Source organism: Microcaecilia unicolor, chromosome 9 (assembly GCF_901765095.1).
Source record: "Microcaecilia unicolor chromosome 9, aMicUni1.1, whole genome shotgun sequence".
NCBI classification, from domain to species: domain Eukaryota; kingdom Metazoa; phylum Chordata; class Amphibia; order Gymnophiona; family Siphonopidae; genus Microcaecilia; species Microcaecilia unicolor.
In genome coordinates, this window is record NC_044039.1 from 131,557,586 (window position 1) to 131,688,418 (window position 130,833).

At 44.8% G+C, this 130,833-nt stretch overlaps 1 protein-coding gene across 1 annotated transcript; it reads left to right on the forward strand.

Annotated features, from left to right (window-relative positions):
• The first annotated feature begins 14,432 nt into the window (after positions 1-14,432).
• Positions 14,433-118,641, forward strand: MED6 (mediator complex subunit 6). Its single transcript, XM_030214926.1, is given in 9 exon segments — positions 14,433-14,506; positions 17,092-17,251; positions 43,698-43,789; positions 67,993-68,075; positions 75,974-76,082; positions 90,734-90,849; positions 115,035-115,062; positions 117,177-117,266; positions 117,269-118,641. Coding segments are annotated over 9 exon segments (738 nt in total). The 5' UTR covers positions 14,433-14,484; the 3' UTR covers positions 117,307-118,641.
• Positions 118,642-130,833: the final 12,192 nt, after the last annotated feature.

Consider the following 130,833-nt stretch of genomic DNA (forward strand, 5'->3'; position numbering starts at 1 on the left):
ACCATGGGACTGGGGGCATCCCATCTCCAGGAGGCTAGACTTGAGGATTCTGTGCTGATTTTTTTGTAACTTCCTGTTGATTTCCATGTTGAATCATTAGGAGCGTAAAACTGTATTTCATCTCTGAAAGTAAAGCAAAGTTTCAGTGCTATGAGAGAAATAGAAAACTGCAATGTTAGCATCTCATTAGAATGTATTTCAGTGCTAGTTGTGCTCTGATTGGCACAGTACTTCTGATTTGATGCTTTTTGTTTGCACCGATCCTTGCTACATCAGAAGTAATTATAGCGCACAAAAAAATCAGCAATAAACTAGAAGTAAACTGCTACACTGAGATCAGGTCAGTTTATTACATCAGACCCTAAATGCTCTTCATCTGTAATGAGATACTGTTTTGAAGACTACAAATCCTACCATGGAAATGGAAGCCTAAAGCTTCTGGGAGTTTTGGTCTAGTTTTTGCTAAGAAACCAACCTGAGGGATGCAGAATAAACCCCCATTCACACAACACACCATCCTGGATCCAAAATCTTTTGATGCTAATTTCCTAACCTGATAGAAAACGTGGTTTCTGAGTCAGCGCTTCCTTTCTGCAGTTTGCAGCAGCATTTGACATCCTCTCCCTCACTTCTGTTCGCATGATTGGCAGTGCATGATTAATCAAGCCTGTCTGAATTTAGATATTTTTGTGCATTTGCCAGCCACATGCATAACTTGGCCAACTGGTGGAGTAATTCTTTTGAAAACAGCACTGTTATACTTTACTGAGCAGCAGAGGTACTGATGATAATACTAAGAGGAACAACTACTTTGTTGAAAGAAAGTATGTCAGTCGGAAACATAATTGAGTGCACAAAATATTTTTCATTAGCTCTCTAGATCTGTGTACGATTTTACTGTTTCCAACATTCAGCTCCAGTTAGTCTCAAAAGCATCTGACAAGCAAGTAGAGAAATGACAGGTGCCCTAGATATACTGAACAGCAGAATTAATGGGAAAACCTTGTTCTTGCAGATTTACACAATTGCGCATCTATTTCTCAAGGTTTTCTTCACAATGAAATTTCGTCACAGGTTTCCAATAGAGGACAGTCATGGATATGCACAGGCCTGGCTCCCCACACTTCAGTGCTACACTCTTTTTAAAAACATGTCAGCGAATGCAGTCTGCATATGGCATTCTGATAAAAAGCCAGCCTTTAAAGAAAGAAGGCCCTCTGCCTTTCTTGGAAGTCGCTGCCATGTACTGGAAGTTTCATCCATTTCAAAGCTTTCCTTCGGCATCCTGCTGCAGAATGCTGCCTCAGCCATCTGGCTTGGCAGAGATGATACTACCAAATGAGTTGTACTGACAAGTGCATAGCAGAGTAAAAGGCACTTATACATCTCAGCAGACTCTTCCTTCCCACTGGGATCCCTCTCAGTGCACTATATGCATAACATTCAGACGGAAAAAGTCATTTATGTTTCATGTTCTGCTTCCATCTAAGGATGGCAGAATGATGTACTGAAGCTTCTGATAAAAATATAATGTAGAAAGGGTAGCTTACAGGGCATTCTTTAAAGAGGCGTGGATAGGGCCTGATATACAATCCTCAGCTACATAATCCTTTTAGTAGAATGTTATTGGGATTTAGAGTAATCACATTGCCGTTAGTGAAAAATACGAACCGGGAAATACTCAGCCAGTGGCGGTCAGTGTTTTTTGTAAACACTGATGTGGACTAAATTTAGCCCCAATATTCAGTGCCAACACGGGGCTTTGTGCAGGCTCTGGCCGCAGCCAAAATGCAGCTAGCTAGGTCAGATATTCAGCCCACTGCCTAGTTAGCTAACTGGGTAGCAGGCTGAATATCAGGTTTGCTACTAACAGCCAGGCCACCTTCCAACCCCTTCCCCACAAGATATTGGGCCCCCCCATTCCAACCTCTCTCTCACCTGACCCCCCCCAAAATAGGATCACAGCCTCCTCCCTCCCACCTGACCCCCTCCTCATGAACAAACCCTATACTGGACCCCCTCACCCCATTCCATCCTCTCTTTCACCTGGCCCCCCCCAAAAATAGGATCACAGCCTCCTCCCTCCCACCTGATCCCCTCCTCATGAACAGGCCCTATACTGGACCCCCTCACCCCACAGTAGGCACCCTGGGCCTACCTTTCAAATCTTTGGTGGTCAAGGGGTCAATGGGGCAGGAACAATCCCCCACTCGCTCCTGCTCATTGTGGCTCTTCCACCAAAATGCCTGCCCAGATTGACCCCAAGTGTCCAGGTCATACTTATAACAAATGGAATTAGCGCTTCTATGCTGTGGTAAAAGACAAGATGTCTGTAGGCAGTAGAGTGCAATGAGAAATGGTAGGAAAAATAGATGTAGCGACCTAGGAGTACAGATGACAAATAACGAAGTCCTTCAGTGAAACATGGATCCATGTTCAGGACATTATCTTTTTTACTGGAGAAACTTAATACATAAGGCAAAGTCATCCTTTTAAGATCACTATAGTATTGTGCATAGAACACAGAAATCAGATTTTGAAGATAAGTATTTATTTCATCTTTATTTTTTTGGAAGAGTTACAGATGCGAAACATTAATTTATGTAAAGGACTGTGTAGAATGATAGAAAAAAGGATGCCTACCTGTTGCTGACAATTTGATTTTCTGAGAATACTTTTTCACATTTTAGAAAGTTATTTGTAGAATTAAGGGCCTTTTTACAAAGGGCTTGCCATGCGCCATTGGGTTTGGTGCGCAGCAATTTGGAACTACTGCAGGAGCCCAACAGTAGTTCCCACTCCCAGCGCATGCCATTTCCAATGCTACAAAAATATCTTGTATTTTTGTAGCACCAGGTTAGCACAAGAGCCCTTACAATCACCCAAATAGGTGACAGCGCTGCTGTAAAGAAGAAATCGCTTCGTCGGCCCTTCCCTCACTCACTGTGTCCCGCCCTCTGACGTAACTTCCTATTTCCTCAAGGGCGGGACACAGTGAGTGAGGGAAGGGCCGACGAAGCGATTTCTTCTTTACAGCAGCGCTGCAGATGGATGGAGCTCGTAGGCAGGTGGGGACCGTGTTGGGGGGGGGGGGTGGCGCTATGCCGGGGGGGTCCACGCCGGTGGGGGGGGTTGCCATCTTCATCTGCAGATGGACGGAGCTCGTAGGCAGGTGGGGACTGTGTCAGGGGGGAGGTGCTGCGCCGGGGGGGGGGTGGATGGATGCACCCCCCCACCCATTGACACCCGGGGCGGACCGCCCCCACCGCCCCGCCCTTGCTACGCCACTGTATATACATAATAACAGGGGAAATCTGGGGGGGGGGGGGGGTTAATACGTTTTCATACTAAAATTTATAAAGCACACTAATGAACCAAATGTACATCCCTAGTACCTCCAGAGGCTTGTACCTGCTTTTTTGCAGGAATATTTTATGCCCAAAACAAAAACATAGAATAAAAGGAGTAGCGTGATGAACAGGACACTTCCAAAGAAGCCAAGGAGACGAAAACTAAGGAATAAAAATGTTCTTTAATAGTAGAAGATAAGACTCAACACAGCACCGTGTTTCAGCGAGAAACGCCTGCCTCGGGAGTCTGTATACGGTAAACGCCAGTAGGTGGAGCTGAACCGAATCAAGCCTTTAAAAAGACTAATGATTGGTAGATGTGCAGGATACGTTGGTTGAAAGCACAAGAAAAACTGAAAGGAGAATCGTGTCCACAAAAATGTCACTGTGTCATACAATTTTGAAACTCCAAAACTATATGCATTATTACGTCTCTTGCTTAACCCCATCCACGAATGCCTGTGCAAAAATGTGGGCGGGCAATTTTCAAAAAGCTCTTTTACATGGGTGACTAACCTCTGAAAATAGCCCTTTTTAAAAGCATTCAGAAAATAGTTTATCTGTCTTTTCTGTATCTGTAATGTTTGTCCTTTAAAGCTGCCTGCAATACATGACAGTACAGCCTGACAAAACATATACAAGATAATATTCTTCAGTAGTAGACAAGTACACTAAGCACCCCCTGTGGAGGCATAAACAGTAATTGCATCAGGATTTCATAGGAAGTTATAAAGCGCAAAATGAAGCTCTTAATGAAATGGTAGCCTCATTAATACCTCATCATTGACTTCTTTATTAATAATAATACAAGCCATGGTGATTCAATTTATTTGAGCTTATTTTTGTGAATGACAACTACTAATTTTCCATTATGGGATTTCAGTGAATTTCGTTTTTCTAGGATCTTCCTCCTAGACACCATCACAGATGACCCCAACTCCCTACCCTTGACACCTCCCTGTCTCTCATACCGGGGGGGGGGGGGTTCTGTTGGTTTAGCAGGGAACAGGAGTAGGGTTGCCAACTGATTTCAGGGGGCAGCACTTACCGTCACCCATTGAGGTGGCAGTAAGGGCTCCTGCGCTGCGCAGCACTGTCCCATTACTGCCGGGTAAACACGCTGGGGGTGGGAACTACTGTCAGGCTGCTGCAGTAGTTCCAGATTAGCGGGTGGTAAGCTCACATTGGACTTACCGCCGCTTAGTAAAAGACCCCCCTTAACTAGCTATGGTGTAGCCAGCTCCAGAAACCTGGAAATTGAATGCCAAAGCCCGGACAGTATTGAATTTCAAGGAATAACATCAACGGTGGTCAGCAAAATGCTGACTGCCACTGGCTGAATATTGACCACAGAGTTTTCTTGGGCATGGTTTCAGCATTCCTAACAAATAGACACGAGCTTCTAATTTTACAACTTCAGCAAAAAAAAAACAAACCTCAGCTTTGTACCTTCTTTAACCCGACTGTTTACAAAGCCAAGCGGCAATGCCAATACAGCCCATTCAAAGGGGTGGAACAACCCTATAGGGCGAATCTGGAGCCAGTTGGCAATATTATGCAGGAGTGATCCACAGTCACTCCTGCTCTGTCAAGTGCCTGAGTTCATTTGGTGCCTTGAGACTACCGCTAAGGCTCAAGCTGCCAAATAAGTATTGTTGAGAGTGGGAGTAGTGGTGCCGGGGTAGGGGGTCTGGGGTTCTGGGTGGAGGGTAGGAATGGGCTTTGGGGGCTGGGAGTTCCATTGGCCTTTTCATCTGCCCTTTCAGCCTGGCACATGCATCTATCTTACCCCGTTTACAAAGCCGTGCTAGCAGCTGCCAGTGTGCTAACATCGACACAGCCCGTTCACAAGACATTACGGGCAAGGGAATTACAGGGTAAAGAGGAACAGGGGAGGAGGAGGGCAATGAGTAGTGGCTAGGAGCCAAAGGCAGCAGTGAAAAGGTGAGCCTTCAGCATAGGTTTAAAAACAGGTAGAGATGGAGCTAGACGTATGGGCTTGGGAAGACGGTTCCAGGCATAAGGTGCAGCAAGATAAAAGGAACGAAGTCTGGAGTTAGCGATGGAGGAGAAGGGGGACGACAAAAGAGACTTGCTCAGAGAGCGGAGTTCACGGGGAGGAATGTAGGGAGAAATGAGAGAGGAGAGGTAATGAGGGGTCATAGAGTGGATGCATTTAAAGGTCAGTAAGAGAAGTTTGAATTATATACGGAAGCGGACAGGGAGCCAGTGAAGAGACTTGAGAAGTGGGCTAGTGTGGGCATAACGATTCTGGCAGAAAATAAGTCGAGCTGCAGAATTCTGAACAGAGTGGAGAGGAGAAAGATGATTGAGCGGAAGACCAGTGAGAAGTAAATTGCAATAGTCCAGGCGAGAAGTAACAAGGGTGTGAATAAGGGTTTTGGTGGCGTGTTCAGAAAGGAGGGGGTGAATTTTGCTAACGTTGAAGATAAAGAAGCGACAAGTTTTGGCGATTTGTTGAATATGAGCAGAGAAGGAGAGAGAAGAGTCGAAGATGACTCCAAGGTTACGAGCCGAGGAGACAGGGAGGATATGAGAGCCATTAACAGAGATAGAGAATGGGGGAAGAGGGTCGTGGTCGTTTTTAGAGGCATTAACTGGTTAAATGCTGCTGAAAATGACCAGCTAGCCTCGAACAGGTGATTTAACCATCCAGTAGCCATTTCTGGCCAGTTAAATTGCATTGACTATTGACCCCTCTGTGTCCCTGGGTTCTATGTATTCAAATAAGGAATTTCCAAAATTAGTATTTGCACATATACCATCTACATGTGTAAATGTCACATGCTCACATGTGCGGATGCTTCTAAAATAAGGACCTAAATGTGTAGGGTTAGGATGGCTTTATTATTATGATACAAGTGGCAACAAAATTATCTCTGAGAAGGGGATCCCAAGTTTTGCAGTCCAATAATAATTCTCTGCTCTCAGCCTCCCTCCCTGTCCTGGGAAGTGGATCCCCAGCCAGTGGTGACAGTCTTCTCCAGGAAAGCACAAAATAACTAGCAAAACAAAAACAGACAACGAACAACACAGTGGTGATAAAATTTGTAGAAAGAATGGAAGTAGTCTAGATCGGATGAATTACTCTTTCAAGGACTCTCATGCCTAGCAGCCAGCTGCGTGGGTGCTTCATCACCCCCAATATTTAACAGACTCCTTGACTGTGCCAATGGAGTGCTAATTTTCATTGGGTTTAGCACCCCAATATATTTTGAATAGTTGGCTCCTATGCTCTCATATAGAGCATGATAAACTCAACGGTCTTATCTAATCCTTATTTATCATAATGGCGTGGAGGAGTGGCCTAGTGGTTAGAGCACTAGTCCTGACATCCAGAGGTGGTTGGCTCAAATCTCCACTACAGCTCATTGTGACTTTGGGCAAGTTATTTAACCCTCCATTGCCTCAGGTACAAAATTAGATTTTGAGCCTTCCTGGGACAGAGAAATACCCAGTATAACTGAATGTAACTCACCTTGAGCTACTACTGAAAAAAGTGTGAGCAAAATTAAAATAATAGATACCAAAATAAAAGAATTTGACCTAACTATAATGAAAAATAATGTTCAAACTTACTAAGCCACAAGAAAACCAGCTGTATCCTAAATGTATTATGGTTCAATGGATGAAAACATCAAAATATACTTCCCAACTCAACAAGAATATACAAAGTCCCAAGTATAAGGAAGTCTTAAATGTCCCAACAGGGTGGGTAATTATATAGCAGTCCACCTGGCTTGTAAGGCAAGAATGTGAATAAGTTTAGAGGGCAACCAAAACCAGTTTCTTCAGTTTCAGCCAAAACTGAATCTGCAGCCTAAATTAACATAAGCACCGCCATACTGGGAAAAGACCAAGGGTCCATCAAGCCCAGCATCCTGTCTCTGACAGCGGCCAATCCAGGCTTCAAGAACCCGGCAACCCCCCCCCCCCCAAAAAAAAAAAAATCACTGCTCAGTTTCAGTCAAAGCCAAAATCAACCCAGCCCCCACTCCCTCCCTCCAGCATCTTCCTTTCTCATCTGTATCCACCATCTTTTTTAACAGAAAAAAAATGAATAGTAAATAAATAAACAAATAAAAGTTAATCACAGTACTGTACATAAAAGTTAAACACAATACTGTACATCAAAAGTAAGATGCAATACTCTGGCAACCACTAGAGGTCTGTAGTAATACAAAATCATAAGTCAAACACTTCTCCAACCCACCACTAGAAGTCACATTTAAATAAAAGTAAGAAAAGCATGCCAAGCGTGTTTAATGGAATTCTCTCCAACCCCTCTGCATGTGCATGTGTGTTTGTAACTCTGTTGCTGTGTATATCTGTTTTGTTTTTGTTTTGCACATGTGGTGTGTATGTGTGTTGGCGTTTCTGTGTTTATGTATATGGGTGTGTTTGCATATGTGGGTGTGTGTATCCATATCTGTGTTGGCTTTTAGTGTGTCTGTGACCACGAGATGAGATGAAAATAATAAAGGGGAGGCCAGTTTGAAAGGTGTGGGACATATATTGCCAGATATGAGTACTTTACATGACATTTCATGCCCAAGTTTTGATTAATGACATGCCCTCTAACCGCTTTACTTTGGGGAAGGGGACACAGCAGAGGTGTCCATTGTCTCCAATTCTTTTTATATTATATAAGGAACCACTCATCCAAAAACTGATTCAAGAAAAAGAAATACATGGGATAATTATGAACTTAAGGTCACTTTATTTGCAGATGATTTAATGCTACTTTTAATGAATCCTAAAGGGATCCTCTTGTATGCATTACATCATGTGGAGTGTTTTGGTAGTTTTTCAGGCCTGTGTTTAAATTTGGAAAAAAATTCATAGACTTAACGAAAGGTCAGGATAAAGCTTGGGTAGCATGTTTATGATTAAGATGGACACTTGGCAAATTAAAGTACCTGGGAATCATTATACCAAGTCAGATACATAAGTTATATCATTTGAATATCTCACCTTTCCTGTTAGGGCTGGATGAGCAATTGAAAACCTGGGCAGATCTCCCCCTGACACTGATTGGGAAAATTCAATTCCTCAAGATGATTATCCTGTGCCAAAATGGTTAAATATGCTTCAGAATTTGCCTATACCACCCAGAGGAAGGGAACTTAAGCAATGGAATAAGCTGCAAACATATTTTTTGTGGAGAGGAAAAAAACCTCAAATACGCTTATCATTAATGAGAGTAACTAGGTAGGAAGTGAGGTGGGTAGAACCTATAGTATCACCTGTCTTCTTTCTCAGGCTCAAGAGTATATACTGTAATTTAAAGATGGAAAAACAGATAGTTATCATTTAACATATATACACATTGAGGGTGCTGATTTGCCATCTCAGACAAAATATAATCCATTATACCTTCAGTATGATGGGTGTGGAAAATGGAATGTAAAAGGTATAACATAATGCCAGAGTACTTCCCATACCTGCTTATAGTTTGAAAAGTTTGAAATGGCAGATTTGACCCAGGGCTACATAGCATGGGCTTCCACAGATGGTGAGACAAACAAAGGCCTTCTGGGATTACAACATCTATTAGATGAGCATACCTGAAAGTTACTTTTGAGGCCTTACAGAATAGATATGGGTTAGATAAAGGTAACAGATACTGCTATCTGCAAATCCTTCATTATGGGGGAAGAATATTAAGACACACCCCGAACACATTAAATTGAAAAACTGTGGCCCCAAGCAGAAGCAGATAAAGGACCGATAAGCCATTACTATTGGGAGTATATAAAGCATTCTTGCCTGCCCTGTTTGAGAAAACTATAAAGAAAAGGGTGCGTGTGACCAAAGAGGAGTGCACATACACAGAATTTCAGAAGGACTCAGAGGGGCAGAGGTGTTGGTGGAAAGCACACAGCTCTGGTAAGTTTATTATAAAAGTTTGAACAAATCATACAGGGCCCTGTTCACTAAGATGCATTAGTGTTTTTAGCGTGCGTGCTAACCATGTAGGTGCCTATAGGGATATTGTAGGCATGTACATGGTTAATGTGCATACATAGTTAACACACGTTAAAAATGATAACGCGCCTATAATGCTGCTTAGTAAACAGGGCCCATAATGTATTCTCATTGGGCATATAAGGCCTGGCCATAGTTCTTAGGGGGTCTTTTACTAAGGCATGCTCACTTTTTTAGCATGCATCAATTTTTAGTGCGCACTAAAAACGTGAGCGTGCCTTTGTAAAATGTCCAAATTCTGACTCAGACGTTTCTTTCGAAAATGCCCCTCTATGTCACTCAAATTGACTTGCAGAACTAAGCGGTGTACATACTAAAAAGGAGCATTGGAAAGAACGCCAGTTTAAATGATAGGGAAGTTAAATTACTCATACCACAAAACAGACCTTGAAAAGAGGAGAGAGAGGGAAAGGAGGAAGAAATAAAGAAGGGAACAGTGACCATAGTAGGAGACTCTGACCCTAACCAATATTAAATGCTTGGTGGAATAACCAGGCTTTGACTGTGGATTTGAAAAGGTTTTATAGGAGAGTTCACCATGAATAGACAGGGGAAGGTTGTTCCAGGTGGAAGGGGATAAAAAATAGAAAGCACTATGTCTGGTGACTTCAAGCTGGGCAGATCTGGGTCTTGGAAGTACAAAATGTTGACCGTTCAAAGACCGCAAAACCCGAATAAGTAATCTGGTAAACCTATTCTGAATGCTTTGAAAATCAGAATCAGGACTTTGTAAATAATTCTTTGTTCAACTGGTAACCAGTGATGTTTTATGAATAGTTGGGTTACAGGCTCAAAGCGATCGGCATGGCAAAGAAATCTAATTCAAAGAGAATTCACAAACGTGGAGAACTCAAGAGATCCCACGAAGAAACTGAAGTCAAAGAAGACAGTGAGAATAAAAACCAGGGTATCCAGAGACAGGACCAAAAAAGATCTTGAATAAATCAGTCTTTATTAATAAACAAAATGACTCAACACAAAGCTGTGTTTCGGCCACAAGGCCTACATCAGGAGTCTAAAAATTGAAATAAAAATAAGAAAAAAAATAAATATAAAAAAATAAAACTAGAACTAGGAATACGAATCAAACAACAGAAAAATCATAAAACTTGTGAACATGCACTGTAGTGTATGTAACCTGTGTCTTGAGACCTCTGTTTTCACTCATCCAATTACGGGTAAGAACTATGCTCTGAAGCACACGTCCGATTGCAACACTGCCACTGCCATCTACATCATTCTTTGCCCATGTCCTCTTTTATATGTGGGTAAAACCATTAGGTCTATTAAGACACGCATCATAGAATACAGAAGTTGCATCAATAGGAAGGTAGAATCTGCACCTCTGGTCCAACACTGGTATGCAGCTAACCACACGACAGCAGATCTATGGTTCTTAGTGTTCAAAACTTTCACCAAAAAGTGGAGGGGCGGTAACCTGGACAATCTTTTACTTCAAGAGGAACAGAAACTCATTTTCGATCTAAATACATTGAGTCCCCAGGGTCTGAACAAAGAACTGATTTTCATCCATTTTTATAATATCATATACTTAATGTTCGTATTTTGGTCTGTATGCCAAGGAGTTGTAAAATTACATATTTATTGCAATGACCAAAGAAATCTAATTGCCATGTATTGCAGAGTTTTTTCAATGTTGAACATGGAAGAGAGAGAATAAGGGCATAGAAGTGGTCATGATTAAAGATGAGTCTAAGAGAATGTAATTGATGGAAGAGGAAAAAGCTTAATCTACATAAATTAGACACTTAAGGACAAAGGAGAGATTCAAATCCAAGCTGACTCCTAAATATCGAAAATTGTCTACTGGGTAATTAATTTTCCAAAGAGATTGATAGAAATATTGGGTGTTGCAAGAGAACTGGTAAACCAGCATGCTATACAGATGTTTTCTTTATTTAAGATAACTGCTGATACTTGTCCCTGAGGTAAACTACTATATATACAATGGCAAGATAGAGTACTCTGAGTGTTAGCTATAAGGAGGAAAAGATTTCAGAAACTCTGTATTCACTATATCAATGATGTGAATTACAGACTGTCATAGATCTCATACATATTTGATATTAGAGACTATGATACAGGTTCCTCATTAGTCAAAAACCTCCTATTTTATCAAAATCAAAATTTATCTTGTAGTAGATTATATTCTATTCTATTATCTACAATCTATATAGGCAATAAATACACCTATCTGGGCTGTAGCATTGTCTGGAGGGTATGCTCGACAGAAAGCTTCTGTTTCCCAAACACTTCATCGGGAGCTCAGCCCTCAATTGCCAAAAGTGCCCAAAAATTGCCCTAAAAAGAAAACAAAGATACACTCACAAGAAAAAGTATTGGGGAGACAGACATACAGGCTTGAATAAGTGGTTAATACAGCTATGTATAGGAATAAAGTCCTACCACATGGCGCCCGAAATTTAAAGGGACGCCAAAATCAACCACCCTGCGACTGGATGATTTAAAGAAACAGGACTGAGGAGAATGATTTAAAGGGGACCGTATCACTACCAAGACACCAGAACAGGCATCCATCACACACTGCAAAAGTAAACAACAACTTCTACAGAGTACATCCAAAATTTAGGGCCTTGTTTACTAAGCCACATTTTTAACGTTCGTTAACAATGTAAGCGAGTTAACTGTGTACATGCCTACAATATCCCTAAAGGCACCTATATGGTTAGCATGCGTGCTAATTGTAGGCTTGTTAAAAATGTTAACCCTCCTTAGTAAATAGGGCCCTTAATTTTAATTTTCTCATTTCCATTTTCCAAAATTCCAGACAGCAGATGTACAGATCAGCAGGACCCAAAGCAGTCCAAAACAAGTAAATTAAAAAAACAACAACAAAAAAACACAGTTTATACCTAATTGTTCAACCACACTTAGGATTCACCTTTGGGTTTAAAAAGCAAAACTATCAGGGGTATTTTCGAAAGAGAAGGGCGCCCATCTTCCGACACAAATCGAGAGATGGGTGTCCTTCTTTCAGGGTCGCCCAAATCGGCATAATCGAAAGCCGATTTTGGGGCCCTCAACTGCTTTCCGTTGCGGGGACGACCAAAGTTCCCGGGGGCGTGTCGGAGGCGGGACTGGGACGTGCTTAATAGATGGGCATCCTTGGCCGATAATGAAAAAAAGGGCGTCTCTGACGAGCACTTGGCCGACTTTACTTGGTCCCTTTTTTTTCAAGACCAAGCCTCAAAAAGGTGCCCGAACTGACCAGATGACCACCGGACGGAATCGGGGATGACCTCCCCTTACTCCCCCAGTGGTCACCAACCCCCTCCCACCCTAAAAAAAAACTTAAAATGTTTTTTTTTTGCCAGCCTCTATGCCAGCCTCAAATGTCATACCCAGCTCCCTGACAGCAGTATCAAGGTCCGTGGAGCAGTTTTAGTGGGTGCAGTGCACTTCAGCCAGGCAGACCCAGGCCCACCCCCCCTTCCTGTTACACTTGTGGTGGTAAATGAGAGCCCTTCAAAACCCACCCGAAACCCACTGTACTCACATGTAGGTGCTCCCCTTCACCCCTTAAGGCTATGGTAGTGGTGTACAGTTGTAGGAAGTGGGTTTGGGGGGGGGGGGTTGGGGGGCTCAGCACCCAAGGTAAGGGAGCTATGCACCTGGGAGCAATTTGTGAAGTCCACTGCAGTGCCCCCTAGGGTGCCCGGTTGGTGTCCTGGCATGTGAGGGGGACCAGTGCACTACGAATGCTGGCTCCTCCCACGACCAAATGGCTTGGATTTGGTCGTTTCTGAGATGGGCGTCCTCGGTTTCCATTATTGCCGAAAACCAGGGACGACCATCTCTAAGGTCGACCTAAATGTGGAGATTTGGACATCCCCGACTGTATTATTGAAACGAAAGATGGACGCCCATCTTGTTTCGATAATACAGGTTTCCCCGCCCCTTCGCTGGGACATCCTTACCATTCGATTATGCCCCTCCATATGTACATATGACAGGATAAACGAATTAAAACAAAATTTACAGCAAATGCCCTTAATATGTAATACTTTGTATCAATAATGAAACAGTGATGGAATATTCACATAGCAAGTAGCCTGAGCCAACAGATTTATTTTTCATTGAACATAATTAACTATGTATGAAACTGGCTGCTAATAGTATGCTGAAATGTATAGGCGTGTTAGCGGTTAACGCAACATAACTTTAAAGGCACGTTAGAAATGCTAACGCACCTTAGTAAACATACTCCTTATACTGCCTCTGTACAGGACTTCTGCATGAAGCCCCTACCACATTATTCAATACCTATCTGTGAAATAGTAGTAATAAAAAAAGTGTATTTTTATAACATACCACTGCATTCCACAAAACAAAACAAAAAGGTGCAAGTCCCCCACATGCCAACTTTTTCTTTTGATGTAGGCACTGGAAAAAAATAAAGATGTTAAATGCTACCAATTTCAACCTAATTTGGTTTTTTTTAAAAATTGTACTTATAAATAGTAAGTCTGATTGTTAACTACCTGATTCTCATAACATGATGTCTGTTTTGGTGGCCCTTTACTAGGTGAAAACATCGTACTTCTCTGCAAGAATACAGGGAGTCCCTATATATCCAGCCCCTCCAAATGACACAAGGTCTTTTAATAAAGATTAGCTCGAGTTATCTGCAGCAGGGCCCATTTTATTCCTATGGGCCCTGCTGCAGATAACTTGAGCTAAATCTTTAGTAAAAGGCCCTTACCTACAATGATTTAAAATGTAGAACAAACTAGTACTCTAACCGATGAAATCAATACTTCCTTTGTGTACATCCATATACTGCACAAGCCAGCATGTTACGAGATTAAATAAAAATGCTACCTACACAATAAAGAACGAGGAGGATGTAGGAGCTCATGCGCCTACCCTGCTCGCTTTGTTTTGAGTGCACTAGATGACGACTGCACGCGGGGAATGGGAAACAGCGATTGATCAACTTGGCTTCAACATTTTGATGTCAGGCCGGCACCAGCTTTCTTCTACTTCCTTGACTAATGTTGACTCTTGTTCTTTCTTCAACCTCCTTGGTTTGAGATCTTGCGAGACGTCACTTTGTAGCGCCGGAAGTTCTTTTTCTTTCACTATGGCGGCTGTGGATAGCCGTGGTAAGTTTGAGATCCAGGGCGTTATTTCTTGCTGAAACCGTCCGTGACTCACTTCAGTTGCTTCTCGCGGTACAGCTAAGAGCGGCTGAGGCTATGCCGTGGCTTTAAATGTGTGTGGCGGGAAAGCTCTAGGAAGAGCCCCTGCTCTGCGTCTTTGTGGCAGAGGTTCTGACTATTTGTTTTTTCCACCTGAGAATGCAGTTTATCTGTACGGCCACTATTGGAAAGGCTCTTGAAGACGTTCAGTATTAAATGAACATGCCGCTTGAGGTACTTAGTCCCCATTAGTGTCGGCAGCTGGTCCCAGTTCTTGTAGACTGGCTTAGCCAGTCCTGATTTATCCCCATTGCGTGTGTGGGCGTATAGTTTTAGTTTTCTAAAGAATGAAAAAATAGTTATCTGCATGCAATGAAAAGAACTGTGAGACAGCTGTACTAGAGCCAATCATGTCTGGGAAACTGGAGAAGTCTATTATGTACAATCCCAAGATTTTTATGGAGCTAATATTTATCTGTTTTAGCTTGTGTATGAGTGCTGAAGGGCAGTAGTCACCGTTCATAGTGGGATTTATTTTTGTTCTGTTAAAATACTAATTCAAATACCAATTCAGATTGTCATTTTGATCACGTATATATTCATGAAAATAAGTTATGTATGTAGCTCTTCATAACCTATTTGAGGAGTAACTTAGCAGTTATAGTGGGCTTGTGATCTTAGGCAAGTCACTTAAGTTTCAGACTTTCTATCCTGCCCATCATACACCATTAGAGTGGCTTAAAAGCTAAAAGTAGTGGGTGTGTGGGGTGGCAGGAGGCTAATTGAAGCGAAGATAGGTAGGTAGGAACTACAAAATTCTTGATAGGATAGTGGGGAGGGGGTGGAGAACTCGAAGGAGGGCTGCTCAATCGTGCTTAGAGACACTGGACACAAGTCCTGTAAAACTTAACCTTTCATTGCCTCAGGTTCAAACTTACTGGTCAATATTAGGCCTGTGGCGTTTTCTAGAATGCTGACTGCTGTGAGAAGAATTAGCTCCAGATATTCAATGCTGAGTACTGAATATCTCAAGCTAGTTGCAGAAGTGTTGGCCCCTGGAGCTTGAATATCCTAGATGGTCTAAGGGGGGTTGAGGGGCGGCAGTGATGTCCACTTCTGCTTGTTGCGTGTGCAGCCTCAAAATGGCTGCAACCCCTTAGCAGCAATTTTGTGGTATATAGTAGATAATGGCAATGTGGCCTATCCAGTCTACCTGCCATACAACTTTCCCCTTTGTACCTGCCTTGTGTTGCATTCCAAGTGTTAGAAAAGGTACAGAGAAGGGCGATGAAAATGGTAAATGGGATGGGATGACTTCCCCATGAGGAAAGGCTAAAGCAGCTAGGGCTCTTCAGCTTGGAGAAAAGATGGCTGAGAGGAGATATGATAGAAGTTTATAAAATAATGAATGGATTGGAATGGATAGACGTGAATCGCTTGTATACTCTTTCCAAAAAAAAATACTAGGACTAGGGGGCAAGCAATGAAGCTACAAGGTAGTAAATTTAAAACGAATCAGAGAAAACATTTCTTCACTCAATGTGTAATTAAACTCTGGAATTCGTTGCCAGAGAAAGTAGTAAAAGTAGTTATCTTAATTGGGTTTAAAAAAGTTTTGGATAGCTTCCTAAAAGAAAAGTCCATAAGCTATTATTAAAATGGACAGGGAAAATCCACTGCTTATTTCTAGGATAAGCAGCATAAAATGTACTGTTTTAGGATCTTGCCAGTTACTTGTAACCTGGATTGGCCACTGTTGGAGTCAGGATGCGTGACTTGATTGACCTTCGGTTTGTCCCAATATGGCAATACTTATGTAAGTAGTTGCTATTCTAGTGGTTCTTTATTATGTAAAAAGCCATTTCACAGCTGTTTTGAGCTGATGTATTTATTTCCATCCTCTTGCTCCTTAGAGCTCCTCTCTCTATATATATATATATCTCATGCCTTTTTGAATTCTAGCATTTTTAAAAAATTTTTATTTTTCCACCTTTTGAATGCATATAATAAGTTTCCAGCATCATTTTTTGACTCCACGGCCTCTTTCAGGAGGGCATTCTAGGCATCTACCACCCTTTCCGGTGGATATCTTTAATGCCCTCCTGGGAAAGGTGGTGGAGTAAAAAATGGTGCTGGAATTCAAAAAGGCATGGTATATACACAGAGGAACCTTAAAGAAAGAAGTTAAAGGTATGACTGCATATGTAGCCCTTTGGGAGAAATTTGTGATTCTTGATTTTTGGTATTATTTTGGGTCATGCTGTTTATTTTATTTACTTAAGATGGATGTGTTTGTGTGTGTTTTTTTTGTTTGTTTTTTTAATCTACTTGATTACCTGCTCTAAACCCCATAGCTACTAAGTTTTAGTAAAACAAACAGTTGGAAAGGCAAGTAAATGTAGTTAAATCTAAAATCCACATAAGGAGCAATCTCAAAATATTACCAGCACTTGGTGCCATATATGCTCGTTTTGTACATATTTACTTACATTTCAGCTGTGTTCATGGGACTTATTAACAACTTTTGTTCTTTTTATATCTGCCTTCAGATAACTTACTGGGAATTTCCTGGGTTGATAGTTCATGGATCCCTATATTAAACAATGGTACAGTTCTGGATTATTTCTCAGAAAGAAGTAACCCTTTCTATGACAGAACATGCAACAATGAAGTGATCAAAATGCAGAGGCTAACACTGGACCATTTGAAGTAAGTGCTCTTTTAAAGAAGTGGATAAGGAAATGTTTAACTGATTGCAGTGGTTCCCAAACATATCCTTAGGAACGCTTAGTCAATCTTAAGAAAATAAGAATAGCCATACTGGGTCAGACCTGCTATATGTAATCTTGTTTTCAGGATATGCACAGTGAATGTGCATGAGCGATAGTTGCTTCCTCGTCATCCTTGCCAGACCTGTCCATGGGTTATGTCCCTTCTGCTGGTGATGCAGTAGGGAAGCCAGTATTCTCTTTCACCAGTAGAGGGGACATTCCAATTGGTGCAGCAGTGGAGAGGAACAGTAGGAGTCTCTGGTGGCAGAGATCCTCATGGGTTTGCTTCCATCCCTTGAACCAAGTCTGGGAAGGGACCTTTTTTGGGCGGCATTCCTTGGCCGATCCTTCTAAGCCTTCCTGGGAAGCAAGCTAGCCTGCTTCCTTGAGGTGCTTGGCAGGACCCATTCTTTGTGATAGGGCTTCTGTAGGCAGCATACAAATAAATTAAAAAAAAAAAAAAAAAAGAGAGACTGCTGGCACTTGTGTTGCCCTGGCCAGAATTGCAAACGCGTAGTTTCCAAGATGCGCTGGATCTGCTGGGAAATAAAAAAGCAGCAGAGTGTCCTAGGGGACTGAGCTACCTCATACCTACATTTACTGTGTGAATAAGCTGTGGGGTCCCAGGGACAATAATGGAGGAGAAGAATTCCATGGTTTTCACGGAAGAAAAACATACCACCACAGATTCCTGATGGAGGAGTAGCAGCAGGAGAAGCAGTTCCTTGTAGCTTACACCAGAGGAAGTAACATCCTTGTGGGGACAGAGGGATAGAGGTTTGCCACAAGGAGCCACTGTGGCTACCTCAGACCTGAGGGCTGCTGAAACAGGGACCAGTTGCACTGGAAGACTTTTTGATCTGTAGTCGCTTACGGCCTGGCTCTTGAGAGAGCGACTGAAGAGGAAGGGACTTGGCAGTGGTGATCTCCATATTATTGAAGGCCAGCAAGGTGTCCATGTCACTGGCCTATATTACAATGTGGAAAATATTCAAAGCGTGGCTCTGGAGAGAGAGATTGGTAGCTCTACTGGGGGGGTGGGTGCTGGAAAAAGGTCTCTGGGTCCAGATTGCAGCAGTAGCAATCCACAGGGCACAGTCTAGGAGAAATGTCTGGCAGAATATCCAGATATGATGTGCTTTCTTAGGGAAGTTAAACATATCAGACCTCCAGTAAGGCAAGTGATAACCTTAGTGCCACCTCTGATGTCACATTTAGGTTTCACAATCAGAGCCTTTGAAGCAAATCATAGCTGCAGAGGGTTGTGTTTTTGGTTGCCAGCTGCTCAGCCAAGCAAGTCTCGGAGTTGTAAGTACTTTCTTGTAAGGAACTGTATCTCAGGGTGATGTTTCTCATAAAAGTATCTCTGTGTAACATAGTAACATAGTAGATGACGGCAGAAAAAGACCTGCACGGTCCATCCAGTCTGCCCAAGAAATGTGCCATTTTTTTGTATTTACCTTACCTTGATTTGTACCTGTCTTTTTCAGGGCACAGACTGTACAAGTCTGCCCAGCACTATCCCCGCCTCCCACCATCGGCTCTGGCACAGACCGTATAAGTGTGCCCAGCACTATCCCCGCCTCCCAACCACCAGCCCCGCCTCCCACTACCGGCTCTGTTATCCAATCTCGGCTAAGCTCCTGAGGATCCATTTCTTCTGAACAGGATTCCTTTATGTTTATCCCACGCACGTTTGAATTCCGTTACCGTTTTCATCTCCACCACCTCCCACGGGAGGGCATTCCAAGCATCCACCACTCACTCTGTGAAAAAATATACCTGTATGTAATATGTAAACTGCTTTAGTTGTACCCATAGAAAGGAGGTATATCAAGAATCTAATAAGCGTAAACATAAATGATGTCCCAGTTCCATTTGAAAGATGTAAGCTATGGACCTTTAGAGCATAGGGAGCTATCTTCGGTCAGTGCTTATCAGTCTTTTGTAGCTATGATCCCATAATTGCAGCCAAATTGTGTGCAGAATAATGATGCATCTATGGAGAGTTCACCAAGGTTGTGACCCCCACATAGAGGTTTTGTGACACCATTTGGGATCCTGACCTATTGTTTGGGAAGCCCTGTCTTAAAGGTGACAAAACTAGTCATGAAATCGGACTAGCCCTTCATGTTGTTGAGAGAGTCAAGGAAATGAGAAGTGGCTTCTAAAGCCTCCATACTCAGGTAGAGTGAAGAAACAATAGTATCAGTCTATGCAGCCATGGGTTACAGGATATCTTGAGGACTGGAGACTTAGTAGAAACCTATGGAACTTTGGAAGGCTAAGTGCTTTGAAAATATGCCTCAATTGCACAAGAAATCTGCAGAGCAGCCACTTGGATCAGCTGGTTGCATTCTTTCTCTAGAAGTTACTGGCTGGATATCCCAGCAATGGAGCAGGCCGTCTTCAGGATAGATATCTTGAAGGTCATCGTGGACATCTCTCACCTGATCTTCCACCTTGACTCTTTCAACAGGCTTGCTTGCTTGGTACATCCCATCCATCTGGATTGGTCTGGCAGGGATAAAGAGATATGCTTACCTGACTTTTTTTTCCTTGAATCTTGCCAGATCATTCCAGGACCCACCCAAGGAAGTCCCAGTACATGGGGCAGAATGAAAAAATTAAATTTTGCAGGTGACTGTGGGTGTTTTAGTGGTGAATGAAGGCAGTGGACACATGTTACGCTGAGAGAACAAGGAGGATCGGTTCTTTGGTTTGCCTGGGGAGGGAGGGATTGAAAGATGTTGAGGAAGTTGTGGTACAAGGATAGTGATTGGCTTCCCTGCTGCACAAGTATATATAGGGAAGGCAAGCAACTTTTCTGTTTCTATCTGTTGTCAGGAGGAGCATAACCCATCCATTTGGCCTGGTCTAGCAGGACTCAAGTAAAGAAAATTGTCAGGTTTCTTAACCACATACATATGCTACTGTATCTAATGCTTATTTATTGTAAATATCCTGAAACCTTGACTGTCTTGTGACTGAGATTTCTGAGTTCAGGGACTCCACTGCCTTACTAATTTCTTTCTCTTCTGTTAAATTTTATTACATATTCATACTGAGTCTTTAGAATGAGTTTGCTCAAAGAATGTCTGCTGAGCAAATAATGTAATTTTGTGATTTAAATTTGTTTTTTTAGAAGCATATGTTTCTCTTGCAAGAGCTCAGTTGAGTTTTTTTGTTTCTTTTGCTGTCATTGTGACCAAAAAATTAAGTTATTGGGGATCCTTAACATTTGTGATTTGGATGTTAACAGAAGAATTGTGAGGAGAACATTTGTTGTAAATCGGTGATCTTTACTGTTTTTTAAGTCAGGGGCCACTTTGGCAACCCCCCCCCCCCCCCCCCCCCAAAAAAAAAAAAAAAAAAAAAAACCAAAACAAAACCTCAGTGTGAGAGCCAAGACCATTGCCAGTCATAATGCCAACAGCCTGGGAAAAGGGTGTGTGCCCCTCTAGTGACACAGTTGAAACTGGTAGGATTTCTCATTTTATGATGTAGTTGACCTGACTGGTAAATTTGATTCAGAATTATGTAACTAAAATATGCAGTGTCCTACGTGTTCTTTGTCAAAGGCCATATTCCCACTATGTATTCTCTACTCTGTTCCCAATCCATTTCTCCCACACGCTCGCCTCTAACTCTCTCTCCTCTCCAGCTATTTCCTCCCCACATATTCTTTTCCTAAAGTAAATTTTCTTTTTCAACACCAGCTAGCCTTTTCCATTTTGTCCCCATGCCCAGCTTGTATCACTTCTGGAAAAGCTGGCACCACATGTCTCTTTTATGCTTATGAACTGCATGGTGCCTGAACTCCCATACTGCTATCTTTGTCTCACAAGAATATGCAAGATTTCAGGTAGCATGTATCTCAGACTTGCTGAGAAACTGAATGCATTGGAGGAAATGCCGACAGGATGGTTTTGGAGAAGAGAGTGTATTGGAGAGGGAGTCAGGGGGCCACACTTTGGGTCAGTAGGAGCAGCTACTGGCTCATACGCCAGAGAATGTGGTAAAAGTAATTAGCTTAGCAGGGTTTAAAAAAGGTTTGGGTACTAAGTCCATAAGCCATTAGTAAGATAGACTTGGGAAAATTTACTGCTTATTTCTATGGTAAGCAGCTTAAAATCTGTTTTACTCTTTTGGTATCTTGCCAGGTACTTGTGACCTGGATTGGCTACTGTTGGAAACAGGATACTGGGCTTGATGGACCTTTGGTGTGTCCTAGTATGGCAAGATCTATGTTTTGATGTTCTTATAACAGTGAACCTTATAGTAAATGCTTCTGCTGTCATCTATTGCAGTTAGTCATAAAGGATAGTCGATGCATCCATTATTGTGATTAATTGATTGGTTAAGCGGATTGTAAGTGCCAGATCTAAATATAAATTAAATGTTTGTTTTCACTTTGAAAATGCATATGTCCTCTGCCAGTATTTGCAAAATGTTTCTCCTCCCCTCCCACTCCCCCCAAAATAATTTCTCATAATGTTAAAATGCTTCTATATGCTGGAAGATGGCTCACTATTTTGCTGAAGGACATGGAGAGAAAAAAAAGAAACTATGTGGGAATAACTTGTGTACATGGGAGAGAGCAATGATATAGGCAGTCATCCATTCAAGGTGTGATTGCAGAGGAGACAGACCTCTTTCAATGGAAAGAAGGCTCTGGGACAAAGGGTGAGAGGAAGCAGACTTGGGAGTAATGTAAAGAAATAATTCCATTTCCAGTTAATGTACTCTACTAGGTTACAGAACTCTCTCAAATCCCAGATGCATTTCCACCCTTGTTCATCAGAGGGCACATTCATCTTTACTATAGGAATGTACAGGCTTTGGCAATGGCGCTTCTTTGTTTGTGAATTGTCTGCTATCTTCTTTATCTAGTGAAGATCAGTCCCTCTGGCTTGGACATTGCATCTTCTCAAAGAGCTGGAATATTTGCCCTTTACCCTGCTGAAGAGGAACAAGCATTCGGTTGCCCTTTCTGCTGTACGGAGAAGAGACTGGGGTGCATGCTTTATGAGAGAAGCAATTCTGCTTTTTGCAGCATAGAAACTTTGATATGGTGGAACATAGCAGTTAGCAAATTGCTCCTTTTAAACTGCCTCTTCTATTCTTTCACATACATTTCTGGCCCGCCTATTAACTCTCCTGATCACAGACAGAGAGCCAACGCGTACCCATATGCCTACAAAGGATTGGAAATAATTCACTTTCCCTGATGTGCTGACTTTCATTGATTTTGATATAAATTTAAAGTTTATTGTGAAATCTACTAACTGAGTTGTAAAGTTTTTCTTATTGCCAACTAATACCTGTTGCTGTTGGAAGGGCTAGGGTACAGCATTGAAAAGCTAGGCATATGCCTAGGGCCCAGACATTTAGGTCCTAGCATGTCTAGCTCTTTCCAGGATTCTACAGATTTTTCCATTAATGTCTGGAAGCTAGAAGGATGGCCAAAGGGTCTAAATTCTCCTTGCTGCATGAGTGAGCCTGCCCTGCTTGCTTGCTTCCAGTGTCACTAGCAACAGAGACTGTAAGTAGGATCCAGCCAATGGGGGTTGGAGCACTGACAGGCTGCTGTGGTCACAGGAAGAGAAGACATGAGCCAGGGCAAAGCCCTGTGCTGTACAAGTTAAACTCATGCATGAAGTGGGAAGTTGGGGGGTGGGGCTGGGCTCTGCAGGAGGAGTGGGGCTGGGCTCTGCAAGAGGCACTAAGCCAGTGACTCCCAAACCTGGTAGTGGCCCTTGAAGTGGCGAGTCTGTTGGTGGGTGGAGATGCATCCACAGACTCTCTCAGTGGTCCTCATTGTGGGCAGTGGCAATGTACAGGTGGACTTTCTCAGTCACTCTCTCCTGGATCTAGAAGAATGGGAATAGGAGCTTAGGCCTTCCAGCTCATAGACCACTGTGGATCTCCTCAGTTTGGCTTGATGGCGTGCAGAGTCAGTGCAAAGGTAGAGCCCCTTTTTTCAGTTGCCGGAGGGACCCAGACTCTTGGCAGATAGATACCCTGGTGCAGCCTTGGCTGAGGTAGTGCAACTTCCCTATATCTTCCTTCTATGGCCTCTCATTGGCTGCTTGTTGCTCAGAATTGCGCGTCTTCCTCATTTGGTCTTGCTGGTGGCATCAGATTGGCCTTGCAGACTTTTGGTGTGCAGATCTCTGGTGTCTGCTGGTGGAGGACCCATTTCCATTGCCTAAGGGCCGGTAGAGATGGAAGATCCAGATCCTTTTGGCTTACATTATAGCCATTGAGAGGTGACGGTTAGAGGAGCATAGATTTTCCCCTGCGCAAGAGCCTTCAAATTGGTGGGAAAATGTGGGATACAAATGCTACAAATAAATTGATTTCAACCTTGCTTTGTTCCAGGAAGTTCTCGTCGTCCCTGGTTTATGTCAGGATCTGGCATGTGTTTGTATCCTGGTGTGGGGAACAGTCCCTATCTCCCTGGAGGGCTCGGGTTCCCAGTGTTCAGGGTTTTCTGCAACAGGGCCTGGCCTTGAGCTCCTGGAGGGTCCAGATTGCTGCATTGCCAGCTTTCGGGGAAAGGTGAATGGCATCTCTTGGCTTTTCATAGAGAGGCCACTTGGTTTCTGAAGGGGGTGATGAATCTGCACCCCCTCTTCATCCTTCCTTTTCTTTTTGGGACCTCAGTCTGGTCCTCTGTTTTGAGCTCCTACACTTGGCTTCCATTAAGAATCTTAACCTTAAGACATTTTTGCTGGCTATCTCCTCTGCTAGGAGGGTTTCAGAATTGCAGGTCCTGTTGTCTCGGGATCCTGATATCTCTCCTTCTGGGAAGATTCTGTGTCCTTGTGCACGGTACCATACTCTCTTCCAAAGGTGGTGTTTCCGTTCCATGTGAATCAGGAGGTTTATTTGCTCTCCTTTGTGGTGCAGGGATTGTCACTGGAGGATCAGATGCTTCACAAGCTGGACATCTGGAGGATGCTGCTCAGGTACCTCAAGGAGACGAAAGAGTTTTGTCTCTCTTTGGACCACCTCTCTGTAGCTCTCTGAAGGGCCAGGTAGCCTAGAAGACCTCCATTGTGAGGTAGATTAAGGCCTCTATTGAGTCCGCTTACATCAGCAAGAATCGTCTGGTGCCTCAGGGGCTCTAAGAGCACTCTGCTAGGGCTCAGGCTGCTTCCTGGGTGGAGGCCTGTGCTGTATCCCCTGAGGAGATCTGCTGGTGACTTTGTCGTCGATTCATACCTTTGGATGTGCTGGCCAGAGCCTGCTTGGACTTTGGCAGAGCTGTCATTCGGGGGGGGGGGGGGGGGGGGGGCTTATCTTCCTCCGCTCATATCTGCTTTGGTACATCCCATTGGTTCAGAACAGTGGAGATAATTCTGAGAAGCAAAATTTATGTCTTACCTGATGATGATTTTCTTTTCTTTAGTCTGCAACACTGTTTTGAAGTCCCCTGGAAGAATTCAGCCCAGAGTTTTTGATGCACTCTGTGTTTCCTTTTCAGTGTTTCTCCAAAAAAAGGAAAAGAGAAATTCATTTTGTGATTGGCAGCCATACAGGTTCACGTGATATGGCTATATCCTGGTATGCGCAGGGTAGCAAGAGCCACTCTGGTGGTTTGCTCGCTTGATTATCATTGCAGCTGCAGTGGTTGATGGGCTATGGGTGTGTTACAAGGGGAACTACTTCTGCTTGAGCAGATGCATACTGGATTGTTCCAGGGAGCACCTTAGCTCAGTGGTTCCCAAACTTTCTTGGGTCATGGTGCCCCTAGGCTACATATTTACTCTTGTGTCTCCCCCCTCCTCCCTTCTGCCACTACCACTGTTGATGGTATTTAGTCCTACCTTTTGCTGGCAGGGATGTAAGCCCCACCAGCTGAAGAGGTCTACTGCCCGAGGCCTGAGCTCCCAGAGCAAATTTGTGGTATGCTTCAGCCACTGATGCCAGCATTCCCATACCATGCCCTCTTTCTTTCTCCCCCCCCCCCCCATTTTCATCCAGCATGTGCACTCCTCTTCCCCCCTTCCATCCAGCCTAAGCCCCCTATTTCCCCCCCCAAATCAAGCATCTGCCTCCTCTCCCCCCCCCCCCCCCACACCTTCACACACGCCTGCTGCTGCTGCTTCTGTAGACCAGCAGCAGCGGCAAATCAAGTTACAGCCACCATGAAGCAAGACTCTTCATTTGCACGGCTACCAGCCGTGACCCCAAACAGGAAGTGACATCAAGCGGCAGAACTGTCAGCTGTTCGTATTGAGAGTCTGTCCCTGCAGTGGTTACAGCTTGTTTTGCCACTGCTGCTGTGCTTCTAGAGAAGCAGCAGCAGCGACTTTGGTGGTGGCGGGAGAGAAGGGAAAAATATGCCATGGCACCCCTGTGAGTTTTCTGCAGCACCCTGGGGTGTCGCAGCCTACAGTTTGGGAACCACTGCTGTAGCTTATGTTGGTGATGTCACTGGTGGAATTCAGTTTTCTGTACCTCCACCTGCTGGTAGGAAGGGAATAACACCCATTGTTTCAGAACACTGTCACTGACTAAAGAAAAGAAAATTGATCGGGTAAGACGTAATTTCATCTTTTTTGTTTTTCAGTCTGTGAAGCCTAAGTATTTCTAGGCTTATATCTGGGACCCATTGCCTTTAAATCATTCCAGAGGAGATGGAGGATGAAAATGACTTGCCCAACTTTCTTGGTCCTCAGCCCAGTGCTGTATGCACTAAACCATTCCCTTTGAAGCATCTGCACCCAAAACTAGGCTCTGTAGTTTTCCTTACAGATGGAATGTGGAGCAAGGGTTGTGAACAAATATCCTGGCTGGAGGTGGAGGTTGGGGGGGGGGGTTAGAAAACAAGTAAATGGGAGGCTACTGTGGGGGCCCACCAATTGTTCACTATGGTGTCAGTCTGGCCTTGTCTTTGGGACAGTGGCACCCTGTGTTTACACTGTAAATGTATTCTTTCAAAGCTGTTTACATTGTCATCTAATGGTTTCATATATTATTGCACTTACTCTAATTTTATTATTTCTTCCACACTAACAGAATATTTAGGTACTGTGCTATTCAGGGTGCCTTCTCCCTTCTTTCCTCTGAGTCAGACACATAGAGACAACACAGCTACACTCACATTTCTGCTTGCCCCATAGTATTCCATGGCAGTAATTTTTTTACCTAAGACTGAATAGCACACAGAAGCAGGAAACCCTTTTTAGAATTACGAGCATTCTGACTTGACAATTTAATTCTAAACTTTATAAAACATAGAAAATGATGTTGGTTAAGGACCTAAGGCCTATCCTGGCTACCCAGTTTTATTCCTGGTGCATAGCTATAGATCCCTGTTGATTTTGGCTTTCCCTTCACTTCCTTGTGTCAGTGGATTATGATGATATATTGAGAATAAATAACCTGACCTAGCTTGACCTCCCTTTGATGAATACTTAGTATTTATTTATTTATTTATTACATTTGTACCCCACATTTTCCCACCTATTTGCAGGCTCAATAGCGCTGTGGGGCGAAAGCCTCCTCCGGTCAATAAACAAATATAGAGCAATGTATTACAAATGAAATAGATATGTACAGACACAATTGGAAACATAGAGAGGGAAGTTATATAAAGTTCACTAAGTTCTAAAAACAAGCCTGGGTTTACTTGAGTTGCTGGATTCAGGTGATTAAGTTGGATCATTAGGATATGCCTTTTCGAACAGATAAGTCTTTTAGTGATTTCCGGAAGTTGAGGTGGTCATACATAGTTTTCACGGCCTTTGGGAGTGCATTCCAGAGTTGTGTACTTATGAGAAGCTGGATTCATGAACTGATTTGTATTTGAGTCCTTTGCAACTAGGGTGGCGGAGATTTAAATAAGAGCGTGATGATTTGATTGAGTTTCTGGTTGGTAGGTCTATAAGGCCAGACATATATCCTGGGGCATCGCCGTATATAATTTTATGGACCAGGGTGCAAATTTTAAAAGTAATATGTTCTCTGGAAGCCAATGTAATTTTTCACGAAGGGGTTTGGCCCTAACAAATCATGGTCGTCCAAATACAAGTCTGGCTGCCGTATTTTGAGCAGTCTGAAGCTTCTTTATAAGATTTTCTTTGCATCCGGCATAAATTCAGTTAGAGTAGTCGGCATGGCTAAAGACCATTGATTTTACCAGATTGCAAAATATTGCCCTCGGGAAGAACGGCTTCATTCTTTTAAGTTTCCACATTGAGTGGAACATTTTCTTCATTGTAGAATTAACTTGGCTCTCAAATGTAAGGTTCTTGTCAATAATAACACCAAGGATTTTCAAATTATCTGAAATAGGAAGAGTATAGTCTTGGGTGATTAGGTTCTAGGGAATATTTGAGTTGTAACGGGATGAGAGGATGAGGCAATGAGTTTTCTCTGCATTTAATTTGAGCTTGAATGCATTTGCCCATGAGTTCATGGTATGCAAGCCGAGGTTAATTTCGTTGGTGATTTCTGACAAATCCTGTTTGAAGGGGATGAATATTGTAATATCGTCAGCATAGATGAAGGGGTTGAGGCCCTGGATGGATAAGGCCTTGGCTAGTGGAGTCATCATTAGGTTGAAAAGGGTTGGAGATAATGGCGATCCTTGAGGTACTCCACAATCTGCTTTCCACAGGGGTGATAGATCTGAATTTGAATTCACTTGATAAGATCTGGTGGTTAGGAAACCCTTGAGCCAACTGAGTACATTACCACCAATCCCGAAGTAATCCAGGAGTCTTAGTAATATGTTATGATCAACCATGTCAAATGCACTAGACATATCGAATTGGAGAAGAAGTACGTTGTTGCCAATTGCTATTTCCTGTCTGAATCTGGCCAGGAGGGTGATTAACACTGTTTCTTTGCTATGGCGGGGGCGAAATCCTGATTGTGATTCAGGTATAACCCAGGGCAGAGTAAACTTAGTATCCATCAGGACCTATTTCCCCAATGCAGATGCAGTGCTGAACTGGTTGTGAGATTATTAACTTGGATCGCCCACACATCTTCATATTCGAAGAAACAATTTTATCGATCTAGCTGGAGAGCTGCCACGCTGTGCATATTAAATGAATATTGGTTCGTGCGAGATCGAGCTAGTTTGTTTTAGCGTACTGTTTCTTCAAAATGAAAAGTGAGCGAAATAGTTATAAGTGAATATTATTGGACTTTCGCATTTTTATATTTTCATACATAGGGCGCCCTGTGCATATTTTATATATAAGGGAGAATCGATAGCGTTAGTGTAAATGTTAGGTAACAGTACCTCGTTTGGGAATTAGATTTCATTGGATCGCAGTATGGACATGGTCCTTTTAATTTTAAACATTTGTATCCCACATGTTCCCACCTTTTGCAGGCTCAATGTGGCTTACATATAACCGTTAACGGTGTTAGCCGATTACGGTTTGAACAAATACATAGTATGAATGAATACAAAGTGCTAATGTGGTATAATGAGGTATATGTATGATAGGAAACAGTTGGGGGAACTTAAAGGGGGAAGAAGAGTCAGGTAATGTCCATTGCAGTCTTTGGTTATGTTGTGTCGCAAGTGACTGGTATTTTTATGTTGGGTCAGTGGGGTATGCTCTTCTGAACATGTCTTTAGTGCTTTCCGAAAATTTAGGTGGTCGAGCGTAGTTTTTACTGCTTTTGGCAATCCGTTCCATAGTTGTGTGCTTAGGTAGGAAAAGCTGGTTGCATAGGTGGATTTGTTGAATTCTATACATATTTAATCTTAGCGATGACTTTAGGAGCGTTTTTTTAATTTAACCACGGTACATTCCAACATCTGATAAGTTGTGAATAATCCAATATGGCTGAACGAGATTTTGCAATAATAAGTATGCCTACTTTTGTTTCAGTGTTATAGTTCTTCAAGTTTGCAGTATGAACACGTTATCAAAAGACACTATGGTTTTTATATTGTTGCCATGCCTCATTACACTTTGTCACGTAACCCTCTTCACCTACCAACACAGCATGACTATGATTGAACAGGACATCACGCAATCTTCATTCTGACCCTCCACTTATACCTCATACGATCACTATACAACTTTGTATTTGTTATCCACCGACTGGGCAAACGCGTTTGACAGTACTATGTAAGCCAAATTGAGCCTGCAAATAGGTGGAAAAATGTGGGGTACAAATGCAACAAATAAATGATGTTTTATTGCAGCCTTCAAAGACTCACTGCAGTTGGTAAGGTCTTCAGACTTTATTTCGTTTTTTGTTTTATATTGGGCTCACATAAATGCACTCTAAATACCCACTAGACATGGACACATCACTTTGGATGCATGGATTATTGCACAGAAGAGACGCACACAACCATCCATGTAGACACTGATCTCATTCTGTTGCAACACTAGTAATTTTGCTTAAACAGCTTTTTCTTTCAAATACACACTTGGTCATGTTTGCATGAATCTCTCTTTGTTTGTAATTATTAGTTTGCATAAAAGCTTTATATATGAAATTATCATATTCAAGAGATATGTTGTTTTAAAAGAAATATGTCTGTTGGGACATTTTTTAAACACTTCTTATGATTTGAATATATATGTCACTTGTATGTATGATGATTTTTATATACATGTCATGCTTATTATGCATTTTTATTTTGTCAGACCCCTCAGGCAGGCACGGTTGAGCACTGAAACATGGTCCGTGTCGGGTCTATTTTATTAAAGATTGTACCATTGTTCCAGTTCTGGAGGCCCTTTTGTGCTTTTTTGTGCTGTGTGTGGGACTGAACAGCAGCAGTGCCTCCAGGTAAAGGTAATGCAAACACAAAGAGCTAATTCTAAGCATCTGATCCCAAGGATGTCTATTTTTATCCACCGACACAAGGAAATGAAGGGAAAGCCAAAATCAACAGGGATCTATAGCTATGCACCAGGAATAAAACTGGGTAGACAGGATAGGCCTTAGGTCCTTAAGCAGCATCATTTTCTGTGCAAACACAAGGAACTGATTCTAAGCATCTGACCCAAGGATGTCTATTTTTACTGCATCACAGACCAAAACACCGAGAGCTATAACTTCAGATTAATTCATGCTTTTCGACAATTAAGGAAGTATTGTAACTTTACAGAATCGGAAATTTGGTGATAGCAAAGTCCTTCCCAAGGGTATATTGTACACTACACCATCAAATAGAAGAAAACACTTTTTAAAAGGTCTTTTTCCCCCTTTTGCCTTGGAGTTTGCTGTGCACCCATCTGCCTCTTCGCCTGTGGCAGAGCCTCATAAGGAGCTGCCAGCTTTCTGATAGGTACTAAAGAGGCATTAAGCACTGCCTGCAAGGAAAACATCATCTTCCCCTGAATCAAGGAGAAAAGAATGTTTAGCTGAAAAGTCGATTTCCCCATTTGAGGATGCAATGTGCTAGTTTAGGACTTCAATCCTGGGGGGTGTGATTTTGATTCAGATGCTGAAATGCTTCTTTATGGCATCTCTTCAGCATTCCTGATATTCAGTTTTTTTTCTAAATATTTGCAATAGCACATATCATCACATTTCAGTCCCCTCTTTCCCTGTGGGCAGTCTCAGAATCATCTACATGGTCTGTGCCGTTCTTTGTTTGCCCTGCTGGATTTAGAAAGCAGTTGGCAGAAGAGCTGGGAGCTGTTAATGTTTTTTTTTTTTTTTAGAGGCTTTTAAATAAATTGTTTTCTGCAGGTTAGCAATTTAAATTTTTTCTGTACTGGTGTTGGGATAGATGACTACTACTGCTTATCGTTTCTATAAAACTAGTAAATACATAAAAGGGTACAAGCTAATTTCTGTTCTTCCATTTTCCTGCCCGCCATTCTGGATCCACAATGATAGAACTGGTACATAAAGGCACCTGTTTACCAAAATGCAACTTTTTTGTTTAAAACTTAAAATAAATGTACAGTAAGTGCAAAGGCTGTATATAACTGAGAGCATGGCTGGATTGGCCACTGTTGGAAACAGGATGGTGGGCTTGATGGACCTTTGGTCTTTCCCAGTATGGCAATACTTATGTACTTATGTATGCCTAGCATGTTCCCTGCAGTTACTGCACAAAGTCTTTAGCACTTAATGCCTCCTTTACAAGGAGTGGAGGAGTGGCCTAGTGGTTAGGGTGGTGGACTTTGGTCCTGGGGAACTGAGCAACTGAGTTCGATTCCCACTTCAGGCACAGGCAGCTCCTTGTGACTCTGAGCAAGTCACTTAACCCTCCATTGCCCCATGTAAGCCGCTTTGAGCCTGCCATGAGTGGGAAAGTGCGGGGTACAAATGTAACAAAAAAAAAAAGTGACAATGCATAGTAAGCACCATGTACTCACTGTAAGGTGCAGGTTACACATATTCTCTGCCCAGTTCCCATCCCCTAATGCAGCATACAGTTAACACATGAATTAGTGCATGCGGTCGTTCCAGTGCAGTAACATAGTAACATGGTAAATGATAGCAGATAAAGACCTGAACGGTCCATCCAGTCTGCCCAACAAGATAAACTCATTTTACATGGTATGTGATACTTTAAATGTATACCCGAGTTTGATTTGTCCCTGCCTTTCTTAGGGCACAGACCATAAAAGTCCGCCCAGCACTGTTCCTGTACTAAAAGTTCTGAAGCAGATGTCGAAGCCCCTTAAAATTTACACTCCAGCCCATCCATATCTATTCAGCCACGATCAGGGCACAGACCGTAGAAGTCCACCCAGCATTGGTTTTACTCTCCAATTACCGGCGTCGCCACCCAATCTCCGCTAAGAGTCCGTAGATCCATTCCTTCTACACAGGATTCCTTTGTGTTTATCCCACGCATGTTTGAATTCCATTACCGTTTTCATCTCCACCGCCTCCCGTGGGAGGGCATTCCACATATCTACCACCCTTTCCGTGAAAAAATACTTTCTGACATTACTCCTGAGGCTGTCCCCCTCTAACCTCAATTCATGTCCTCTAGTTCTACCACCTTCTCGTCTCTGGAAAAGGTTCGTTTGCGGATTACTACCCCCCATTCTATAAGGTTGTGCACCCAAATGTCTAACTAGAATGCAAACTGCCTCTGCCAGTTGTGCACCTAACTTAATTGTTAAATTAGGCGCCATTCTGTAACATCACGTGAAACTTAATTGGCTTAACAAGCCAATCAGCATTTTTAACAGCTCTTAAGCAATGATGAGCACTAATTGGCAATAATTAGAATTTACGCACACAACTCGCTAAGCATATCTTGTAACACAGTGCACCTACGTTTTAACATGTGCAGGCTAAAAGGGGAGTGGTTATGGGCGGGGAAATGAGCTTTCTAAAACTTATGCACGTAGTTATAAAATATGGCCCAGTGCGTCTGAATCTGTGCTCCGGGATTTATGCCTTATTTTTGTTGGTGCAAATGGACGCACGTATTTAAGCGCTGGGATATCATCTAAGCATATTCTATATACCATACCTAAATCTAGGCACCGCTTATAGAATACACTTAGGTGGAAATGTTTGCTGCGCAGATTTTTTTTTAGGCACCATATATAAAGAAATTTTAGAACAAGGTCAGTGTTGGGCAGACTTCTACGATCTATGCCCTAAAAACTGCAAGGATAAATCAAGATCAGGTATACGTATGATTTATCACTTCATGCCATATATAACAAGTTTATCTTATTTGGCAGACTATATGGACCATACAGGTCTTTATCTGCCGTCATCTACTATCTTACTATGAACAGTTTACACCAGCCTTTGATGTAGCATAACTGCTTGCACCTAAAGTTAGGCACACTCAATTGCCATTACAAAATCGGTGCTTAGTGCCCATATTTTTGTTACTTAATTTTTGGTGCACTTTCTTGCACATACCGCTGTTTGCTTAGTGCAATTTAGTAAATAGGCCCTAAAGTGTTCTACAGTAGAGGGAAAGAAGGTCCTTGATAAACTGGAGTCTGGGATTAATCACAGGATGCCTCTGTGATATGCTTAAGGTAACAGTGAATTATAAAGGGAGGAAACTTTGCAACTTTACATCTTAACCACTGCTTGTCTCCGTAATACTGTCCTACGCCCTCATAGCAGGAAATTAATGTGTCTGAGTAGGTGGAACTAATTCTCTCAGATGCTTAAAAATATACTGAATGCATTAAAATCTGAACCAAACAAGAGAAAAAGCAAGAACCAAAAAAGCACTTTGTTAGATTTTGGTGAGAACTTCAGGTCCAAAGGTTGCTGTAGATGCAGAAACTCTAGCAAGATGAAACTGCTAGCTATGCATGGTGAACTGTTTTTTGCAGATAAGCTTTCTGCCGTTTAAATTGTTTAAGAAAGATTGCGTCCTCAGTACTGTTAACTGTTAAGCTACTGTAGCATACAGTTTCATTGTCCCTGCTGCAGGTTCTGTGCACTCCTTTAGATATGTGTGGGCAGAGAAAATGTGGTTCAGCATTTCCAAGAGGTACGAAGAGGGGTCCTGGTTTGTGGACAATCCATAGCACTTACTGGCAGATGATGCATGGGAATTATTTGGATGCTGCCTGCTTCAAAAATATAGAAATTCAGCTGTTTTTTTCAGCATTAGAAAATGGAATTTCTTTTTCCATAGTTCATAAAGTGCCAGATTTATAATATGGTGATAATTTTACATCTGTGTAGTGCCTTGCAAACAAAATTAGAATGTATTTTATAATTTAGTATTTAAGAACCCTACATAAGTAATGCCACACTGGGAAAAGACCAAGGGTCCATTGAGCCCAGCATCCTGTCCATGACAGCGGCCAATCCAGGCCAAGGGCACCTGGCAAGCTTCCCAAACGAACAAAACATTCTATACATGTTGTTCCTGGAATTGTGGGTTTTTCCCAAGTCCATTTAGTAGCGGTTTATGGACTTGTCCTTTAGGAAACCGTCTAACCCCTTTTTAAACTCTGCCAAGCTAACCGCCTTCACTACGTTCTCCGGCAACGAATTCCAGAGTTTAATTACGCGTTGGGTGAAGAAAAACTTTCTCCGATTTGTTTTAAATTTACTACACTGTAGTTTCATCGCATGCCCCCTAGTGCTAGTATTTTTGGAAAGCGTGAACAGACGCTTCACATCTACCTGTTTCACTCCACTTATTATTTTATATACCTCTATCATGTCTCCCCTCAGCCGTCTCTTATCCAAGCTGAAAAGCCCTAGCCTCCTTAGTCTTTCTTCATAGGGAAGTCGTCCTATCCCCGCTATCATTTTAGTCGCCCTTCGCTGAACCTTTTCCAATTCCACTATATCTTTCTTGAGATGCGGCGACCAGAATTGAACACAATATTCAAGGTGCGGTCGCACCATGGAGCGATGTAACGGCATTATAACATTCTCACACCTGTTTTCCATACCTTTCCTAATAATACCCAACATTCTATTCACTTTCCGAGCCGCAGCAGCACACTGAGCAGAAGGTTTCAGTGTATTATAGACGATGACACCCAGATCCCTTTCTTGGTCCGTAACTCCTAACGTGGAACCTTGCTTGACTTAGCTATAATTCGGGTTCTTTTTTCCCACATGCATCACCTTGCACTTGCTCACATTAAACGTCATCTGCCATCTAGCCACCCAGTCTCCTAAGGTCCTTCTGTAATTTTTTACAATCCTGTCGCGAGTTGACTTTGAATAACTTTGTGTCATCAGCAAATTTAATTACCTCGCTAGTTACTCCAATCTCTAAATCATTTATAAATATATTAAAAAGCAGCGGTCCTAGCACAGACCCCTGAGGAACCCCACTAACTACCCTTCTCCATTGTGAATACTGTCCATTTAACCCCACTCTCTGTTTCCTATCCTTCAACCAGTTTTTAATCCACAATAGGACTTTTCCTCCTATCCCATGACCCTCCAATTTCCTCTGTAGCCTTTCATGAGGTACCTTGTCAAACGCCTTTTGAAAATCCAGATACACAATATCAACCGGCTCCCCTTTGTCCACATGTTTGTTTACTCCTTTAAAGAATTGAAGTAAATTGGTCAGGCAAGATTTCCACACACAAAAGCCGTGCTGACTCTGTCTCAGTAATCCATGTCCTCGGTTGTGCTCTGTAATTTTGTTTTTAATAATAGCCTCTACCATTTTCCCTGGCACCGACGTCAGACTCACCGGTCTATAATTTCCCGGATCTCCCCAGGAACCTTTTTAAAAAATGGGCGTTACATTGGCCACCCTCCAATCTTCCGGTACCACGCTCGATTTTAAGGATAAATTGCATATCACTAGCTCCGCAAGCTCATTTTTCAGTTCTATCAGTACTCTAGGATGAATACCATCCGGTCCAGGAGATTTGCTACTCTTCAGTTTGCTGAGCTGCCCCATTACGTCCTCCAGGTTTACCGTGAGGTCAGTAAGTTTCTACGACTTGTCCGCTTGAAATATCATTTCCGACACCGGTATCCCACCCAAATCTTCCTCTGTGAAGACCAAAGCAAAGAATTCATTCAATCTCTCTGCTACGTCTTTGTCTTCCTTGATCGCCCCTTTTACCCCTCGGTCATCCAGTGGCCCAACCGATTCTTTTGCTGGCTTCCTGCTTTTAATATACCGAAAATTTTTTTACTATGTTTTTTTTGCCTCTAAATGCTATCTTTTTTCGTAATCTCTCTTGGCCTTCTTTATCTGCGCTTTGCATTTGCTTTGACACTCCTCATGCTGCTTCTTGTTGTTTTCAGTCGGTTCCTTCTTCCATTTTCTGAAGGCATTTCTTTTGCCCTAATAGCTTCCTTCACTTCACTTTTCAACCAGGCCGGCTGTCTTTTGGAGTTCCATCTTTCTTTTCTAATTAGTGGAATATGTTTGGCCTGGGCCTCCAGGATGGTATTTTTGAACAGCGTCCATGCCTATTGTAAAGTTTTTACCCTCTCAGTTGTCCCCCTAAGTTTTTTTTCCACCGTTCTTCTCATTTTATCATAGTCTCCTTTTTAAAAATTAAACGCTAACGTATTTGACTTCCTGTGTATAGTTACTTCAAGGTTGATATTAAAACTGATCATATTAAGATCACTGTTATCAAGCGGCCCCAGTACCATAACGTCCCTCACTAGATCATGCGCTCCACTAAGGACCAAGTCTAGAATTTTTCCTTCTCTTTTCGGCTCCTGCACCAGCTGCTCCATAAAGCTGTCCTTGATTTCATCAAGGAATTGTATCTCTCTAGCGTGTCCCGATGTTACATTTACCCAGTCTATATTTGGATAATTGAAGTCACCCATTATTATCACATTGCCCATTTTGTTTGCGTCTCTGATTTCTTTTATCATTTCTGCGTCTACCTGCTCATCCTGGCGAGGCGGACGGTAGTACACTCCTATCGCCGTCCTTTTCCCTTTTCTACATGGAATTTCAACCCACAATGATTCAAAGGTGTGATTTGTGTCCTACTGAATTTGTAATCTATCTGAGTCAAGGCTCTCGTTAATATATAATGCTACCCCCCCACCAGTCCGGTCTACCCTATCATTACGATATACTTTGTACCGCGATATGACAGTGTCCCACTGGTTATCCTCCTTCCACCAGGTCTCAGTAATGCCTATTATATCCAATTTTTCATTTAGTGCAATATATTCCAACTCTCCCATCTTATTTCTTAGACTCCTAGCATTTACATATAGACATTTCAGAGTATGTTTGTTGTTCCTGATGCTTAGTACTGGACACTACTGATTTGCCATCTTTTGTCTGATCTTTAGTTGTATTTAAGGGCACCTGGCCTACCACTGTCTGTTGTGCAACCTCACTATCCAGAAACCCTATCTTCCCTGTTTGTGAGGTATCCTTGCAAGATACCTTATCCTGAACCATGCATTTTTGAGCGACTGTCGGCCTTCCCCCCCATTTCTAGTTTAAAAGCTGCTCTATCTCCTTTTTAAATGCTGACGCCAGCAGCCTGGTCCCACCAAGGGTGGAGCCCATCCTTTCGGAATAGGCTCCCCCTTCCCCAGAATGTTGCCTAGTTCCTAACAAATCTAAAACCCTCCTCCCTGCACCATCATCTCATCCACGCATTGAGACTCCGGAGCTCTGCCTGTCTCTTGGGCCCTGCGCGTGGAACAGGTAGCATTTCAGAAAATGCTACCCTAGAGGATCTGGATTTGAGCTTTCTACCTAAGAGCCTAAATTTGGCTTCCAGAACCTCTCTCCCACATTTTCCTATGTCATTGGTACCCACATGTACCAACACAGCGGACTCCTCCCCAGCACTATCTAGAATCCTATCTAGGTGACGCATGAGGTCCACCACCTTCGCACCAGGCAGGCAAGTCACCAGGTGATCCTCACGTCCACCAGCCACCCAGCTATCTATACGCCTAATGATCGAATCACCAACTACAACAGCTGTCCTAACCTTTCCCTCCCGGGCAGCACTTGGAGACATATCCTCGGTGCGAGAGGATAGTACATCCCCTGGTGGGCAGGTCCTGGCTACAGGAGTACTTCCTACTTCACCAGGGTGATGCTCTCCTTCTAGGAGACCTCCCTCCTCCAGGGTAGCACAAGGGCTACCAGACTGGAGGTGGGACTTCTCTACAACATCTCTGTAGGTCTCCTCTATGTACCTCTCTGTCTCCCTCAGCTTCACCAAGTCTGCTACTCTAGCCTCAAGCTGAGCTGGTATCTGAACTGCATCTGTAGTCTGAAAGTGTTAAGGGGAGGAGCATCTGTATTAGTATTTCATTTTTTAAAAACTTTTTTGCATTTACTGGAGCTTTATACACACAGCAGCCTATAAACTGTTCTGTTTCCAAATGTAGTGGGACAGCAACAGAAAAACTTCAAACAAGTATAAGCACTTCCAAGCAGCATTTTTTCCATTCTCTCCAACACACCCCAGTTATAGCCATTATACATATCATAATTAAGAAATATCAAGCATAAATAACTAACTGATAACTAGTGTTTTTTAAATAGGACATAACCTGGTAAATCCCTTCCCCTTTAATAAGAAAGGTAAACCGCATCTATTGTGTTGTGACCACAATGAGAGATAAAAATAGATTCATAGAGCATGAGAATGTAAGTTTAATAAAATCCATATCGAGTCTCAAGCTCAAGGAATTCAAGAGGTGGGTGTCCCCGTCAAATTAAAATTTTTTTTTTTTAATTTGTTTTCAACATTACGTGCAAACATACCAGGCTATAATCTATTTAGGAAGGATAGAGAGGGCTGTAAAGGTGGAGGAGTAGCTCTATATGTGAGAAATGAGATCACAGCGACTGAAATGACAGGGACATGGGGAAAGGAAGAAGCGATATGGATCACCTTAAAGAGAGATGATAGAACCTCTGTCCACGTGGGTGTTGTTTACAGACCTCCGACACAATTAGAGAAATTAGATAAAGACCTGATCGCAGATATTCAAAAGTTGGGAAAGAAGAGAGAGGTGCTGTTGCTGGGAGATTTCAATCTGCCGGATGTAGATTGGAAGGTTCCGTCTGCGAAATCGGAAAGAAGTAGAGAGATCGTGGATGCTTTCCGAAGTGCTCTGCTCAGACAAATGGTGACGGAACCCACGAGGGAGGGAGCGACGCTGGATCTGGTGCTCACAAATGGGGATAATGTGTCAAATGTCCGAGTGGGTGCACACCTGGGAAGCAGTGACCATCAAACAGTTTGGTTTAATATGACAGCTGAAGTGAAGGGCGGCCACTCTAAACTCAAAGTCCTGGATTTCAAGCATGCTGACTTTAGTAAAATGGGGGAATACCTGAGGAAGGAGCTGATGGGCTAGGAGGACGTACAAGAAGTGGAAGGACAGTGGTCCAGGCTGAAAGAAGTAATAAATAGGGCCACAGACCTTTATGTAAGGAGAGTAAATAAAAGCAAGCGAAAAAGGAAACCGATATGATTCTCCAAGCAAGTGGCTGAGAAAATAAAGGCTAAAGAGTTGGCGTTCGTGAAGTATAGAAAAACTCAAGAAGAGGAACACGGGGAGGAATACTGGATGAAACTGAAAGAAGCCAAGAGAGAGGTACGTCTGGCGTAGGCGCAAGCAGAAGAACAAATAGCTAGAAATGTAAGAAGGGGCGACAAAACTTTCTTCAGGTATATTAGTAAAAGGAGAATGACTTAAAAGGGAATTGTGAGACTAAAAGATACAGCGAACCACAATGTAGATAATGATGAAGAAAAAGCCAATTTGCTAAATAAATACTTTTGTTCTGTTTTCACTGAAGAAAATCCTGGAGAAGGTCCACGAGGGACTGGCAAAAGTACATTTGAGAATGGAGTGGATATAGCACCGTTCACGATAGAGAGTGTGTATGAAGAACTTGGAAAGCTAAAGGTGGACAAAGCCATGGGACCGGATGGGATCCACCCCAGAATATTGAGGGGGCTCAGAGAGGTTCTGGCGGGTCTTTTTAAAATTTTGTTTAATAAATCCTTGGAGACGGGAGAGGTTCCGAGGGATTGGAGAACAGCGGATGTGGTCCCTCTTCACAAAAGTGGTGATAGGGAAGAAGCTGGAAACTACAGGCCGGTAAACTTCACCTCGGTTATTGGGAAAGTAATGGAAGCGATGCTGAAGGAAAGGATAGTGAATTTCCTGGAAACCAATAAGTTGCAAGATCCGAGGCAACATGGTTTACCAGAGGGAAATCGTGCCAAACGAATCTCATTGAATTCTTTGATTGGGTAACTGCAGAATTGAATCATGGACATGCTATAGACGTAATCTACTTAGATTTTAGCAAAGCTTTTGACACGGTTCCCCACAGGAGGCTCTTAAATAAACTCGATGGGCTGAAGATAGGTCCCGAAGTGGTGAACTGGATTAGGAACTGGTTGACAGACAGACGCCAGAGGGTGGTGGTAAATGGAGTTTGCTCGGAGGAGGGAAAGGTGAGTAGTGGAGTGCCTCAGGGATCGGTGTTGGGGCCGATTCTGTTCAATGTATTTGTGAGTGACATTGCCGAAGGGTTAGAAGGTAAAGTTTGCCTATTTGCGGATGATACTAAGATATGTAACAGAGTGGACACCCGGAAGGGAGTGGAAAACATGAAAAAAGATCTGCGGAAGCTAGAAGAATGGTCTAAGGTTTGGCAATTAAAATTCAATATGAAGAAATGCAAAGTGATGCACCTAGGGAGTAGAAACCCACGAGAGACTTATGTGTTAGGCGGTGAGAGTCTGATATGTACTGAGGGGGAGAGGGATCTTGGGGTGATAGTATCCGAGGATCTGAAGGTGACAAAACAGTGTGACAAGGCGGTGGCCGTAGCGAGAAGGTTGCTAGGCTGTATAGAGAGAGGTGTGACCAGCAGAAGAAAGAAAGTGTTGATGCTCCTGTACAAGTCGTTGGTGAGGCCCCACCTGGAGTATTGTGTTCAGTTTTGGAGGCCGTACCTTGCGAAGGATGTAAAAAAAATTGAAGCGGTGCAAAGAAAAGCTACGAGAATGGTATGGGATTTGCGTTCCAAGACGTATGAGGAGAGACTTGCTGACCTGAACATGTATACCCTGGAGGAAAGGAGGAACAGGGGTGATATGATACAGACGTTCAAATATTTGAAAGGTATTAATCCGCAAACAAATCTTTTCCGGAGATGGGAAGGCGGTAGAACGAGAGGACATGCAATGAGATTGAAGGGGGGCAGACTCAAAAAAGATGTCAAAGTATTTTTTCACAGAGAGAGTGGTGGATGTTTGGAATGCCCTCCCGCAGGAGGTGGTGGAGATGAAAACGGTAACGGAATTCAAACATGCGTGGGATATACATAAAGGAATCCTGTGCAGAAGGAATGGATCCTCAGAAGCTTAGCCGAAATTGAGTGGCAGAGCCAGTGGGTGGAAGAGGGGTTGGTGGTTGGGAGGCGAAGATAGTGGTGGGCAGACTTATACGGTCTGTGCCAGATCCGGTGGTGGGAGGCAGGGCTGGTGGTTGGGAGGATGGGATAGTGCTGGGCAGACTTATACGGTCTGTGCCCTGAAAAAGACAGGTACAAATCAAGGTAAGGTATACACATGAGTTCATCTTGTTGGGCAGACTGGATGGACCGTGCAGGTCTTTTTCTGCCGTCATCTACTATGTTACTATGTTATATTACATTCCAAAAATGTTTTAAGAATGATAGAATAGCAAAATACATATTCATAGGAAACAATATAAACTAAGAGGTAATTTTAAATACAGTAGAACACCAATTATCTGGACTATCCTCTGCAGAGGGTGGTCAGGAGAATCATAAATCTGGATAATTAGAGTAAAGCTGTTTGTTTCCTTAGCCGTGTCCCCTCAAGCTGAAAGAGCAAGGCTGTTTCCTCTGCTGCGTCCCATAAGGCTATTTTCTCTGCCGTGTCCAGGCTGAAAGGGCTTTTTTTCTGTTGCATGTGAGTCAGGAAAGAGCCGGAAAAAGAAAGGAAGAGGGCTTTTCTTTGCTGCGTCCCTGCTCCTGTTCACATCACTTTCTGTAGCAGACTGCGCAAGGATTGGCTGGGAAGATACATTACTATCGGTAGATAGGTCTAGATAATTGGACATCTGGATAATCAGCGTTCTACTATAACAAATTTTGCCCACAAAATTAGGAGCCAAGGAAAGGAAAATCTTCAAAAATAAGATGATTCTAGAAATATGAAAGGTGTCTCAGTGTTAGCTCAGCTGCCTCTTGGAATTAGTCAATTATAGAGGGTTTCAGATAAACCCCCCCCCCCCCCCCAAATAATTATGACCACCAATTAACATCGAAGAGGAAATTTTAACACAAATGCCCCCCCTCCTCAAACATATACACTTGGTTTCAAACCCAGGAACTCCTTGCATCTTAGACATCTCAGGAAATAACATGAATTAAAGATCCCTAAAACTATTGTGACGTATATTGAAAGTAAAGCTTTAAAACGGTATTGTGGTCCGATTGTAATGCAAAAGTAGTGAGGAGTGTCGTCTTAGAAGTTGACTCGATCGATGTTTCAAGGAACTCTGTTAAATTCAAGAGTACCTGTTGGCTCCACCAAGATCAGCGATTGAGATAAATATACTGCTCTCACAGTAGGGGGTAAACTATCTTCTGGAAGGTTCAAAATTTCCCAAAAATATTTCCTAAACATCTCAAGTGGTGACACTAGAGGAGATTTAGGAAAATTCAAAAGATCTCTATTTTTTTCTACTTCGATTCGCTAGATATTCCATTCTTCTTTTTCAAACTCCCCTTTCTTTAGATTGAGCAGCACTAAATTCACAACATTGAGTTTCCAAATTGTCTAATCTCGCAATTTATTCTTGCACCAGAGAATAGCCAGCACTCTGTGTAGTAAAATCATCCACTCTTTGAGAAATATTTGAAAGTTGTACCTGAAGGGAGTCATCCATCCTGGTTAGTACTTCCCAGAGAGAGTCAAGAATGGTAAAGCCTGCAGTAGTCAAACACCGCAAAACTCACTTTGAAGTCGATGGTTCCACAATTTTATCCCATAGGAGTAACTCACACTCTGGGGCAGCTTTATTCTCCCCTAAGATTGGGGAGGATATCATCAGCGGCATCCCTTCCACTGCTGGTTGTTGCACATGCCCTGATAGGATAGATGAGTAGACAGTGCTCGCTGGGGAAACACTTCCAGATTGCAGCAGAGGAACAAGCTGAACAGACTCAATGTTTCCCCTTCAAAACTCCTTCCCATGGAGCTCTTGGGACCACCCATATCTGAGGAATCTGTCGAATGGGCCAAATTCTGCATTCCAGAGTTGCTTTTTTCAGTCAGGGAAGCTCAGTCGGGACAGGAGGGTAAGCCCTTAAATTTGCCTTTCTCTTCTCCATCCTATCATTGTGCAGATTTAGATGCCTTAAAAGTTAGCACACCCCGCACCTTTTGATGTCCTTGGCAATTTATAGGACAAAATTGGAGTCCAAGATTCGCGTTTCGTGAACCACACTATTGATTATGGCTGCATACCTCTCCATCTCTATTATTTTCCAGACATTTGTCCACCAGTCTTCCAAAGGGAGGCTGCATTTCTCTTCCAAAAAGCCGCTATCATTAATCTGGCAGCTAAGTACAGAATCCAAGTTAAATGGGAAATTGGGTTTATTTGGGGATAGGAACATTAGGTTGAAATATGGGAAAATCTACCCAGAATTTCTGTACGTACAAGTCATCAAGATACACCAATTTGAAAATATTGTTTCAACATATTTAACTCCTTATCCTTTAAATAACATGGTCTCTGATATTAGTAGTTCTTGATTTCAGTTTGGTAAACTGAAGCAGATGAAGCTAACCTGTCTGTTTTTTTATAAAGATATACACAAGGTTTGCAGGGACAGCTTAACACTCCAGTTGAGAAAGGTATGTGAATTGTTAACATTTTTCACTGGTGATCCACTGTAACACAATAGAAATATTCACAGAACCTATATATGAAATATTTTTCAGCCAGATGATAGGAGTGGAGTACGTCCTCCTACACGCTCAAGATCCCATACTCTTTATCATCAGGAAACAGCAAAGACAGTCTCCTACACAAGGTAAGCACGTCCTATGAAGGAACACTCTGGCCTCCTACAAGTTAAGCAGGGTAATTTTTTTTTTTTTACTTAAACAGTGAACTAGAAATGTTCAATCAAAATGTCTCATTTAAATACCTAGTAATGTAGGACCTCTTTTACAAAGCTGCGCTGCCGATTCTCAGTGCGGCAAATTAGGGGAAGCCATTCAATTCCTATGGGCTCCCTCTCATTTGCCGCTCGGGAATCGCTAGCATGGCTTTGTAAAAGAAGCCTGTAGTTCCTCCTGGTCCATCATCCACTGTGCAGGCCAGGTGAAATCCGTTTCCTTGAACCACAAATATGTTGAGAGGTTTTTTTTTTATACATGTTCAAAATATGCATCTGTTTACTCATGGATAAATAACCTTGTATACTGTGTTTGTTTTCATGTGGTCAAAACTTTTTAGGACAGGCAGATAAAGCCAACTGTTTTGTCAAGTAAAATTGGAGAATTGTTTTACAGGCCATTTTTCAAAAAAATTTTTTGTGATCATCGTGAAATGACGTAACTGGTTCCATGAAGCATAGCAACGGGTATAACAGAACCAAAACACATAAAATCCACACTCACTGTTCAGTAATACATCAACACATCCACTTATGAATTTTCTATCCTGAAACCTCACCACACTCACACCTCTACTCACAAAAACAAAAATGTATATCATATGTTTTCTGTTATGATATATTGCCCCTTAGCTCCTCGTTGTTTCCTTCCAATGTTTCAACGTTCTTTTCCATTGATATGTTCCTTAACGATACTTTGATTTTGTCTCGTATAACTCTTCACAATGTAATCCATAACCAAATTGTAACAAAATGTATTTCCATCATTCATAATGTATTGTAAGCCACACTGAGCCCGCAAAAAGGTGGGAAAATGTGGGATACAAATGCAATAAATGAAAAAAATAATAAATAAATAAAACTTTATAAGACAATGCAGATCCAACAATGCAGAGATTGATACCGGTGCATGAATGACCATATTGATACAAAATGTTTACAAGGAGTTATTCAGTGTTGCATCTTGAGATTAAAGTGGATTAGAGGACATAAGAGATGAAGGATAGTTGAAAAAAAGCAAGCACATTGTCTTTCATGTGGTAAGTCATAATTTAGCATGGAGGTGCCCAAAATATGCTGGATTTACTTTACTTTTGAATCGCAGCATACCCAAAGGAGTTCAGTGTGATTTACATAATAAAGAGAAACTGGACATACCAGGAATTACAATCAGATTAAAATTACAATAAAAACCCTTAAATACACTTCATCAAAATTTGCCCAATACATATCTTTCAAATATGTTTTCAAAGCCCTGTGAAACATCTTATAACAAGGGATAGACTGTATTTGAGCTAGAATAGCATTCCACCATTTTTTATTTTATTTTTTTAAATTTGCATGAAGCTTTTATTGAACAACTGAACAAAACAACATTGCTTCCTGTACAGAAAGGAGAAAGCTTTGATGCACAGCTTATACAGTTACACATAAGTCCCCATTCTTCCCCTTTCTATAGCCATGACATACTTAGTATAGCCTCTTTATACTTCAAACTTTATAATGAGTTTTTATAAATTTCAATCCCCACCCACCCTACCTGCCAGGATACATGTGAACAGTTTCATAGAAGCCTCCCTCATTAGGGTTCAGGTATTCTTCTAATTATAGAGTTGTGAAAATTGTTTCCAGATCGTTTGCCATTTACTCGTCTGATGTTTTCTTTCAGCTAACAGCCTCTCCATTTCGCACACATATCGCAATTTGTTGTGCCATTTAAGGATTGATGGTACTCCCACTTGTTTCCACTGGGACGCTATAACCACTCTGGCCACTCCCACCACTAATCGCACCAGAGCCCATTGGTGGTTCTGAAGCCCTGCGGGTCTTGTGGTAAAGAGAAAAAGCTCTGGTGACCAGGGAATAAGGCCTCCCGCCCACTTCTGCAGCCGGCTATGAACTGATTTCCAAAAAGCTTGGGCCTTTACACAACTCCACCACACATGCCCCATGGTACCCCTTTTACCACACCCTCTCCAACACAGACCTTCAAGACCTGGATATATTCTCCTGAGACGATCTGGGGTGAGGTACCATCGAAACAGAACTTTCACTGCATTTTCCTTAAGCGGGACATGTGTGGACACACCAGCCGCTGTGCGTTCTATTCTCTCCCACTCGAGCCCCCCCCCCAGAGTCAACCCAAGCTCTTTCGCCCAACTTTTCCTATGCAGGGTGTACCTGGGTGCCTGTGAACTTATTCCGCTATATAACCTACTGATCAAGCCTCTAGACGAGGTACTGTTATCACAAATGTCTTCTAGACCCAGCCTAGTCCTGCCTAGGACTGATCTAACAGCCTCAGTCTTAAGGAAGTGGGTCAATTGATGATATGCAAATTCCTCCCCAGCTCCTATAAGGCCCCTATTCTGCAAGGCCTCCAGCGAAAGCAGAGACTATTATCATCAAACAGTTGACCCCAGCATCTCATGCCCTCCTTATACCATCTTGTAAATACCCCCACTTCCGTCCCCGGTAGGAACAAAGGATTGAATGCTATGGGCGCCTTCCAGGTCAGTATGCACTTTCCCTTTGGGAATAAACTATCCCAGTAATGGAGCGTGACACAGATGGACGGACACATCCCCTCTTCCAGTACTCGAAACATTTTGGGAAGCCACATGAGTGCCCCCAGCGGCCGGGACCCCACAGAATGCTGTTCTAAGTGTACCCACTGCCTATCGGGATAATCTTGGTACCATTCGATAGCCGCTTTCCCTTGTACTGCCCTATAGTACCACAGGAGATTGGGAACACCCAGGCCTCCATGTCTCCTATCCTGGTAAAGAAGCCTACGTGCCAGGCGCGGCCTCTTACCAGCCCAGACGAAACGCACAATAGAGTCCTGTAGTGATGTAAGAACTCACCTGGGCATCATCACAGGCAGCGCTTGAAACATACAGCAATCGGGGCAGCACGTTCATCTTGACAATGGCTACCCTACCAAACCAGGAGACATCTTGATCCCCCCACCTCTCCAGATCTGCCTTTATTTGGCGAATTAGACCCCTATAGTTGGCCTCAAATAACTCAGTTAATTTCAAAGTGATATTCACCCCCAGGTATTTAATTTGTTTATTAGCCCATTTAAACGAACAGGACGCCTTCAAATAGTCTATGTTTTCTGTTGGAAGCGTAGTATTCAATGCCTCTGACTTTGCCATATTTACCTTGAACCCCGATAATTTAGAGTATTCATCAATGAGGCGTATAAGATTTGGAAAGGTTGTCAGTGGACGTGTGACATATAGCAGAATATCATCTGCAAACAGGGCCATTTTATGAGTTCTATCTGCCACTCGGGCCCCCGAAATTCCCGGATCTAACCTCATGCGCGAAACAAAGGGTTTCATGACCATAGCAAATAATAAAAGGGATAACGGGCAGCCCTGTCTAGTTCCCCGGTGCAGGGTGAACACCTCTGAGTTGCTCCCATTTATTCTAATGCAAGCTCGAGGGGACTCGTAAAATGCCTGAATCCATCTTCTAAATTGTGGTCCAAATCTCATTGCCTCCAAGACTTTATACATAAAGGGCCAATGGACCCGGTCAAAAGCTTTTTCCGCGTCTAAACTGAGGAGACATAACGGTCTTTGATTTCTTTGGGCTAAAAACATGAGATCCAAAGAACGTCTGATATTATCCATGGCCTTGCGATACGACACAAAGCCTATTGGTCAGGGTGTATGAGTGGTCCCAACATATTGGCCAGTACTTTCGCTAATATTTTGACATCTGCATTCAATATCAATATGGGCCTGTACAAACTGCACTCCGCAATATTCTTATTTGGTTTAGGCAACACTGCTATCCATGCCTCCATCATGGATGGTGGCAGGGACCCCCCCCCCCCCTCCCGTCTGGTTGAACAGATCTGCTAAGAGTGGGGCCAACTCAGGTGCAAACTTCTTATAGAACTCATTGGGAAGCCCGTCCAGTCCAGGAGACTTGCACGAGGGTAAACCCCGAATAGCCTCCTGGACCTCCTGTGGGGGTAACCGGTTTTCCCAACATTTCCTGGTATTGTGGGGACAAGGTAGAAAGTTCGCTATCTGCCAGATATTCAGCAATGGATTCCAGAGGGGGCGCTATCTCCTGGGAATACAAATTTTGATAAAATTCTCTAAAACATTTGCGAATTGAAGTAGTATTACTCAGCATGGCACCCGTGCCATCTCTCACTTGTTTGACCATTTGATCAACTTTTTGTCTCTTCAGCTTTATCGCGAGGCGACGTCCCACCTTGTTGGCTGTCTCATATGCTCCCACCCGTAACCTCTCTCTTCCCAGGCTGAGCTGCTCCTAGTAAATAGAATCCAATATTGCCCTCTCACCACATAACTGGTTCCAAATCAGAGGGGATCTATGCGCCTTATGCTGGCACTCCAGGTTTTGTATTTTCTCCAGACATCTTGCTATTTGTGCCTTACACACCCTAAATCGCTTACTAGCAAGTTGTAGAAAATATCCCCTGGAGACCACCTTCAGGGCATCCCAGACTGTGCCCAAAGGAGGACCCAAATCCAAATTGAACTCCAAGTACTCCTTCAGCACCGCTCTATAGCCCTCCTCCACCTCCTTCTCCTGCAGCAAACTAGTATTTAAGGTCCATCTCTTATCTTTTAGTTCGGGCCTTATGGTTGGTAGAGTAACCCATACCGGTGCATGGTCTGAAAGTGTCACGTTGCCTATTCCTGCCTGGGGTCCCCTCTCCACCAACGTGGCATCAACAAATAATATAGTCGATGCGTGAGTAGGAATCATGCACTGGGGAGTGAAATGTATAGTCTCTGTCCGCCATATGTGTCAGTCTCCATAGATCTATAGTTCCCAAGGAATGTGCCAGAGATTCCAGTGCTGCAGCCTCTTTTTGCTCCCCTCCCTCTGTGCTGGAGGCGCCTGACCTGTCTATACTGGGGCTCATAACAGCATTGAAATCACCCCCCATTATTAGGGAACCCTGTACAAAAGATGCTAGGGAATTTTTCACTTTAGTAAAGAACTCTATCTACCCACTATTCGGGCTGTATACTGATGCTATCGTTAAATCTACCTGGTCTATTTGAATGTGTAAAAATATGAAACGCCCACCTGGGTCTTTCTTAACCTTCATTACCCGTGCCCCTGTCGCATTGTGAATTAATATACCCACTCCCTTTGTTTTTGAGCTCTCAGAGGAGGCGCAGTAGACCCCAGGGTAACCCAGGCAGGAGAGAAATCGCTCATGTTTGTGGCGGAGGTGTGTCTCTTGTAGAAGCACTACATGCGGCCCCAGCTGCTGTATCTCTTTATATAGCTTCTGCCTCTTTTGAGGCATATTCAATCCCTTGACATTATAGGATAGGATTTTTAACTCTGCACTCATTGCTCTTGATGTGTATGGTACACATCTTCAACCTTCCACAATTTCCATACACTATTATTCATTAAACAACCTGGCCAAATCATCCCAACCGCCCCCCATTCATCATCCCTCCCGGTCCTTCCCCCTCCCCCCTTTCGTTTTTTAGCTGGACCTCCGCCCTCTGCCAATTCCTCCCTCTGCCCATCCTTTCTACTGTCCAACCCCCATATACACTATCCCTTTCCCCACCCTTACAAAACATCCCCTCCTTCTGTGATTCCCACCAGACAGCGCCTTGAGCACTGAATGGGATTTTTGGAGGAGCAACCCACTAACCCGATGTACTACCCTTCCCCCCTCCCGCACCTTTCACACGACCCCAACCTATCACACCTTTAGCTTATTATGCCACTTTCCCATTTCCCCGCAACCATATTATAAACAGTATTAGCTGAGCGGTTCCCAGCCATTACGCCAAAACATTTTGTTCACCCCATACTTGTTTTACACATCCATTCAGAGTCAGCATTTGTACACACCAAGTCAGGTCCCAGACTTTGATGCCTTTTGCCCCACGCACTTCCATTTCTGAAGCTTGGCTTTCGTAGAAGGAGCAATCTCCGCTGGCACTGCTGCTGTAGGAGTCAGTCCCGCTTCATGCAGACTCTGCCATGCTTCAGAAACCCGACGGATTCGGTACTGCTTGCCATTTAGTTCAAAGCAGAGTGCAAAAGGAAAGCTCTAGCGGTAAGCAATCTTCTCCTTAACCAAAATTTCCAAGACGGGTTTCATAGATCTTCTCTGCGCCAGGGTGTACTGTGATAAGTCTTGAAAAACAGCGATTCTCGCATCATTGTAATCCAGGGTTGGCTGTTGGCGAGCCCGCTGCCAGACCCGCTCCTTGACTGAGTAAGACGTGAAGCGCACAACTATATCCCTGGGTTTATTGGCCAATGTTTTACCCAGTGCGCGGTGTGCCCGATCGATCTCCACCTCTGCCAGATCAGAGTTGTCGCCCAGTAGCTTTCCACATATTGCGCGTACAATGGTAGGGACATCCTCTCTGCCACCCGCCTCCGGAACGCCTTGAAATCTCAAGTTATGTCTGCGACCTCTGTTTTCGAGGTCGTCCAATTTGTATTGTAAATCCTCATTTTGCTCTGACAATTGGGCAATGCGCGATTCCAGAGCCTCATTAGTTTCTGCCTGCTCGTCACATCGCTCTTCCAAGGCCTCAACATGGCCCCCCAGCTCGCGTAAGTCCAAGCTTATGGCGTCCATGTGTTCAAGGATCTCCACCTTAGAGGCTTTGATTTCCTCTCGGATTGCTTCCAAGCATTTTGCCAGGTCATCCGGCGCATTTTTCTTTTTTTGAACCGTGGAGCAGCTTGGGTCCGCGTGGGATGAAGCCTTATCGGAGTCCGACGACCGTCGCAGCTCCGGTGACACAGGACGCAGCGGGCCCTTCGCCGCCTGCCGAGTGGAGTGGCGCTCTCCCTCCCGGTGCTGCGACGCCGGTGGCTTGCTCATTGCAGGCAGTTGCTGTTCCCCGACGTAAACACTCGATGAAACGCCAAAAGTATTGCGGGTGAACGTGGCAAATGGCTCAGAATCGTGGGGAAGTGCAGGAGCTAAGGTTTTAGGCAGCCATCTGTCTTCGTGACGTCACTTTGACCAGCATTCCACCATATTACTGTCAAATGAAGTTGTCTTGTGCTCCTCCACTCACTCCACGGTCCCCCACCCCCCTTCTCCAATGGTGCTGATGCTGCCACATAAATCAACAGACCATCTCGGTCCCTCAGGCTCAGGCGGACCCGAGTTTCAGGCCTCCCAAAGAGTCCCAACTGGCCTCCTAGTCTCAACCTCCCCTCCCCCCAGTCCCCACATAATCGCATGCTGTGCCCCAAATGGCACCACCAGGAGAACAAACTGAAACAAAATCAAATCCCACTCCAACCCCCCCCCCACCTCCAACCTTCCAAACAACAACACATATCAAAACTCACCCAACTAGGCACCCAAACCACTTGCCCGGCATTCACAGCCCCAGACCCCTGCCCCCCCGGACAATCCCCCAGTGACTGGCCTACCAAGCAGAAACAACGTTAGCACACAAGATTTAAGTCTGAGAGATCTGGCTGCACTATATATTTCCATTTTTCTGCATCAGCAATCTGTTCTACTACAAGAGAGTAAGGGGGTCTTTTACTTAAGGTTAGCTTTATCTGCAGCAGGGCCCATAGGAGTAAAATAGGCCCTGCTGCAGATAACTCAAACTAATCTTTAGTAAAAGACCCTCTAAGTATAGTGTTGGATTTTTCTGTATATCACCAAGGTTTACATAGTAATATATAACATAGTAGATAACGGCAGAAAAAGACCTGCACGGTCCATCCAGTCTGCCGAAGAAGATAAATTAATATGTGCTACTTTTTTATTTGTACTGTCCTCTTCAGTGCACAGACCGTATAAGTCTGGCCAGCCCTATCCCCGCCTCCCAACCACCAGCTCTGGCACAGACCCTATAAGTCTGGCCAGCCCTATCCCCGCCTCCCAACCACCAGCTCTGGCACAGACCCTATAAGTCTGCCCAGCACTATCCCTGCCTCCCACCACCGGCTCTGGCACAGACCGTATAAGTCTGCCCAGCACTATCCCCGCCGCCCAACCACCAGCCCCGGTACGGACCGTATAAGTCTGCCCAGCACTACCCCTGCCTCCCACCACCGGCTCTGGCACAGACCGTATAAGTCTGCCCAGCACTATCCCCGCCGCCCAACCACCAGCCCCGGTACGGACCGTATAAGTCTGCCCAGCACTACCCCTGCCTCCCACCACCGGCTCTGGCACAGACCGTATAAGTCTGCCCAGCACTAGTCCCGCCTCCCAACCACCAGCCCCGGCACAGACCGTATATGTCTGCCCAGCACTAGCCCCGCCTCCCAACCACCAGCTCTGCCACCCATTCTAGGCTAAGCTCCTGAGGATCCCTTCCTTCTGCACAGGATTCCTTTATGTTTATCCCACGCATGTTTGAATTCCGTTACCGTTTTCAATCTCCACCACCTCCTGCGGGAGGGCATTCCAAGCATCCACCACCCTCTCCGTGAAAAAATACTTCCTGACATTCTTCTTGAGTCTGCCTTATAAATCTACCTTTCTAACTGTCAAAACATTGGAGGGCATTTTCCATGCAGAAAGTGGATATTTTGTGTTTGTCCTGCTTATATTGTGCAGCATGTGTGGGTTTTTTGGGTTTTTTAAACATTTTTTGTGTGTGTGTGTGGGAGGGGGGGGGTTCTCCTGCCTTTGGGTAGTAAGATGTATGAAGAGCCTAAAAGCAATCCATGCCCAGCTTGGTAAACAATGTTGATTTGGGTCCAGTCTGGGAAGCACAGTGATCCTGTGCTAACTTGAGGAGGACCATTGATTTGTCTTGACACAGCTCCGTTAGCATGTTGGCAAAAGGCCAAGCTGAGGTAGCAGGTTTTGGGTTTTTTTTCCAGAGAGCTAGACAAATGTGGTAAGTGGGACATGTGCCAAGTTGGTCTGATAGAACTGCAGAGCATTTGGGTGGGGTGGGGGGGGGGGGGGGGAGGAGGAACTAAATTGTGGCAGGTCATAGTAACAATTGAACTTGACAGTAATTGTAGCCCCCAGTTTCAGCTTGAGGACTAGATCCGTAGCAAGAATTAGACATTTCTCTGGCACATTTGCATAATTAAAATGTTTTTCCAAATTTTCTTTTGTGTATTTCTTATTTATTTTGCTTTTTTTGGAAGAAGTGGTGGGTATCAAAAAAAAAAAAAAAAAAAGGAAAAAGATCTTGGGGATGAGGAGAAGAGGAGGCAAGAAAACCCAAGATGGAAAGAAGGATAATGTAGGGGAGGGGAAGAGAAAGGATTGTAAGTGAGAGAAGGTCAGGGATGGAGAATCTCTTCTCTGGGATCTTGGGGGAATCAAAATGGGAGAGAAAACAGTGTCTCATTCTAGCTCCAGTCTCAATATCCTTTGCACTCCTAGTTCTTTTTTTTTCTTCTCTCTCTCTCTCTCTTTCTCACTTCCACATTCCATCCTGAATATACATACCCAGCCCCTGTTTCTCACCCCTTCACATTCCTAGTTCATCTTTTACACAGTTCCCCACTGATTGCTTTGAGTCCTTCTTTTGTTTTTCCACACTCCCCATTCCAACCCTCATCCCCCTGCCCACATTGATTGGGCTGGCAGGAGGCAAAGGTGAGTGACAGTGCCATGTGGCCTATGTTCCTGCTTTACCACTTGTGCCTCAATAGGCATACAGTATCCCATGAAGTTCAGTTAGGCTTTGGAGGAAAACAGAAGAGGAGGGTAATGTGACCCAAAGTGCTGATGCTCACTTCTTGCTCTTGTTGGCTTGATCAGTGCAAGAAGAGTGGGAATAAATTGGTGAACAGAAGGAAAGGGTTGCAAGCATGCATGCTGGTGAGCTGCTTCCCAGCCTTGACTTGGCTCCCAGTCTGGTGATTCCATTGGAACTGGCCAATTTGATAATATAAGGCCTGGATTTTTTTTAGTTCATTTCCATGGCAAAGAAAATGCATGTGATCATGGTCCCTCTGGAATAATCCAATAATCTGTGATTATTTGCATTTTTTGGGGTTCAGTTTGGGGGAAGTTTAGATGTGTTCAGGTTTTGGGCTATAGTTATACAGAGCCTGGATATCTGGATCTATAATGAACAGACTTGAAGCTGTAGGTGTTGGCACTGGCAGCGCTATAGAAATGCTAGTAGTAGTACAATTATGTGTTGGTCATATGTAGATGATTTCTCAGTTGAAGCATTATGGGGGCAATTTAGGCCCCATATTTCTGAGAGCAGTGTACAAAGATCAGGGGACTCTCAATTAAATTACATGGAAATACTTTTAAAACAAATAGGAGGAAATATATTTTCACTCAACGAATAGTTAAGCTCTGGAACTCGTTCATGGAGGATGTGGTAACAACGGTTAGCATATCTGGGTTTAAAAAAAGGTTTGGACACGTTCCTGGAGGAAATGTCCATAGTCTTATTGAGACAGACATGGGGGAAGCCACTGCTTGTCCTGGGATTGGTAGCATGGAATATTGCTACTATTTGGGTTTCTGCCAAGTACTTGTGTCCTGGATTGGCCACTATTGGAAGCAGGATGCTAGGACTGGATGGACCATTGGTCTGACCCAGTATGGCTATTATGTTAGGGTGGAGTCAGTAAAAAGTACCGATTCTGACTCCAGTTTCAAAATAAAAACTAACATAATATAGGGTAAATGTATCATCTTACAGTTACTTATATATTTTTTTTATCCTGGATCTAAAATTCTGGTAAATATTATATCCTGAAATTGTTAGAGATGTTGCCCTGGTGATTACTGCTTTGCCAGTGATGCAAGTTGGCGCAAAACCATTGAGAGGTGGTTCTCTGCGAACAATTCGATCAGATTGAGAACATCCATGAAGCAGGATCTAACTGGGGCTATTCTTTTTCTGAAGACAAATTCTTCAAAGATTTATTAAAAATATGAAGTGCATAAGTGTTTGCATATTTTCATTTTACAGCATTTTTTTGGTTCAGGTTCTTTGTTCAAACTTCAAATAAATATATTTTTTGCATAAAGAAATAGCCTATGTTTCTGAAATTTAAATTTCTTTTAGATTTACTTTACATAAGAATCGAGGTCAGACAGTAGAAAAATAGAGGAGCTGGAATTGAAGGTTTGGCGTACTTATTCCACAGCCCTGGTTTCACTGAAGCGAGAGAGAGCCTCTAAAGGAGTGTTTATTTGTCCCTCTGTCTGTCTATATGCACAGGTGTGCTTGCAAACGTGTAGTCGCAGAAAAATAGGAGGCAGAGCAGAAGAGTAGCAGTGAAGAGAAGCTGAATGTGCTGTGGGGGCCGCAAAGCCTTGTGGTATAGGAAGCTTATTATAATTTGTTATACTGCCCTTTAAAATAGCTCTGAGGGTTTACAATAATATACAAATTGGTGAATGTCAAAGGTGAAAGGAATTACATCAGTGACAGAACGAGGAGGGAAAAAGTCACAGACCTAAGTTGGATGCCCCATCTCTAGAAGGTACCACAGTAAGACATGTGAGCTGACTTTCAAGGAAAAGCATCTTGAAATGGCAAGGTCTTCAGCCCAGCCTTAAAATTTTCAAAATGTTTTCTAGATGAAGAGGGGAAGGGAGGGCGTTCCAGAGCGAAGGACCACTTATGCTGAAAATTGAACTTCTGGTAGATTCAAAACAAATGTATCAAAGATGGAATTACTAATTGATTAAATTGTGAGGATTGTAGATTGCATGCTGAGGAGTAGGATATCAGAAGATGAGTAGTCAGAAGATGAATGAGGTATAGAGGGAGTCCAGAGCAATGGATGTTATGTACTAGGGAGAGAATTTTGAAAGAGATCCAGTGATGCATTAATAGCCAATGTTCAGAATGCAGCCAATGTTCACAAAGCAGGAGGGGGGTGATGTTATCGAAGAATGGCCTAGGCAGCACAAGGGCAAAGAAAAGGTGAATGTGCCATTGGGATCCTAAGCAGTAGCCGCAAATAGCATAGCAACTGTTGCAGCCATGATGAAGTTGGATTTTAAAAGGTAAGAGCAAGTTTGCATTAGGAGGAGGAGGGGCCATGGGGCAGTGAGTGGATGGTGGGGGGGAGTGGAAAGCTGAGAGGAGGGGAAAATGAGGGAATGAATGTAGAGAGAAGGGGGTGAGTGGATGGTAGGAAGGATGAGGGAGGAGTGGAGTGGTTAGGGTGGTGGACTTTGGTCCTGGGGAACTGAGGAACTGAGTTCAATTCCCACTTCAGGCACAGGCAGCTCCTTGTGACTCTGGGCAAATCACTTAACCCTCCATTGCCCCATGTAAGCCGCATTGAGCCTGCCATGAGTGGGAAAGCGTGGGGTACAAATGTGGTAAAAAAAAAAAAACATGGGAAGGGGAAGAGGAGTAAGAAGACTATTAAAAAAAACCCTTCCAGAACCCACTATCCTCCAAATACACCTGACATCCTGTATGTTCTGTACCCCTATCAGACACGTACACATTCCCACATCAACAGAGATGCTTGAGTTTTTGAGTGAAAGAGGTTAAATGTGCCATTGTATCACATTTATAAGAGTGTACTTTTCAACTTGTGGATTTATTCTGGAGATTTATTGTGTAAGTAGCAGTAGTAGTAATAATGCATGTTAGGTTTTGGTATATTATTATCTAAGGTATGTGCTCCTGGTAGTAGTGGTCAATAAAGTGTAAAGAAATACAGTAATATTGATCTCTGAGAAAACATTTGCACAACAATCAGTTTATCTCGAGATCAGTTCACTTGTTTACAACCAGGATAACTGGAGTTGTAATGCAAGTGATTGGTATGATTTAAAATGACAGAGGCTCCAACTGGTGAAGAAATTCAAACTTCCTCGAAGAATTCTTGTACTAACTTACAACAGATCAGAAAATGATCATATCTGATGATTTTAAAGTGAGACAATGGAAACTAAGTGCTTATGGAGGGCAGTTTTATAAATGTGCTCCTATATTTAGGCACCAGGAAGGTCCTATTGGAATCTGTTCTATAAAGGGGAAATAGGCATTTACTGGGTACATATGTGTGTATGTATTTAGTTGCAAGCACATATGCCAGCTATAGAACTCATGTAAAGGGTATGATACATACCTGTAGCAGTTGTTCTCCGAGGACAGCAGGCTGATTGTTCTCACGACCGGGTTGACGTCCGCGGCAGCCCCCACCAACCGGAAGAAGCTTCGCGGGACGGTCGGCACGCAGGGCACGCCCACCGCGCATGCGCGGCCGTCTTCCCGCCCGTGCGCGACCGCTCCCGCCAGTTGAATGACTAGCAAAAAGATGAAAACGCAACTCCAAAGGGGAGGAGGGAGGGTAGGTGAGAACAATCAGCCTGCTGTCCTCGGAGAACAACTGCTACAGGTATGTATCATACCCTTTCTCCGAGGACAAGCAGGCTGCTTGTTCTCACGACTGGGGTATCCCTAGCTCTCAGGCTCACTCAAAACAAGAACCCAGGTCAATTGAACCTCGCAACGGCGAGGGAACAATAGAAATTGACCTACGAAGAACAACTAACTGAGAGTGCAGCCTGACCAGAATAAATTCGGGTCCTGGAGGGTGGAGTTGGATTTACACCCCAAACAGATTCTGCAGCACCGACTGCCCAAACCGACTGTCGCGTCGGGTATCCTGCTGGAGGCAGTAATGAGATGTGAATGTGTGGACAGATGACCACGTCGCAGCCTTGCAGATCTCTTCAATAGTGGCTGACTTCAAGTGGGCCACCGACGCTGCCATGGCTCTGACACTATGAGCCGTGACATGACCCTCAAGAGTCAGCCCAGCCTGGGCGTAAGTGAAGGAAATGCAGTCTGCTAGCCAATTGGAGATGGTGCGTTTCCCGACAGCGACCCCTAGCCTGTTAGGGTCGAAAGAAATAAACAATTGGGCGGACTGTCTGTTGGGCTGTGTCCGCTCCAAGTAGAAGGCCAATGCTCTCTTGCAGTCCAATGTGTGCAACTGACGTTCAGCAGGGCGGGTATGCGGCCTGGGGAAGAATGTTGGCAAGACAATTGACTGGTTAAGATGGAACTCCGACACCACCTTCGGCAGGAACTTTGGGTGGGTGCGGAGCACTACTCTGTTGTGATGAAATTTGGTATATGGAGCATGAGCTACCAGGGCTTGAAGCTCACTGACCCTACGAGCTGAAGTAACTGCCACCAAGAAAATGACCTTCCAGGTCAAGTACTTCAGATGGCAGGTATTCAGTGGCTCAAAAGGAGGTTTCATCAGCTGGGTGAGGACGACGTTGAGATCCCATGACACAGTAGGAGGCTTGATAGGGGGCTTTGACAAAAGCAAACCTCTCATGAATCGAACGACTAAAGGCTCTCCAGAGATGGCTTTACCTTCCACACGATAATGGTAAGCACTAATCGCACTAAGGTGATTCCTTACTGAGTTGGTCTTGAGGCCAGACTCTGATAAGTGCAGAAGGTATTCAAGCAGGTTCTGTGCAGGGCAAGAACGAGGTTCTAGGGCCTTGCTCTCACACCAAACGACAAACCTCCTCCACTTGAAAAAGTAACTCTTTTTAGTGGAATCCTTCCTAGAGGCAAGCAAGACCCGGGAGACACCCTCAGACAGACCCAACGCAGCGAAGTCTACGCCCTCAACATCCAGGCCGTGAGAGCCAGGGATTGAAGGTTGGGGTGCAGCAACGCTCCGTCGTTCTGCGAAATGAGAGTCGGAAAACACTCCAATCTCCACGGTTCTTCGGAGGACAACTCCAGAAGAAGAGGGAACCAGATCTGACGGGGCCAAAAGGGCGCTATCAGAATCATGGTGCCGCGGTCTTGCTTGAGCTTCAGTAAGGTCTTCCCCACCAAAGGTATGGGAGGATAAGCATACAGGAGGCCGGTCCCCCAATGAAGGAGAAAGGCATCTGACGCTAGCCTGCCGTGTGTCTGAAGCCTGGAACAGAACAGAGGCAGCTTGTGGTTGGTCTGAGAGGCGAAAAGATCCACCGAGGGGGTGCCCCACTCTCGGAAGATCTTGCGTACCACTCTGGAATGGAGCGACCACTCGTGCGGTTGCATGACTCTGCTCAGTCTGTCGGCCAGACTGTTGTTTACGCCTGCCAGGTACGTGGCTTGGAGAAGCATGCCGAACCGACACGCCCAACGCCACATACCGACGGCTTCCTGACACAGGGGGCGAGATCCGGTGCCCCCCTGCTTGTTGACGTAATACATTGCAACCTGATTGTCTGTCCGAATTTGGATAATTTGGCAGGACAGCCGATCTCTGAAAGCCTTCAGTGCGTTCCAGATCGCTCGGAGCTCCAGGAGGTTGATCTGCAGATCCTTTTCCTGGAGGGACCACAGACCCTGGGTGTGAAGCCCATCGACATGGGCTCCCCACCCCAGGCGGGATGCATCCGTCGTCAGCACTTTCGTGGGCTGCGGAATTTGGAATGGACGTCCCAGGGTCAAATTGGTCCGTATGGTCCACCAGAGCAGTGAAGTGCGGCAACTGGTGGAGAGGCGGATGACATCCTCTAGATTCCCGGTGGCTTGGAACCACTGGGAAGCTAGGGTCCATTGAGCAGATCTCATGTGAAGACGAGCCATGGGAGTCACATGAACTGTGGAGGCCATATGACCCAGAAGTCTCAACATCTGCCGAGCTGTGATCTGCTGAGACGCTCTGGTCTGCGAAGCCAGGGCCAAGAGATTGGTGGCCCTCGCTTCGGGAAGGTAGGCCTGAACCGTCTGGGAATTCAGCAGCGCTCCTATGAATTCCAGAGACTGAGTTGGCTGGAGATGGGACTTTGGGTAATTTATCACAAACCCCAGCAGCTCCAGAAGTTGAATAGTGCACCGCATGGACCGGAGGGCTCCTGCCTCCGAGGTGTTCTTGACCAGCCAATCGTCGAGATATGGGAACACGTGCACTCCCAGCTTGCGTAGGTAGGCCGCTACCACCACGAGGCACTTTGTAAACACTCGTGGGGCAGAGGCGAGCCCAAAGGGCAGCACACAATACTGAAAGTGCCGTGCGCCCAGGCGGAATCTGAGATACTGTCTGTGAGCTGGCAGTATCGGGATGTGAGTGTATGCGTCCTTTAAATCCAGGGAACATAGCCAATCGTTTTTCTGAATCATTGGCAGAAGGGTGCCCAAGGAAAGCATCCTGAACTTTTCTTTGACCAGGAATTTGTTCAGGCCTCTCAGGTCTAGGATGGGACGCATCCCCCCTGTTTTCTTTTCCACAAGGAAGTACCTGGAATAGAATCCCTGCCCTTCCTGCCCGGGTGGTACGGGCTCGACCGCATTGGCGCTGAGAAGGGCGGAGAGTTCCTCTGCAAGTACCTGCTTGTGATGGGAGCTGAAAGACTGAGCTCCCGGAGGACAATTTGGAGGCAGGGAGGTCAAATTCAGGGCGTATCCGCACCGCACTATTTGGAGAACCCACTGGTCGGAGGTTATGAGAGGCCACCTTTGGTGAAAGAATTTTAACCTCCCTCCGACCGGCAGGTCGTCCGGTACGGACACTTATAGGGCGGCTATGTTCCCGTGGATCCAGTCAAAAGCCCGTCCCCGGCTTTTGCTGTGGAGGCGCAGGGGGCTGCTTAGGCGCACGCTGTTGACGGGAACGAGCGCGCTGGGGCTGTCCCTGTGCCTGACGAGGCCTTCGGGCCGGCTGGTTGTACCTACGCTTCGCAAAAGAATAGGGTGCAGCCTGCCGAGCCCGGGAAAAACGCCCGCCCGCGGGGGCGGGTGCTGAAGGCGCCCGGTGGGAGAGCTTGTCGAGAGCGGTTTCCCGCTGATGCAGTTGGTCAACCATCTGCTCGACCTTCTCGCCAAAAATATTATCCCCCCGGCAAGGGACGTCAGCCAGTCTCTGCTGGGTGCGGTTGTCCAGGTCCGAGGCACGCAGCCATGAGAGCCTGCGCATCACTATACCTTGGGCCGCAGCACGAGATGCCACGTCACAGGTGTCAAAAATCCCCCTGGACAGGAACTTTCTGCACGCCTTCAGCTGCCTGACCACCTCCTGATATGGCCTGGACTGCTCCGGCGGGAGCTTATCGACCAGGTCCGCCAGCTGTTGCACATTGGTCCGCATGTGGATGCTCATATAGAGCAGGTAAGATTGGATGCGGGTCACGAGCATGGAGGATTGGTAGGCCTTCCTCCCAAATGAGTCCAGAGTGCGAGACTCCCGCCCCGGGGGCGCCGAGGCGGTATCCCTCGAACTCCGTGCCCTCTTGAGAGCAGAATCCACGACCGCTGAGTCATGGGGCAACTGGGGCCGCATGAGCTCTGGGTCAGAGTGGATCCTGTACTGGGACTCTGCTTTCTTGGGAATGGTGGGGTTAGTTAGTGGTCGCACCCAGTTCCGAAGCAGCGTCTCCTTCAGGACATTGTGCAGCGGTACCGTGGAGGACTCTCTAGGTGGTGATGGATAGTCGAGGACCTCGAGCATCTCGGCCCTCGGCTCTTCCACAGAGACCACGGGAAAGGGAATGCTTATACACATATCCCGCACAAAGGAGGCAAAGGAGAGACTCTCAGGAGGTGAGAGCTTCCTCTCCGGTGACGGCGTGGGGTCCGAGGGAAGGCCCGTAGACTCCTCTGAGGAGAAATATCTCGGGTCCTCCTCTTCCCCCCACGAGTCCTCATCCTCGGTATCGGACATTAGCTCATGTAGCTGAGTCCGGTACCGGGCCCGGCTCGACGTCGAGGCACCGAGGTCTCGGTGTCGTCGAGCGGTGGACTCCCGCGCCGGCGGGGACGGAGCTCCCTCCATCGACGTCGACGGGGACTCCACCTGCGTGGCGGTCGAGACCGGCACCGCAAGCGGCGGCGGTGTCGACAGCCCCGGCGCCGGGCTAGAGCTCGCCGGCGCCACAGTCTTCGGCGCCGGGGGCGCAAGCACCCCCGACGCCGGCACAGCCTGGCGCATCAGCCCTTCCAGGATCCCCGGAAGGATGGCTCTGAGGCACTCGTCCAGGCCCGCTGCCGGGAAAGGCGGTGGGGCCGGTAAGGGTGTCGGTGCCAGAAGCTGCTGGGGGCCAGGAGACGGCACCGAGGTGCCGGAACCCCGACGCGTCGGTACCTCCACCACCGACGGAGATCTCTCCTCTCTGCGATGACGCTTCGGCGTCGACTCCTCTTCAGGGTGCACCGAGGGCTCCCGGTGACGGCGCTTCTTATCTTTTTTCCGGTGCACGTCACCGGCGCCGGAGGGCATGGAGGAGGAGGAGGTCGATCCCCCTCGGTCTCGAGGTACCGGGTCCGACAGGGTTCGGTCCCGTGGCTCACGAGCTGAGGGAGTGGCCGGGGCCGACTGCCCACGCGGCCTCTCAACCCCACTCTCACTGGCGGACCGGCGGGCCGACGGGACCTGTTCTCCTGGGGTCGCTGCCATCGGTGCCGATGTCTCGGGCATCGATACCGGTACCGAAGACCCGGCCTTCGATACCGATGCCGTCGAGGTCGACGTCGAGGGGCCGGCGCAAGTTCCAAAAGGACGGTCCCGCAGAACTTGCCTCGCAACCTGAGTCCGTTTCCGGAGACCGAGACACAGCGCGCACGACTTGAGATTGTGCTCCGGCCCGAGGCACTGGAGGCACCAAGCGTGGGTGTCGGTCTGCGAGATCGGCCGGCCGCAGCGACCACACTTTTTAAATCCACTCGGGACCTTCGAGGACATCGACGGAAAAATCGCGTCGGCGAAGTCAAAGTCGGCAATGGTGGCTAAAATCACACCACGAAAAAATTAGCCGACCGAGCGGCCACTAGGCCGCAACGAGGCGTCCCCGCTGGAAGCGAGGGAAAAGGGGAGCGCGTGCTCCACACGCGCGAAAATCTTTTTTTTTTTTTTTTTTTTTTTAACAATACAAATGAAAGAAAAGAAAGAGGAACCGAACGGGGATCCAAAGCAACGATCCGCGTAAACGCGGTCGAAAAATCCGGCGGCTGAACGGAGAGAGAGGCAATTGCACAACTCTCTCCAGTCGCGGAAAAAAAGTAACTGGCGGGAGCGGTCGCGCACGGGCGGGAAGACGGCCGCGCATGCGCGGTGGGCGTGCCCTGCGTGCCGACCGTCCCGCGAAGCTTCTTCCGGTTGGTGGGGGCTGCCGCGGACGTCAACCCGGTCGTGAGACAAAGCAGCCTGCTTGTCCTCGGAGAAATGCTTATACTTAGATGGGGGTAATATAGATTACTATAAATTATGCACATAAGTTACATGGAGAAGGGTAGTTAGTGGGGTTCCCCAGGGGTCTGTTCTGGGACCACTGCTTTTTAACATATTTATAAATGACATAGAGATGGGAGTAACTAGTGAGGTAATTAAATTTGCTGATGACACAAAGTTATTAAAAGTTGTTAAATCGCGGGAGGATTGTGAAAAATTACAAGAGGACCTTACGAGACTGGGAGACTGGGTGTCTAAATAGCAGATGACATTTAATGTGAGCAAGTGTAAAGTGATGCATGTGGGAAAGAGGAACCCGAATTATAGCTACGTCATGCAAGGTTCCACGTTAGGAGTCACGGACCAAGAAAGGGATCTAGGTGTCGTCGTTGATGATACGTTGAAACCTTCTGCTCAGTGTGCTGCTGCGGCTAAGAAAGCAAATAGAGTGTTAGGTATTATTAGGAAAGGAATGGAAAACAAAAATGAGGATGTTATAATACCTTTGCATCGCTCCATGGTGTGACCGCACCTTGAATATTGTGTTCAGTTCTGGTCACCGCATCTCAAAAAAGATATAGTGGAATTAGAAAAGGTGCAGAGAAAGACAATGAAGATGATAAAGGGGATGGGATGACTTCCCTATGAGGAAAGGCTAAAGCGGCTAGGGCTCTTCAGCTTGGAGAAAAGGCGGCTGAGGGGAGATAAAATAATGAGTGCAGTTGAACGGGTAGATGTGAAGCGTCTGTTCACGCTTTCCAAAAATACTAGGACTAGGGGGCATGCGATGAAGCTACAATGTAGTAAATTTAAAACGAATCAGAGAAAATTTTTCTTCACTCAATGTGTAATTAAACTCTGGAATTAGTTGCCAGAGAATGTGGTAAAGGCGGTTAGCTTAGTGGAGTTTTAAAAAGGTTTGGACGACTTCCTAAAGGAAAAGTCCATAGACCGTTATTAAATGGACTTGGGGAAAATCCACTATTTCTGGGATAAGCAGTATAAAATGTTTTGTACATATTTTGGATCTTGCCGGGTATGTGTGACCTGGATTGGCCACTGTTGGAAACAGGATGCTGGGCTCAATGGACCTTTGGTCTTTTCCAGTATGGCAATACTTATGTACTAATCATTTCTATAGTGCTACTAGAGGTATGCAGTACATGCGCAGGTACTTTCTCTGTCCCTAGTGGGCTCACAGTCTAAGTTTTTGTACCTGGGGCAATGGAGAGTTATGTGACTTGCTCAAGAAAGATCACAAGGAGCTGCAGTGGGAATTGAACCCAGGTTGCCAGGATCAAAGCCCGTTGCACTAATCAGCCCGCTCCTCCACGGAAGAGTGCAATTGACACATGGGAACCCAACAGTGGGTAGCCAGGTTGCCATTTATGCACGTGTACATTCACATCAGAATGCTAGCATTTGCACATGTCCCCTTGCCTAAATCTATGTGGCTCCTTATAGAATTACCCCCTCTATGTATATGTCTGAAAGGAGAAGAGTGATTATAAGAGGTGGACGTAGAAATTCAAATATATATGGCTAGATTCAGTAAATCATGCTCAAAATTCGGCTCTGAAATAAATTGTTGGTAAGCTCGCCTGTTCTTTAACAGAATTGAACTTGGTGCCGATTTCCACACTTTAGGCGCCCAAATTAGGCATGCTGAGGCTGTGTTCTACAATTCCGCAAGCAACCTTTTGGAACTCCCATGGCCATGCCACCTTTTCAGTTAACGCGCTAGTAGAGTTAAATGCCATGCCTGATAGAATAGCGCGCAGCCATATGCGGGCCCAAATTTTAATGAGTGCCAATTAACTTCAATAATTGGTTGTTAGCACCCAATTATTGGTGTTAATTGTTTCATTACTCAGTTTGCTGCGTATCTTTGGCGGGTGCACAATTCTGGGCGCCATATTTAGAATCTGGGGGATCTAGAGCAAGAGGCCGTGCTATGATTCAAGAGAAGGAAATACTTCTTAACAGACAGGATGGTAGATGGTGTGGAACAGAAGAGGTGCTGTGGAGGCAGACAGCGTTGGAATTGAAGAAAGCATTGGGATAGGCACCGAAGATCCTTCATGGTGAGAAGCAACTGTGAAGTCCACAGAGTTGATGGGCAGACTGAATGGAACTTGACATTTGTTATTGTCCGATTCTGTTTATGCATATTCCTGTGTAAGAGTGACTTGTTTCACTACCTTCTAAATCTGCAAAGATTTCTGATGGTGATCATTCAAGATCACTCACTTCGGCAGGGAATCTGTACCATGGCCATTTACTGCTGAATTCCATGTTGCCTGCTCTGGCTTCATAGGAAGCATCAAATATGTGTGATCTAGTCCTTAGGCTTTGGATTCATCTGGTTATGTGTCCAGATTGGCTATTGGGGCAGTGAATCGGGTCAGACAGATTGGCTATTGGGGCAGTGAATCGGGTCAGACATGCTGCAGTGGAAAAGCGAGTCTCATCTTTCCTGTAATGCTACATTGAGGCGCACAATGTATTCTGATGGGTTTGTAGCACTCAACATATCTTTACAGGATAGATGTTAGGCAGTCATTCTGCAGTGAAAATCAGTCTGCTAAGTAGATTATTGGTTGCTATGTCATTATTGCAGCAATAATAAGAAACTAAGTTACTAGCAAATTTCTTAGCAATGAACTGTTGTTCATTTGTACATTTTGTACTTAACAGCAGACAAAGGCAATGTGACTAGTGTAATAATGGCAAGCTGCTTTGTGCATGGATTTTCTTATTTGTACATGGAGATGCTCAGTGGAACTTGTCCAGGGTTCTTCTGCTTTTAAATAAAACTGCTGTCATGAGGACATGTTCATAAGTATCCAATTGTTTTGGTACAGAAAAATCTGTGAAGTGAAAAATTACCGTCTGTTAAGGGCAACAGAACACTGAAAATCAGTTTAGATGAGAGACTGAATTTTTCCTTTTTTGTTGTTGTTGTTGTACTCAGGGCTGACTAACAGGTCAGTTGATTTGCTTGCTTTGCTAAGTTTGCTTTTGTAACAGATTTGTCTTTTAAAAATTCTTAGTTTTAAAAGAGGTGAAAAAATTACTGATATACCCAAACGCCTCCCTGACACCCTCTTCATGAAATATGCCAATGAAAACACAGCACAAGAAAAGGCAATGTATTAAAGCCCCAACGTTTGTGCACTTTAGAATATTTTAAAATTACAAATGGCAACAACTTGCACAGTTTTAATAGGGGTAGTTACTAACATATGTTAAAGCAATAATGTATGATGTTTCCTTCATAGAACTGTAATGTGCATTACATTACCATAATCATTTACACTAGTTTCAATTACTGCAGGATCTATAACAATGAGATTTATATGCATGCAAAACGCCTGAGTAACACAGCTTACAGTGAAATTCAATATCTGCGTCATTTTTCCTCCCTGGGTTGCTAACCTGTGGCTCAGTGTTCCGAAGGAACCTCTCTTAAAGGAACTGGCTTGGTTAAATAATAGGAATACCCCTATCTTAACTACTCATTGGTGATCTGGGGATGGCTACGCAGGGGGGTCTCCAGTCGCTTCTGCCTCTGCTGGCAGTGGGCTTAAAAGGACACGAGTTGATCCTTAGTTGGTTGTCTCATGGTACTACCTCTAAGAGGTCAGGTTGCATATAAGGGCAAAAATATATGGCAGCTCAATCCCCTAGCAGTTGTTGCCATTCTGCCAGTAGAGGGTTGCAGGTGCCATTTTGAACCCATCACTGGCTGGGGCAGGATTGCTTGGGGGACCTCGCATGCACTTCTATCCCTGGATCACCAGTGACTTGTTAAAGAAGGCCTGGGAGGGAGCTGGGTCTTACTTTGATGAAATGTTATGTCTTTGGAGGGGGGAGGAACACTTAACCATTCATATTGTTTTACCAAACTAGCTCCTTTAAGAGCAGTTCTCTTGAAGCATTGGGCTATAAGTTAGCAGCCTGATAGTAACATAGTAAACAACGGCAGATAAAGACCTTTACGGTCCATCCAGTCTGCCCAACAAGATAAACTCATTTTACATGGTATGTGGTACTTTATTTGTATACCCAAGTTTGATTTGTCCTTGCCATTCTCAGGGCACGGACTGTAGAAGGTGTGCCCAATGCCCAGTACTCTTCTTGTACTAAAAGTTCTGATGCTAATGTCAAAGCCCCTTAAAATTTACACTCAAACCCATCCATAGCTATTCAGTCACGATCTGGGCGTAGACTGTCGAAGTCTGCCCAGCACCGGTTTTGCTTCCCAATTACTGGCGTCGACAACCAATCTCCGCTAAGATTCCGTGTACAGGCTTTCTTTTTCTTAGAATAACACAGCTTGTGAAGTTTACACCATGCTGCATTTCTCCTGTACTGCAGGCGTCATTAGTGTCTTATTTTACCACAGTTTAGTGATTTCCCTCATAAATGGTTTTACTTTTAAGCTGTTATTTGACATTTCTTTAAGCTGCTTTTCTGCAATTGCCCTGCATTCCTAAGAGCAGATGTCCTTGGAAGCCACAAGATCTGGCATCTGATTGTATCATGAAGGTGCAGAGAAAATTGTTTTGAGACCACATAACCAGAATGTACCCATCCAATCTAGCACGTATGAGACGATCCCCGGCTGCTTTGCAAGCACGTCCACTACGAGCATTAAGGGTATTACATGCAATATGAATAGAGTGGTGTGATCTCTGATCACACCACTTCACTTGCATTGATTTTTGATCTGAAGAAGGCAGGCTACCTTTGAAAGCTAATCAAAAACACACGCGCATGCTGCCACATGCCATTTTTTGGCGCACCTTTGTAAAAGGGCCCTTTAATGCTTATTCCTAAGCTGTTTCTATAGATAGTAATGCTGGTTGTACCTGTTGTTGGGACTTTATCCTTGAGGCAAACAGGCTTTCCGTGAAACAACTAAATAAATGTACTGAGCTAACAAATTTTTATTCATTTATCCACCTTTCTGTTCATGTTTGCTTTTTATGTTTCAGTTGTTCCTTTAGCCGATTATTATATCATTGCTGGAGTCATTTACCAGGCACCTGACTTGGGATCTGTTATAAACTCCAGAGCGGTAAGCATTTTATTTATTTATTTTTAATTTTGCATACACAGACCCAATTAGTTCCAGCTCATTATCCTTACTAACTATAGTTAGACCATAAATCAAATTACCCAGTATGATGATCTAAGTTTTGATACCATTAGTGCTGCCAGATGTAATTTGGTGCTTAGTTATGATGGCAGTCACCTGTGAGGGAAATGAATGTCAACTGCAGATTTGCATGATGAACTGGACCTGGTGATATATCCAGCAATTCACTTGATCCACATGTTGAAGAAATTATCTTGTGGTTAGCTAATCACTAGGGCTTCAACAGAACACTTGCCTGTAATCTGTGCCATTGAATGTATTCAGATATGGCAACAGATAGTGGTGGTGGATACTTTTTTCTAGATTTTCCCCAAGTCTAACTTTCCCTTCTTCCTCATTCATTTTGCACCATCATCAAGCAGTATGACTGCTGTGAGAATGGTGTATGTGAATGGAACGTTTCAAGAACTTTCTCCTCCTCTTGTTCAGTCTGTGGCCACTGCTTGACATGTTAAATTCATAGGCAGTGTTTTGGATGTGGTGTAGTTTATTTGTTACTGCACTGCTTTACTGAGCTGTATTTCCTCCCCGCCCTGTACTGTAATTCTGCAAAGTCAACAATTTATCGACCGCAGAGCAGGAGAAACACATCGCATCCTTTTAATGCCACTATCACTTTCCTACCCCCCTGGCTCCCCCCCCCCCCCCCATACTATACCCACCCCCTCTTTCCTCCCCCCCCTTCCAATCCCCACTGAGGTATCTTCCAGAGATTAACCAACATGTAGTCTATGCCCACCCCCCTCGGAATCAAAGGGAATTTAGTACCAGACTTCTACCTCTTGTATGTAATGACTGAATATATGGGCCCCAAATGTGGATGTGGTATAGTTTAAACATTCAACTGAATATGAGTAATGCATTCGGGGCACGAGGGGGCTGAATATTCGGTACAGCTCTAGTTTAAATGAGTGAAAATCTTAGACTAAAATCCATTTGCCTTTAAAACAGACTCGGTTTGGGGTACTGAAAATTTAAACAAAGTTTCTGTTTGAAACATGTGACTTTCATAAGCATTAATGTCAAAATAGCCCTTGCTTTTTTCTTTTATGTGCATACGGTTGGAAAGGAAGAAGGGGTGATGGAGGGAGTCTGTCCATTGTGCAGCAATGACACCACCTGGCTTGAGTGTGCTTATATTCTGGTTCTGGAGGGAGCCATCATTTTGTGCCTGTCAGCCAGAAACCTGTCACTGTACTAATGGGTCAGATTGCAGTGGCCGTGGCCAAAGGGATATTAGGCTGCATAGAGAGGGGTATAACCAGCAGAAGAAAGGAGGTGTTGATGCCCTTGTACAAAACATTGGTGAGGCTCCACTTGGAGTATTGTGTTCAGTTTTGGAGGCTGTATCTTGCTAAGGATGTAAAAAGACTTGAAAGAAAAGTGATGAAAATAGTATGAGGTTTGCATAACAAGACATACGAGGAAAGACTTGCTGACCTGAACATGTATACCCTGGAGGAAAGGAGAAACAGGGGTGATATGATACAAATGTTCAGGTATTTGAAAGGTATTAATCCACAAACAAACCTTTTCCAAGACAGGAAGGCAGTAGAACTAGAGTACTTGAATTGAGGTTGAAAGAGGACCAACTCGAGAATAATGTCAGGACGTATTTTTTCACCGAGAGGGTGGTAGATACCTGGAATACTCTCCCACGGGAGGCGGTGGAGATACAAATGGTAACAGAATTCAAAAATGCATAAGATAAGCACAATGGAATCCTGTTTAGAAGGAATGGATCCAAAGAAGCTTAGCAGAGATTAGGTAGCAACACCGATAACTGGGAAACCAAGCCATTATTGGACAAACTTCTACGATCTGTGCTCTGATCATGGCTGGACAGATTCAGCTTCAGAAGTTGGCAAACAAGGCCAGTGCTAGGCAGACTTCTATGATCTGTGCTCTGATTGTGGCTGAAAAGATTTGGATGGGCTGGAGTGGAGCAGCACCAGGCAGACTTCTGTGGTCTATGCCCTGAAAATGACAAGGACAAATCAAGTGATATATAGAAATAAACTAAAGACAATATTAGGGAGCTGGTTTCAAAGTAATATCATACATATCTATTTAGAAATCCAGTCATCAAAAAGTAAGCAATAGTCTGGTATAGCCTCTAGAAGCACAACACCGTTTTCAATGTTAAGGTGAGAGCTAGGGCTTCATCATCATCGGCAGTTAAAAACCTCCTTCTTTTCTTAATATTTTTCTTAAAAATTTTTTAATTTTTTAATTTCTTCGGATTGTCGTGCATTTCTCAAAAGAAATTTTACTTAGCTTAGAGAGACGCTCAGCCCGCTTTTCTCTAGACCGAGATCAACAGGTCCCGTTTCACAATAGCTGCTTCAAGACCAACAGTCATCTGTTAATCAATTCACCGGTCTTCAATCATACTAGAAAAATAAAAGGAGACAAACAAACTTTACTCAAACTTTGAGTCACCTCCTTTTTTTCTCTCTTATAGATCTCCAAATACATGCTTACAATCCGTTCATTCCGCCGACGGTCGCATGAAAAGCAGCCAGAAACTAAACATGGCGGCTCTATATACTGCTTATGACGTCACACGCTGTCAGAAGCAGCCAATCCAACCACTCCCAAAGATGTTAAAGTTGCATTATTCAAAAACATATTGAAAAAATCCCTTCTTTCTCATATTTAAACCTAAAGCTGCCATTATAAGTATGTAGAAATGTAAACATAAAAAAAAAACGTCGGAAAAAACAATACCGACTTCAGAAAGAATAATCTTCAAAGAAAGCCTATTCAGAAAAAATGCTCAGAAAAAATGTATCCACTCAATTCTGCCATTCAAGCCACCAGGAGCCATAGAATCAAGGCGGAATATCAACTGCTGTTCTTTCCTCAGAAGCCACAACTGGGCTTCTTCTTCTCTCAGTAAAGGACTCGCTTGCTGTAAAACACATTTGAGTGAGCTAAAGCTATGCTGCAAATCTGTGCAATGTATTGCTAATGGTGACGTAGTTTTTTTAGTAGAAATAACACTCTTATGTTCAATCAACCTCACATATAATTGTCTAGTGGTTTGACCACCATACAGTTTGTCACACAAGTCCTTTACTGAGAGAAGAAGAAGCCCGGTTGTGGCTTCTGAGGAAAGAACAGCAGTTGATATTCCGCCTTGATTCTATGGCTCCTGGTGGCTTGAATGGCAGAATTGAGTGGATACATTTTTTCTGAATAGGCTTTCTTTGAAGATTATTCTTTCTGAAGTCGGTATTGTTTTTTCCGAAGGGATTTTTTCAATATGTTTTTGAATAATGCAACTTTAACATCTTTGGGAGTGGTTGGATTGGCTGCTTCTGACAGCGTGTGACGTCATAAGCAGTATATAGAGCCGCCATGTTTAGTTTCTGGCTGCTTTTCATGCGACCGTCGGCAGAATGAACGGATTGTAAGCATGTATTTGGAGATCTATAAGAGAGAAAAAAGGAGGTGACTCTAAAAGTTTGAGTAAAGTTTGTTTGTCTCCTTTTATTTTTCTAGTATGATTGAAAACCAGTGAATTGATTAACAGATGGCTATTGGTCCTGAAGCAGCTATTGTGAAAAGGGACCTATTGACCACGGTCTGATCTTGGTCTAGAGAAAAGCGGGCTGAGCGTCTAAGCTAAGTAAAATTTCTTTTGAGAAATGCACGACAGTCTGAAGAAATTTAAAAAAATTTTAAGAAAAATATTAAGAAAAGAAGGAGGTTTTTAACTGCCGATGATGATGAAGCCCTAGCTCTCACCTTAACATTGGAAATGGTGTTGTGCTTCTAGAGGCGTTTTCCTCCAGTAATACCAGACTATTGCTTACTTTTTGATGACTGGGTTTCTCTATAGATATGTAAGGACAAATCAAGATCAGGTATGCATATGAAGTATCACACCATACCTTTTGTAATGAGTTTGTGTTGGGCAGACTGCATAGACCATAGAGGTGTTTATCTGCCGTCATTTACTGTTACTGTGTTAGTCGGGAAACTATTAAAAGTGGAGGGCAGGGGGAGTGGCACATATGTTGTCATAGCCTCACAAAGTGCTTCTTCCAGTAAGCTTGAAGACCAAAAGGAGCAGGAGGAAATGGCTGGGTGAAAAGAAAAGGTACAATTAAAGTGAAATAGAAATGAGAAATTTTCTATACCTGTCACCAGACCCATGAAGTGGGCAATTTTACAATTGGGTGTCTCTATTTAGGCGCCCTGATGGTGGGCATTGGAAACTATTCTGTAATGGAATAGTAGCATACAGCGTAACCCACTATTGGTGCACCTAACATTTAGGCATCCCTGCCTACACCAGCCATAGAACTGGCATAAGTGCAGCAGTGATGGGTGTAACTTATGCCTTTGTTCTGCCCATGTCTATGTCGCCTTGGCGCTTTTGCATGATGGTTGTGTGTTAACAGAATTGTGTTTAGGTGGTATACTGGCATAGGCTTGTATATGCTAGTATTCTAAATATTTATGCACACAATGGGTATAAATGTTGGTATCCAGTTTATAGAATTTCCCTTCACATGCGGAGAATACTGTATCTCAGAACTGTGAGCTGATCTAGTTTATTGTTTATTTCAGTTTAATATATTGTCCTTCCTGTGAACATCACAGTGTGCTTTATATAATAAAAGAAATAAGAAAAGTATGAAAAACAGAAAAAGAACACCATTAAAGATAGGAAAATGACCATTCATACAACAGCAGAGACTAAAGGGGAGGAGAGAGAATACAAGGTTATTACTAAAGAAAGCGAGAAGGAAAAGGCTTCTGAGGTTCTTTAGCCTGAATAATCTTGTGTGCAAAATTATTGAGTGGAGGAGTGGCCTAGTGGTTAGAGTGGTGGACTTTGGTCCTAGGGAACTGGGTTTGATTCCCACTTCAGGCACAGGCAGCTCCTTGTGACTCTGGGCAAGTCACTTAACCCGCCATTGCCCCAGGTACAAATAGGTACCTGTATATAATATGTAAGCCGCATTGAGCCTGCTATCAGTGGGAAAAGCGCGGGGTACAAATGTAAATAAAATAAAAAAAATTCCATTTAAGTGTCATACCAAGTGACAGTTTCAGTGCATGTATTTACATTTCTGCCCCATTTCCTTGAGAAACTGTATTACTTGCTCATTTCTGTGACACTAGATTTGTTTGGGAGAGAGAGAAAAAGATCACAAAAACCCATTGGCTACAAAGCAACATAAACACAGTAGTGTACCAAAAACAAGAATAATAAAAATCGAATTTGCTCATTTATAGTGTGTCGGTAGTGAGAGCTCTTTTATGCAAGTTCATTCTTCAGGTGGGGCAGAATATGAAAAGTGCTCAGCACCGTAAAACAAATTTTCCTTTTGGAAGGATCCTTGGTGCAAGCAATTCTGTGGTGAAAGATGGATTGTATTGAGGTGCTATGCTGCCAGGGCAATTCTATAACTTCGCATCTCCATTTAGTAGCCTAGGTTCCATTATAGAATATTAGCATAACCCAGTATAAATGCGCCTATCATTTAGGCGCAAGTGGGAGTCTCATCTACGTCCTACTCCTGTGTGCTCCCCCTTTCTAAATGCACATTATGGGGTCCTTTTACCAAGCTGTGGTAAAAGGGGCCCTGAGATAGCAGCGGGGGCCATGTTTGCCACGCACCAGGGCATTTTTTACTGCAGCAGATAAAAAGCCTCTTAAAGACAGGGCCATGCAGTAAGATTATTCTTGCTATGTTGGGGGGGGGGGGGCACTTACTCCTGCATAACCTGGCGGTAAGCGGGCAGCACACTGCTCGATTTACTGCCATGCTGTTGAAGTTATGAAGTTACTTTCTGTAGGCCTGGAAATGACATGCGTTTGAGGCAGAACTACCACCAGCAGCTGGGCTGGGCTGGCGGTAGTTCCGGGTTGCCACACGGCAACCCTTTAGTACAAGGGCCCCTATGTAACTTAGGCAGGAGTTTGTAGAATAGCGCTTTAGGCAGTATGCTGGCATATACGTTTAATTGCGTACATATATGTATATATGCCAATGTTCTAAATGTTTATATATATAATGCAGTGTAAATATGAGCGCATGGGTTATAGAACTGCCTCCTACATGGGAAGATGGTGGCGTTTAAAAAAATGTGAATATATATTTTTTGCACTTTCATGGGCCAGATTCTATATAAGGTGCCTAAAAAAATCCACACAGTAAACATTCCTGCCTAAGCATATTCTATAAGCAGCGCTTAAAACTTTGCGCATCCATTTACACCAGCGAAAATGTGGCGTAAATCCCTGCGTGTAGATTTGCGCATACTGGGCCATATTCTATAACTATGCGTGCAAATTTGGGAACACCCATTTCCCCACACATAGCCATACCCCTTTTGAACTGTGCAAATTAGAATTTAGGCGCAGTTCATTACAGAATATGCTTATCGAGTTGTGTGTGTAAATTCTAATTATTGCCAATTAGTGCTCATTACTTAAGTGCTGTTATCAATGCTGATTAGCTTGTTAAGCCAATTAAGTTACGCGCATTATTATAGAATACGGCTGGATTTCGGTGCAGATCTCTAGGCACGTTATATAGAATCTGGCAGTAAATGTCAAGCCTTGACTATATAGTAATGGTGTTGATGATATATGGTCTTTGTTCTACAGATGAGCATCCTATAAATATCTGAGGGGTCCTTTTTACAAAGCGTGCCCTTACACAGGTCTTTCTTACATGCTAAGACCATTTCTGCCACATCCGGAAAATGGCATTCTTTCCCCCCCCCCCCCCCCCATTTTCTGAATTAATGTTGATGCACTAATGTTAGCAAAAACAGAGAAGCGGGAATAGACCATGCGATCCGGAGACAAACGAGACTTCAGTTGATTATGAGCAATTTATTGGTGAAGACTCGACACAGTACCATGTTTCGGCTGGTAGCCTGTATTAGGAATCGTTAAATAAAATGCAACACCATCAAATGGTCAATAACCATAAATTAATTTGATGGTGTTGCATTTTATGTAACGACTCCTGATGCAGGCTGCCAGCCGAAACACGGTACTGTCGAGTCTTTACCAATAAATTGTTCATGAGTCTTGACCAATAAATTTTTCATAATTGACTGAAGCCTCCTCGTTTGTCTCCGGATCGCCGGATTTATTTCCCACTTCTCTGTTTTTGTGTTCCCTCGCCTCAGCAGACTCTCACCAAACCCATGCACTAATGTTGCCATTAGCGTGTGGCCATTAACAACAAATGTTGTAGGTGCTCATGCGCTAATGCTGCAGCGTTTGTTAGTGCCAACATGCTAACACATTAGCACAGAAATGCCCATTCTCTGCCCCCAGATATGACCCCTCAGCCAAAAAACAAACAAACAAATTTTAGTGTGTTGTTAGCGCACACAATTTGAAACGTACTGCGGGATGCCTCAGCACGCCCCATAGTAAAACCTTTTAAGCTGCTGTAAGCACGCATTAATACTTACCGCAGCCTAGTAAAATAACCCCTGAATTTATTCTGTTTGGTTCATCTCTGTGGTGGCTTTCATTTTTTTTTTTTCCACTACAGTGGAATTCCATCCCTTTCAGCAGTTTAGTGTCTTTTAAGATTAAGGGCTGTGCTGTACATTGCAGAAGGTAATAATGTAATAAATTTAGCACAGCTGCCTACACAGGCTGTAGTGAAACGAAAAAAAAATTGATAAATTTGTAGTAACGTCAACAATAAATTTGGCAAACAAAATTAATCCAACATATGACAGTTGATATTTTGTACTCTTCAGTACTGGTTAAATAATCATATCGCTATAGTATTAAACTCATCTTCACATGATGTTTACTTGTTCAGCTCACTGCAGTGCATGGAATTCAGTCGGCTTTTGATGAAGCCATGTCCTATTGCCGTTATCACCCTTCCAAAGGCTACTGGTGGCACTTCAAAGACCAAGAGGACCGAGGTAAAATGCATAGGTTGCTAGATTAAGCAGCTGATTTTAGAGTGGGCACCATAAGTGAATGTGGCCAGTATGAAATTCATTTTATAAAAAAGGTGCCTAGATTAGATTGAGGACAAACAGGCACCTGGTTAGGTGCATTTTATAAATATACATTAACACCCACGTGTATTTATAAAATACTAATGTAAGTGGCAGAAATCACACCTGCCTTGCAAGTGCGAATATTTACATCTGCTCTTGATTATTTAAATATCTATGTGTTCAAATTAGTGTGTTTTTGTGTACTTGTGAACTCCCATACTCTGTTCATGTCATCTTTTACTCTAGTCAGTATTTTATGAGAGGCCACGTGCATGCAAATATGACATAAGCATAGACTTTTGCTTTTGAAATTGCCACTTACACATGCAACCAGCAGCAGCAGGAGCATGCTAGAGCAGGCATAAATATACAAGTGTATGACTGATGGATTATGCACATATACTTTGCATTTTGCAGGGTGGCTTGATTATTTTTTGGGAGGTGAGCTTATGGGGTTGTCCAAAAATGGCACTATGTTAGGGATGGGGTTGAGACTTTTGTGGTGATGGGGGAGTTGAACTATGATAATGTCGTGAAAGCCTTAATATAACCACCAGTATGATTTTTGTACTGCTCATCCTATATGGAACTTGGCACTGAAGTCATTAAAAGCCTAGATTGAGCACACAGCACTCTGATCTAGTCTCAGCCAACTCAGGCCAGGCTTTTAATAAGGTAACATACAGTCTGATGTCCAGCCAGGTGGGTTTACCTGTGTTTTCCAGTATGTAGGCTCGTTTCAGGCTCCAGCTGATGCATCTTTACATTGGGCTGACCTATAGTCACCTGACAAAGCGAAGAGATGCCATAGCCAGCCACTGCTACTGCTGACATTGGTGAGCTTGCCAATCTTCTTGTGTGTATAACTTCTCTGTTTTAGTATTTTCACCGATTTACCTGATGAGTTAGCTTTATTAGGTGGTCTGTTTCTCTCTTCCCTGCCCATCCAGCATTACACCATCTGTGCTCTTCCCATCCCCTCATCCTGCATCGCTCCGTCTCTCTCTCTCCGTCCCCAAATCCAGCATTGCCCCTGTCTGTCTCTCATCTCCCCCTCCCCCCTTGCATCTTGTTGCCATTCTAGGTCGGTCGCAGCAGTAGTGGCACCTTTTCTCTGTGTGCGTCGCTGATAGCTTTGCAGTTTCATCCCTCTGACACAGGAAATTTACTAGTTTGCAGCAGAGTGCACAGGGAAATGGTCCCACACGTCTTCCTGTTTAATCACTGCCGCTGACTTGGAAAAGCAGCAGGCCCAGCAGTGGTGGCAGCAGGAGAGAAGGGAAAATTGTGGTCGGAGCTTGAGAGGCTTATACTGAGTGCTTGTGCCTGTGAAAAACCTATGGTGGATAAAAAAAACCCCAAACTGTTTGTCACTATTCAAAGTGTGTATAAGAACATAAGAGTAACCATACTGGGTCAGATCAATAGTCCATCTAGCCCAGTACCCTGTTTTCCAAACAGTGGCCAAGCCAGGTCACAAGTACCTGGCAGAAATCCAAATCGTGGCAACACTCCATACTACAAATCCCAGGGCAAGCAGTTGCTTCCCATGTCTGTCTCAATAGCAGACTATGGACTTTTCCTCCAGGAATTTGTCCAAACCTTTTTTAAACCCAGATACGCTAACTGCTGTTATCACATCCTCTGGCAAAGAGTTTCAGAGCTTAACTATTCATTGAGTGAAAAAATATTTCCTCCTATTTATTTTAAAAGTATTTCCATGTAATTTCCTCGAGTGACCCCTTGTCTTTGTACGTTTGGAATGAGTAAAAAATCGATTTACTTCAACTCATTCTACACCACTCAGGATTTTGTAGACCTCAATCATATCTCCCCTCATCCACCTCTTTTCCAAGATGAAGAGCCCTAAACCTCTTTAGCCTTTCCACATATGAGAGGTGTTCCATCCCCTTTATCATTTTAGTCGCTCTTCTTTGAACCTTTTCTAATTCCGCTATATCAGAAAAGATTCAAAGATGCTGAACAGATTACAGACTGTCTCAATGCTGTGTCACCTTAGCTGTAGTTACTGTTTCTATTAGGCTTATTTAATATGAGTACATTGTTTTTATTGTGATGTTTTCCATCGGTAAACTAGAGCGGACTGGTAAGTGTTTTTGCATTATTAAAACAGTAGCACTTACTTTCTTGAGGCATTTCATTTGTTTTGCCTTGGGGAGAATCATAAGATTTTTGTTGTTGTTGTTTTCAAAGGGTGGGGTCAGAGGTTTTTGGTGAAATGTGATGACAGGGGTGGAGATCAATTTTTGCATCAAAATCAAATGATGTCATTTATGGACAACCCCTATGGACTGTACTATTTTCTCCTGTGGTTTTTTGTGTTGGGGTCATTTATGTTTTTGTTACTTTATGTATCTTTCCTTGGGCAAAGTATTTATCCAAACCCTAAAGTCCACTCAATTCTGTCCTCAGGAATGCCTACATTTATACACACACAAAACTTCCATGTAGCATATTTCTTACATGTATATGGCAATGAATCTCGCCCTACCCAGCCTTCTAAAATTGTCCTCCTTTCTGTATCGGAGAAGTGCTAAGATAGCAGGTCATAGTTACTGAGACCATTAAGACTGCCAGCCAGCCTTTATGTGTCAAGATGACAACGAATATAGGCTTTTATTGTTTTTATGATTTGTATTTCTTTTAAAAAATATTTCCAGTTAATATTTCTTGATTGGCCCTTGGTTTATGATGTGTTTTACTAGTGAGAGTGTAGGAACTATCTTCATTTCCACTGGGTAGAAAATGATAACTTTTTTTAAAAAATCAAATTGAGAATGCTGTTAAGCGTGGGTGACTTTAGAATGAGCTATGCGTGCCCTGCAGGGCTATTTTCATGGTATAAAATATGTTAAACAAGGACCTTTGGTTGTACTGTCAAATGAAATCTTGACAGCTGAGCTCTTAAATTCCACATTCCATTTTTCAATAAATCTTAAAGCTTCCGTTTTAGCTCAATGCCTTAATTTTAACATACCTGTGTCTCAGTTCTTGCATTATTTTTTATTCTTGGGTCTCATTTCTTATTTTCATTTAGGGGATCTTTTACTAAAGACTGGCACATTATCTGCCACAGGACCCTGCTGCAGATAACATGCACTAATCTCTAGTGAAAGATACCCTTAGTGCCTTGTGCATAGATATAAAATAGGGAAGTAAAGGGGACATTGCAAATGAATATTCATAGCTTGATAGCTCCCAGTAGAGGCTATTTTTTAAAATCTGTTTATTATTTAGTAACTAGTAAAAAAGGCCCGTTTCCGAAACCAATGAAACGGGCGCTAGCATGTGGCTTTTTGTGTGTGTGTGTGTGTGTGTGTCAGAGTTATTTTGTGTGTGTGTGTGAGTGTGTGAGGGTGCAGTGTGTGTGCAGGTTGTTTTGTTTTTTGCTTGGGGATTGGGGGATGTGCTGTGCTGTGCTGGCAAAGTGGGTTGGATTGGTGTGTGGCTTTGAGGGTGTGTTTCTGTTGTATTGTGTGTGTGTGGTTTTGTCTTTCAAGGAGGTTTGTGGAGGGGGGTCTTTCTGTTGGTGAAATGTAAATGTGGTTGTAGGGGGGTCAGCCTTTGCTGAGTGGTGGTTTTTTTTCCAGGTTTTTTTTTTGTGTTGTGCTGAGGCAGCAGTGTTGTTTTAGATGGGCGGAAGGTAGAGGAGCACGTTCTTTGTCTGTCAGTATTTTTTGGCCGTTTCAGGGCTGCTGTAGGGGAATGCTGGAAGAGAAATGTGCTGTTGGAAGCAGCGCCATCTTTTTCCATTGGGCTGGGGTTCTGGGCATCCTGGAGGTGGGTGATGGCTTGCCTGAGGACGGGGATGGTTGTTTTAAGTTGGCGGAAGGGAGAAGAGCACGGTCTCAGTGTGCGGTTGTTTCGTTAGTTTGGCAGCCAGTCTCCAGCGATTCCTAGGCAGGGAAGGAGTACTCCTCCCCCTTCCTTGGTTGCTGTTTGCGGCTGGCTGGGTCGCGGGTAATCCTTCCAGCTGGGCCGCAGCTTGTCCTGTTCGCCCACATCCCAGATGGTGACGAGCACGTTGTTTTCCGGCTCCTCCGACTCCATGTCAAGTGATCCCAAATATAGTCTGTGCTATAGCCCTCTGGCACTCTTCAGTACTGGCATTAGGCATTTAAAAATTTCTCCCCCCCCCCCCCCGGGGGTCTATTTTTGCACATACCCACAGCAGGAATATTCTTCTCTCGTTCCAGCGGTGGTTCTGTGCTCTCTGTGCTTCAACAGATAATGAGCCATTCCGCTGGGGAATGCTCCTCCCTTATTGTCACGTAGTTTCCTCTGATTGGTCCGTCTTACGTTGCCTAGTGTTGCCTGGGAACGGTGTTGTGATGGTCCTTTGTGTTTCAGAATGTTGAGGGTGTTTTTTCTGATTGGTCCGTCATGCGAGGGCGGGGCAGAGAGACATGGTCAGTGTTGTGGCTTCACCACCATGAATCCATGAACCCTTCAGGGAGTGACTGAGTGACTTCAGAACGTTGTCTTCAGAATGTTGAGGGTGAGTTTTATTATAGTAGATAAGAACAGTAACCAAAATGAATTATCAAAGGAAACATGAAAACTGCATTGATATATAGTAAATACAGAAATAAACAATAACTGGAGAGTATGAAGAATAAGAATTCATGATTGTATTAAGCAGTTACAGCTGATTGGGTGGCAGAGCTGGAGGCGGGGATGGTGCTGGGCAGACTTATACGGTCTGTGCCAGAACCGGTGGTGGGAGGCGGGGCTGGTGGTTGGGAGGCGGGGATATGCTGGGCAGACTTATACGGTCTGTGCCCTGAAAAGGACAGGTACAAATCAAGGTAAGGTATACACAAAAAGTAGCACATATGAGTTTATCTTGTTGGGCAGTCTGGATGGACAGTGCAGGTCTTTTTCTGCCGTCATCTACTATGTTACTATGTATTGTTAAAACATCAGTTGGAGTTCGTAGACATTCAGTCAGGGGTTGCCATAATAATTGTATCTGAAGAGCTAATGTCAGTAGAAGGTCCAGATAGATACACTTGCTGCAAAGCCATCAACTTCAAAATTACAGCCTTATAGCTAACTGAACTATTGATATGAAACAATTCTAAATGTATCCCAAACTAAGCCACAAAAATAGTTGTCAATTCGGACAAAAATATAACATGGCTAAGTGTACCCATCTCATCATTGCATGACTAACAGATTGGAAGCAGGATAGACCTTGTACAATTTTACTTGTGTCCAATAGGCTCGATGTGCCAAAAAGTATAGCGTTTGAATAATAGAAGCCCATTTAAAGTATTAAAAAATTTTTTTCTATCCTGTACCAGAACTGGGACTGGCATCCAGGATGAAAAGTATGAGCCTATTCATGCTCCCAGATTTTGGTTAGCCCTACAGTTTTAATCTTATCCAACATTTTTATATCTTTGGACTGCCAAAGAGATCACTTAATCATGGCTTTATCTTAAGCTTTGGATTATTCCATAGATAATATTTTAATAGCTATTTAGCAAGCTTGGGGCCCCTTTTATCATGCTGTGGTAAAAGGGGGCTGCAGTGGCATCAGCATGTGGGTTTGCTGTGTGCCAAGGCCCCCTTTTACTGCAGTGAGTAAAAGGTCTCTTTTTTTTTTTTTTTTTAAAGGGAAATGGCCAGGCGGCAAGTTAAACATTTGCCATATGGCCATTTCCCGGGTGAGCCCTTACTGCCACCTATTTAGGAGGCAGTAAAGGCTCCAGGGCTACCCCGGCACAAAAATTAGAAAAAGAAATCTGACGCACCAGAAATGTCTCGCATTGGGGGCAGGCACAGGCACTACCGCTGGGCTCCTGTGGTAGTGTCGGATTGGCGCACGCCACGTCTTTGTAAAAGGGCCCCCTAGTGAGGACCAGATTTGTAGCATGAATAATAGTATTAGTGGTTATTTGTACGGTTAAGCAATTCCACAAGATCTTTGCAGGGGAACAGGGGACACCAACGCAGCTTCAAGCTAAAACAGTGGAAAACCAAAGCCCACTTTCCCTCCACCTGTCCTAGTAGAGGCTGCTTCTGTATATATATCTACGTGATGCCACATTTCAGATTAGGAGTCGCTGCCCAGAAAAAGGATCTAGGTATTATCATTGATACGTTGAAACCCTCTGCTCAGTGTGCAGTGGCGGCTAAGAAAGCAAATAGAATATTGGGAGTTATTAGGAAAGGAATGGAAACCAAAAAAATGAGAATGTTATAATGCCTTTGTATTGCTCCATGTTGTAATGTCTTTGTATTGCGATCACACCTCAAATACTGTTTTAATTCTGGTCACCGTATCTCAAAAAAGATATAACGGAATTAGAAAAGGTACAGAAAAGGGCAGTGAAAATGATAGAGGATGGGACGACTTCCCTTTGAGGAAAGGATAAAGCGGCTAGGGCTCTTCAGTTTTCCAAAACTGGGCAGAAATGCACAGATCTCCCTTTGTACATTGCTCGCTATTTGCGAACCCGAGATGTCAAATGCGTTTGACAACTCTGATTTGCCAGACCCCCCCCCCCCACCCACCCATTTCCACCACCGACAGCCTCGCGCCTCCAGACCACCCTCCTAACAAAATTTCTTGGTGGTCCAGTGGACCACACGCCCCTCTCCCCAGTAAATGACCCTGGTGGTCTACCAACCATCTTCCCTCCCCTGCTCTGCAAAGTACCTTAAAAAAAAAAAGGTTGGACTGGAGCAACAGCTCCTTCCTTGGTGCTGCTGCTTTCAAAATGGCAGTGCTCGGCCACTGCCTGTGCATTCTGGGATGTACCAGGTGAGGTTAATGCACTTGTCAGAGGCTGGGCACCACCATTTTGAAAGTGGCGGCACCAAGGCAGGAGGGAGGAGCTGTTGCTCCTCTCCTCCCCGGTACCTTAAAAAATGTTGGACAGGGGAGGAGGGAGGGGGGGTTGCTAGACCACCAGTATCATTTGCTGAGGAGGTGTGCGCTCCACTGGATCACCATGGGATTTTGTCGGGGGGGGGGGAGGGGTCTGGAGGTGCGGGGGTTCAGGAGGTGTTGGGAGTGTATGCAGTCCACTGGGACCACCAGGGATTTTGTCGGGGGGGGGGGGGTCTGGGGTCCACCTGACCTCCAAGGAATTTTGTCATGGGGTGGTCGGGAAGTGTGGGTTTGTGTGCGGTCCACTGGAGCACCAGGGAATATTTTTGGGAGGGGGGGTTCTGGGGTCCACCAGGGAATTTTGTCCGGGGGGGGGGGGGAGTCGGGGTGTATGCAGTCCACTGGACCATCAGGGAATTTTTTCAGGGGGAGGCGGCAGGGCGGGGTCTGGGATCTACCAGACCTCCAGGAAATTTTGTCTGGGGGGGGGAGTCGGGAGATGTGAGGGGGGGTGTGTGCAGTCCGCTGGACTACCAAGTAATTTTGTTGAGGGGGGGGGCTGTGGTCCACCAGACCACCAGTGAATTTTGTTGGGTGGGGGGAGTCGAGAGGTGCAGGGGGTTCAGGAGACTGGGGATGTTCAGTCCACTGGACCACCAAGGAATTTTGTCAGAGGGGAGTCGGGAGGCGTCAGAGGGGGTCTGGGGTCCACCGGACCACCAGGGAATTGCATGCGGTGGGGAGGGGGAGAAGGTGGGGAACACAAGCAGGCAGCCTTTGCAACTGCTTATATTTCCTTCCTCTTCTGACAGCCATAAAATTAGCTCGTTAGAACTAGGTGCTCTGGAGCCGTGATCGCCTGGAATTCTCATTAAAATACTAATGAGCTCATTTGCATGGGGTTCTCAGTGGTTGCTCACACGTTAGAGCCACAGGAAACCCCTTTGTGCATTGCTCACTAAATAACGTTTGTTTAGTCTGGCTTGAACCAGTCTAAGCAAATGTTCAACTTCACGGTAAGCTTTGTGCATTGGGCCCTGAGTGGAACGAGTAGATGTGAATCTCATGTTTACTCTTTCCAAAAATACTAGGACTAGGGGGCACGCAATGAAGCTACTAAGTAATAAATTTAAAACAGACGGAGAAAATATTTCTTCACCCAATGTGTAATTAAACTCTGGAATTTGTTGCCTGAGAATCTGGTAAAAGCAGTTAGCTTGGCAGTGTTTGGATAATTTCCTAAAAGAAAAGTCCATAAGCCATTATTAAGATGGACTTGGGAAAATCCACTGCTTATTTCTAGGATAAGTGGCATAAAATCTGTTTTACTTTTCTGGGATCTTGCCAGATACTTGTGACCTAGATTGGCTGCTGTTGGAAACAGGTTACTGGGCTTGATGGACCTTCAGTCTGTCCCAGTATGGCATCGCTTGTGCTCTGTTTTTTTTTCTTTATGTTCTTAAGTTGCAAGACCAAGGAGCAGGAAGGAATTGCTGCTTCTCCTTTGTCTCCCCCCCCCCCCCCCCCCCCAAAAAAAAAAAAAAAGTTAGTACACTATTTTTATTATACTCTTTTTTTTTAAAGTCTTTCACAGTACCTATTTTCTAGTTATTCAATTCTCTATTTTAACACAAATATGCTATTTCTATAGAACTGCTGGACCAGCGCTGCGTACGTCTAGTAGCGCTATAGAAATGATAAGTAGTAGTAGTAGTAGTATATATGTAATGCTGTGTGATTACATATGAGGGTCCAAGATTCAACAACTATGTTATTGGGGGGTTGGGGGCCAAGAGATCATGTTGGACCTAATGTGAGCTTCCTCCTTTGGTTGCCAGTGGTGCAGAAGGTATAGTTCAAGTTGTTGGCGTTGGCTTCAAAAATCTTTCAGCAACTAGGTACTGGCAAAATTACAATTCTGATTACGGAAATTATGGTTCCAATTGGCGGATGGCTGTCCCTGTTCTTCGAGGAGTGGGCCTGCATAACTATAGACCAATGGGTCCTGGATATTATTTGAGACGGTTACAAATTAGAATTTGCCTCTCCTGTTGCAGATTTTTCTTGAAATTCCCATCCAGGAACTTAAGTGGAGGGCGATTTGCTCAGTGCTTGCCTCCTTCCAGGCCTTGGAGGCTGTTGTACTGGTCCCAGCAGGCGAGCGCTGGTGGGGTCGTTATTCCATTTATTTTGTAGTTCCCGAGCAAAAAGGGGATGCCTTTCATCCGGTTCTAGACCTCAAACAAGTCAACCGGTCTCTGGTGGTCGAGCACTTTTGCATGAAATCGTTGCAGTCCATGCTCATGGCACTAGAGCCAGGGGAGTTCCTTATGGCTTTGGACCTCAAAAAGGCATATTTGCAGATCCCAACTTGACCCCCGCATCAGAAGTTCCTTTATTTTCTGGTCCTCAGCCAGCATTTCCAATTCCAGGCACTGCCCTTTGAGCTAGCCATGGCACCCCAGACCTTTTCCAAGGTCATGGTGGTGGTGGCTGCCTGGTTGCAGCACCAGGGACTTTGAGTTCATCCTTATCTAGACAATTGACTGATCAGAGCCTCCTCCGTTCAGGAGAGCAAGTGGCCTACATCTTGAGTCATCTCATTCTTAGTCGTTGGGGTGGATAATCAATTTCACCAAGAGTCAGCTCGTTCCCTTGCAGACTGTGGACTCCAGAGTCTAGTGTGTGGGGGTGTGCTTCGACACAGCCCAGGGCAAGGTTTTCCTACCAAAGCCCTGCTGCCTCAAGCTGCAGTGGTAGGTTTGTCTTTTGCTTCAGATCCAGGCTCTTCAGGCCTGGAGCTATGTTCAGGTGCTTGGGTCCATGGCAGCAGCCCTCGATGTTGGTACCCTGGGCTTGGGTGCATATACGCCCATTGCAGCAAATTTCTGCTCAGTCGTTGGTCCCTAGTGTCTCAGGATTACGAGAGACCACTCCGCTGGGCTGCCTTGACTCAGAACAGCATGCGATAATGGCTGATGAATTCCAACTTGTATAGGGGTCTCCCTTTTGCGACCCCAGCATGGACGATAGTGATCATCGACACCAGCCTGTTACGTTGGGGGGCTCATTGCCTGTGGTGGGTGACTCAGGGCCAATGGTCCCCAGAGGAATCTCAGTGGCTGATTGGCTGGAGCTTCGGGCCGTGCACTTTGTGTTGAAAGACTTTCTGCTCCTGGTGCAAGGCAAGCCGGTAAGAGTCCTCTCAGACAATATGACAGCACTAACTTACATCTCTAGCAAGGGGGAAATGCACAGTGCAGCTCCAGCTCTCGAGGCATACCTATTTGTCAGGTCGGCAGAGGTCTACCTACAACAGCTCTCGGCAGCTCACATTGCTGGAGCTCAAAACGTGTATGCAGACTTCTTGAGCAGACATGTCTTAGATCCAAGTGAGTGGAAACTAGCAGATTCAGCATTCCAGCTGATGAAGGCAAGGTGGGGAACACCTGTTCTGGATCTCATGGTGACTCGCCACAATGCCAGCACCCTGCGGTTCTTCAGTAGGAAACGGGACCATGGGTCAGAAGGACTGGATGCTCTACTTCAGCTATGGCCGAGCGACCTTCTTTACATCTTTCTTCTGTAGCCCATGTTGGGCAGGGTACTGCAACAGATTCTTCACCATCCAGGTCAGGTGGGTCTGGTGGTGCCGGATTGGCCTCGTCATATGTGGTATGCAGACTGGGTTTACAGGTTGACGAGCCCTTGCGGTTGCCTCTCAGACCCAGGCTTCTAGTTCAGGGTCCTATTCAGATGGAGTATCCCTCCCGTTATGGTCTTACTGCTTAGTTGCAGGCAAAGTTGAGGAAGAGAGGTTATTCTTCAGAGGTGATTGCTGCACTGCTTCAGGCGAAGAAGTGTTCAACCTTGGCGGCCTATGCCCGCATGTGGAGACTGAGTCATGGTGTTTGGATTGGGTGATTTTCTCCACTGTGTTCCTCCCTTCCTCAGATATTGGCCTTCCTGCAGGATGGCTTGGGGAAAGGCTTGGTTTACAATTCCTTGCGGGTACAGGTGGCAGCTTTGGCTTGTTACAGAGGCAGGCTGCTTGGTTCCTCTTTGGCATCGCATCTCGATGTTGTCTGTTTTTTGAAGGGAGTGTGTCGTCTTAAGCTGCACTGCATCCTCTACACCTGGAGTGGAATCTTAATCTGGTGCTTTTAGCTTTCAGAAGGCTCCTTTTGATTCGTTGCGTCTTGCTTCCCTGAAAAATCTGACCCTGAAATCTGTTTTTTCTGGTGGCTATGTCAGCATGCAGGGTTTCGGAGCTTCAAGCGGTGTCCTGTCGTTATCCATTTCTGTGTTTTTCCCTGGAAGGGGTCACACTTAGTACGGTTCCTTCATTTCTTCCTAAGGTGGTATTGGCCTTTCACCTTAATCAGCTGTTTCTTCCCACATTTCTGGAGGATTTATACCCAAGGGATTATCGTTCTTTGTGCCAGCTTGATGTTCGGCATCTGCCTCGGTGTTTGGCACGACCAGTGAACTTCGTCGTTTTGATAACCTGTTCGTCCTTCACTCTGGCCCTCGGAAGGGGGTGGATGCCTCTAAAGTGACTATTGCTCAGTGGGTGCAAGAAGTGATCTTCTCGGCATATCTTCTTGCAGGGAAGATCGCCTGAGTGTCTGTGGGTGTATTTGGCGCGGGCTTTGGCTACTTCTTGGGCGGAGATGCATTTGATTTCTTTGGATGACATTTGTAAGGTGGCGACGTGGTTATTACTCCATACCTTTTTCCAGACATTGTCATCTGGATGTCCTGGCTTAGGCAGATGTGGCCTTTGGTTTGTTGGTCCTTTCTACGAGATTGTCGGTTTCGTACCCCAGTTAGGATTGCTTTGGCACACCCACTAGTCTCTGGATTCATCTGCTGTTGTCGCTAAGGAACATAAAATCATGCCTTACCTGATAATTTTCTTTCTTTTAGGTGCAGCACATGAATCCAGAAACCCTTCCTTAGATTCAAGTTCTGGTGGTCTGTTGTTGCCGGTTGCTTTGTTGGTGCTTGCTCTACAATGAAGGTTTTGTTTGTTGTACTTGGTTGCTCTGAGAAAGGGGAATTTGTCTGTTCCTGTTTCCCTCTGCTTTGTTAGGAGAAATACTGAATTGCCAGGAGCTCTCCATCCCATGAGGCACTTCTGTTCAGTGTACTCTATCTCTACCTGCTGGTAGATGGTCACAACCCACTAGTCTCTGGATTAATCTGCTGCACCTAATGGAAAGAAGGCAAGATATAATTTTATGTTAATGGCAGGTGACAGGGTGCTTGAATATATATATGTGTGTATGTATATATATATATATATATATATATATATATATATATATATATATATATATATATATATATAATTTTTTTTGGGGGGTGGGGGCAGAGCTTATGGACTGTACTATTTTTCTCTTGTGGCCTTTTGTGTTGGGGTTGTGTGTTTTTTGTACTGTTTCTATTTTATGTATGTTTTTATGTATCCTGCCTTGGGCATTTCTGTAAAGGCAGGTAAGGTATTGAAGAAATGAAATGTCCTGTGGAACTATCTAGTCTGAGCACAAACAAGACCAACTGGTTTCAGTAAATATTTTTATTAAAGTAAAATTGAGTAAAACTGACAAGGAGGTCTCCTGACCTTTGCTCACAAGCTTTTCTCAAGCAGGGGCTGACAGTGTATCCAGTCTCTCCCCCCTCCTTTTTTTTTTTTTTTGGGGGGGGGGGGGGGGGGTTGCTTTAGCCTGGCTTGTCATTTATTCAAAGGTTGCTTCTCAGATCTATACCACTTTGAAGCACAGATTCAGCAGCCTTGGAGAAACTGCCAACCCCAGCCTGAAAAATTCTTCAGATCAATGTTCCATAACCTCCTGAACGGAGCTCTTCAAGGAAAAGCCTCAGCCCAATTTTACTAAGACAGCCTTACTTTTTCTTAATTTATTTTCGCTTTCCAGCATTACAATTATCAAGACAGAATTTTATAACCTGTTTAATGGGGTTCCTTTCAGATCTGCCTGCCTTCAAATGCTCTTTATACAAGTATACTCAGTTTATGCATTGTTGAATCCTTACAGACATTGTGAAAATCATCAAAAAAATGTTTAGTCTATAAAAGAGCCTAAAAAAGATTGTAAATATCATCATATGGTGTTAAATTCAGTACATACCCCAGGATGTGTAAGGAGAGACAAGTCTGAAGGACAGGTACCTTCAATACCCATGCAAAGTGTCCATGGAGCAAAGCCTGGATTATAATGTTTCCTAGGTCTAAAATCCATGCATATTTTTCTTGTGAATTAAAAACATTTATTTTTTTTGTATTGTATGCTCACTTAGCTTAGTTGAAATATCAGATAGCTAGACAATACTGTGGTGGTATGAAGCACTGTTAGAACGAATGTGTCATTTAATTGTCACAGGTGGTGATCCTCCAAAAATTATGGAGGGGATCCCTATGGCCTGTGGCAACCTCATCTGGATGCTGGTTAGAGGATTGCCTGGCCAGCACAATTTTTTTTCTCACCTTCCTGACCTCAGTCCCATGCCTACTCCTTTCTCCTCTTAGATATAGAGTAAGGGACTTAAAACCATAGCAACAGCAGTGCTGTGTACAGTAGCCAGTTTTTTAAATTCACTTTCAGGAAGTATAAAATAGGGGAAATTATAGTTTCCAGCAAAAAGTGAATGTTCTGCTATTTTAAGGTATATCAACCATGTGTAGAAGATGTCTGTATAAATATGTTGTATTTCTTACTAGTATATATATGTGTTTACCATACATTAAAAGATTTGAATAAAACATTGTGAAGAAACAGTGAATTTTCAGGCCTGTGAATTGAATAATTTCATGAAAATGTATTTCTTCTAATTGGCCAGCAGGTGGTGCTTGTTTACAGTTTTAGAGCAGCCGTAGAAAAGATTACTTTCTCTTTTCCTCTTTAAGCTTGTGGAAAGGCAATTTGCAATACCATTGGCCAGATATTTTCAAAGTTAGTGCCCTGGGTGCTGATTGGTCCTGGAGTTCAAATCTAGCCAGGAGGTACTGGATTTTTCTTTAGTCTCAGCCAGGGAGCAGAGAGATAAATATCTCTTTACTTGAGGCCCTGTGAGCAGCTATATTTCCTGAACTCCCCAGGTACTACTCAGATAGTAAACGGTTAGATAGTTTTATAATTGATCCATTTCAGTTACCTGTTTGCTAATTTCACCTTTTTCTGTTCACTGTTCAAGTTCTGTGATAATAAACCTTATTAGTTTATTGACTCTGCTGTCCTGGACTGACTAAGAATCCTGGTTTGTGTTTTTGCGTCTGAGGGTTCTTTCTAGGAACTGTGGGATCCCTGGAGTGTGGCCCCAGTATCCTAGAAATCACCGGGGGAATAACCTGAGAATGGGAGACTAGCCCAGAGGCAAGTAGGACCCAGTTTGGTGGGAGAAGGGTGCTATTATTATTATTATTACATTTGTACCCCGCACTTTCCCACTCAAAGCAGGTTCATAGAGCATGTGCCCAGGTGCAGGCGGGCCTGAGCAGTGCTGGGGACAGACACTTCAGGTGGCCGCAGGGCAACCCTAGGTGGGTGCTAGGCGTTTCATGACAGCCATCACGCAATGCTAGCAAATAAAGATGCTAGAGTTTTCTCAGTTTCTTTTATAGAATGGTTGTATTGGCAGGACATATGTAAATGAATTTTATTTCAATGTTGTGTGTGTGTCTCTGCAGATAAAGTCAAGCCAAAGTCCAAGAAAAAAGAAGAGGCCAGCTCTCTCTTCCAGAGGCAGCGAGTGAATTTTTTGCTTCAAGATCTTCGGCAAAACTTTGCCCCTAAATTTGTACAGGTAATTTCTCCGGTTTGTTTTAAACTTACTACTTAGTAGCTTCATTGTGTGCCTCCTAGTTCTAGTATTTCTGGAAAGAATAAACAAGCAATTCATGTCTACCTGTTCCACTCCACTATGCATTTTTTACACCTCTATCATATCTCCCCTCAGCCGTCTCTTCTCTAAGCTGAAGAGCCCTAGCCGCTTTAGCCTTTCCTCATAGAGAAGTTGTCCCATCCCCTTCATCATTTTCGTCACCCTTCTGTGTACCTTTTCTAATTCTGCTATATCTTTATTGAGATGTGATGACCAGAATTACACGCAGTATTCGAGGTGAGGATGCACCATGGAGCAATACAAAGGCATTATAATATTCTCATTTTTGTTTTCCATTCCTTTCCTAATAATTCCTGACATTCTACTTGCTTTCTTAGCTGCCACCGCCGCACACTGAGTAAAGGGTTTCAACGTATCATCAATGATGACACCTAAATCTTTTTTTTGGGCAGTGACTCCTAATGTGGAACCTTACATCATGTAGCTATAGTATGGGTTCCTCTTTGCCACATACATCACTTTGCACTTGCTCACATTAAACGTCATCTGCCATTTGGATGCCCAGTCTCCCAGTCTTGTAAGGTCATCTTGTAATTTTTCACAATCCTCTTGTGATTTAACAACTTTGAATAACTTTGTCATCAGTAAATTTAATTACCTCACTAGTTATTCCCATCTCTAAATCATTTATAAATATGTGGAAAAAAGCAAGTCCCAGCACAGACCCCTGGGGAACCCCACTAACTACTCTTCTCCATTGAGAATACTGATCATTTAACCTACTCTGTTTTCTATCTTTTAACTAGTTCTTAATCCACAATAGGACATTATCTTCTATCTCATAACTAATTTCCTGAGGAGTCTTTCATATTGTCAAATGCCTTTTGAAAATCCAGATACACAATATCAACCTGCTCACTTTTATCCACGTTTATTCACCCCTTCAAAGGAATATATAATAACTGATAAAAAACACCATGGACCTACCATTACAAACTAAACCTATCCATAAAGTGGCGGAAGAAGGACTCACACCGTACACAAGAATACGCAACCTACAGCACAAGAGGCCAAATAGACTCGAAAACATTCTGGCAACAAATATACAAGAGTGAATGGACAACACAAACGTACTCCATACACTAAGCTCTCTAACTAGGACAAAAGATGTAGAAGCATACTAGACGAAATAGCACCCCTACATACAAGTACATCACAAAGACATATTCCGATACCATGGTTCAACGACGAACTGAAAAAACTAAAAACACAAACCAGGAAACTCGAAAGAGCATGGAAAAAAAGAAAAGACGAACACACGCTCAATGCTTGGAAACAAATACAAAGAAAATACAAATACGCAATAAGACAGGCCAAAGGTCATATTACAGAACCAAAATAGGACCAGACTACAAAGACACGAAGAAACTATACCAACTCGTAAACAAACTAATAGACACCACCCTGGTCACCACAACCAATACAGACATCCCATCTGCAGACAAACTTGCTAAATATTTCAATGAAAAAATTGTAAATCTACGCAATATACTTCCTCTTGACAATACTGATATCGAAAACTTCATCAATGGTCTGGACCCAACCCCTGGAGAATACCCAGTGGACCGAATCTGGACAAACTTCGCCCCCCTCACCACCGAAACAGTTACCCATGCGATTAATACGTTCTCCAACACTCACTGCAAATTGGATACGTGCCCCAGCTACCTAATAAAATCCGCCCCCGCCCGCTTCATAGCAGACCTCACATTCCACCTAAACTACTTGCTCCAACAAGGTCTCTTCCCTAAGGAAAATGGTAACATCCTACTCACCCCAATTCCAAAAGACACCAAGAAAAAGACAAGTGAACTCACCAATTACCGCCCAGTAGCATCTATCCCACTGGCAGTCAAACTGATGGAAAGCATGGTAACCAAACAACTCGGTGATTACATAAACAAATTCTCAGTCTTACATGAATCACAATCAGGATTTTGCCCCTTCATAGCACTGAAACAGTACTCATTACTCTCCTGGCCAAATTCAAGCAGGAAATAGCAACAGGTAAAAGCACACTTCTCCTTCAATTCGACATGTCTAGTGCATTGGACATGGTAAATCATAACATACTACTAAGACTCCTAGATTACTTCGGTATTGGTGGAAACATACTTAGTTGGATCAAGGGTTTTCTAACCACTAGTACATACCAGTGAAATCAAATTCAAACATATCATCACTGTGAAAGCCGACTGCAGAGTACCTCAAGTATCACCAATCCTCTTCAACCTAATGATGACACCACTAGCCAAGTCCTATCCACCAAGGCCTCAACCCATTCATCTATGCAGATGACGTCACAATATACATACCTTACAAACATGACCTGACAGAAATCACCAACAAAATCAAGCTCAGTCTAAACATCATGGACTGATGAGCAAATGCATTTCAACTACAACTCAACACAGGTAAAACACACTGTCTCATCCTCTCATCCCGACACAATATGAACAAACCCACAAATATAAACACCCCAGACTTACACCCTCCCTATCTCAGACAGCCTGAAAATCCTCGGCGTTACTATCGACCGTAACCTTAAACGTGACAGCCAAATTAACTCCACAACTAAGAAAATGTTCCACTCAGTGTGGAAACTCAAATGCGTGAAACCATTCTTCCTGAGGGAAAACAATTCACAGCCTGATACAGTCAATGGTACTAAGCCATGCAGACTACTGCAATGGAATTTACTTGGGATGCAAAGAACAACTCATAAAGAAACTTCAGACTGCTCAAAACACAGCAGCCAGGCTTATATTTGGAAAAACGAGATTCGAAAGTGCCAAACCCCTCTGAGAAAAACTACACTGGCTACCAATCAAAGAACATATTGCTTTCAAAATCTGTACCCTGGTCCATAAAGCGAATGCTACATACCTGTAGAAGGTATTCTCTGAGGACAGCAGGCTGATTGTTCTCACTGATGGGTTGACGTCCTCGGCAGCCCCCTCCATCGGAAAAGTTTACTAGCAAAGGCCTTTGCTAGTCCTCGCGCGCCCATGCGCGGCCGTCTTCCCACCCGAAACCGGCTCGAGCCGGCCAGTCCAGTATGTAGCAAGACAATACACTTCAAGGGAAGACACAACTCCAAAGGGGAGGCGGGCGGGTTTGTGAGAACAATCAGCCTGCTGTCCTCGGAGAATACCTTCTACAGGTATGTAGCATTCGCTTTCTCTGAGGACAAGCAGGCTGCTTGTTCTCACTGATGGGGTATCCCTAGCCCCCAGGCTCACTCAAAACAACAACCATGGTCAATTGGGCCTCGCAACGGCGAGGACATAACTGAGATTGACCTAAAAAATTTACCAACTAACTGAGAGTGCAGCCTGGAACAGAACAAACAGGGCCCTCTGGGGGTGGAGTTGGATCCTAAAGCCCAAACAGGTTCTGAAGAACTGACTGCCCGAACCGACTGTCGCGTCGGTATCCTGCTGCAGGCAGTAATGAGATGTGAATGTGTGGACAGATGACCACGTCGCAGCTTTGCAAATTTCTTCAATGGAGGCTGACTTCAAGTGGGCTACCGACGCAGCCATGGCTCTAACATTATGAGCCGTGACATGACCCTCAAGAGCCAGCCCCGCCTGGGCGTAAGTGAAGGAAATGCAATCTGCTAGCCAATTGGATATGGTGCGTTTCCCTACAGCCACTCCCCTCCTATTGGGATCAAAAGAAACAAACAATTGGGCGGACTGTCTGTGGGGCTGTGTCCGCTCCAGATAGAAGGCCAATGCTCTCTTGCAGTCCAATGTGTGCAGCTGACGTTCAGCAGGGCAGGAATGAGGACGGGGAAAGAATGTTGGCAAGACAATTGACTGGTTCAGATGGAACTCCGACACGACCTTTGGCAAGAACTTAGGGTGAGTGCGGAGGACTACTCTGTTATGATGAAATTTGGTGTAAGGGGCCTGGGCTACCAGGGCCTGAAGCTCACTGACTCTACGAGCTGAAGTAACTGCCACCAAGAAAATGACCTTCCAGGTCAAGTACTTCAGATGGCAGGAATTCAGTGGCTCGAAAGGAGGTTTCATCAGCTGGGTGAGAACGACATTGAGATCCCATGACACAGTAGGAGGTTTGACAGGGGGCTTTGACAAAAGCAAACCTCTCATGAAGCGAACAACTAAAGGCTGTCCTGAGATCGGCTTACCTTCCACACGGTAATGATATGCACTGATTGCACTAAGGTGAACCCTTACAGAGTTGGTCTTGAGACCAGACTCAGACAAGTGCAGAAGGTATTCAAGCAGGGTCTGTGTAGGACAAGAGCGAGGATCTAGGGCCTTGCTGTCACACCAGACGGCAAACCTCCTCCAATGGAAGAAGTAACTCCTCTTAGTGGAATCTTTCCTGGAAGCAAGCAAGATGCGGGAGACACCCTCCGACAGACCCAAAGAGGCAAAGTCTACGCCCTCAACATCCAGGCCGTGAGAGCCAGAGACTGGAGGTTGGGATGCAGAAGCGCCCCCTCGTCCTGTGTGATGAGGGTCGGAAAACACTCCAATCTCCACGGTTTCTTCGGAGGATAACTCCAGAAGAAGGGGGAACCAGATCTGACGCGGCCAAAAGGAGCAATCAGGATCATGGTGCCTCGGTCTTGCTTGAGTTTCAACAAAGTCTTCCCCACCAGAGGAATGGGAGGATAAGCATACAGCAGACCCTCCCCCAATCCAGGAGGAAGGCATCCGATGCCAGTCTGCCGTGGGCCTGAAGCCTGGAACAGAACTGAGGGACTTTGTGGTTCACTCGAGATGCGAAGAGATCCACCAGGGGGGTGCCCCACGCCTGGAAGATCTGTCGTACCACACGGGAATTGAAGCGACCACTCGTGAGGTTGCATAATCCTGCTCAACCTGTCGGCCAGACTGTTGTTTACGCCTGCCAGATATGTGGCTTGGAGCACCATGCCTTGACGGCGAGCCCAGAGCCACATGCTGACGGCTTCCTGACACAGGGGGCGAGATCCGGTGCCCCCCTGCTTGTTGACATAGTACATGGCAACCTGGTTGTCTGTCTGAATTTGGATAATTTGGTGGGACAGCCGATCTCTGAAAGCCTTCAGAGCGTTCCAGATCGCTTGCAACTCCAGAAGATTGATCTGTAGATCGCGTTCGTGGAGGGACCAACTTCCTTGGGTGTGAAGCCCATCGACATGAGCTCCCCATCCCAGGAGAGACGCATCCGTGGTCAGCACTTTTTGTGGCTGAGGAATTTGGAAGGAACGTCCCAGAGTCAAATTGGACCAAATCGTCCACAAATACAGGGATTCGAGAAAACTCGTGGACAGGTGGATCACGTCCTCTAGACCCCCAGCGGCCTGATACCACTGGGAGGCTAGGGTCCATTGAGCAGATCTCATGTGAAGGCGGGCCATGGGAGTCACATGAACTGTGGAGGCCATGTGGCCCAGCAATCTCAACATCTGCCGAGCTGTGATCTGCTGGGACGCTCGCACCCCGCGAGGACGAGGGACAACAAGTTGTTGGCTCTCGCCTCTGGGAGATAGGCGCGAGCCGTCCGAGAATCCAGCAGGGCTCCTATGAATTCGAGTTTCTGCACTGGGAGAAGATGGGACTTTGGGTAATTTATCACAAACCCCAGTAGCTCCAGGAGGCGAATAGTCATCTGCATGGACTGCAGGGCTCCTGCCTCGGATGTGTTCTTCACCAGCCAATCGTCGAGATATGGGAACACGTGCACCCCCAGCCTGCGGAGTGCCGCTGCTACCACAGCTAGGCACTTTGTGAACACCCTGGGCGCAGAGGCGAGCCCAAAGGGTAGCACACAGTACTGGAAGTGGCGTGTGCCCAACTGAAATCGCAGATACTGTCTGTGAGCTGGCAGTATCGGGATGTGTGTGTAGGCATCCTTCAAGTCCAGAGAGCATAGCCAATCGTTTTGCTGAATCATGGGGAGAAGGGTGCCCAGGGAAAGCATCCTGAACTTTTCTTTTACGAGATATTGTTCAGGGCCCTTAGGTCTAGGATGGGACGCATCCCCCCTGTTTCTTTTCCACAAGGAAGTACCTGGAATAGAATCCCAGCCCTTCTTGCCCGGATGGCACGGGCTCGACCGCATTGGCGCTGAGAAGGGCGGAGAGTTCCTCTGCAAGTACCTGCTTGTGTTGGAAGCTGTAAGACTGAGCTCCCGGTGGACAATTTGGAGGTTTTGAGGCCAAATTGAGGGTGTATCCTTGCCGGACTATTTGCAGAACCCACTGATCGGAGGTTATGAGAGGCCACCTTTGGTGAAAAGCTTTCAACCTCCCCCCGACCGGTAGGTCGCCTGGCACTGACACTTGGATGTCGGCTATGCTCTGCTGGAGCCAGTCAAAAGCTCGCCCCTTGCTTTTGCTGGGGAGCCGCGGGGCCTTGCTGAGGCGCACGCTGCTGACGAGAGCGAGCGCGCTGGGGCTTAGCCTGGGCCGCAGGCTGTCGGGAAGGAGGATTGTACCTACGCTTACCAGAAGCATAGGGACCAGTCTTCCTTCCCCCGAAAAATCTTCTACCTGTAGAGGTAGAGGCTGAAGGCTGCCGGCGAGAGAACTTGTCGAATGCGGTGTCCCGCTGGTGGAGAGACTCTACCACCTGCTCGACTTTTTCTCCAAAAATGTTGTCCGCACGGCAAGGCGAGTCCGCAATCCGCTGCTGGAGTCTATTCTCCAGGTCGGCGGCACGCAGCCATGAGAGCCTGCGCATCACCACACCTTGAGCAGCGGCCCTGGACGCAACATCAAAAGGTGTCATAAACTCCTCTGGCCAGGAATTTTCTGCACGCCTTCAGCTGCCTGACCACCTCCTGAAAAGGTTTGGCTTGCTCAGGGGGAAGAGCATCAACCAACGCCCGCCAACTGCCGCACATTGTTCCGCAGTGTGTATGCTCGTGTAGAGCTGGTAAGACTGGATTTTGGCCACGAGCATAGAAGAATGGTAGGCCTTCCTCCCAAAGGAGTCTAAGGTTCTAGGGTCTTTGCCCGGGGGGCGCCGAAGCATGCTCCCTAGAACTCTTAGCCTTCTTTAGGGCCAAATCCACAACTCCAGAGTCATGAGGCAACTGAGTGTGCATCAGCTCTGGGTCCCCATGGATCCGGTACTGGGACTCGATCTTCTTGGGGATGTGGGGGTTACTTAATGGCTTGGTCCAGTTCGCAAGCAATGTCTTTTTCAGGACATGGTGCAAGGGAACAGTGGACGCTTCCTTAGGTGGAGAAGGATAGTCCAGGAGCTCAAACATTTCAGCCTGGGCTCGTCCTCCACAACCACCGGAAGGGGATGGCCGTAGACATCTCCCGGACAAAGGAAGCGAAAGACAGACTCTCAGGAGGAGAAAGCTGTCTTTCCGGAGAGGGAGTGGGATCAGAAGGAAGACCCTCAGACTCCTCGTCAGAGAAATATCTGGGGTCCTCTTCTTCCTCCCACGAGGCCTCACCCTCGGTGTCAGACACAAGTTCACGAACCTGTGTCTGCAACCTCGCCCTGCTCGACTCGGTGGGAACCCCGTCCACGGTGGGGGCGTCGAGAGGTAGACTCCCTCGCCCGCATCGGCGAAGCTCCCTCCGCCGACGTAGTCGGGGAGCCTTCCTGGGAGGTGGCCGCGGTCGGCACCGCACGCGGTACCGACGTCGGGGACCTCAACCTGGGCGATGGGCCAGCCGCGCCACGCTCGACGGTACCGAGGCGCAAGCACCGCCGGTACCGGAGGGGTAGGGCGCAACAGCTCTCCATAATCTCTGGGAGACGGCCCGGAGGACTCTCGTTAGATGCGGCTGCAGAGAAAGGCTGAGGAGGCCGATGCAGGCGTCGACGTCAGAACCTGTTCCGGGCGAGGAGGCTGTTCCGGGCTGTCCAGAGTGGAGCGCATCGACACCTCCTAACAGAGGGTGAGCGGTCCTCTCGGTGCCGATGCCTGCTGGGTGCCGAATCCCTTGGCGACCCAGAGCTCCGGTGCCGACATGGGGAGGAGACCGGTGTCGATGCTTCTTCGACTTCTTCCGAAGCATGTCACCGGAGCTCCCCGGCACCGACGAGGAGGATGTAGAATCCATCCCGTCACTTCCTCGGTGGCCGAGACCGAAGAAGGTCGATCCCGGGGGGGGCTGTACAGCAGGAGCCCTCAGGGTAGGAGGAGACCCCACACGAAGGCTCACCGCCACCAGCAGGGGAATGGACAGCCTCACCTGCACTCCTGACGATGCACCTCCGTCCGACGACATCAGCAGAACGAAGTCTCGGTACCACCGACGTCGATACAGTCGCCCGATGCCTCGCGCCGAGCGAGGTACGATGCCTCGATGCAGTCGATGGAGCGGCAGCCAAGGAGATGGTCCGGACGCTGACGACGTCGATGCACTCGATGCCTCCGGTGCCGATGCCGACGAAGAGCCCGAGAACAAAACGTTCCACTGGGCCCATCTCGCTACCTGAGTCCGCCTTGTAACAGGAACACAGACTGCAGTTCTGAGGCGGTGCTGGGCCCCTAGACACTGAAGACACGCCAGAGTGCCTATCAGTGAGCGAGATTACCCGGGCGCACTGGGTGCACTTCTTGAAGCCGCTGGAAGGCTTCGATGTCATGGGCGGACAAATCACGCCGGTGAAATCAAAAGCGAAATGGCGAAAAATGAAGCACCAAAATTTAGAGGGAGAAAATCCTCGACCAGAGGCCAAAGAGGCCTACCCCGACAACGAAAGAAAACTTACGGGGCAAAAACTTGAGAAATACGGGAAGGGCAGAAACCCCAAAAGGGTCTTCCGGAACACTTCCGGAGCGCTTCCCGAACTTTTTTTTAATGAAAATAGGACAAAAACACATCGAAAAGGACGCGCGAGGTCGACTCTCTGGGGCACGAACGGCGTAACACGACCGTACCGAGTGCGGACGAAAGAAGACTGGCCGGCTCGAGCCGTGTTTCTGGGCGGGAAGCTGGTCCCGCGCATGCGCGGTGCGCATGGGCGCGTGAGGACTAGCAAAGGCCTTTGCTAGTAAACTTTTCCGATGGAGGGGGCTGCCGAGGACGTCAACCCATCAGTGAGAACAAGCAGCCTGCTTGTCCTCGGAGAAATTATCTACGGCGAAGCCCCGGGATACGTGACAGACCTCATAGACCTACCAATAAGAAATACATTCGGAACCACACGAACATACCTAAATCTCCACTACCCAAGCTGCAAAGATATAGATGGGTAAGAGAGTTAGATAATAAGGTGACTAATTTAAAGAAAGATGTACATGAGGTCAGAGAAATGGTTAAATATCTCAGGATAGGAACTGATAAACGTGTCCTACTGCTTTATGTACAGCCCATGTCACTCCTTCTGTGTGTGAATGAGACTAACAAGTTAGTTACTTCTTCCATTAAAGGCCTGGTTGAAGAGCCAAGCTTTCACCTGCTTCCTGAAGTAGAGATAGTTGGTGATTAAGCGGAGCCTTTCAGGGAGTGCATTCCAGAGTGTGAGGGCTACGCCGGAGAAAGCTTACTTGTGGGTATCACATTGTGTAATGTCTTTTGGAGAGGGTGTGGTTAGGAATACCCCTTGGGAGGAGTTTAGTGTCCTTGGAGGTGTGTAGAGGGATATCCTGTTCTTCAAGTACTGGGGGCCATTTCTTTAAGGGCCTTGAAGATCCAGTGCGGTTTTTCTAGCAAAAAAAGGTGCCAGTACTCAAATGCTAGGCCATCCTTCAGGGGTGGGGTGATCACTGAGGGACTCATCCCACAATAATAGCCAGGCCCCCTGCAACCAGTCACAGAATCTATGACAAGGCAGAATTGGTGTGTAGAGCCAGAGCTCTTTCATTAAAGCTTGGGGGTCCATGGATCAATTTTAGCAGACAATGGAAAAGGTGCGGGTACTCAGTACCCCCTCAAAAAAGATCAGACATAGAGTTTTAAATTTAGCCCTGTATTATAATGGTAGCCAATGAAGTTTGCACAGTGCTGTTCAGCAGGGTTTAACTACTGTTCATTTATCCTAAGTTAGTCTGACTGAAGGCCTCTGGTAATTTTACAGTTGTTCCTTGAAGGTGATGTGCAGGATCAGAACTGTAATACTTTCGAGAGGGCTTCAGTCAGGCTGACTTAGGTTAGCTGAATGGTGGCTAGGCTGTGCTGGATGGCACTGTGCAATGCTGACAGTAAAGACTATAGAAAACTAAGGGTTAAGCACTTAATAAAAAGGAGAAAAACTGAATGCCAGTAGATGGCATTGCAAAACAAGAAAAATTGATTTTTAGGAGGGAAAAGGGTAGTCCAAAAGTTAGAATGAATTTGTCTGATTAAGACGACTTCTACTTAGAAAGAAGCAGTGCCTGTGAGGCCAGTGTTATAAGAACATGTTGAAATGAGTTGCTTAAGTAGATTGTTATAAAGTAATGATATGTAAAATGTACAATAGTTTAAAATGGCACTAAATCCAAATGTAAATTAATGAAGTACATTAAGTTTGAACTCGGTGGTTATAGGTGGAAGTTTAACCCTTTAATGTCCAATGTTCCCGTAATAAGCCATATGGGAACAGATTGATGGGAACATTGGACACTGAATGATCTGGGACCTCTGAGGTACAGAGACTGCGCCCCACCTGTGAAACTAGAGAACCTCACACACACCTCCAAGCTAGCACCCAACTACCTAACACCCAACCATGAACCAACATCCCTAGGGATCGGTAGGTAGGCTGGGGGTGTGAGTAGAGGGGATAAGTAAGTGAGGGTGTGGAGTGTAGTGGGTGGGGGGAAGATATAGGTTCGGGTTCCACACTCAGAGCCACTTAGATGTGTAGTTCCTTAAATTGGGGCCTTGGATCAGGAAATACTAGCGCTGGGGTTTACTAAGCCGCTAGTGCAGCAGGCTGTGCACTAGTGCTGACACAGCCCATTCATTTTGAATGGGCTGTGTTGGCAATGTCGCGTGGAAACCCTAGGTGCGTGCATCTTTGATATCTGATCCCTTTGGTGTTTTTTTTTTTTAATTTTCTGATTGACTTCTCATTGAAGTTGACGAAGTTAAAGTAATTTCAGTTGTAAACAGGAAGAGTAAGAAGTTCACTAATTTTAACACACTTTTCTGAATTGGAAGTAATTTCGTTATGTGGCTGAATAGCATGCCATTAGCTCACACCTTTTTTTGTCCTGTTTATCATGCATGTTTTGCACCCTAAAAACCTTTAATACATTGAAAGGAATCTTAGTATAACAAATCAGCACTAAACTGGAAGAAATAAGCTGAGCCAAAGGTTAGTGCCTCTTATTACAGACTGTGATCTCTTGCTCTTTTTATAGTGGCAGTGTGGAAAGACTCACATGGCTTGCTGTTTCTCATCTTTTAAATTCTTTTTCCCCGTCTTTTTTCCTTTTTCTGTTTTGCTTCCTTGCAACCTCCTGTTTCACAGTTACCAGCTGACTCATTTGGATAAAATTACATACAATTTTCCTAGCTGAATAGTATGAAACATTTTGTACAGAAATTCCTTTTTTAATAATTTACGAGGCATACGGGTACTTTGACACTGCCTTGGATGAATCTCTTCATAAAGGTTGTTAACAAATCCCAATAAATAAGTATATGTGTTTTAGATTAAATGTCACATAAACTCCATTAGTGTGAGCCAGCTGGTGCTCACTAGCCAATTCTTTGAATAATCCATCATTTAATTTCACTTCTGTGGAGATTTCTATACTGAAGCTTGGCTTTTCATTCTTTGTGCTGAAGATATGTGTACTAAGATACAGGGCAATATATTGGAGCTTCTGATTTTATATTTTGACCATAAACACAGATAAAAACACCTTAGTGCAAAAAATAAGTCCCCCCACCCCCCCCCAAAAAAAAAAAAAAAAAAAGAAATACTCGTCCTGTGGTGGTCAGTGTGTCTTTAAATGCTAGCCACCTTAAGAAAATAAGAGTAGCCATACTGGGTCAGACCAATGGTCCATCTAGCCCAGTATCCTGTTTTCCAAACAGTGGCCAAGCCAGGTCACAAGTACCTGGCAGAAACCCATGGGCTAAAAATCCAGAAGATCATGGCGGTGGCAGCAGCAGCCATTGCGCTGAATATGCAGATAGTGTGATGACTGCCTGGATAGTAGCAAGTCAAACGCTATCCAGATAGACTTAGGACAGCCATTTTGCTATCCTAAATTATCTGGCTAGTTATCCAGTTAAGAACGCTGAAAAGTGCCACTACCCAGATACTTTCAGCGGCCATAATCGAAAGAGAAGGATGCCCATCTTTCGACACAATTGGGAGATGGACGTCCTTCTCTCAGGGTCGCCCAAATAGGCATAATCAAAGCTGATTTGGGCGTCCTCAACTGCTTTCCGTCGCGGGGACAACCAATGTTCACGGGGCCGTGTCGGCAGTGTACAGAAGGCGGGACGGGGGCGTGGTTAAGAGATGGGCGTCCTTGGCCGATAATGGGAAAAAGAAGGGCATCCCTGACTAGCATTTGGCCGACTTTACTTGGTCCAGTTTTTTTCACGACCAAGCCTCGAAAAGGTGCCCGAACTGACCAGATGACCTCCCGTTACTCCCCCTGTGGTCACCAACCCCCTCCCACCCTAAAAAAAAATTACAAAACATTTTTTTCCAGCCTTTATGCCAGCCTCAAATGTCATACCCAGCTCCATCACAGCAGTATGAAGGTCCCTGGAGCAGTTTTTAGTGGGTGCAGTGCACTTCAGGCAGGCGGACCCAGGCCTATCCCCCCCCTACCTGTTACACTTGTGGTAGTAAATGTGAGCCCTCCAAAACCCACCCGAAACCCACTGTACCCACATATAGGTGCCCCCCTTCACCCCTTAGGGCTATGGTAGTGGTGTACAGTTGTGGGGAGTTTTATTTTGGGGGGGGGGGGGTGGGAGGCTCAGCAACCCAAGGTAAGGGAGCTATGCACCTGGGAGCAATTTGTGAAGCCACTTCTGTGCCCCTAGGGGTCTGGTTGTGTTCTGGCATGTCAGGGGGACCAGTGCACTACAAATGCTGGCTCCTCCCACGACCCAATCCAGAAGGCTTGCATTTAGTCGTTTTTGAGATGGGCGTCCTCGGTTTCCACTATCGGCGAAACCGAGGTCGACCATCTCAACATTTAGGTTGACCTAAATGTTGAATTTGGGTGTCCCCCTACCATATTATCGAAACGAAAGATGGACAGCCGTTCTTGTTTCGATAGTATGGGATGCCCTGCCCCTTCGCGGGGACGTCTTCAGAGATGGGCGTCCCTGTTCGAAAATGCCCCTCTTGTGTCTCCACCCCTGCTCTGCAAATCATTGATGAGCACAGATTTTTGTGTATCCTCAAATAACTAAAATAAACAGCTAAATTTATCATTTATAACATCTAACAGAAGTCGTTATCCGAATGTGCAGTAGATTTTTAGCCATTTCCTTTGCTAACCTTGACATCCTACCTTACTGCCTTAATGTTGCTCAGTTCTGTTTTCCAAGTTGTTTGAGCCCAATTATCATTATTAGAATTTGCCTACCTTTCTGAGAGAAGCTCATCCAAGGCAGTGTATAGCATATAAAAATAACATTAAGTTGGCAGTGTAAAAACACAAGTGGCTTAGCATATAATTAGGTCTTACAATAACCCTTAGTAAGAATGGATCTTATAGTGGGATATATACAATGACCAATAATGTGACTATGGATGGCTGAGTTGGCCAGAGGCCGGCTACCTGACAAATCTTAGTAATTCAAACTCTGGTCATGGGCGCAATAGGCAAGTGTGGAACTGGTGAACGTAGGGTTAATTTATTTTAAATTGAAAAACAGTAGAAAATGTTGTTAATTTATATGACTAACTTGTTCTTTCAGCCTTCACCCTTAACCTCAGGATTGTCCAGACACTACAGGCAATAGCTAAAAGATAAGCTGATTGTTGAGGAATGTTTCTTACCCTTTCTCAGGCACCAAAGCAATTTATTTATGGTCCTGGGATTGGCCATCTGTATTTTATCTAACCCCTATCTTTGTATTTTGTTATCCCTGAATAGAAAGCGAATGCTACATACCTGTAGAAGGTATTCTCCGAGGACAGCAGGCTGATTGTTCTCACTGATGGGTGACGTCCACGGCAGCCCCTCCAATCGGAATCTTCACTAGCAAAGTCCTTTGCTAGCCCTCGCGCGCCCGCGCGCACCGCGCATGCGCGGCCGTCTTCCCGCCCGAAACCAGCTCGAGCCGGCCAGTCTCATATGTAGCAAAAGAGATACAAGGGAAGACTCAACTCCAAAGGGGAGGCGGGCGGGTTTGTGAGAACAATCAGCCTGCTGTCCTCGGAGAATACCTTCTACAGGTATGTAGCATTCGCTTTCTCCGAGGACAAGCAGGCTGCTTGTTCTCACTGATGGGTATCCCTAGCCCCCAGGCTCACTCAAAACAACAACCATGGTCAATTGGGCCTCGCAACGGCGAGGACATAACTGAGATTGACCTAAAAATTTACCAACTAACTGAGAGTGCAGCCTGGAACAGAACAAACAGGGCCCTCGGGGGGTGGAGTTGGATCCTAAAGCCCAAACAGGTTCTGAAGAACTGACTGCCTGAACCGACTGTCGCGTCGGGTATCCTGCTGCAGGCAGTAATGAGATGTGAATGTGTGGGACAGATGACCACGTCGCAGCTTTGCAATTTCTTCAATGGAGGCTGACTTCAAGTGGGCTACCGACGCAGCCATGGCTCTAACATTATGAGCCGTGACATGACCCTCAAGAGCCAGCCCCGCCTGGGCGTAAGTGAAGGAAATGCAATCTGCTAGCCAATTGGATATGGTGCGTTTCCCTACAGCCACTCCCCTCCTATTGGGATCAAAAGAAACAAACAATTGGGCGGACTGTCTGTGGGGCTGTGTCCGCTCAAGATAGAAGGCCAATGCTCTCTTGCAGTCCAATGTGTGCAGCTGACGTTCAGCAGGGCAGGAATGAGGACGGGGAAAGAATGTTGGCAAGACAATTGACTGGTTCAGATGGAACTCCGACACGACCTTTGGCAAGAACTTAGGGTGAGTGCGGAGGACTACTCTGTTATGATGAAATTTGGTGTAAGGGGCCTGGGCTACCAGGGCCTGAAGCTCACTGACTCTACGAGCTGAAGTAACTGCCACCAAGAAAATGACCTTCCAGGTCAAGTACTTCAGATGGCAGGAATTCAGTGGCTCAAAGGAGGTTTCATCAGCTGGGTGAGAACGACATTGAGATCCCATGACACTGTAGGAGGCTTGACAGGGGGCTTTGACAAAAGCAAACCTCTCATGAAGCGAACAACTAAAGGCTGTCCTGAGATCGGCTTACCTTCCACACGGTAATGGTATGCACTGATTGCACTAAGGTGAACTCTTACAGAGTTGGTCTTGAGACCAGACTCAGACAAGTGCAGAAGGTATTCAAGCAGGGTCTGTGTAGGACAAGAGCGAGGATCTAGGGCCTTGCTGTCACACCAGACGGCAAACCTCCTCCATAGAAAGAAGTAACTCCTCTTAGGGAATCTTCCTGGAAGCAAGCAAGATGCGGGAGACACCCTCTGACAGACCCAAAGAGGGAAAGTCTACGCTCTCAACATCCAGGCCGTGAGAGCCAGGGACCGGAGGCTGGGATGCAGAAGAGTCCCTTCGTCCTGCGTGATGAGGGTCGGAAAACACTCCAATCTCCACGGTTCTTCGGAGGATAACTCCAGAAGAAGAGGGAACCAGATCTGACGCGGCCAAAAGGAGCAATCAGAATCATGGTGCCTCGGTCTTGCTTGAGTTTCAACAAAGTCTTCCCCACCAGAGGAATGGGAGGATAAGCATACAGCAGGCCCTCCCCCCAATCCAGGAGGGAAGGCATCCGATGCCAGTCTGCCGGGGGCCTGAAGCCTGGAACAGAACTGAGGGACTTTGTGGTTTGCTCGAGATGCGAAGAGATCCACCAAAGGGGTGCCCCACGCTTGGAAGATCTGGCGCACCACTCGGGAGTTGAGCGACCACTCGTGAGGTTGCATAATCCTGCTCAGTCTGTCGGCCAGACTGTTGTTTACGCCTGCCAGATATGTGGCTTGGAGCACCATGCCTTGACGGCGAGCCCAGAGCCACATGCTGACGGCCTTCCTGACACAGGGGGCGAGATCCGGTGCCCCCTGCTTGTTGACATAGTACATGGCAACCTGGTTGTCTGTCTGAATTTGGATAATTTGGTGGGACAGCCGATCTCTGAAAGCCTTCAGAGCGTTCCAGATCGCTCGCAACTCCAGAAGATTGATCTGTAGATCGCGTTCCTGGAGGGACCAGCTTCCTTGGGTGTGAAGCCCATCGACATGAGCTCCCCATCCCAGGAGAGACGCATCCGTGGTCAGCACTTTTTGTGGCTGAGGAATTTGGAAAGGACGTCCCAGAGTCAAATTGGACCAAATCGTCCACCAATACAGGGATTCGAGAAAACTCCTGGACAGGTGGATCACGTCTTCTAGATCCCCAGCAGCCTGAAACCACTGGGAAGCTAGGGTCCATTGAGCAGATCTATGTGAAGGCGGGCCATGGAGTCACATGAACTGTGGAGGCCATGTGGCCCAGCAATCTCAACATCTGCCGAGCCGTGATCTGCTGGGACGCTCGCACCCGCGAGACGAGGGACAACAAGTTGTTGGCTCTCGCCTCTGGGAGATAGGCGCGAGCCGTCCGAGAATCCAGCAGAGCTCCTATGAATTCGAGTCTCTGCGCCGGGAGAAGGTGGGACTTTGGGTAATTTATCACAAACCCCAGCAGCTCCAGGAGGCAAATAGTCATCTGCATGGACTGCAGGGCTCCTGCCTCGGACGTGTTCTTCACCAGCCAATCGTCGAGATATGGGAACACGTGCACCCCCAGCCTGCGAAGTGCTGCTGCTACTACAGCCAAGCACTTTGTGAACACCCTGGGCGCAGAGGCGAGCCCAAAGGGTAGCACACAGTACTGGAAGTGACGTGTGCCCAGCTGAAATCGCAGATACTGTCTGTGAGCTGGCAGTATCGGGATGTGTGTGTAGGCATCCTTCAAGTCCAGAGAGCATAGCCAATCGTTTTCCTGAATCATGGGAAGTAGGGTGCCCAGGGAAAGCATCCTGAACTTTTCTTTGGCCAGATATTTGTTCAGGGCCCTTAGGTCTAGGATGGGACGCATCCCCCCTGTTTTCTTTTCCACAAGGAAGTACCTGGAATAGAATCCCAGCCCTTCTTGCCCGGATGGCACGGGCTCGACCGCATTGGCGCTGAGAAGGGCGGAGAGTTCCTCTGCAAGTACCTGCTTGTGCTGGAAGCTGTAAGACTGAGCTCCCGGTGGACAATTTGGAGGTTTTGAGGCCAAATTGAGGGTGTATCCTTGCCGGACTATTTGGAGAACCCACTGATCGGAGGTTATGAGAGGCCACCTTGTATGTCGGCTATGCTCTGCTGGAGCCAGTCAAAAGCTCGCCCCTTGCTTTTGCTGGGGAGCCGCGGGGCCTTGCTGAGGCACACGCTGCTGACGAGAGCGAGCGCGCTGGGGCTTAGCCTGTAGAGGTAGATGCTGAAGGCTGCCGGCGGGAGAACTTGTCGAATGCGGTATCCCGCTGGTGGAGATGCTCTACCACCTGTTCGACCTTCTCTCCAAAAATATTGTCCGCACGGGAAGGCGAGTCTGCAATCCGCTGCTGGAGTCTATTCTCCAGGTCGGAGGCACGCAGCCATGAGAGCCTGCGCATCACCACACCTTGAGCAGCAGCCCTGGACGTAACATCAAAGGTGTCATACACCCCTCTGGCCAGGAATTTTCTGCACGCCTTCAGCTGCCTGACCACCTCCTGAAAAGGCTTGGCTTGCTCAGGGGGGAGCGCATCAACCAAGCCCGCCAACTGCCGCACATTGTTCCGCCATGTGTATGCTCGTGTAGAGCTGGTAAGACTGGATTTTGGCCACGAGCATAGAGGAATGGTAGGCCTTCCTCCCAAAGGAGTCTAAGGTTCTAGAGTCTTTGCCCGGGGGCGCCGAAGCATGCTCCCTAGAACTCTTAGCCTTCTTTAGGGCCAGATCCACAACTCCAGAGTCGTGAGGCAACTGGGTGCGCATCAGCTCTGGGTCCCCCATGGATCCGGTACTGGGACTCGATCTTCTTGGGATGTGGGGATTACTTATGGCTTGGTCCAGTTCGCAAGCAATGTCTTTTCAGGACATGGTGCAAGGGAACAGTGGACGCTTCCTTAGGTGGAGAAGGATAGTCCAGGAGCTCAAACATTTCAGCCCTGGGCTCGTCCTCCACAACCACCGGGAAGGGGATGGCCGTAGACATCTCCCGGACAAAGGAAGCGAAAGACAGACTCTCAGGAGGAGAAAGCTGTCTTTCAGGGGAGGAGTGGGATCAGAAGGAAGACCCCTCAGACTCCTCGTCAGAGAAATATCTGGGGTCTTCCTCTTCTTCCCACGAGGCCTCACCTCGGTGTCAGACACAAGTTCACGAACCTGTGTCTGCAACCTCGCCCGGCTCGACTCAGTGGAGCCAAGTCCACGATGGGGGCGTCGAGAGGTAGACTCCCTCGCCCGCATCGGCGAAGCTCCCTCCGCCGACGTAGTCGGGAGCCTTCCTGGGAGGTGGCCGCAGTCTGCACCGCACGCGGGGGGGTACCCGACGTCGGGGACCTCACCCCGGTCGATGGGCCAGCGGCGCCACGCTCGACGGTACCGGAGGCGCAAGCACCGCGGTACCGGAGGGGTAGGGCGCAACAGCTCTCCCAGAATCTCTGGGAGAACGGCCCGGAGGCTCTCGTTCAGAGCGGCTGCAGAGAAAGGCATGGAGGTCGATGCAGGCGTCGACGTCAGAACCTGTTCCGGGCGTGGAGGCTGTTCCGGGCTGTCCAGAGTGGAGCGCATCGACACCTCCTGAACAGAGGGTGAGCGGTCCTCTCGGTGCTGATGCCTGCTGGGTGCCGACTCCCTCGGCGACCCAGAGCTCTCGGTGCCGACGCGGGGAGGAGACCGGTGTCGATGCTTCTTCGACTTCTTCCGAAGCATGTCACCGGAGCTCCCCGGCACCGACGAGGAGGACGTAGAATCCAGCCGTCGCTTCCTCGGGGCCGAGGTCAAAGGAGGTCGATCTCGGGGGGGCTGTACCGCAGGAGCCCTCAGGGTAGGGGGAGACCCACCCGAAGGCTCACCGCCACCAGCAGGGGAATGGACAGCCCTCACCTGCACTCCTGACGATGCACCCACCGTCCGACGACATCAGCAGACGAGGGTCCGGTACCACCGACGTCAATGCAGCTATCCGATGTCTCGGCGCCGATGCAGAGGGCCGATGCCTCGATGCACTCGATGCACTGGCGGCCGAGGATGAAGGTCTGGACGCTGACGACGTCGATGCACTCGATGACCTTGGTATCGATGCCGACGAAGAGCCCGAGAACAAAACGTTCCACTGGGCCAATCTCGCTACCTGAGTCCGCCTTTGTAACAGGGAACACAGACTACAGTTCTGAGGACGGTGCTCGGCCCCCAGACACTGAAGACACGACGAGTGCCTATCAGTGAGCGAGATTACCCGGGCGCACTGGGTGCACTTCTTGAAGCCGCTGGAAGGCTTCGATGTCATGGGCGGAAAAATCACGCCGGCGAAGTCAAAATCCGAAATGACGAATTAGAGCACCAAAACTTTGAGGGAGAAAAAATCTCGACCGAGGCCGAAAAGAGGCCTACCCCGACGACGAAAGAAAACTTACCGGGGCAAAGACTGGAAATACGGGAAGGGGCAAATGAAACCCAAGGGGGTTTTCGGAGCACTTTCTGAACGAATTTAAACCTTTTCCGAAGAAAAAACACGTCGATCTGAATAACGGACGCGCGAGGTCGACTCTCCGGGGCTCGACACGGCAAAAACACAGCCGTACCGAGTGCGGACGAAAGAAGACTGGCCGGCTCGAGCCGGAAGACGGCTGCGCATGCGCGGAGCGCGCGGGCGCGCGAGGGCTAGCAAAGGACTTTGCTAGTGAAGATTCCGATTGGAGGGGCTACCGTGGACGTCACCCATCAGTGAGAACAAGCAGCCTGCTTGTCCTCGGAGAATGGATTTATTACCTTATCTGTGGGCTAGGCTATAAAAATGTATCCATTTTGAATCTTAGCTCAGAAGAGACTAAGGTGAGCAGTGTTCCTGCTGGTCTCTTCTCTCTGTTAACAGGCTCCGTTATGCAAATCTAAAATAAATGACTGGTTTCACTGACCAGTTGTAGAATTGGATTTATTTATAGGATTTACAATTCAACACAAGCAGGCGACTTACTGATTGCACCTCAAGGCATCCTCTTAGGCTTTCTGAAATTAAGGTAATCTTGGGTTTGGCATGTTACATCCAGCAGGAATTTTCAGAAGGCAAGGCCTGATCCCATAAATGTGTTATCCATCAGATTTAGTCCTGAAAATTTATTTTGTATAAATGTTTAAATGAAATTCGAAATACTTGTTTTATGAAATTTTGAAAAGTAAAAGATTGCATGTTGAGGAAAGATTGTTGGTGTGCCTTAGGGATTTGTTTGATTTGATTTATTGTTTGATATACCACCTTACACCAAAAAGGTACCAAAGTAGTTTACAATACTAAATAAAATACAATCAACAAATATCAGCATTACAATGATAATAAAACATAATATAATAAAAATTATTAAAAGGCAGGAAAATCAGACAAAACTAGGCAAAATTTTGAGTGTAAAGACATGTCTTTACAGATTTACAAAGCTGCAAATAGAAACATTCTGTATACCCTCCTGTTACTGATTCCACAATAAAAGGGCAATGGTATGAAAAGACGCACTGTTCCTGGTGGATGTCAGTTTAATTGTTGATAGTGATGGAAATTCCAGCAGTGCAGTTGCGAGGAGCAGAGACTCCTTGGAAGGATATACTGATTAATTAAATCAGAAAGGTATTCAGGAGCATCCAGTTGAAAGGCCTTAAAGACCAAATACAAAATCTTGAGTAGGATTTGTGCTGATATAGGCAGCCAGTGTAGCTTGGCTAAAACAGGAGTATTATGATCAAACGTTGTCTTACTTGTTAACAGTCGAGCTACAGTGTTACTAGTCTCTTAATGCTGACTTGCCTCTTAAAGCCTCTGAAAAAGGGAATTGCAGTAGTCTAGCCTGCTTACCACAAATGCATACGTTATTTTTGCCATATTATTTATTTATTGCATTTGTATCCCACATTTTCCCACCTATTTGCGGGCTCAGTGTGGCTTACAATAAGACATGAATAATAGAAATACATTTGTTATGACTAGGTTATGGATTGCATTGAACAGAGTTGTGCGAGACATTCGAATATCATTGGGAGTATAACAATGGGACATCAACATAGAAACATTGGAAGGAGACAATGGGAAAAAAGGGCATTGTTAGAAACTTAGACATATAGTGTACATAGTTCCGTGAGTAAATGTATGATTGACTGGATAAAGGGATGAGGGATCAGAAGTGGATGTGTATTGCATTGGTGAACAGTGAGTGTGGTTTCTATGTGTTTTGGCTCTTTCCGTAAGTTTGTTCAAACAGGTGAGTCTTCAGTAGTTTACGGAAGGAGGCTTGTTCATTAATCGTTCTTAGGTTGCGTGGTAATGTATTCCAAGACTTCGTGCTCATGTAGGAAAAGGTTGACGCGTGTATCGTCTTGTACTTCAAGCCCTTGCAAGTTGGGTAGTGAAGGTTGAGGTGAGTTCGGGATGATCTTTTGGCGTTTCTGGGTGGTAGGTCTATTAAGTCAGACATGTACGCTGGGGCTTCACCTTAAATGATCTTATGGACTAATGTGCAAATTTTAAAGGTAACGCGGTCCTTGAGTGGAAGCCAATGTAGTTTCTCTCGTAGTGGTTTTGCCCTTTCATATTTGGGTTTTCCGAAGATGAGCCTGGCTGCTGTGTTCTGGGCTGTTTGAAGTTTCCTCAGTATTTGCTCTTTGCAGCCTGCGTATAATGAGTTGCAGTAATCCAAGTGGCTAAGGACGAGGGATTGCACTAGGCTGCGGAAGACGAATCTTGGGAAGAATGATCTTATCCTTTTCAATTTCCACATGCTGAAGAACATCTTCTTGGTTATGTTGTTTGCGTGAGTTTCGAGTGTTAGGTGGCGGTCGATAGTCACTCCGAGGATTTTTAGCGTTTCTGAGATTGGAAGTTTTAGGTTTGGTGTGTTTATCACGTTGAATTCAGTTGTGTTGTATTGGGAGGTGAGTATCAGGCATTGGGTTTTTTCTGCGTTTAGTTTCGGGCGGAATGCATCTGCCCATGTGTTCATGATATGTAGACTTTGATTTCGTTGGAGATTTCTTTGGTGTCGTGTTTGAATGGGATGTATATTGTCACATCATCGGCGTATATATATGGGTTGAGGTTGTGGTTTGATAGGAGTTTTGCTAAAGGGATCATCATTAGGTTGAATATAGTTGGCGATAGAGGTGATCCTTGTGGGACTCCACATTCAGGTATCCATGCCTTGGACGTGGTTGAATTTGATGTGACTTGATACGAGCGCAGGGTTAAGAACCCCTTGAACCAATTCAGGACATTTCCTCCGATGCCAAAATATTCAAGTATGTGTAGTAGGATTCCATGGTCAACCATGTCGAAGGCGCTTGACATGTCAAATTGCAGGAGGAGTATATTGTTGCCGGTTGCAATTATTTGTTTGAATTTAGTCATAAGGGTGACTAATACTGTTTCTGTGCTGTGATTGGATTTGGTTAACACAGATCTTAATTGCCTTATCATTCTCAATTGATAAAACAGAAAACGTACCACTTTTGTAACCTGAAAGTTGAAGTTGGTCATTGCATGGAAAACCCAAAGTTGTCAGCTCGTGTATAATACTATCCAAAGTCAGCTCTTGTACAATACTAATTTCTATCCTCTGAAAAGATGGCTTATGCTAGATTTATGAGAAATCCAAATAGCAACCGTTTTGCTCATATTTAAAACTAATTCATTCCTGTGTAGCCAAGTATTTCCAGCTTATTGTTCAATCGTGAAATTGTTCCTCCTTGATCTTCTTTACAAAGACTAACTGTATTATATCATCAGCAAAGATGTGGAAATTTGTCTAATTCTTGCCAATATTTTAGCCAGAGGAGCCAGATACAGATTGAACAAAAGAGGCAATAGAAGAGACCCTTGTGGCACTCTTTTCTGCAATTTCTTTAGTGGAGAAATTTCCTGATTCCAATTTACTACTTGTGAATGATCCGACAAATAGGAATAAAACCATTTAAAGACAATAGAACAATGCGCCACACGCATGTGGTACTTATCCCGGGCTGCATTTCAGGGACGCCCCCTGCAAAGCAACTGCTGCTGCAACAAGGAGCAAGGAACGCATCTCCCCCACAATATTCTCTCTATGTGGTTGAGTCAAGGTACAGATCACAGCTCAGCTGTGATTGGTCACAGAGCCTGTCTGCTGCCTAAAAGGGTGATCCTAGTCACCATGCAGGCTGTAGTGTAGCCAGCTTGATACAGCTGACTACAACCCACCAGAAATGAACCAGACCAGGGCTGATAGGTTGGTGGTGGCTAGACCAGAGGGACTAGTTTTGCTAACTTTCTGAATTATTATAAAGCTTGGTGATAAGACATATGGAAGTATTACAGCCATAGGCGGTTGGTGGCCCAACTGTTTGGGGAGGCTAAAGGGGGCTGGGTCAGGGGCGATGCCAGGAGTGGGGCTTACATCCATAATTATCTGACAGCACAGAAAAAAATAAGTAAAAGTAAAATAGTAACAAGTAATACCTTTTATTAAATTTAGATATTAGATATGTATCATATGTCAAAGAATAAAGTGGTTGCTCAAACTGTCTGAGAGCTTGATGGCTGAACAGTATAGTTGAAAGGAAAGTGCATTTCTATAGAATAGGCAGTCAACTTTTGGATGACACAAAAGCACCAGTGCTAAGGTCCAATTTCCAGAGTGCAGAGATACCAAGGGTGTCCCATCCCAAATGTGAAAAGTACCACCCCAATTAGTGAGATTCAAGGTTAGCAAGTGAAAGTTTTTCTCTGTTGTCATCAATTGTTAGTACGAGTTCTATTCATTTTTATTTTCTTGTCTTCCAGCAAAAGTCAGGGGAAAAACCTGTACCAGGTAAAGTGCTTTCTTTAACTTTTTTTTTTTTTTTTTTTGAGTAATTCATATTGTAACATTATGCTGTTAGTACCTTGTATATTTTTTTCTACTTATACATTTTGATATTAGTAACATACAAGGCTGAGAGTTGTGGATTATGAGATCTGGATTCCATTCCTAAGCCAGGCTTCTGCTCCCTGGGGGCCAATGCAAAAAAACTACTGTGAGCTCTGCTGCACAGTTACCACAGGGTATACATGCATGTTACTAGCTGAGCAATGCAGTAAAGGGGTTGAGCAAGGATTTAGCTCATGCAGTATGTGTGGCCACACATTGCATTCAAAGGAATGACTATGAAGCCATTTAAGTATGCCATGGCAATGTAGAAAATGGGAACGCATGCCTCTGACACACAGTTACTGCCAGAATATTTTTTGCCAGGTCTAAGCCTGAACTGACCCCTCCCCCCAATTCTACACCTGTGCTCACCCACCTCTACAAGGCCCAATCCATCCCGAACACCCTCTCCCCTCCCCTCAACTTAAAAAAGCTTTCTCTGGTGTCTAGTGGCATCCCCCACCCGCCAACCCAAGCCCCCTACCCCTGGCTTAATAAAATAACCCCTGATCCAAACCCTTCCCCACTACTTTAAAAAAATCTCCGGTATCTAGGGACAACAACCCCCCCCCCCCCCCCCCCCCCCCCAGGCATACCCACCCCAGATTTGACTTTCCAGAAAAGTCTCTAGTATCTAATGGTTCCCCCCAACATGACCAGCCCTCCTCCCACCCTGACCTGATGCCTGAAAAACATTGTGGCAACCACTTCTTTACAAAAAAAAAAAAAAAAAAAAAAGTTCCTGGTGTCTAGTGGCGATGCCCCCCCTCTGACCCTGTACCTTAAATGAGGCAGGAGTGATGCTCACTTCCTTCTGCCTCTGGCGCCATTATCTTCAAAATGCTGGTACCTATGCCACCACTGGGGAGTAGGGGGGGTCAGTCTGTCATATAAGGGAAAAATTCCCTTATATGGCAGATTGACCCTGCCCGTGAATCCCAGAATGCACTGCACAGGGCTGTAAAGGGACCGCCTAATTGTGCATTTTTAAAATACTTGTATATGGGAAAGAGCAAGTGTAAAACCCAGAATGAGCATTGTTCCACATATATGTGTATTCCCTTTGTGAAATAAAGAATACATGTGTAGATTTTATTCCCACCCAAATCTGCCCATATCATGTCCAATCGATGAGAAGAGAGCAAACCAGAACAAGGAAAACTAGATTTGTTTGACAACATGTGAGGGTTTCAAACAAAGGCCCTTGATTTGTTATCAGATAAATCTACAGTTTGGAATATGTCTTTGTTCTGGTTTGCTCGCTTCTCCCCGGTCTGGCATTTGTGAACCAGCTGCCTTTTTGCAGTCTGGGCACATGAATCCCAAGCCACACCTCCTTGCAAACTACATTTAGTGCAGATATACACATGTAAACACCACTGTTTACACATGTAAATATTGGTTTCTAAAATAAGGACCTTTGTGTAATATTAAAAAAATGGACCTTTCCAATATCAAATTAACTTGGGCCATGTAATGTAACAAACCAGTCCTTGTTCTTTGAAGGTACTTGGTGTGTAGACTGTTATTGCTGTTAGCAACTTGATCACTTCTACGAGTTATACATTTTGTTTTTAGTCCTTGGCAGTGCACAATAAGTTTTTAATTTGGTGACACAAGGTTTCTTTCTTATATTCTCGGAAAAACATACTGAGTGATTTTAGACTCAAGCACTGTGACTAGAGGTTACTCTCACACCGCTGCTGGGAGCATTCAATTTGTCCCATCAGCAGAGGGGTTGGTGAGATCAATATGTCTGTCTGTCTTCCAGTAGGGGCAAAAGACGTGCCATCACTGCTCTTTTGTTTTAATATGAAATGAACACTCCCAGCAAATCAAATTCTTCTTCGTAAGCTAGGTCAGAACCCACTCAGGTGTAAAGTTCCATTCATCAGGTAAAAATGGATGAATGGAACTTTACACTTGTTTCTACTTTCCTAGTTGTTCTGCACTTTGAGCATGATATAGAAAGGTTTGCAATCAGAGGATTGTTATGATTTTTTTTTTCCTTCTAGTGGATCAAATAAAAAAGGAGCCTGAGCAAGCACCAGAAGCTGTAAAGCAAGAGGAGAAAGAGACTGTGAAGAACTCACAACAGAGCGGTGGCCCAAAGGCCCTCCGGAGAAGCGAATGAGACTCCAGTGATACAAGAAACTAGCTATGGCATGAGACCTAAAGTGAACTCATTGGGAAAAAAATGTGCCCATGATCAGTATTCTGAAGCTCATTTGCACAGGCAGTGTGAAATGTGTTCAGTGGAAGCCTATATCCTAATTTGGCATTGTGGCTAATAGAGCAAAAACCAAATGTCTGACATACATTCATTCAGTGCTAGGAAAGTTGTTGGTCATTCTTGTGTTTCCCCATCTGCTCACAGGAGGGCGATTAACGTTTTCTTTAGATTTTCTGATTGGGAACCTGTGGGTGCATCCTCAGGCTGTTAGACAAAAAAAAAAAAAAAGAATAGTGTGCAGAGGGCTCCTTTTTGAGTGGTCTAGAAAGTTACAAAGAAACAGACTTCATGCCACGTATACGCGGAGGAAGGGGAAATATGCCATTTTGTCACACTATAAGTGTGCACATTTCAAGGTGACTAAGCTATATTTTTAATTCCAAGTTTTAAAATTGTAATGCTGTAGTGGAATCATTCAGTTGGTAGTAAAATCATGAAGCTTTCCCTTTAATGCATTTTAATGTTTTGGGTTTGTCCATTTATCTGTGATATCAATGGCACAGATAAGCAGTAACAGAGGTAGGCAAACAAATCTGGAGTTCTAGTGGAGGTGGGATTTCAGCAGGACTGGCAGGGTTCCCAGGCTCCACCAGCCAACGGAAATGAACCACAGGTGGCTGGGGGGGGGGGTGGGCAAGGCAGGAAAAGGAAGAAGAAGAGAATGGGAATGAGAAGGTAGGAGGAGAGCGTATGAGGGAGTGGAGTGGAGTGGAGACATCACAAGAATGTGTAATTGGGAAATAATCCGTCCTCTGAGCAACTGCAAGAGACAAAAATGGAGCAACTGTACCATCCTCAAATGGGCAAGGAATCAAAGTATTTTTCTTTTTGAGTGGCAGTGCAATTCTAGACTTGTTCCTTTCTTGTTTTTCTTTTGTCTCTATGGAGATGCCAGTGTTTAGAGATTTAATAAAATTGGGTGTACTGCTGTTATATGTAAAACAGATAAAATACAGAACAAATTGACAAAAATTACACAATGTGTCTAGCGCATTGGCAAGATCTGTTCTAGTAGGATCCCCACTTTTATAATCTTCTCAGTTTGGTAGTCCTTTTGACAATACTGCTAATTTGTATAGTTGTATTAGATGTAAGCAGCACACAGTACCCCCCCCCCCCCCCCCCCCATCCATCCACACACACACAATTCTTCATTGGATAAAAGTATTTGTAATCAGACAAAGTTGAAATAATGTGTTATATATTTTATGGATGTTGGAATAAAGGCCTTTTTTTCATATGCTTTACATTACACATTAATCTTGTATTCCACAAAAGCCTTCACAGTTGAGTGCAGATCATAAAAGAGTAGAGAATGAGACAATTTGGGAATTTATAGTTTGAGTACAGTAAAGTTAAAACATTAAACCAACATATTTCTTAAAGAGAAATGTTTTCAATTATTTTTAAAAAATTATTAGTTCTGTTGATTATAGGAACTGAATTCCAAACCGAAGCAGCCTTATATGATAGGTGTGAAGCCAGCTGTGTCCTAAGTTTTTAATCATAGCTATAGAAGGAAGTCTCAAAACTACCTGGCCCCTACCTAATTGTCTATTCAACAAAGAGAAAAACTTAGCCAAATATAATGGAAGAGCCCCATACAGAGACCTAGTGGCTGCTGGTAACCCATGAAGTTTGGCAAGGTAAGGAGATATATGCTTTTCCCTAATCAGAGAAAAGATAACTGTAACTACAAGATTTTGATTCGTCTGTTGCTTTCCAAATTGGATTATTGATGGGGCAAGAGAAGAAAAAGAAAGATCAGTGCAGCTCTGGGGAGCCCACCTAATCGGAAAAACCTTTTAATGAATCATAGTCATGACAGTGGTAAAGTGATAGAAAAGATGGAAGGGGCTAGAAAAATTGCAGGACCAGAGGGGAGGGAGAGCCTCCCATTCTTTTTCCACTTCAGCAATGTTTGGGGGGATATTTATTTGAAATGTTTACATTCTACCCCTGCCCTGCACCAAAGGTCCAGGGTGATGTGGACAGTTTATCAGTCTGTTTGTGGTTTAGATTCCATCTACTTCATCTCGTGTCTCCTTGCTTAGATTATTGCCCTAGGCACGCTCAGGAGCCACACCTCCCCCATCCTAGGAGAGAGAGTTTACATTTTAGTGTTTTTTCTCTACTTAATAAGTTAGGTGCCCTTTTTTTCTAAAATGTGCTAGAATCTGGGCTTAATGTGTGATAAAGCAAGATTTTACCACACATTTAAGCCCAGATTTAATGCAGCACTTTGGGGGATTTCAAAAATATATTTTATTGCATGACATGCACTAAAGCATAGAGTTAATATGAGGCACTTACCTCCCCCCCCCCCCCCCCCCCCAGATTCCATATAACATGGCTGAAAGTGTGTGCGCAAATCTGGTCATATTTGGGATTTGCATGTGTAATTTAATTACTGAATAAGCCAATTAGTGTTAATTGCCACTGAAGCAAATAGTGACACTAACTGGCAGAATTTACATGCACAACTTTCTAAGAGGCAGATGCACTAAAGCTAAATGAGCCTTTAATGACCCTCCAACGAGGAAATTTGATCCGTTGCATGCATCAAAGGGCTTTTACGTCAGAAGGAGGCGGGGCCTGGGCCAGGGAAGAAGAGACGTCATGGAGACTCTACAACCAACACAATAGATCTTCCTGCCCGTGCAGCGCTTCTGAAAGAGGTGAGAGGCGCTGCTCGGGTCGTTAATAGGGAGGGGGGGTCTCGGTGGAGGGGGGGAGCGGCGTAGTCGACCTCAGGGGGGGCAGCGGGGGCGGGGCACGGTGCGAAAGAATGACGGAGGCGGAGTTAGCTCTGTAGAACACAGGAACAGGAAGGGAGGGGGACCGGGGCAGCCAGCTAGCATTTTGCTTTTTCGGGGGGGGGGGGGGGGAGCGGCGGGGGGGGGGGCAAGGCCGTCCATACAGGACGCTCCTGATGAGCGCCCTTGCCCCCTCCCGATCCTTTGTTTTTGGATATTGCTGACCGGGTAGCCACGTGTATGTGTTGTGGCTTTTTTTTTTTGTTTTTACGTTTGCAGCATGCGCAGAGCAGCCAGCAAAACGCTTGGCTGCTCTGCGCATGATTTAGGGGCCGATTACTGATGTGTATTGTGATTCTTTGATACATTGTACGTTTGAATACCGATCTGAGCATGTGTGACTTTTTTTTTTGGTGCATTCTTCGTTTTTTAAAAATCGTTAGGGACTTTAATGATTTTGATTTTTTTACGTTTGGTTGCTGCATCTGCCTCTAAGTGTATTCTGTAAAGTGGTGCTTGTAAATTCTAATGCATGCTGCCAAAAAGGGAGCATGGAATGAGCTGGTTGTGGGCATTCTGAAAATTTACAAGCAGGATTATAGAGTACAGTGACCTGCTCTGCACCTAACTCAGGTGCTGGTATTTACACCATTTTACTTGGCGTAAATTGACATGCCTAGGCTGCTAGGTGTTTTCTATAAACTGCACTTAAATCTAGGTGCAGTTTATAGAATATACCTATGTGGAAAACTTTTCAGATGCCATAAATAGAATCTAGCCCTTAATGCCTCCTATTTAGAAAGCGCTTCCTTCTTTATCCGATCAGTCAAGTACGGCTCTCGGTCACTCTATGGATCAGTGTTCACCATGCCTTCCAGTTTCTCACAGCTTCTTTCAGTTCTGCTATGTTCATTCCAGTATCTTCCTTGATAGTATCAATCCAACGAATTCTTGGACGGCCTCTTTTTCTTTTGCCACTAACCATTCCAAGCCTTTCCTCATAGGGAAGTCGTCCCATCCCCTGGATCATCTTTGTCACCCTTCTCTGCACCTTTTCTAATTCCACTATATCTTTTTTGAGGTGCGGCGACCAGAATTGAACACAATACTCGAGGTGCGGTCGCACCATGGAGCGATACAATGGCAGAATAATATCCTCATTTTTGTTTTCCATCCCTTTCCTAATAATACCCAACATTCTATTTGCTTTCCTAGCCACAGCAGCACATTGAGCAGAAGGTTTCAATGTATCATCAATGATGACACCTAGATCCCTTTCTTGGACCGTGACTCCTAACGCTGAACCCTGCATGATGTAGTTATAGTTTGGGTTCCTCTTTCCCACATGCATCACTTTGCTCTTGTTCACATTAAACGTCATCTGCCATTTAGACGCCCAGTCTCGTAAGGTCCTCTTGCAATTTTTCACAATCTTCCCGTGATTTGATGACTTTGAATAACTTTGTGTCATCAGCAAATTTGATTACCTCACTAGTTACCCCCATCTCTAGGTCATTTATGAATATATTAAAAAGTACAGATCCCTGAGGGACCCCACTAACTACCCTTCTCCATTGCGAATATTGACCTTTTAACCCTACTCTGTTTCCTATCTTTCAACCAGTTTTTAATCCACAGTAAGACACTACCTCCGATCCCATGTCTCTCTAATTTCCTCTGTAGTCTTTCATGAGGGACCTTATCAAATGCCTTCTGAAAATGTAGGTACACAATATCAACTGGCTCACCTTTGTCTATATGTTTGTTTACCCCTTCAAAGAAATGCAGCAGATTGGTGAGGCAAGACTTCCCTTCACTAAATCCATGTTGACTTTGTCCCATTAGTCCATGCTTTTGAATGTGCTCTGTAATTTTGTTCTTGATAATAGTCTCTACCATTTTGCCTGGCACCGACATCAGACTCATCGGTCTGTAATTTCACGGATCTCCTCTGGAACCTTTTTTAAATATCGGCGTTACATTGGCCACTCTCCAATCTTCCAGTACCACGCTCGATCTGAAGGATAAATTACAAATCACTAACAGTAGCTCTGCCAGCTCATTTTTTTAGTTCTATCAGTACCCTGGGATGAATACCATCCGGTCCAGGAGATTTGCTACTCTTCAGTTTGCAGAACTGCTCCATTACGTCTTCCAGGTTTACAGATATTTCATTAAGTTTTTCCGACTCGTCAGCCTCGAATACCCTGTCCGGCACCGGTATCCCTCCCAAATCTTCCTCGGTGAAGACCGAGGGAAAGAACTCATTTAGTTTTTCTGCTATTTTTTTGTCTTCCTTGATCGCCCCTTTTACACCCCAGTCATCCAGCGGGCCAACCGATTCTTTTGCCGGCTTCCTGCTTTTAATGTATCTAAAAAAAAAAAATTACTATCTGTTTTCGCCTCTAGCGCTATCTTTCTTTAAAAATCCCTCTTTGCCTTTATGAGCGCTTTGCATCTGACTTGACATTCCTTATGCTACTTCTTATTTTCTTCATTCGGTTCCTTCTTCCATTTTTTGAAGGATTCCTTTTTAGCTCCAATAGCCTCCTGCACCTCATTTTTTAACCACGCCGGCTGTTGTTTAGTTTTCCGTCCTCCTTTTCTGATACGTGGAATATGTTTGGCCTGGGCCTCCAGGACGGTGTTTTTGAACAGCATCCACGCCTAACCCTCTCAGTTGCTCCTCTAAGATTTTTTTTTTTTTTTTTTTTACCATTCTTCTCATTTTATCGTAGCTTCCTTTTTTAAAGTTAAACGCTAACATATTTAACTTCCTATGTTTACCTTTTTGAAAGCAAATTTCAAAGGCGATCATGTTATGATCACTGTTCTCAAACGGCCCCCGGACCGTTACCTCCAGTACTAGATCATGCGCTCCACAAATGACTAAGTCTAGAATTTTTCCTTCTCTCGTTGGCTCCTGTACCAGCTGCTCCATAAAGCTGTCCTTTATTTCATCAAGGAAGTTTATCTGCCTAGCGTGCCCAGCAATGGATGATAGGGATATGTGGCCTAAAGTTCAGGTGCTGATCTAAAATAACACCCAAAACTTGTGGGCTGAAGTACCATGGCAGATCCAGTAATAGGGATGATAGGTTTAGGATCTCCCTTCCATAAACACAGGACACCTTTGGTTGCATAGGGATTTAGCTTTAACTTATAGGATGATAACCAATCGGAGATGAGATCCAACTTGGTATTTAGTGCAGAGATGTCTTGGGGCAAATTGTAGTCAACAATGCTAAGGATCTGTATATTGTCAGCATATATATATATATATATATATAATATATGGAGTCAAATCTAATGATGTAGAGTAATAAAGGCAACATGAATATATTGAAAATTGTAGGATCAAGTATGACGCCTTGAGGCACCCCACATGGAAGAGTGTATATCTGAGACTGCAAATCTTGCCATAATACTGTATTAGTCTGATTGTTAAGATATGAGGAAAACCACTCATAGACTGTATCTATGATTCCTATTTCATGTAGGTGGCTAAGTAGAAGATCATTAGGTTGAATGCAGTTGTCAGATCTAATGCTAAGAGAAATATGATCTTATCCTAAGCCAAGTGGCGATTTATGTATGTGGTGAAACCTATTAAACAGTTTCAGTGCTTTGATGTCTTTTGAAATCATGTCAGCAAACAATGCTCCAAATATCTGGACACATTTTCCACTTTACACCAGTCACAATTCGGATTTAGAACTGCACGTAACTCGGAAACCCTGCTCTTAGTGCTAACAACATATGTCAAACAATACTTATGTAAGGGTGACCAAGTTTTACTACTTCAGTTTGACATTTCAGCAGCATTTGATACAGTGGATCATGCAATGTTGCTTGAATGTCTGAACCAGATTGGAATAACTGGATCAGTCTTCAAATGGTTCAGCGAATTCCTCTCAAACAGAAGCAACTCAGTGAAACAAAACAAACATCTTTCCAAATACTGGATTCTGAAATGTGGGGGTCCTCCAAGGGTTCCCACGCTCTCCAATCTTGATCAATTTCTTCATGTCTTCCCTCAATTCAATACACCTGGGAACTGGAGAGCTTCTTCTATCATACATCCTCACAACAAGACCCAACCCAATCAGCAACAATTGTGATGAACACCATTCAAAACTGGGCCCTTGCAGACAAACTAGAACTTAACACACAAAAGACCAAGATTCTCTGGTTCCAAAATCAAGGACTTGAGGCTCCAACCTCAATAAAACTACTCAACAACAGTATTCCCAGTTGAATCAGATGCTAGAGTGCTTGGGGTCATACTTGACTCCTCCCTAACATTCGCGTTCTACATCAACCAACTATGGAAGAAAACAATGTTTAAATTGAGACAACCATGTCTAATTAGGTCATCCTTTGATCAAAAAGCCTTTGCGCTACTGGTACAAATTCTTATCCTACCACACCTGGATTACTGTAATGTCCTACTACTTGGCATTAAGAGCAAATATCAAAGAAAACTACAGATCATACAGAACACTGCAGCAAGATTAATTTACAAACTGAATAGAAATACTAGTGTTTCATCTTATCTTACAAAACTACATTGGTTACCAATAGCTGAAAGAACTAAGTTCAAGGTCGCTTGCATAATCTTTCAGATTCTTCAAGGTACCACTTAAGAACTGCTGATTAACATATCCTCTATCTATACTGTCCACTCCAATAGACTGAAAGAGCAACTGATCTTAGCCACACTGTTTCACAAAGGAATTTGCCTAAGTACATAAGTATTGCTACACTGGGACACACCAAAGGTCTATCAAGCAGAAGCATCCTGTTTCCAATAGTGGCCAATCCAGGTCACAAATACCTGGCAAGATCCCAAAAAAGTTCAATACATGTTATGCTTCTTATCCCAGAAATAAGCAGTGTATTTTCCCCAAGTCAATTTAATAATGGTCTATGGACTTTCCCTTTAGGAAGCTGTCCAAACCTTTTTTAAATTCCTGCTAAGCTAACCTCCTTAATCACATTCTCTGGCAACGAATTCCAGAGTCGAGTGAAGAAAAATTTTCTCTGATTCGTATTAAATTTACTACTTTGTAGCTTCATCAAATGCCCCCTAGTCCTAGTATTTTTGGAAAGAGTAAACACGTCTACCCGTTCCACTCCACTCATTATTTTATAGACCTCTAGCATATCTCCCTCAGCCGTCTTTTCTCCAAGCTGAAGAGCCCTTATAACATCCTCACTTTTGTTTTCCATTCCTAATAATACCTAACATTCTATTTGCTTTCTTACCTGCCGCAGCACACTGAGCAGAAGGTTTCAACATATCATCAACAATGACACAGAGATCCCTTTCTTCGTTGGTGACTTCTAACGTGGAACCCTGCATTACATAGCTATAGTTTTCCTACATGCACCACTTTGCACTTGCTCACATTAAACGTCATCTGCCATTTAGATGCCCAATCTCCCAGTCTTGTACGGTCCTCTTGTAAAGAAGACCTATAACTTGCTCTTCTTGGTATCATAGATCGCAATATGGAACTCACTCCCTATGGCTATTAGATCAGACAACAACTACCTCAGCTTCAGTAAAAAATTAAAAACTTTCTTCTTTACAAAGTCCGATACATAACAACCCCAATCTTGATCCCCTAATGAACTCTAGAATTATCATACATAACACAGCTACATGACAACCACTGCTCATGGACCCCCTAACGAACTGTAGAAACACCAGACTGATAATAGTCACAACTTTCATGCTATACTTCCATAGCAATCACCCAACGCCCTACTTATATTGTAATTGTTGTTCAATAATGATGTAAACTGCACTGAACAATCAGTGGTACTAAGCCATATAGACTAATGGAATTTATGCGGGATGCAAAGAAACAAACCTTAAAGAAACTTCAGCCCACTCAAAATATGGCAGCCAGGCTTATATTTGGTAAAACGCGATTCGAAAGCGCAAAACCCCTCCGTGAAAAACTACACTGACTCCCTATCAAAGAACGCATCGTATTCAAAATCTGCACCCTGGTTCACAAAATTATCTACGGTGAAGCCCCAGGATACAGGAAAGACCTGATCGATCTACCAATTAGAAACACATCCAAATCAACACAAATATATCTAAACCTTCACTACCCAAACTGCAAAGGACTTAAATACAAATCAACCTTCACATCCAACTTTTCCTACATAAGCACACAATTGTGGAACGCACTACCAAAAGCCTTGAAAATGACGTATGACTACCTAAACTTCTGGAAAACACTAAAAACTTACCTGTTTCAGAAGGCATAACCTACCGACCCAACCTAAATGCCTGCTCTCTGCAACACAACAAAACCAAAGGACATAGTAACATAGTAGATGACGGCAGAAAAAGACCTGCATGGTCCATCCAGTCTGCCCAACAAGATAACTCATGTGCTACTTTTTGTGTATACCCTACTTTGATTTGTACCTGTGCTCTTCAGGGCACAGACCGTATAAGTCTGCCCAGCTCTATCCTCGCCTCCCAACCACCAGCCCCGCCTCCCAACCACTGGCTCTGGCACAGACCGTACAAGTCGGCTCAGCACTATCGCCGCCTCCCAACCACCAGTCCTGCTTCCCACCACCGGCTCTGGCACAGACTGTATAAGTCTTCTCAGCATTATCCCCGCCTCCCTACCACCAGCTCCGCCTCCCGATCTTGACTAAGCTCCTGAGGATCCATTCCTTCGGCATAACACAACTCTTCCGCTGTACGATTCCCTAATGTGGCTGTGCCACATGAACTTTATCTTACCATAATATCACTTTGTATTTGTTCACACCGGAGCCTGCCAACGCCTCTCCGATACTATGTAAGCCACATTGCGCCTGCAAATGGGTGGGAAAATGTGGGATACAAATGTAACAAATAAATAGGGGATATTAGTGGTATACAAAGCTTAAATTGAATTGAAACCTGTTTGATTGGGATGCAGTGAATTTTCTTTTTAAACTAGAAAATCAGTTAGTTGACCTTGAACTAAAGATTGAAAATAAGGTGAAAGTTGGGTAGGTGGGTGGGCAGCTCTGGCGGTTGGAGTCTTGATCGTTGGATGAACTGATCCTTGCTTCCAAGTAGTAGGAAATTGACCAAGTTCAAGACTGGTAGTGATCAGTAAGGAGAGTTAAGGAAGCAGTGTATCTGGGCATTTCTTAACAAAATGTGATGGAATGTGATTTTGGTGGGGTTGTCTTAATCTTAGTATGAGTAATTATGATAGTAGATGGGAAAGAGTGGTTGAAGGTAGAGAATTTACTGATGTGAGATATGTAACAGGTCCATTGCGTTATTCACAAGAGTAGAGCTCTTAATCGGAGTGTTGATTGAGAAATGAAGATCTTTGTAGAGAACTGAATAGCAATAGTCTGCTGATGATAGTGGCGATATAGCGAGTGCTGAAGATTCTGAAAGTTCATCAGCAAAAATTACTCTCAGCAAAGTTTTATTTAGAAGCATGATGTTCTGGGTGGAAGGATTATGGGCCTGAATGTTAATTGAGAGAGGGTTTTAAGTTGAAGATTCCTCTTTGGTACCCAATACCCTTGTACTGGCCTTACTCTTCTTAAGCTTGGCGCTCATGAACGTGGTGGCATGGTGCATCTGAGAGAGAGAGAAAGAGTTCTGGGTTTGAGTGTGACACGCACCTAATGAGAGAAAGCTACATTTCTATATTAACAATCAAAAATTGCACTGTAAATTTGCAGAAAGATATCATATTTAATGCTCCATCATTGTAGAGTGGGTCAGTTTCAGTATACATGGAACCCTTAAAACATACAATTAGACTGGGTTTCTTGATCTTGGCATACTGTATATCCCTATAAAACAATTTTATCCTAAAATTGAAATTAAAAGTCTTTATCCCCACTAGGTAAAATTAGTTTCTCCGAACTGCTCTGCACTTATTTTCTTACTTGATCTTTATATGAAACTAGTAAAAAAGGCCCGTTTCTGAGAAATGAAACGGGCGCTAGCAAGGTTTTCCTCGGAGTGTGTATGTTTGAGAGAGTGTGTGTGAGATTAACTGTGTGTGAGAGAGAATGTGCGAGAGTGTGTGTGTGTGAGAGACAGAGAGTATGACTGGGTGCGAGTCATACCCAGAGTGTGTGCCAGGGGCCCATCACTCCCTCCCAGTTCCAGGGTCTCCCTCCCGCCTCCCTGTGCACCCCAGCTGCCCTTGTTAATCACCCAGGGCAAGACTCTGGGAGGAGTTAATTGCTTTACTCCAGCTGACCTTGTTAATCACCCAGGGCAACCACTCCAGGTGCCTGACAAAACAACTGTGGCAGGAGTTAATTGCTTTACTTGCAACTCTCTTTTCCTTTGTGTACTTGCTAAACCGGATATCTATGCCACCTCAAGTTTCTGGCTGGAAGCTTCAATTAGAACATTGGAGGTGCCTTTTATATATAGAGATAACTAACTCACAAAATCTAAGGTTTTCATTACTTTGTGAAGACGAGAGGGGACCACAAAAGTGGAGGAACACTCAATCCCTACGTAAGAAACAAACTAAAAGAGGAGCAGGGAAGGCTGGCTCTTTCCAAAAAACCAAGAGGGATGTGTGCGCAGTATTAAGTCTTTATTAAGAAGTCATCACGTGACTCAACCCAGCTGCTGTGTTTTAATGCCTAAGCGCTTGCCTCAGGAGTCTATAAAGTATTTTAAAAAATACTTGAACAAATAATAGAAAAAGGCAATAAAAGTGGAAATGAAACACCAATAGAAAATATATATAGATATAAACACACACACAAATTAATTATAGATGAAAGATAATAGAAAAGCTAAATGAGGCTACATCTACAAAGGATAAATCAATATACAAATACAAACATGTCTCTACTATAATAAAACGCACCTCCAACGTTCTGAAGCTGACTCCATGGCTTCACTGAAGGGTTCGTAAAGCCTATCACATCTGTCTCTGACCCACCCTCGCGTCAAAACGTGATGACGTTGAGGGCGGGTAATCAGAAGCCAGGACTGAGGCAACAAGCTCACCTCCAACATTATGAAGCACATTCGTAAGTCACTGCATGGCTGGAGGGGGAGGCAGGGAAGAGAGGAGAATCGCTGGATGGCTTGAGGGGGGCTGGGGACAGAGGAGAATTGATGGGTGGCTGCAGGGGGGGGCAGGGGAGACGAGAATCGCTGGGTGGCTGCAGGGGACAGGACAATCACAGGGTGGCTGGAAGGGGGGCAGGGGACAGAGAACACTCAGGTGGCTGGAGGGGGGGGCAGGGGACAGAGGACAATCACAGGGTGGCTGGAGGGGGGGGCAGAGGACAATCGCTGGGTGGCTGAAGGGGGGGCAGGGGAGAGGATAATCGCTGCATGGCTGGGACAATCGCTGGGTGGCTGTAGGGGGGCAGGGGAGGCAGGAGAATAGCTGGGTGGCTGGAGGGGGAGGGAAGACGAGAATAGCTGGATGGCTGGAGGTGGGCAGGGGACAGAGGAGATTCGCAGGGTGGATGGAGGAGGGGGCAGGGGCCAGAGAACAATCGCTGGGTGGCTGGAGGGGGCAGGGGACAGAAGACAATCACTGGGTGGCTGAAGGGGGGGGCAGGGAGACAGGATAATCACATGGTGGCTGAAGGGGGGCAGGGGAGACAGGATAATCAGAGGGTGGCTGGAGGGGGAGGCAGAGAAGAAAGGAGAATCGCTGGATGGCTCGAGGGGGGACGGGATAGAGGACAATCGCTGGGTGGCTGGAGGAGGGTCAGGGGCGACAGGAGAATCGCTGGGTGGCTGAAGGGGGGCAGGGCAGAGAGAGGAGAATCGCAGGGTGGCTGGAGGGGGGCAGGGGACAGAGGACAATCAAACACACTCTCTCACAGACATACTGAAACCAGGGGGGAGGGGGGAGGTATTTCTGTCACACACACAGTCTCTCACAGTCAGTGTCTTTCTCTCTCACTCTCACACAGTCTCTCACACTGCGTCTCACACTATCACATTCACTCTATGTGTTGCACAGTCACTCTCACACACTCGGTGTCATATACTCTTGGTCTCACAGAGAGTCTGTGTACTCTCTCTCTGTCACACACTCGCACATTCACTCTCCCTTTGTCACACAGTCACTCTCACACACACTCTCTCTCATACACACTCCGAGGAAGACCTTGCTAGCGCCCGTTTCATTTCTGACAGAAACGGGCCTTATTTACTAGTTGTAAATAAAATGCCAATATAGAATACATATAAATGTAACTAGACATAAAACAATAGAATAAGATATTTATACCAAATCATGCATATCATATAAAAAATAAATTGAACTAAAAAAAATAAAGCTAAATGAACTTACATATACAAAGAAATGATCCAATTTGCAGACAGAACAGTCAATCTTTGTTCAAGTAAAAATTAATAGAAACAGAGGTTAAAGATAACATTATGTCTAAGTGCTCTAGACCACTGACCTTGTGATGCCTCTAGGGTATCGTGCTAAGGTAAAGCTTTTGTGCAAAAAGACAAAGCTCGAAAAACAAATGTCATACTCCTGTAAGGGATAGAAGTGAAACATTACTCATTCAACCAAAAAGAAAGGGTATATAACGTCTTGCTGAAAAAATTGGGAATAAAGAGACCGGATAAATCTTGTACAAAAATCGAATCGTCCGAAAAATGTGAAATATGGTAAATGTTTAAAT